A 125,396-nucleotide genomic window follows, 5' to 3' on the forward strand; every position below is an offset into this window, starting at 1 on the left:
GTTTAGGGTGTGCATGCTCATCTAACATCCCTTCCTGATCACCACTAAACGCTATAATATTCTTCATGGTAGTTTCTCCTTTGGCTCAAAAGCATTCTCTTGCTATGTGACAATACATCATCATACAATTACAAGAAATCAAATAGGTCTTCATATACTCCACGTGAAACCTGTGGTTTCAAAACCATACACTACCCACCATAGTAGGATTAAGGTTAATTTTTGCACAATCTTGTGCAAACTTTCCTCTGAAAGTATCAATGGTTTGAATATCCATTTTAACTGATTTCCCAACTGTTGTGGTTAGGACCACGAGAACGCTTACATCATAGTATTCTATTCTCAAATTGAAAAGTTGTATCCATAACATATATCGTACCATTAATGAGAACTTCAAAATGACATAAAATTTGAAACCTAGAGTTTCACTGCAAGATAATGATCGAAGATCATCCATAAACTACACTAATAATCTTCTTTCTATCCTCCCCAAATGGAACTTCACCATATACAAACCATTCCCAATATCCACCAATTACATAACCCAATAGGCCTCCATGTTGCTTTAAGCTTTTCCCTCATATACCAAAGAAACTATAATTCTACCCTAGCAGCTTAATAATATTTGCATCCCTCCAAGGCAACCACAACTCCTCCAGAATACTCTTTTCAATATAGCATCATCATTTTCAAATGATCCCCCTCCTTTTATTCAATCTTGAACATATTTTTGGATATCAAATTCATTATGTCTCTCTTAAAATGAAGCACTTGTTATCCTAACACTTTACCTCCAAAAAATATTCTCTAAATCCCACTCCTTCCACGTCCTTCTCCTCATCTAGAAGGTAGGGATAGCTCAAGAACTTAAGAAATCTAAAATAAATTTATTTTTTGAGGTATATTAATACTAAAAAAAAATATTAAAATTTATTTTTAAATATAATTTTACAATAAATTTGTTTTGAGGTATATTAGTACTAAAAAAAAAATTTAGAATCTTTTTTTTAGAGGCTTAAAGTCCTTTTTGGGCTGCTCAGGCCTTAAGCCAGCCCTACTGAAGGTGCAGGGGAGGAGGAGCACCATACATTGCATTTTCTCTATTTTAAGTTTGATTCTTACACTTTTCATTATTAATGCACTTTATTCTAACATATAATATATTTTTTAAAATATAAATAAATACTGACTATAGATTACATACCCATCAGTATATTTATCTAAAATTTTATGCACACGATCATCAAAATGTTACGATATTCTTTAATAGTTGAATTTCTTATAAACTTTTTTATTAAGAACAATGAATGTAAAAACTTGATTATAAAGTAAATTGTTTCCTTCCCATTAAAAAATATTTATTTATTATATATTTTAATTACAGAAAAAACTTTAATCCGCTTAAATACAAAGACTAAAATACTAGTTTTCAACTAAAAAGCTAAATTGACGTAAAAAAAAATTTAAAAAAAAAATGAAGGAAACTCGGGTTTTTGCACATATACGTTTCTTTTCGGTTTCGTGGGATTACGTTTTCTTGTGTTGATAAAAATTTATAAATTGGAGGAGACTTGCGCAGTTTATGCCTTTCATCGGTTGAGTGAAAAGGGGATGCCTACTGCGCCCATTGTCTCCTTCAACGTCGCCAAATAAATACCTCAAAACGGTAACCCTCATCTCTCCATCTTCATTACGATCTTTTTTCGTTTTAAATTAATCTATTTGATTTTGCATCATTAACTTTGGTTGTGATCTTTTTATTTCACATCATTTTTCCATGAATTCTCATTCTCTTCGTTGCTGGCTACACACAGATTCGATTTGATATTCTTTTGCCTATTTGATTGGTATTTATTATTTCTGTAAAATTGAGCACCGCACCATTCAGTTCTGAAATGTTTCTTTAAATCAAGGACTTAGTACCGATTAACTTTTCTGTATGTATGACGCACATCATTTGAAAACCTAAGATGATGCGATAAAGCCAATGACTTTAAAGGGAGTGAAAAATAGTAGCTGTTATATTCTGTAATGTGTGCTCTGACCTTGAGGCCATATACTAATGAAATAAAACCATCTCTGGAGAGTTGAATTGTAGGAACTTGTTTTGCACTGTTGAAAATTTGATTATTGACATGGATATGCTTTTGGGTCTCTCTTGATTGGAGTAATGCTGTAATGGTTATTTGCATTGCAGATACCTTGACAGAGTTGGGTATTGATATTTGCATTAAAGTTCATAATCTGGTGAATTACTGCTAGGGGCAAGGCTCTGCCGTCGTTTGAGGGGTGCCCTGTGAAAGTTCCTGGGATGATGCGACGTGGTTCTGGTTTAGGTTCTGCTGCTTCTCACCGTTCTCGGGAGTCCCTTCCTCTTCCTCAGCTGTTGGAGAATAAAATTGCTGCTCAGGAATCAGAAATAGAGCAGCTTGTAAGTGATAACCGTGGTCTGGCTAGTGGACATGTGGCCTTAAGAGAGGCGCTTGTTGCTGCTGCGCAGGATGTGCAAAAGCTGAAGTCACACATTAGAAGCATCCAGACTGAGAGTGACATTCAGATCAGAATTCTAGTAGATAAGATTTCCAAAGGGGAGGTTGATATTAGGGCCAGTGATAGTGTGAAGAAGGACCTACAAAAGGCCCATATTGAGGCGCAGAGCTTGGCAGCTTCCAGGCAGGAAGTGAGTGCCCAAATTCATCGAGCGACTCAGGAACTGAAGAAGGTCCATGGTGATGTCAAGAGTATTCCGGATTTGCAGGCTGAACTGGACAGTTTATTGCAGGAGCACCAGAGGTTACGGTGAGTATTGAAGTCTGTTGTATGGCTATTTCCACCTGCATGTAAATCAGAACTGGTACTGAACTCCTCAGGGTATTTAGTTAATGTTGTTACAGTAGGGTCTAAACTGGCTTTCTGGAAACTAGGTTTTTGATAAAAACATATTGGCATCGATTGATCTGTGTCAATGTTATTAAATAACCGTTATAGTGCTGCCATAATGCTATAGCATGCGTTTTTTCGACCTCTTTGCCATAGGCAATTTGTGAAGGGAGGTCTGCTATAGTGGACCATAGGCTGCAATGGCATGTTTATAATTTTATATGGTGGAATTTTCGCCTTCCGCCATATTACGCCACCCGCCATTGAAAATCTTGATCTATGTAGCCAATCCTGCATCATGGGAAAAGACTTTTATTGTTGTTGATATAACATAAGAATGGCATACAGTAACATTCTATAAGCCAAAGCTGCATATTTTATACATCCACTAAAAAAAATAAGATATGAAAAATGAAGAAACAATCATTGAAATTTATTTGTTGTTTTTTCCTCCAGCAAGTACTCCTCCAATAGCTAATTTTAGGAAGAACCCAAGCCATGCTAACAAGAACTATTCCTTTCATTTCCCTATGTTAAGTCTGTTTAGTTTGAGAAAATGTTTTCTTTTTTCATTTGCTTCCATAAATAATTACAAAAATGCCTCTTTATTTTCTTTTCTTTTTGTTTCTTGTTTTCACTGTTCTTGTGCATATATTTGAAAATAGGATGACATTTGTAAATATTTATCATTACTAGAAATGAAAATAGAAAATGTTTTCTCAAGTCTAACAAGGCATAAACTTGATAGGATCTCATTGCATTCAAGATATGGCATGTTATCTTTGAAGTGGGTAGCACAAGTGAAATTATAGTGCGAGTCACCTATTGTATTGTCATTGGTATATATAAGGCAAGACTGTCATACAATGGAATGAAAATTAGTTCAGAACTTGTGTGATGGATTCCTGAATCATGAGTATTTACTGAAGCGTTTTCAACATCTATAAAACCATGCTTTAAGTCAAGATTTGCTGTGCCATTATATGCCTAAATTCTTAAATATTTGGTATTCCTTCACATCTTGTTGCATATTCTTTTTGTTGCAGTTTGTTCCTCTTAATTACTAGTATCTCTTTTTCTGGTAACTTCTCTATTAATTCTTTAAATCTGGTTGGGTAATAGTGGCACATTTGAATATGAAAAGAACAAAAACATAGAGCTAGTGGATTACATGAAAGCAAAAGAGAAGAATCTGATAGCGATGGCAAGAGAAGTTGAAGTGTTACGAGCTGAGATTTTAAATGCTGAGAAAAGAGTAAATGGTAGCTTTCTTGCTTCAGTGTGTCATAGTCTGTTCATGTGATATTTTTATACATATATGTTTCTGATGCACTTTTGCTATGTAAACAGCTCCTAATCTGTTTGGGGCTGCTACCCCTGGACACAGCAGCGGTCCATTTGCTGATGTTTATGGGAGAGTTCATGGTCAGATGACTGCTGGCCAAGTAGGAGAGAGTATGGTACCAGTTGGTGAAAGCAATGGAGTAGCAGCCATCAATAGTGCTGGTGTTAGTGGTGCTCTTTGGTCGAGTCCATATGATCCCTCAGTTGGTCGGAGGTGAAGTTTAATAATAGTTAATCAGATGGAGCTTGACTTCAGCTTTTGCCGGTAAAATACATGGGAACTGCTGGTTTTTCTACGTAAATTTCACAGATTGGGTGGTTTTATCTCAATAGTTAATACAGTACAATTTTGTGAATTGTCGAACCAAATCTGCAAAATTGAAGAGGCCAAAGGTCTATGTCTCAAACAAAACTATTGGTAGAATGAATTGAAAGTCTGGTCTGACATGACTTATTTAATGAGTTATATAATACTGTTCTTAAGTGTATAACCTATAGAGCGCAATCCTATTTTTCAGAGTGCACATGAAACATGCTCACGTTTTGTTTTCCATCCAAGATGACGAACTGTTTGTAAATCACTTTTCTTGCTGGCTACAAGTGAACTCAAATTATATTTCCAAGTGCTGCCATAAAACTCGTCTTTTTAGATAAATACTAGCTAGCATTTAGAGAGAAAAAGTCTAGGCTAAGATAGATGTGATGAACGTTAAATAATAAAAAAAAAAGATAGATGTGATGAAGAGAAATAAAGAAATAAATAATATTGTAACAAATGTTAAATAAAAGTATTGAATGAAAAATATAACTTAGCTTTTTAATGTTTGGTATTTGACCATTTGCATTAGTAGAGGTCTGAAAATCACCGCTCTAGGAGTTCAATTTTCCTTTCGTATGAGTTGGATATTATCTCGAGTGAGATGATTTGCATAAATCGAGAAAAATACCAGGTAAAAGATCTACTAAAGGGGAAAAAACAATAGCCACATCAATTCAAGAGTCGAGGTTGATTTTGTCATCATCATCTCGAGTAGACATTGGGTTTTATGTTCATGTTTAGCATTGCACCGTCATTATCGTTAATGCTAGAATCTTGACTATTTTAATCACCATCCATGCTAACTTTTCATATTCTTGGTCTTGTTTACCTACTGTGTCAATATGAATTGAACATGAACCTTCAACTTGTTAGTCAAGCATGTATCATGTAGCACATTGTATACAGCATCCGTTAAATATATTGAAAAATAAAGGATAAAAAAATTGTTTTTTAATTAAAATATTTTCACTATAAAGGGGTGTGAGTTTTCAATCCAAGTCAATTCAATTTAATTGAATTGGATTGGGTTAACCTTTTTTTATTTTGCTAACTCAATCCAATTTAATTGAATTGGATTGGGTCCAATTTAATTGAATTGGATTGGGTTAACCTTTTTTTATTTTGCTAACTCAATCTAACATGGATTAGATTAGTTATTGGGTTAGACCATTAAAAAATTGTCACTTTTTTATGTCTTGAAAAAAAATTTAAAAAAAATCCTCAAGCCCAAAACAGTAAGAATATTTTTTTTGACAAAATAATAAGAATATTTTAAAAATAGTATTCACAGAATATTTACTATTCATATGATAAAACAAAAGAAAAAATAAAACAAATATATATTTACAATACCATTTATAAAACAATGTATTATCTTAAATAAACAAAAAAAAAAGATAAACTCCAAAATAATGTAATATATTAGGATAAACAATGTATTAACTTGAGAATGAGGTGTGTTTAATTTAGGATTTCTATATTAGTATTGCATGCGAGTTGAATTAATTTTGATTGGGTCCAAAACTATAAACCCATAACACAATCTAATTTTAACAAGGTTTGTTAAAGTAAAACCATTTCAATCCAATAATTTACTCCAATTCACAAAAATCTAATTAGACTAGATTGGATTAAGCGATTTGGTGAATTAGCTCTAATCAGCTTACACCCTTAAGTCACTGTATACCAACAAGTGGTTGATTTAAATTTAAGTAGTACATATGTGATTTTTCTTAAATAAGGTCAATAATTTCTAATAAGAAAATTAATATTGTCATATAATAAATGTTCTCGACTCAAAAACATAGTGGTCCAGCTGAGGAATTCAATTGGGTTTTAATTGTTATGCCCATCAATCAAAATGTCTAATTGGGCCTACTTTGAGGCCCATGCAATCCACTCGTTACTATTTGTTTATATTTTATTTACTATGATGCGCTTTTCTTTCGTCCCATTTGTTGATCGAGTCTGACTCATGGCGGAGGTAAGTTTCCATTTTTCTCCGACTCTGATTCTCATCGCTGAATAACGAACTCGACGATTTCGTTCAATTAATCTCCGTTTTGATTTTCTTTTGTTTTCTTATTTTCGCCATTCGAGATTCCGATTTGTTATCTTTTTGAGGTGTAGCATATTAATCTGTTATTAAACTTATATTGTCTTTCCGATCTATCGAATCATTTTACCACTGGCTATTTGTCCTTACAACAAGTGAGGAAGTGAATTGATTTTTCTCCCTCTACGTGAAAAGAGTAGCATTTCCGGATTTTATAGATTAGGGTGCTTGCTGGTTAATATTCTTACCGGGTTCAACCATTCAATTTTGAGGTTGTTGTTTTAGCCAATGATTGAGATTATTGAAGGGAAAAAAGCTAAATTATTGAAGAGAAATATATTAACCTTGTTTGATTGATAGTTTTAGGTTATACAGTTTAGTTAATATGTAGCCCTTTTTTATGTTCAAATACGTCTTTTAAAAGTTTGCAATTGGGTTCCTAATTCGTATAGTTTTGAAAAAAATAAATTAGTTGGGTTCTATCATCTGAGCACTGATAGTCATTCACTGGTGATTAGGATTCAGGGATCCCAATCAAGGGAATCACTTCCAAATTTTAAACTATAGGATCCAGTTGCAAACTTTTGAAATCTATATTGTTTTCAGAAAAAAATGATTGAGCACATGAACCCAGCCTCTAATGACAGGAGCAAGAATCCAGTTATACATTCTTAAAAGTTAGAACTACAGGGACTTAAAAGTTATACATTCTTAAGGTCCCACCCAGTTACAATAGAGACACCTATTTGAACACCCCCAAAAGTAAGGATCTAGAAATTTGATTAGCCATAGTTTTACCAGAGACACCTGTTTGAAGATACTCACAGATAGTGTATTCGTATGTGTCTGCTTCCCTGAAGAATTATTTTGAATTTTGTTTCCAAGAATGTTTGCTTTCTATTTCAAATTTGTTACTCATGATTACATTTTGTGTATATCTTAGTTATTACACCCAAATGCCATGTGGCTATGCAACTGCTTATTTTTTTAGATTCTGATCCTGATATTTTGAGTTAGCTGTCGAAAGTTGTTTTCACTATAAATGGTGGTATTGAACCCCCCCATTATGCAATTTACATAACATTCTAAATCAAGCTGTGATCTGGTCTTTGTTGCCACTGGACATTCATTATTCATGCAAGTCATTATTTGTTCATGAGTTGAGGAGGGTATGGATAATATATTTGAGGCATGCTTATCTTAATTGCTTGAAACTAGAGGCCAGATACAAAATCACCCTCTAGTTTTTTGTTGTATTATATTTTTGTTTTTTTTTTAATTTGAATTTTGATGCAACAGGTTTGGTATGTTCCTATCTTCTGTAAATCTGAAGATTTTTTCTGCTAACGTAATATTTTGTTACTTCCTGCTAGATTGAACTGAAAACTGCACCTGCTGATTTTCGTTTTCCTACAACAAATCAAACCAGACATTGTTTCACTCGCTACATAGAGTTTCACAGGTGGATTTCCTGACATTGGCTATCTGGTTCTGTGAAAATGTTATCTAGAATCTTTTACTTAATATTGATTTTAATTACAGATGCTTGGCAGCAAAGGGTGAAAACTCTGGTGAATGTGAGAGATTTGCTAAATATTACCGCTCCCTTTGCCCGGGTGAATGGGTAAGCAGCCCCTAGCTTATTGGTTTAGTTGGAATTGACTTCATATGTACTTTACTGTATAACTTGATGCCATAGCCGAAGTTAATGGGATTTGTGGTGTTCAATGGTTCATGAGATTGTGTTTTATACAGTTAGGAACTATTGTTTTCTTTTTGTTTTTGATTGTGATAGGAATCATTGAGTTCCCAATGTCCTTTACTTATTTACAGCATTACTAATCAATGTTCTTACAAGCTAGTGTACATCATTTTAGTAGTTGTTTTCTAACAATCTTTTGTGTTACTATGTTGGTTTTGGTTTCTACTATGTTATTTTATTTGTTAATTGTTAACCCTTTGAATCAAAGCTCTGTAAGATTCATTATTTTCATTTTTTATGGCAATTAATAATACTGATAGATGGCATCCTGGACATATCAAAAGAAGAGTGGTTGGGTAATTTTGCATTTTTTGTAGATGAAAGAAGTTGAGGCTTGTGATTGAAGAATAAACCCTGCAATTCTGATCTCCTATAAAAACTATCGCTTTAGACTTAGATTCTCTGTTTCCTAGAAGGCTAGAACTAATACATGTGTGGGTCTGAAAACTGCCTAGAGGATAAGAATATGGGACTCTTTTTTAGATAATATCTCACATAGACATTTTGTAATTCACGTGCTTGGAAGTTTGGGATTTAGGTCTTCTAAAGTGGGAGGGTGTGTATATTAAGGAAGTAAGAGTGTATCCACCTTAATCCAAATCATGGATGGATATTCTCTTTCTTAACATGTTTTCTTACTTTAGAGGAGTCAAATCTGGAGGTCTGAGACACAGTCTTCAAAACTAATTTAATTCATTATGATTCTGAAGTCTGAACAATCGCATACAAAGATGAACAACTGTGTACATTTCAGATATGATGAATGTAAATCATGTTTATTGGGTGGTTTAGTTTGTTTCAGATGTAAGGCATCCTTGCTTTAAATGTTGCAAGCTTTTGGCAGGAATATATGCATTCTGTATGTGTGTAGATTCTCCACTGGTCTTTTTCCTAAGCAAGGATTGCCTCGCATACATTGTTTATTCATCAAAATGCCTGCTCTTCTACTTAATGTCTGGGCATTCCTAGAATTGCTAATATATTTTGCCCACTAGTGCATAAAGCAAATTATGTGTCTAATTTTGTCACAAATTTGAAAGATCGGTGTTATACTACATGAAGAACGTCACTTACCACACAAGGATAGGCTAACCACTTTGCAATACAACAGTATCACTAAGTCAAAGTCAAACCACGACAACACATTATATTGATTTTTTTTTTTATTCAGTAATGTCCACTAGGTGGGTTAGCATTTCTCTATTTTAAATTTTGTGTGGACTAAATTGTGGCAGGTTGAAAGGTGGAATGAACAGAGGGAGAGTGGGACTTTTCCAGGACCTCTTTGAAATCATGTGGCACTTGGATATCCTTCTGAGGCATGAGAAGTCTTGAACATTCTGTTGGCTCATTTTCTTCAGTTGTTGAGCAATTGTGAATAAGGCAGTTTGTGGATATTCATTACTTCACAAATGGTTGAAGCCATTTTGCTTTTGAAGTTGATATAATTGTTCTGACTGTGGTATTTTCTTTCTTCAGCATTGAATTGAATATTAATTAGTAAACTCTATCCCCACAACAAGCTACCCTACAATGGATTAATTTTTCACTTCTCTTTATTTTGGAAAACAACAATTAAAAAAGGGGAAAAAGGAACTTGCGTGGAAGTTTTGTAAAACTACTCAGCATTTTTTGATACTGAAATTGGTCAAACATCTAATGAGTCGTGGGGTTTCATTTTTGTTGAATCTATTAAACAAAGTCTGACGATTTTAGAAAGAGATATTACGTAGTCATTTTTTAAACGATTTGTAAATTATTATTTTTTTATGATGTGGATTTGGCTCAACTTCGTGTAACAAGTTTGAAAATTGTCTTAATAAAAAAAACATATTTACAAATTGTTAAGTACTCGAATTATTATTATTATTATTATTATTATTAATTTGTTGTTGTTATTATTATTATTATTATTATTATTATTATTATTATTATTATTATTGTTGTTGTTGTTGGATACGAATATTAGATAGTTACCGATGCGTGTGAATTTATAATTTTTACTAGAGATTATTGTCTGTAATTTATATTATTGTCTGCAAATTATATTTTAAAATACTTGACGTTTTGAGGATACACATCTGAGTCAAAGAACTTGTAGAAGGTAACCAACGGAACCTTTAAAAGAGTAAGTGGCAATTACTGAAGGTCTGAAGCATTAAAAATCTCAATTAGTGTTTTTTATTCTTTAAATTATATTATTAGTGATTTTTCATCTTAACAAAGAAATAACTCTTTATGTTCATTGATGTATTTCATTTAGCAAGAGTTTCATGAGTTGAAAAAAAATAATTTACCAAGGATATAGACAATGATAGAAAAATTGGAATACATCTAGTTAAGTTTTGTTAAAACTATATTCACTTTAATGTAATAAAATATATTGTTTTTAATGAAATTTTGTCTATTTTTTTTTTTTATGAAAGGCGTGCTTGCATTTTAAATTAGGAAAGCACTAACTAGTACGAAAGTAATTTCTTGCATTTATGCCTTTTTTCCGTACTAAGTAGCAATCCTCTTTAAATCAATATGTTTGAAAAGGAAATCTAGTTCAATTAATGGAATAGTGTGTATGAATTATTATAAATTTATTTTAATTCTTTCCTTTGAATGAAAAATTAATATCCTTGAAATAATTATTAGTAAAGTCCATAATTAAAATATTTGGACCTTTCGTGCATTTTTTTTTGTGAACCTTTTCATGCAGATTTGATTACACGTTTAAAAATATTTTGTGTGTCGAGTGTAAAGTTACTACCGATAATTTAAGCATCTTTCTTTGATTTAACGTAAAAATATAGATACATGTGTGTTGCAAATGCCACTCTAGACAGTAGACACAGCTTCATTTTCTTCAACCTTATCCGGTATTGTGTACATGTTGTTCTCGTCTCGCTAAGTTATATCCAATATTAGTAGATGCAATAATCAATCAGTTGACTTTGCAATAATCGACTAGTTTTATCAACATAACCAAAATCACTTCTAATTTAAATCTTATAAATATGAATGAAGTAGTATATGACGTTTTGAAAAAAAAATGTTTCAAATTACAGTAGTTGTCATTTTATAAAACCGATAAAGTATTAAATGTTTTTTTCTTCATGGAGTACCCTTATTTGGAGTAATTGTTTTTGTGTAATAAATGATTTTTTTAATTAATTAGAAAGATAGAAAATATTATACTAAGAAGTTACATAATAATCTATATGAAATTTAAAATATTAATAATATTTTTAATATTTATGTGAAAACCTTAAATATCATATAAAATGAAATAGAAGAGTATTATAATATACTACATAATATTAAGCTACTTCTTTCCTTTTCTTTTCCAGCAAAAAAAAAGACTTATAACTTAACCTATATAAGCCGGCATTTATTGGTTGACAATACACTAATAGTATATATTTATTAAACTTTTTAATTATGTTGAAGATATTTATTTATAATACTTTAGAACCATAAATCAAATTATTTTTAAAATTTTATATTCTATTTTCAACTCATTTATTGCTTTTATCATTAATATAATTTTTTATAATAATACTTATATTTTATTAAATTACCAAACAAGTATATAATAAAAAAATTATATTCAAACCAATTAAAATGTGAGTAAGGAATCTGAATCTAAATATATAAATATTCAATAGATAAAATTATAGAAATTACGATTACTATTTACCTAAGTAATTGAACATTCATAATTAATCATGACATGTTTTCAGCCGTCACGAAGCATCACAGAAAAAGCCAAGTGTCACCTCCTATTAGCCTTCAAAGCCGGTGGCAGCACCACCTGCCTCTGCCTGCCAACAGGACAATTGTCAATTGCTGCCTTTACCACTTCCACTTGCTTCAAAATAATGAATTTGTAGTATCTTTTAAAGAAAACAAAATCAAATTATTAATATTTTAACTATTTACATTTTACTGTATTATCCATGTAAACCTAACGTTGATTATTTATTTTATCTTTTAATGATGTGTTTGGTCTAGAAAGAAATAGCTTTCCTCTCCCGTTTCTCTCTTTTGACGGAGGAAGCTTTTTTGTTTGTTTGTAAATCTCGTAAAAAAATATTTTTTTATCTTATTTTTTACTCAAATAAATAAATAGTGATAATTTAATATTTTTATCTTATTTCCTTCCTCATATTTTATTATTGTTGTTGTTTTCAGTAAACCAATCAAAGGCTAGATGAGTCGAAAATCAGATCTTGCATAGCATTGACACTCATGTTTGACGGCTTTCAAAGAACAAAATTTATTTGTATTCAAAAGATATAAGATTTATTTGGTGGTGAAAGAAGAAAAAAAGGAAGATAAGTCATAAGTTTAATTTTTTTTATTAATAAAAATTAACAGTACTAATAACTAACTAGTGATAAAAAAAAACATTCTATTTGAATTTTATTTAATCTGACTGCTTGAGATTTTTCTCAAGGTTATAAATATATAATATATTAGTATTATTTGCTTAATTTAATTGTTACCCAATTCTTTATGTGCAATGGCAGTCCTATGAGATGGTACTTTCTCAATTTAATAAAATTATAAGTATTTATTTTAAAATTTTATTTTATATTTTTTAATTTTATGTGTTTGAAACTTATTTTCACATGAGAATAAGTAAATTTATCTTTTTACTTTAATAAAATCATAAATATTTATGTTAAAATTTATATTTTACATTTCTTATTTATATGTGTTTCAACTTATTATTATTTTTCATTCTTCTTATATCTTTATTTATTTATCATTATATACATGATAATTATTATTAAATTCATTTTTAAAATAAATTATTCTCACGTCCTAGATCTGTCACTGTTTACATGTTATTAATTCTGTAATTTTTTTTATCATAAAAAAATAATCAAATGCAAAAAGTAGATAAATAACAAGGATGTGGTGGTGAATGGTAGTGACTTCTAATCTTCAATCATAATGGTAGTAGGCAGAATAGATATCGTGGAAGCCACGTAGGTGGTTTCGTGGTGAGTGATTCGGTGACCCTAAGTTCTAAAACACCCTAACGGTCAACCCATAGATGATGACTTGGGGCAATTGGTAAGTAAAATTTCTCCTAAAAAATTTAAATTAATAAATACAAGTAACAAGGAATTGACCTGGTCCTGCGTGTTTGGTACAACCAGAATTTATATTAATATCTTGCGAATTAATTCTCGAGTGAAGTGATTTTTGTAAAGAAATTGCATTACTTTCGTACTTCTATTGCCAAACGTGAATGAATTAGTTTCATTAGCCATTCAATAAGCCAAATGCATAAAGACATTGCATTATTTTTTCAATGTATGTTCCGAGGCAGTTGAAACTGGTGACCTATTCTTCTTCAATTTCTCTTTCTCAACTTTTGAAAAAGTTATACTTTTTAATACAATCTTGGTAACTATAATTTCTTAAATTAAAAACATCAAATACTATTTTTTTATACGTACTTTTTACTGTTGATTCATTGACTATTATTCTTAAAAAATAGTTTGTATTATGAAGAGGTTAAAAAGGTAGCTAGTAAAACTGTTTTTAATTTCGAGAATAGGTCGCTTCCATGTCTTTTATAATACTACTAAGTCGTAAATTATATGAATATTTTTTAATTTATATATATGAAATAAAGTTGTTTAAATTTAAGGGGGGAAATAAATTTATAAATTGAGCCCAACAAGCTTAAAAATATAAGAAATTAAGATGGAACAGACTCCTCTAAGATGCAATATGTGCTTTAAAAAATAAAATGCCCAAACCATGACCCTTAATTATAATGAATCTTTCAAATTATTACACCCCATTAAAAATTACCATGTGATATTTACTTTTAAGAAAATAAAAATATATATTTTTTAAAAATGTATCGTCCTCCTCTTTTTTTTTGTTTTAATAAAACATGTTTATTTTTATTAAAATTAAAACAATTACATGGCAGTTTAAAATGAGATGTAATCATCCAGAGCCTTCATTGTTATGAAGGTTAAGATGTGTACACGTTACCCTTCATTAAGATAAGCAATAACTTTAGTCTTATCATTTGTTAAAGCCGTATCCGTCTTTGGAAGATTATGATGGACTCTTTTCTTTCCCTCTTGAAGTATTTTGTCACTCCATTTTACCGCATGACCATATCCAACCTCACATCGTGTATGAATCATCTTTCTTATGCAACATTCATATATATAACAAATTTCTAATTCACAAAACACTATATCCCTTGTAATTAGAAAAACAACCAGCTCCAAGTCACACCCTTCATTCTTTCTTTTTATAAGAATAACCTATAAAAACACATTCTTACTTTAACTAGCAAACTTATTTCCTTTATGACGTTGATTATTGCACATAACACAAACACCCTAACACATGAATGATGAAACGTAGGTTGCTCACCATTTAACTACTCAACTATCAAAATATATTCCCATTCAATAAGAAAATTTGTTTAAAGGTATAAAGCTTGAGGCCTTGAGCCACTTTAAGTATATGTGTCAATGCTTGCATTCTACTTGGCAATTTTGCTCTAGTGTCCCTATATAAGATATTTCATGCACAATACCATGTTTCAAAATATAATTATTCACGCTCACAAATTATGCATCATTATCATTACACACAACTTTTACTTGTTTATTAAATTGACACCCTGCCATAGCTATAAAATTGCGAAAATTGTGTTGAAAATTCTATTTTATCAACCACAAAATAGATCCACTATTATGACAATAATCATCAACGATGGAAAAGAAAAACATCTTGCACCATAAAAAAAATGGAGATCGATTTGGACCCAATATGTCGCAATATGAATTAACTGAAACACCTTAGTTGTTTTATTTTCACTAATAATCTCTTGTTTGTTTTGCCCTGAGACAAACATCATATGCTAAATTACATATTAAATTAGTATTACTATTAGAACCAACCTTAGGGAACAATTCTACAACCTAAGATGAATACCCCAGCTGCTGTTGCCACAAATCAGTGGAGCTATCACCATTTGTTTTGACAACTACTGTCACAGTCATCCATTGAAAAAAAAAAAAAAGGAAGCCTTAATTTCTTATTGCTCACATGTGTTAATCAATCTTTAAAATGTGGTCGTAAATAGCATAAAATATATAATTAATTATATTTTTAAGTCCTATAACTCTTTCAAATTTTTACTTTTAGTCCCTGTGATGAATTTTAACTCTGTAATTGTTTTTAGTTCCTATGATCAAATATCACCATTAAACAATGACTTGGCATTAATTTTATTATTATTTTATTATATTTAATGGCGGTTCATTTTTTTGGTTATTATAAGTCGCCAAAAATTACTTTTCTAAATATTTAAAATGATTTAAAACAATTTCTGTTAGTTTTTAATCTCAAAAAAATTGTTTTTGCCCCCTTTCATCCATCAATCTATGCAAGTCCATATCCAAAATGAAATCAGATACGAAACACAAATTCTGATAAATAAAAAAAATCAGATCCAGTAATCAAACTTTGTAACCAAAGCACAAGTTGAAAGAGGAAATCTCACCAAAGAAGATTAACAATTTCTTTTGACAAAAATTAATTATCAACCATATTAATAAATATCTTACTCTAATAACATGGTTTAAAAATACCAATAAATACAAATCAAATTAACTTAATTATGAGAAATAAATTCAGTCTAATTATAGCGGTAAATCAACCTAATTATAAAATCCACACCTAAATATGGACAGTACAATTAATTACAAAATCTGTTAATTATTCAATATAGTACAATATTTTTTTTAATTAAACACGTTCGGAATATTTATTTTTTTAAAATTTTGAAACTAACTTTATTCTTTTCCTACTTAGAATTTGCCAAATTTAAGAAAGCCCCCGGAGGAAGAGCCCAGAACAGATTCTAGTTTTTTTTTAAAAAAAACACGTTTTAACCAAATTAACCCGAAACCCTTTTCTTCCTTCCAACGGCGAAATCGCGTTACCGTGGCGTGTGCAATAATATCTCAAAATATTGTCAACAGTTACAACTCACAACAAACACCACGCGCATATGAACTATATATTTATACACGCGCATATGGATACAGTCTCATATAACAATCATTCTTTCTCAAAACACTTGCTCCATTATTATTTTCTCATTCATTCGTTCATCATGGTTCGGTTCAGCAACAACGTGATCGGACTCCTGAACTTCCTGACCTTCCTCCTCTCCATCCCGATCCTGGTGGCCGGAGTGTGGCTGAGCAAGCAGGGCGCCACCGAGTGCGAGCGGTGGCTGGAGAAGCCGGTGATCGCACTCGGCGTCTTCCTCATGCTCGTCTCACTCGCCGGCCTCGTCGGCGCGTGCTGTCGCGTGTCGTGGCTCCTCTGGCTCTACCTCCTCGTCATGTTCGTCCTCATCGTTCTTCTCTTCGCCTTCACCATCTTCGCCTTCGTTGTCACCAACAAGGGCGCTGGCGAAGTTGTGTCTAATAGAGGGTATAAGGAGTATAGGCTTGGGGATTACTCGAACTGGTTGCAGAAGAGGGTTAACAACACTAAGACGTGGAACAGGATCAGGAGTTGCTTGCAATCTGGGAAAGTCTGCACTGAGTTTCAATCCAAGTTTCTAAACGACACCGTTACTGAGTTTTACTCCGAAAACCTGTCCGCGCTTCAGGTTTCTTTCTTTCTTCTTAATTTTCCTTTGTTTGACTTGATTCCTTTTCTGGGTTGTTGTCAAAATTTGAGCTTGTTCGTGGACGATCTGGTTTTCGATCGATATCCTGTTTTGTTTACTTTTTCCTTGTGGGGTTGCTTCACAATGAAAAAAACTTAATCATAGTTTAGGGTTTTCTTTTTTAGAAAAAAAAATATTGTTGGCTAGGAATTGGAGATTTAATGTTTTACTCCTCATTAAAAGTGAGTATAAGTTACATATAAAACTTCAATTCTAATTAAATGGTTATAAAAAACAACTAAAGAAATTGTTCAGAATTCGTATCTTGAAAATTTGGTTGCTTTAATCATTAGATCATAAACTTTTGGTTGTTGAGGTGTATATTGAGGGTTTTTTCAATTAAAATTGAAGTTTCAGCTTCCTTGTTTGAGAATTTTAATTTTAATTGAACAAGGACAATAAAAATAAAAATAAAAATATTTGCAAGTAGCTTTTGTTTCTTGAAATTTGGTTGTCTTATTAGACCATAAGCTTTCGGTTGAATTTATGTTTTTGCTTGAAATTGAAGAACGGTTATGATGATGGTATATGTGCCCTTTGGCCCACCCCCTTTAAGTTTTTTTGTCTCCTTTCTCTCGAACGCGAGTTTCAATTCGAGTTGTTTTCTGGAAAAAAGTGAACTTTCGTCAGATCAACTTTGTGAGATACTACTGGTATTTTATAGTAGTAGTAGAGTAGTCAAGGCTGGTGCTTTTTGAAAGGGAGGTCTTTTAAACTGGGATAGGCTTCCATCTGAAAAGGCTGTGATCTTTTACTTTTTATTCCCAATGTATTTTTTGTCGGACTTTTTAGCATTCTTGTATTTACTAGTAATTTTTTAATAGGACTGAACGATGCTAGTGCTGCTGCCTGGGCTAAAAGTTGCGTACTTTTTACATTTTTCTCTTAAAAACCTGCATGATTTAGCGTGCACTTCTCTTGTTATTTTAAGATCATCTATAATGAGAATCAATTAATTAATGAACTTAACCAAAAAAATTATTATTTTGATATGTGCGATTTTGAGTCTCTTTAAGAAAAAGTTGTTTATATCAACAATTTTGACTCATGATTTACTTAATTTCCTATTAAATATAGGAGAGAGAAACAATTGAGTTAGTTAATAGAAATTTTTATTAGAGAGAAAATTCATTAACCTGTTTAAGATGGACGCGACATGAATTAAGTTACTTGCATAAAAACCCAAGAAGATGCTCTAAGGTGTGAATGATACAACTTAAAAGTGAAGTTTTTATGTGCCCATTCTTCCACCAAGAGCATCCACCCTTGAATTTATTTGGGTCTAACAGTGGGATCCACCTAGTTGGTGGCATCACATGGTCAAAATTTTATTGGTGAAGGAAAATATTTGCCTTAAAGGACATAAGAATTGTCCAAAATGAGATATTCTTAAGGAAAATGTTTCATGAATATCCAGTATACTATTTAATACCTTTAACAACTAGAAAGAGTAAAAAAAGAAGAAAAATAAGAAGAGAAATAGAGAGATATTGATGAATGTATAAAATTATGAATGATTCATATATTACTAGGATGTTCTTACACGATAGTATTGATATACTGTTATACAATGTACAGGATTTATTTGTTTAATCATAATAAGTGCAAATTATTGTGACTGCTTTACTTAATGGATTGAATTTCATTGTGACACACAATATGTTATGCTTAATTTTGGACACCTTGTGGATTTTGCATTAATTTGTTGGATGTTTTGTGCAGTCTGGATGCTGTAAACCTGCAGAAGAATGCCAGTTTAGCTATGTGAATCCAACGACATGGACGAAGCCCACAAATGTGACTAATCAGAGCAACCCAGATTGTGATGCTTGGAATAACGATCCAACAGTTCTGTGCTTCAATTGCCAATCATGCAAGGCTGGCTTACTGCAAAACCTCAAGACTGATTGGAAGAGGGTGGCTGTTGTTAACATCGTATTCCTTGTCTTCCTCATTATTGTCTACTCCATAGGGTGCTGTGCATTCAGGAACAATAGGAGGGAAAATTGGAAGGGTTATTCTCGTTAGCTAAGATTACTCAGTATTATTACTAGTGTGTAGATGAGTTTGCTAGACAATCTGGTTTATATGGTGGATTTTTATTTTTTATTTTTTTATGGGCTTTATGTGTATGAGCTGTTTTCAGTAGACAGTCTGTTATCTAAATTGCTCAATTTTATATAGCAGTTTCCTAGTATCATCTATACGTAAATATTACTTCTGGACACACTGCATTCCCTTCGAATTCAACGTCTACCCTCTATAAATTTCTTCAATCGAAATCGTAGGGTGTGTTTGGTTTGCATTTCTATTTTCTGTTTTTATTTTTTGAAAATGAAAAAAAAAAAACAGTCAAACCAAACATCATTTTAGTAAAAAAATGAAAACAAAAAACAGTCAAACCAAACATTATCTTAGTATTTTGTCCGGTGCTGAATAATCACCCCACATCATTGACGGTCTAAGAGAATTTTGTTTAGTTTAAATCCCATTAATTTATACTGCATTCGAATTTTATAAGTTTTTTAAACTAATGAAGTTTTTCTTTTCTTTTTTAAAATTGTAGAAATTCGGTCTCTCGTTCTTTTTATTTATTTATCTAAGACTTGTAAGTTTTTGTTTTCTACTTATTTTTTTTATAGATTGAATAGATTAAATTGTTTTTAATTAAAAATCATTAACCAAAATATCAACTCAAAATAAAATAAAAAATCTCAAAATTTCTTCATTCAAAATCCTAATTTCATATCTTATAATTTTGTTAATGTTTATTTAAGTTTTCATTTTTTCTAAATTTTACAATTATTTTATATTTTAATTCTATCATAAAGTATTTGGATAAAAAAAATTAATGATAGATAAGACTAATAGCATGCTTGGTCTACTAGACTTGAGTTGAGTGAGAAATAAATTTTCTTATTATTATGGTTTATTTTTTCATTCTTTGACGAGAATTTGCTAATAGACGAATGTATCTAATAGTCTCTATTTCACTCTTTTCAACACTTTTTGTAATCGACTGAAATTTGTCAAAAATTACTAATTTTGGTGGAATAAATTATATTTTTTCTTATATTTAAAATTTAATTTAAAAATAAAAATGAAAGGATACATTAAAAATAAATAAATTGTCAAGAAAAATCCTTTAAAACTCACTCCTTGAAGAAAAAAAATAGCTATTTTAATTTTTATATATATATATAGAGAGAGAGAGAGAGATTATGTTGAATTTTTTAATAAATATATTTATTTAATTATAAGTATAATTATTATTTTAACTAACAATTATAATTTTACCCTTTATCTATGAAAGTAATAAATAATTCTAAGTAAAGTTTAAATATTTATTTAATAAATGGTATTAAATTTCTGTTGTATTTTTAAAATAAAAAATATTTAATTTTTAATGAATATTAAGAAAATATTGTAAAACAATTTAAAACTATTCCACTAATAGATCTTCAAATGAGTAAAAAATAACCAGTGTGGTAACTGGTAAAGGAAGATATAGATTAAACGGTGTGTTCTTTTTCTATTTTTCCTTTTTTTTTTCTTCAGCGGGTGTGTGTTCTTAATCTTCCGTGTATTATGTTTTTGCTTTACACGTAAAAGAAATGTATTCTTTTGTAAATCTTCTTTCTATTTTATAAGGAAAATAAGTGTAATTAATATTTATCACATAGAAAAAGTAGAATAATTAGCAAAAAAATATTTTAATTTTTTTAAAATTGTTATACACATAAATGGACCAGAGAAATTGAAATGCAAATATGATCTGTGACTGCACCACGTGTTTGGTGATAAATTGTACTTAATCTATCCAGCTTTATCGAATAAATGAGTACAATAGTTTTATTTCTTTTTTGCTACAATAGCTAGCTAACAACAATCAAATCAAAATTTAAGACTTCATACGGATAAGAAAAAAATTGAATAGAAACTTGGATGTATTATTAAGGTAAATTTCAATTCTGTACATAAAAACAAATAGCTTTTGCAATCTGGTGGGGATAATCCTCTAACCAGTACATTTATTTTGATTGTATAGCAAACTTTACTAACCTATCATGTTTCCAGTTTTTTTTTGTGAATGAATGAGGAATCACATATGGAAAAGTGGGATTTCATACTCTTTCAAGTTTGCAATCCATCATCAAAATGAGAAACACATCTGGGCCGCCACAATCAAGGCCCATTTCCTCATCAACATTTGACTTGTAATGAAATGGTCCTAACTCCTCTTCATCATTAAAATAACCTTGATGAGTTTGTGTTAACGCAGCTAATTACTCTTGAGGACGTAAATGAGTCAAAGTTAAGTAAAGCTCATCAGACTTTATTTGTGAAAAAAAATTGAACTCAATTTTAACTCATTTATTTAATCAAATCTAATAGAAAATTTGGATTTGACTTGCTAAGAAATATTAAGTTTGAGTTTGACTTTTTACTTTTTTTTTATAACTTAATAATTTGCTTTTTATGAAATTTTTCTTAATGTGTTTTCAACTTTATCAAAAAAATATTTAATAATTATTTTAATACTAGATAATTATCTACTGATAGTAAAATGAATTTAACATGTGATAAGTAAAATTTAAAAAATATACTAAATAATTAATTTAACGATTTTCTAAGAGGCAAAATTATTTTCATAAAAAATACCATTTATGTAATATATATATATATATATATAAACAAACGACTTATTCACATATCCTTAATGTTAAGTTTCTAAAACTTGGGTCCACTCATTTAAATAATTAAACATAATCTCAAATTTCAATTTATTTATCTAATTAAACAAACGAATTTAAATAAATAATTCACAAATCAAGACTTAATAGTTGAAAAATAATTTGACTTATTTACATTCCAGTCTAGTTACTATTATGTATTTATATATTTTATATTTCATCTTTCATTTCTCTCATGTCATTCATGTTCAAATTAATAGTTTTTTTTTTGTTTCTTCTTCTCCGTTGAGTTAATAGATTAATTATTTTCTGTTTTCTAATCTACATTATTAATTAAAAAATTATGCTTAGATTCTTAATATTATGTGAGATTTGTACAAAATTCTTTTTTTTCTTCATTGAGAACTCTCCTATTTACACTAACTTTGTTAATTATTTAAAAAATACAACACTAACCTCCCTTATACATTACACTACTCCTTTAATGATTACACAAACACTCTTCTAAAGAAAGTTACTGCAAACAATAAAACAAATAAAAAAAATCTTACAATCTTACGAAATATCACAAAATGTCAATATAATTTACTCTAACTTAAATTTATGTTAAAGTGATGATATATAAATATCTACAAATATAATGCACTATTTATATTTATGGTTTTTCTCTTCTCTTCATGTCATTTTTCGTCATTTCTCTTTTCCAATGCTAAATAAAATAGGGCTGGGGTCCATCTACAGGGGACAATGGAAATGGGGTAGTTTTTTAAAAAGTTTATTAAATATTGGTAAAATTTAAATTAATATTTAAGAGATAAGTAATAGGATAACCTATAACTTTTAAATTAAAAGTTATAAATATTTTTTTTCTTTTTTCATTGAAATCGTATACACTTTATGACTTTAATTTTTACTTTAAAGGAAGTTTTTTTTAGTAGTAAACAGTTTTTTATTTTAATTATTTAATTAATGTATGTTTTCTTTTTTCTTTTTATTTAATATATTATTTTATTTAATATTTTTTATATTTTTTTATTTAATATATTTTTATATTTTTTTATTAATGTTAAGAATTATTATTTATTTTTTAAATTAGAAAAATAATAATAAAAGACTTAAATTTAAATAAAAATATTAAAATTTAAGTCTTTTATATTATTTTTCTAATTTATAAAATAAATAACAATCCTTAGTATTAGTAAAAAAATATAGAAAATATAAAATTAAATAATATAAAAATATTAAATAAAACTAAAATATATATATTAATTAAATAATTAAAATAAAAACTATTTATGACTTTAAAGTCATAAATAATTTATGACTTAAAAAAAAACTCTCTTACAACTTTAAAGTCATGTAAAAAAAATTAAAAATCAAAGCCATAAATTTTTTACATCTTCAATAAATAAATAAAATCATAACACAATTTATGATTTTTAATTAAGAAGTGATGGATTATCTTACCCCTTATTGTTTCCAAATATTAATTTAAATTTTATTCTTATTTAATCATTTTTTTAAATGACCTCATTTCCGTCTTTCACCCCATTTATAGTTATCCATTGACCATTATATTGTGAGTGTCATCACACACCTCGTACTATTTCTCACTGCATATTTATTTGCCACAGATATTACTCTTGGACACACTGCATTTCCTTCTATTCCAATTCCAACGCCGCCTTATACTGTCCAGTGCTGAACAATAATTCAGCTCTAAGTAATTGATGGTCCAAAAATTTCAGATTTTTGTGTTAACCGTTAAAATTATGGATGAATGGGACATGAGTTGTGGCTGCCCTTGGATTCCATATCCACTGTTGAACATTCCCTCTGTGTTTCTTTTTTCCCCGTGATTGAAGGTGTGTGTTGGTAGAGAAAGCCTCTGCCTTTATCAGTTTTTAATCTTTTGATGGCATGAGCTCATTGGTTGTCTTGTGGATAAGAAAACCTTTTAGGAGATTATTTCCACACAGTGATGAGTGAAATTAGATTAGTGTAAGCATTTTTCTGCATTTTCGTCACGTGACGTGGAGGATACACACAACTTTATTGAAGTTTATTTCCCTTCCCCTTTTCCCTCTTATAGGTACAATAATATTTATGTACCTATACACTATTTTGACCCTCATTTTTTCCCTGTATGTCTCTTTCTATTTAATCAGTGGGGGCAAGACAGCACGACGACACGATGTGTCTGAATAGTGATGTGCTTTTTTTTTAGTCATATGAAATTAGTTGAACGTGATCTTTACGAATAATTTGTTTTTCTAAGAAAACCAATTTTGCAAGAGTTGCATAATTAAATTTAATTAAATAGTAACTAAGAAAATTTATTTCAATTGATTAAACTGAATACACAAATTATTATAAACTTTCTAATACTTACATTTGATTTCCACGTGTAAACCTTCCAAATTATAGCTATCCTTCCTGGATGAGAAATAATTCTGTTCAAAATTGAATAAAATTACTATGCACAACAAACATTTTATTTCAAGCATATGAAACACTAGCATATCTAATATTCAAACTCAAAATTATTAAGTAAACTAAAACATACTTCACTAGTGACCCGCGTGTCTATATAAAAAAATTAATTGACCCACATGGTCAATGATAACTTATAAGTCTCATTATGGTTGAGATGACTTTCTTCTATTCTTGTAAAATAGTGATTGGTGGATATCATTTTATTCTAAACACTACATTAACTTGTATTAGTTCTCTTTATATATCTTTTTCTTTTTATTATATTACATTATATCAATTATTATAACTTACATTTCTTTTTTTTTTCTCTCTCTCTCTTACTAAGCATCATTTACAAAGGATATATTCACTAATAATTCTTTTATTCTTGTATTAGTGCTTATTTTATTCACGCGTTCCTATTGTTTAGATTTTTATTCATTTCAAATCAGGAATGAAGAAACGAGGGAGATTACATGTGATATAGAACTTGTGTTAATTCCGAGTATCATTGTTTTCTTCATCTTATTTTTGTGTGTTTATAAACTATAAATATCTTTTATGAATGAGATAATCCTAATTGAACTGAGTAAGATTATTATATGTGCATAACAAATTTTTTTTATCAAGTATTTAAGGTAGTGTATACTCAGAATTTAAACCAAAAATAAAAAATAATAATTAAACTAAAGTATCTTTGTTAGAGTTTATCGATCTAATCGATCCATGTGTTTAATGATAAATGTCATTGTTATGGTTGAGTTTGAATTGCTTTACTTCATTCTCGTAGAAGTAAAATAGTCATTGAAAAACACATTTCTATTCAAGATATTTGAATATAACATATAATTGTTATCAGATTCTTCATTAATTAATTAAAATTTGTCAAGATTCCCAATATTATAAAAGAGGTTCATTGAATAGATGAGAACCATCTTCATTAAAGGAAAAAAAATTGATCCATTGGTTTACAATATAATGAACCACTCTCACTATATTATTATTATTATTATAAATTTTGTTTTTTACATATTCTTTTATTTCCTAAACCTTATCATAATTTGTGCTTACACATAAAAGTGAAATGCACTTTTCCTTGAAACAAGGGCAGATACATTGGTGTACTATAGAACTTGTCTTGACTTTAAGTATCATAGCTTTATGTGTATATATGTTTTTTTTTTTACATTTACGTAATTTTATTTTAAATAAATTTAGAAAAAAAATTAAAACTTTAAATTTATCAGGACGTAACAATAATTTATTATTATTAAAGACCGATAACAAAATTTAGACATTCATTAGAGATCAAAAATATATTTGAATTTTCTTAAAAATAAATAAGTTATTTGCAATATCATGAACCACTCTCACTACATGCATTATTATTATTATTATTATTATTATTATTATTATTATTATTATTATTATAGAGTGACAGAGAAATTATATTATTGATTATATTTATCAATTTTCCCTTCTTTATATTCTTTTATTTCTCCCATCTCGTCATGATGCATGCATACACATAAAAGTGAAATGCACTTTTCCTTTAAAGGAGGGTAGATACATTGGTGTACTTTAAGTTTGATAGTTGTTAATTTGTGTGTGTGTTTTAAGATTATAGGTATCCTTTACAAGTAAGAGATAATGTGGTTTGACTCAAATAAGATAATTATGTGTGAAAGTTTTTTTTTTAAAAAGTATTTGATGTACTTGCATATACTCAAGGACTTGAACTCAAAACTATTTAATTAAATTAAAATATTCTTGTACTAGTTGATCTACACGTTTGATGGATATAATAGTTATAGCTAAGTTAGCTAAGTTTACTTATATTTCTTTTTCTTTCTTGTTTTTTCTTATTAAGCATGACCTCTGGTCTTATTTATAAGAATCAAATAAAAGTGATTAAATTGGTTAATTTGTTATAAATTTTAATTTTATTTTAAGATTACCCATGACATTAAATGATTTAAGATGTGATTTTTTTTTTCAAATTAAAAGACAATTTTTTCAATTAAAGAGTATATCTTGTTTTTGTTTATAACTCAATAAATGCACTATCTTTCATGGAAAAATGAGTCTATGTCATTGATAGACCTCATAATTAATTCGGGATAAAAAAAATTAACAAGAAATAAGTAATCATATATTTCTTATAATTAGGACAACATTATTAAGAAAATTGTGCATTAATCATTCTTCTATTCTTGTATTGTGTCTTAAGCATTCTTTGGATTCAAATCTCTTGTTTCATATTTGTGTCCCATCCTTTATGCCACCAATCAAATTTTGACATGTCACTTTGACAAAGATGGAATACAAATAGGAGTTAAGAGATTTAAATCTGCATTCTTTTATTCTTGTACCAATGATTATTTTATTGACTCATTCCTATTGCCAAAATTTGTATTCATTTCAAATGAAATTGTATCCCGATGATTTTTTTCTTCCTTTTAATGAAGATGGTTCTTATTTTGAATTCAACGAATTTCTTTTGAGTTTTGTGATCTTAATAAAGTTTAAATAATAATAGAGTTTATTGAATTTGTTTTATAATTTTTCATTTTAAAAATATTCTTTAAACATTAAAAGGATTTTTTTAACCATAGTAAGTAGAGTCTTTTGTTCTCTGGTGAGATTTTGAGATATTTCGCTAGCTTCGTTCATCTAGGTTGATTAGTCTAAAACTTAGTTATATTTTTCTCTCTTTAAGAGAAGGGACAAACTTAAACTATTTGAGGGTGAGCAAATGCATTCTCTTATTTTAATAAATTTACATTTATTTTCTTAAAATTTAATACTTTGCACCCCTAATTTTATGTGTTGGAATTCCATTACTTATTCTCATATGAGAGTACACAAAATATACCTCCTTATTTTAATAAAATCATGAATATTTTTCATAAAATTTTATATTTTACACTTCTTATGTTTACGTATTTGAATCACTTTTTCATTTTATGTGTCAGATTTATTTTTAAAAATAGTTTACCTTCACTAACATTAGATCTTAGAATGGTCACCGCTTAAAAGTGTATCTTGTGGATCGAAACGTTAAAAGATATGTGAAACTTGAAGAAAATTTAACAAGGGCTTGTGTAATTTTTCGTTGCATAATTTTTTATTTATTTTCTCATATAGGATATTTATTTAAATTTTAAAAATGAATAAGTGGTTTGCAATATCTATGATGAAAATAAAACACAAACATGAGGGAAGCAATTTACAGGAAAAAAAATAATAATACGAGCTCAGCACTCCTATCCCAGCATAATCGGAATAACGGATGTAAGAAAACGAGATGGAAGGAAACAAAATTTAATTCATATCTTTTTTTCTCCTAAAACATATTATCACTCTTACATAATTACCATTAGTCCAGGCCATGAGCTTGAATTTATTTTCACACTCTATTCGTTAGAAATTTTGGTGAAAGAAATTAAGCCAAATTTGTTTAAGCTGCAACTTGTTCCATGTTTCAGTTTCTTCAATTCTGAAATGATCAAAACTTCACCAAAACTTCTATTAGTTTAATCATCATGGCTACACCTTGCTATCTGCTTCTGTTGCATGTTCAGACAATTTCTCTGATAGAAGGGGTTGTTCCAAATCTATCCTACTACTTATCTCATCATCTAGTAAGTTTGATGATTGTGGTGCCTCTGGTTTAATCTCAGCAAACTCTTTGGCTTTACCCCAAAGCACAATATATAAACCGGCAATAACTCCAACAGCCCCTACCAAACTGAAAATGAATCACGCATATGAATTATGATCAGGCCACACATATAATACTAATAATAATAATGATGTTTGAGTTTCTTCATGAATAGATAAAAGGTACGTAGAAAAATAATACTAATAGTGTATTAATTACCTTCCAACGTACACCTCTTCCTCTAGGAAAGTTGCACTTATCAAAGCAGTGATGACTGTTGCCAAAGGGTTGAACATTGCACAGTACAGGGGACCTCTTTCTGAGATGCACCAGGATTGAATGAAGAAGCTAACCGCTATTCCGATTCCCTATTTCATAAAATTAATAATAAGAATAACAATAATACAAGTTGCTAATTAACAGTGTCGGTATTGTACTACACAACAAATGATTACTAATTGAACTTTTGCCGAGTGGCTTGGAACTTACTGCATATAAAGAACATGAAATCTGTAAAGGTGATTGCAAAATCCATGCTTGAAGATCCGACTCTGAAAGCAGGGCAAATAGGGCAGCCTGTATTGTTGAAAACAGACACATCCAAAAGGTTGATAATAAATGGTCTGGGCAGCACGAAGTGATTGGTACCTGTTGAGTTGAACTTGTGTCAGATCCACTCATGGAGAAAGGAATCATCCTAGAATATTCTACTTTTTATGGAAAGTGATAATCTTGTACTCCAGCTTTACCAAAAAAAATAAAATAAAATTATTTAGTAGTCCGAGAAAGTTACCCTACTACTTAGGATCATTAGAGATTAGTTTTATTTTTTGGATCACCACTCATGATGCTTTGCAAATCAGAGAATCTTATCGAGTATGTAGAGTTTTTTTTTTCAATCATAATTTTTTGATTTATAAAATTTGAATTAATATTTTACTTAAAAATTAAATTAGATCCATTCAGATCAACCACTTGTTGTTGGTCATTAGATATTTGTTTGAATTATAATTATGTGATAATTTCATATGACATAATAAATTTTCTATTCATCGATTGTATCAAAGGAAGGATGAGAAAATAAATCGGCTTTTATTTACCTGCAGGATCATCCAACATGACCAAAAAACACTGCTTGCTAAGAGCAATAGGCAACCCAGCAGCCAATCATCACCTTGACTGCCGGTGAGATGTATAGAAGGAAGGAACTCCGTGTGTAACAGCTTCTGTCCTTTGACCAATGCCATGGTTAAGGCTCCAGCCACGCAACAAACTGTCCCTAATATCTTGGCCGTGCTTCTTAAGCTTATGTCAACTTTCTCAAATCTGACTCATTAAATTTTAAGGAAACGCGTATCAGCAAAAGAATATGATTTATTTTTATACTGTTAATTAATTATATTCTATTTTAGCTTAAGTAATTATGTTTTGAATCCTTTTTTTCTTGTCGTACTTTGTAATTGCATGTATATCCTTAGAGTCATTACCCCGCAATTGCTGCAATTACAAACGTTAATGCCGGTATCAGATTACTCATAGCGGTAGCTGCAGTAGAAGATGCATAAAATAATCCTTTGAAGTATGCATTCTGATTTGCCGTGACTCTGCAAGGAAAAAATAAAAAAAATTAAGGGTAAGTTTTAAAATTTTCTCTTTGGTATAAATTCAACAGCATGTTACAAGTGAGTTTGGCAGAGTAGTGTACCCAACAAGAGCGGTCACAAACATCAAAAAGAAGCTCCTGAATCCCAAAGAATCTTTCACTGATTGTCTCCTGTTATCAAAAGTAAGCATGTATATGTGAGTTAGTGAAAGAAGATGAGACTAAGCTATAAAAAGAGGAGAAAGTGGTTTAATTATTACCTCTTAGGAGAGAAAAATATAGGCGCCAAAGCCAAAGTGGCTATGCCTTGCCTGTATACTACAAACACCGTTGTACTCAACCCATCTAAGAGAGCGGCTCTTGTGAATATGGCAAGTGCTGCATAATGAATTTGCAGACCTATCATAACAATTAGAGGAAGATTGCTAGCCAAACCAGCCATTTTTTTTAGATGGAGCCTAAAGTTGAAATCCTTTGACACCTTCTATTACATATATGAAGAGGAAGAGAAGGGGGTAGATCTATTTATATCAAGACAAACTCAATTTGTAATCCACTTTTCTATAAATTTATCATTATTAACAGAGAAAAAAAATTGTTTAAAATAAGATGAGTAAGGTAATGATTTTTTTCCTATAAGAGAAATGTTAGTAACGCCTCTTTTATTTCTGACCCTCTTTCATAAATATCTTTTTGGAGACAGCTCAATTTGAAATATTATTATACATTTTCTTGATGAGTAATAAATATCCTTATAAAATATTGTAATACATTAAATACAAGATTTGAATCTTCTGACTAATGCATTGCTCTGTAGGAAACTAATCCTTTTTACTAGATTGTTGATATGTAATAAGATATAAAAAAATGAATTAAAAATATTATTCAAAAATATATTTAAGAATAATATTTTTTTTACATTAATGCAGGTCAAAATCAAACTTATACTATTAAATAGCTTTTTACCAAGAAATTCAACCTGAAAACTTATTGATAATTTGAAGTTAATTTAATAATTTCTACCATACATATCATATCTAATTAATAAAGACAAATGCCAAAGATAAGTATGCCTCAATTACTACCGTTAAACATTCAAAGAACTGAACAACTTGTAGCCCCAAAACAACAAATAAAAATACAGAGTCGACAAGATAGACAAATTAATGAAGAGGGACACATCCACGTTGGTGAATAGGTACCAAAGATAAGGCTATCATTTGAAGGATACGCGGAGATTAGAGATCATGGAAAGATGAAATACACCTATACACGTTTAAAGAAATTAATATATATATATATATATATATATATATATATATATATATATATATATACGAAGCTTCTAGTAAGAAAACAATAATTCGATAAAATGTATGATGCTGAATCATTTATGTTTTGGCAGCCTTAGAAAATATAATGGCATTTCCTACATAAAAAGGTTAGGTGAATAATGCCAATTGCCATGTGGCACAAGGGACAAAGTCCAATCAGTCTCATTAGGAAGATAGGATGTCCACGGCAGTGCTGGCAAAGTCAAAAATTATTGGACGGACAGTCCACTGCAACATCTCAAGAATTCATGTTAATCTTTGATTCATATACATTTTTCCATTTTTTTATAATTAATTTGTTTTTCAATTATATTTCATTTTCAATCTTTGTCTTTTCCTTAAGCGGTGGCAGTTTTTAGCGTACGACTCCATCAAATTCAGACGAAAAGAAAGAAAATTAACATTTAAAAAATTAAGGGATATACTCAGATTGGTTTTGATGTAATGGCCATAATAAAAAAGGTGCAATTATTTGCATAGTAACAAATCCTGACTGCTAGAGATAAACGAAAGGAATCTACTTTGAAGATTCCAGTGACTTGTGTAATCATCAATATTTAGTGCTCCCTCTAATTTTATATAATTTTTGTATGATGACATATATAATAAAAAATATAAAAAGTGAAAAGTGAAAAGTGAAAACTATATTTATATAATTTCTGTACAATGACATATATAATAAAAAAATAAAAAAGTGATAAGAGAACAAACGGATGAGACCATTGACATGTAAATAAAGAAAAAAAAAACATATTGATATATTATAAAAAAAGTATTACAGTATATTCCAAGTCACTATTAGATGTTACACGTTCATTACACATGAAATGTCAGACAGAAGACAATGAGATCAGTTGTTCACGGGTAAACTCTTGGCAACCTGCACCTAAAAAGATCAAATGGGTGCACATGCCAAAAGCGTTGTTGTTTTGTAGAGTTGTAGTATATATATACCAGAAATTCAAGTAGTTTCTACTTTCTACTGGTCTAGTGCTGCATTAAATAATGGAAACAAAATGCATTATTGCACCAGTTTTATAGCACAACCAAATTGACTCTGACGTCAACCCAGCGAAAGTTTTCATATTATTGTGATGATTGATTCAATTTGGTTGGCTAAATCCATCGTTCCACCATGGAAATAATTAAAAACTGTTCTCCGCATCTTTTGCCACATGTATTCCTTTTTAAGATACGAAATTAAATGTCGACACTTTTAGCAAAAGAAATTCAAATCTTAATTCATGACATTGTGGATAATTAATTTTTTTTCCACTAAAACTAAACCCGAAGATAATTCTCGACATTATTGCCATCTTAATGAGTTGTCGATCTAATTGATATCCACTATTGATGGCTCCCTTAACCATCACCACAAATCCACCGTTGCCGGCTTCTTAGGCTTCGTCCTGTCTTCTTCATACTGATGCTTGTCAAACCTCCTGTGCCTGTCAAATTAGGTTATGTCTGAATAGAAATTGAGAATGTTTTTTTTTTTTAGAATTCCATTATATATTTTTAAATTGCAGGGCATAAATTAAGAAAAAGGAGTCGATATGGTGGAAGAAATTAGTTAGATATTAAATAGGAACCTTAAATACCCTCACATTAGTCGAATTTTTTTTTACCTTTTAATATGTATAATTACTACTGTTTTTCTTTTTAGTCTCTATTTAAAACATCTTGGTTTCTATAATTGTAATTTTTGTTACCTGATTTTCACTCTCAAGTATCAATTAATTAACATCATTCGAAATGAACATCACCTCAGTACCTTACTCGTTAAATTTACATGTTCATCTCAAACAATGATAAACAACTTTAGACAACCAGAACAAAAAAAAATGATAACTATAAAAATAAAAAATGCAATATTTTAAATTATAGAGATTAAAAATAAAAGTTGTTGCAATTACTCTAACCAAAAGATAATTAAACAAATACTTAACATTGACTTCATTGGCAAATAAAAGAAACAAAAAAATATTATCAAAGTAGAGAACGAAATTCAAGCCTTAAAAAAAACGAAAGTTCAAGTGATTTCAAAATTTGCCAAGTCATATTGTTCTTATCTTTTCAAGACTTGGCATCCAGCCGTCATGCACAACCAAGAACATTAAAATACAACTCCATGGCATAGACTCTTGTTTCAATTTTTTCCCCATGGCTTCCTCTACCTTCTCTGCAGCCAGCAAAACAATAAGTCATCTCAGCCTTAGCTTCCACAGATCTGCGTCACCATTGTCATAAGTCATAACCTAGCTTCTTCTACAACAGATCTCCCTCACCCCACCCCACCAAACGCATCTAGCCCACCATTTCAAGTCGTTCACAACTCCATGAGAAGGACCTGATTTGCTGCTTTTAAGTGTCAAACACTAACTCTTATCATTATAATTTTCTCTCTTTATTTTATCACATCTTATCATTTTCTCTCTCTCCAATTTCCTTTATAGTTGTTGATTAGAATTTGAGTGATGAATTTTGGACATCTAAACAAATGAATTACTCTATTAATATTTCAAGTTTTTTTTTCTATCTTTATCACATCCCACATCATAATTATATTAATTATTTATCTCTTATCTCCTTTTAATATATATGGTTCTAGTTCTTTATTTGAGAAAAGAGAAATAAAAAAGATAAAAATAGGTAAAAAAAAGAGTTAATATATTTTATCGATGAGAGAAATTTAAACTTTAAAGTTTTGAAACCCACTAGCTATCTTTATTCTATTTTTACTTATTTTTATTCATTTATTTTTATATATCATTTAAATTAAACATCTTTATTCTATTTTATTTCTCATTTATTTTATCTATCTTTCCTATTTTCATTGATTTTTTATTGAGAGAAAATATTATATACTAATATATTATCACTCAATCACATTTTAGGAAAAAGAATTCCTTCGTCTAGTCCAGTAATCTCTCGAATGTTGACATATCTTTTTCATTAGAATTTGGTATACACCAAACTTATCCCAAATGACATGCAGTTACTGCACAGTGGTAAAGTTCTTAACCGTGTGATCCGTACAACCATTCTTATCTCGCCACGTCACACAACGTAATCTCTTCTATTCTAGTTCTGTGACAGGAGAATTGGAGGCCCAATAATGTACGTGTGAGTTTAAGTTTCTTTTATTTGATAGGAAACGAAACAAAGTGAGGGGAGAAGATTTTTTTATAAATTTTAGTTAAAGAAAAATAAAAAATTTATATCGTACTTTTTTTTCTCTCCAATGACATAATTTTAAAAAAAAAATGCAAAAGTGGTGCTGAGATGTGAGACTCCGAAGTCAAGCACTTATAGCAATGCAGCGCGTGCCCTTAACTTTATTTTATATATATCACCTCTATGTATTTTCCTTAATCACTAGGGACTTTGTCATCATAAAGTAGACAGGTGTGCTTGGCTTGACAAAGAGTCTTGCATAAGCGTTCAAATTCACAGATAATCATATCATTGCAATGACAAGGCATTGCTCTAATTAAGAATCTAAAATTTCTCAGGTTTATACTTTTTTGTTAGTGCACCAAGCTGAGAGGCTATAGTTCTAGGTCTATTCAACAATTTCAACTAGGCCTACTCCAATAAGTTTTGGGCTAATGTGGTCTTGATTGGCCCAACCTTTCCTTGGATTGAGCCCCACACCACATTGGAGCCATTTCAGAAAACAAGTTTTGTTTTAGTTTTATTTGTTACTGTACAAAGTTAAAAAAAAATTCAATTCAATTCAAGTGAATTGCGAACGCAGACAAACTGACAAACTTTATCTATATTATGAGATGTTTAATCGTAAAATCGTAAATATCTTCAATGACGCTCATGGAGTAAGATTGCTTACATTTAAGTGTTTAACCGATCTAGACTTGACCTACTATTTTGATTAGGCTAAGTTTTCAGTCAAAAATTGATTCGGCGATGTCCTAACAAATGACTAGATTAGAGTTTCAAATTTTAAACAAAAAATGGACAAATTTTCCACAAGTATAATTAAGTCATAATTTTTTTAGTTAAAGATCTATAGAAGATAAGTACCATAAAATTGACCCTTTATTTCTTTTCAAAGTGAAGCATCAGGCTCAAATACATCCAAACCGAATATGGGCTCCAATTGAATTGGGTTAAAATATATACACACCAAACCCTTAGCCCATCAAATTGCTCTCAAACAAAACAAAAGCTGGAGGAAGATCTCCCGGGTTCACCAGCAGCACTGAGATAATGGAGATGAAGAAGGGAAGTCAGCAAGGAGGACTTTTATCTATAATTAATTTTCCACTCCAAAACAATATAATTTGACTAAAGATTGCCAAAATAAATCTGCACAGCCGTTTGTTTGGGGAACTAACTAAGCAAGTCGACTGGGTAATATCTATATATTTTTTGTCCTTAGGTAAATTTTGTATGAGTCTTATCTATTTTCATTTTATTCTTTCACTTTTTAAAAAAAAAATTGTTAATTAAAATTTAATATTCAAGCAATATTTTCACATTTCATTCAATAATAATTTATTCTACTATATCTTATAATATAAATTATCTTAAATTGAATCTAGAAAAAATTAATTTTGAATATTTTTTTCACAATAACAACAATTGCAAGTAATATTTAATTATATTTTATAAACATTAGATGCATATAAAAGGCATTAATTTTTAATGTGCTTTAATATTTTTAATAAGACATTAATTTTTCTGTCAGTATTTCTTTTAATACTATCAATTTAGGGGAAAAAGTTAAGACCGAAAATATCAAATTAATGTTCACTAAAACTTAAATTTAGTTAAAGATAAATATTCTTTTTTTTAATTCATTTTCTTTTACAATTCTCAATTATTATGATTCAAATAAAAAGTACAAAGTAATTTTATATTTTATAATAAAAAAATATATAATCTGGTCACTCTCATTTTCATCAAAATATACATCATATTACTTTTATAAAATTTAATCACTATATTAATTTTAATGTGATTTTTTTAATTTAAAGTAAATGAAAACTCATTTTTCAATAATTTTCAAATGAATCATAAACTTCTCATATGATTTTTAATATATCTATGTGTATACATATATTACAATTTTATAATTTTACTAACAAAATAATAATAAATAATATAATAAAATATATTACCTAATAATTTAAATTTAAATTATTTATTTATATATATATATAATTAAGAGCTTGGTAGGCGGCCTGAGGCAACAATAAAAAATTTGGAGGTATGTATGTATATATATATATCCAAGATGGCGAAACATGTAAAAGCTACCCCTGCCCCTACGCTTCACCTGTTTCACCAGCATGGACGGCGAGATGTCCATGTTCACTGTGTTTCGCCATCTTAGACGGTGGAACGCTACTGTTCACATTGTTTCGCCATCTTAGACGGCGAAATGGTTGTGGAAACAAACCCCCTTCAGAATAAGTTTCAAAACAAACCTTTTTAGGTAATTAGTTTGTAAAAAGAACCCCCTGAGGTCAATTTGCCCATGAATTTCATAGAAAGAGCACTTAGTTAGTAAGGACTAGCCCGAGAGACTTTAACCACTAAACTCCCAAAACCAAGTCAGCTCCACACAAAGGTAGCACATGCAGATCCACCGTAAAGTCAAGATCCTAGACATGGATGTTGACACCGGGACAAAGGTGGTGGCAATAGATTTTGTTGCCATTGCCTACCATGACCCACAAGGATGGCACAGGTTGCATGTCGAGAGCCAAGGAAGTCACTAGTTGCTCTTGAACAAAATTGTGGGTACTTCCCCCATCTATTAGGATTACCACATGGTGGTTGACAATTTGGCCCACCAGACGAAGTGTCTCGGGTGCAAGATGCCCTGATAAAGCATGGAAGCTAATTTGGGTTGGTGACTGGTTGATATCTGCAGAGGAGTCCGGAGGAAGTGGCACGAGGTCATTTCCCCCCATAGTGGTTTCTTCCTCTTCAGCTATCAACATGAAGAACTTAGAAGAGCACTGATGACCTCGAGTGAACTTTTCGTCACAATTAAAGCAAAGCCCTTTTTCACGGCGAGTCGCCATTTCTTATGGGGAAAGGCGTTTAAGTGGCACAGATGCTGGTTTGGGAGGGGATGGCAGCAACGGTGTCGATGCTGCGAGATTGGGTGGCCTAATGGAAAGTGGACCAGAAAAAGTAGGTAGGTGAGGTCGATAGCGAAAGACCCAACGAGGATCACTGAGCTTTTCCTCTTGCAAACGGGCCAAGGCAGCTGACTGGACCAAGGTTAGAGGTTGGAGCACCTGAACCTCCCAGCAAATATCCGGGGCCAATCCTGAAATAAAGCAGCTGAGCAAGAATGACGTAGGTAAACCTACTATGCGATTTGCCAAAGCTTCGAAGTCAAATAAGTAATCATTGACCGAACCTTTCTAAGTTAGTTTAAACAATGTTCCTGTGGGATCTTGATAAGTTGAGGGAGCAAAGCAAGCTTCCAACGCCTAGAGAAGGTTGGACCAGGACGTTAGTTGGCCATTACGAGCCATCCATTGAAACCAAGCAAGCGCAGGTCCCTCCATGTAGAAGGAGGCGATGGTGACACGGCCGTGCTTTGACGTCGCATGGTACTAAAAAAATTGAGTAATCTTGAAAATCCAACCCATAGGATCCAAACCTTCAAATCTGGGCGCGCCCAACTTCATGCGATGAGTTGTGGGGGAGAAACTTACGAAGTGGTGGTTCGCGGATGAAGTCGGGGATGACGACTGAGCTATATCGGGAGTAGTCATTTTCTATAGAACATCATCAAGCTTAGTGGGGAGGGATAGCTGGTTGGAAGCGAGTTTGGCGATAGCCTCCTCGATACGGTCCATATTGGACTTGGAGCGTGTGGACTCAGCCATGACAACTCAATGAAAGCACCAGTTGTTAGGTTCACAGTGAACCTTCCTAGAGTTCGAGGTCCATGAGTACCTGCTTAGAAGAGAGAAAGGAAGAAGGAAATCAACCTTTTCTTATTATGCTTCTTGTATGGGGACATATGTATTTATAACATGATATTAGGGAGCTACTACGCAAGCACCACATGCCAATAAAAGGACAAAAGATAACGGAAAGCATGATAACAGACACGCACTACAGAAACACACTACTTCTAGCGTGCAATACTACCCTTAGCACTAAGTCCCTAACATAAATGTTCCCTCAGCACTATGCTTTAACAAAATACTCTGGCGAATGTAGTCTTTGAAATGCTTGGGTGTTGTGGTCCTTCTCTTGGGCCTTCCCTTAGGCTGACCCATATTCTCGGCCCTATCACACACTTAGAAAAAAACGCCCCATTGACGTGTAGAGGTTATCAGTAGAGGCTCACCCACATGTACATTGCATAGACATAAATTATTAGTTTTATTCAATCACAGCTACTCACTTTCTAGGAAATCTGTTTTAAAACAATTCACTAAATGCAAGAGAAATTGAGAAATCAAACTCGTATTGATAGACAAAATTAAATTAATTTAAAGGAAGCATTTGTTTTAATGTATCATAATTTTTTTTGAGGAAAATAAATTGAAAAATATTATATTCTCATGGTACAAATTTTAAAAAAATAGTTACATGAATTATTGATTTGCAGGAGTACAAATATACCATGTTTCTCCTATCCATCGTGAAATTTGGGATCTTATATTCCCTTAGAAATGGAAGTTACTTTCTAGAATAATTACTCCTCTTCATTTAATTATTTCACATTTCTTTTTTCACTTTTTTTTTCTAATTTTTTAATTAATTAATATTTTAAAATCATTAAATTTTAACTAAACATGTTCATGAAAGTAACATTTTTGGAGATAATATACTTGGAAAATTGATTATCGAAAATGCATCATTATAATTTCAAACAAACATCCTCCGAAAAGATCTTAACCACTTATTAATTACGACCCGCGTCTAATCGTCTATTTATTCTAAATTTTGGCCATGAAATATATCACCCTCAACGATCCCAAATCCGCGTACAAAGTAACAACTAGTTTGAGAATAATGATCAGAAAGGACATTAGGTTTCACTTATAGGACTCTCAAGCAAATGACTACTAACGGTGACCACTTACCCAGTTATGACTTATGAGCATATCACTTATTGCCCTTGAATCTCACTACTATTTTAAATTCTGATTACCTAATTCTTTCTTCTTTAATATTATGGGTATGATGCAAGAAAGAAAAAAACGTGAAGTTCCCAAATTAAACTATACTATCCTGTTCTTTTCTTTTAAAATGGTTTATCTAATAAAAAACTATTTATATCCAGATGTTTTCTAAAGTAGTAAGTAGCTAATCTAGTAAACGTACGTCCAAAAGCATTTTTATTGAAAACATAATAATAAATTTGAAATGGAAAATGTATTTTTAAAATTTAAACATATTAACTACTCCACTATTTAATGTTTCATTCTAATGTGTACCATGCAAAATCCTTTTTAAAAATGTAGTAACAAGTCACTCTCACAATAATGTCTTTAGTTAGTTATGCAGCTGGAAGATATTCTTTTAAAAGTCGTCCTAATCAGTTAGTTAAATTCTCAATATGCAATTCATTTTTTTTAAGTTGTGAAATATTAAATAGTATTTGTTATAAATAAGAACATTAATTAAGAGGATATAAAACACAATGACCTACCACTTTCTGTTCAGACACGTGGCAGTTAAACTTGGACAGAACAACAACCACGTCCATGTTCGATAAGCAGACATGACCCATAACTCCCCTCTAACTTCATTATTAGACGGTTCTAAAATTGTCTCCAAACTCTGCCGTGAACTTGGACCACCTTTCCCTCTTAATATATACTCCTATATTCTGGTTGGGAGAGAAATCTTGATAAAATAACAATATAATTAGCAAGAACACATCACATTAGTCATCTGAATTAAATAAATGTAGTTGAATTTAAATTTGTAGGTGATTTCTGATCTATGCACTCTTCTTAGGATCTGATATGGAACAAATAACCAGCTAATAGCGTAATCGATGATTTTATGATTCTTCCTCCTACGGCTCAGTATATTATGGATCATAGTGTTCTTATAGTGTATTAACCTACTAGGACCCATTATCTCCTAATAGACGACATTGCTCATTTAAGTTCATATATTCCCTGGTTTAGTTGTCTAACGAACTCATTTGATTTGATCGCATCAACTAAAACCCTAAATAACTATTACAATTATGTTACGCTTACATTAATTATTGGAATAAAAAATTTCAACAATAAACAAAAGCAAGAGAATAAAAATAAACCCATAAGCAAAGTTCACCATTCCCACACAGGCACACACCTTGCTTTCTTTTCGTTTCCATTCCTCTTCTTTGTGGTCAATGTATATATAATCCCATCACACACATGAGGTAGTATATTTTAACAAACTTTTTTAAAACTAGTTATTTAGAAACAATTATAAGATTAAACAACCATTTAAGTTCCTAAAAATGGTGGGTACTAATGCATTAGTCCAAAATTAAAACAAAAATGCAAATATAATTATAATATTAACATATTTTTACTGAGTAAAATGATAATAAATAATCAAGTTTATGAATTTATTTGATATTTTAGTGACTTATTAGAAATATGATTTTTATGGAAATTATTATAAAAGTCAGCGTAAACTATTTTATATTATTTAATTTTTTAACTTGTTAACTTAGAAAGATAATTCAAAAATTAATTTAATTATTTTTTGTTTATTGAAAATTATTTTTAACTTATATTATTTTTAGTTTACATTTCATGTATTTCGATGTAAAAATCTAGATTATTATACTGTTAACTAATGAAAAATATTGTAGATATGATGTTTAAAAAAATAGTTACAAAAGTCGATAATTTTATTCTACGAGATAATCTATAATTAGATGATCATATAAAAAAAAAATTATATCATGAATGATTTAAATTAAATATTTTTTTAAACATTTATGATCATTAACATGCAAAATATTTAAGAATTATATAAATATAGGCATATAATTGGAAAATAATAATTAATATTTTATTAAAAAATTTAATTAACAAATAAATAAAAAAAATTATTTTAAAACAAATATATAATAAGAGGGCAGGTATTCATAAAAATATTTTATTATTTTAAAAATAACAAAAACTGTGATAAAAAAATGTAAAAGTGTAGGAATATAAATGGGTCATTACTCACTAAATGCGTTAACTTCATAATTGATTTTTTACTTTGATTATATAAATAAGTCAAATTAAGTTTATAGGCTTGATTGAAGAATTCTTCCAAGAAAAAAAAGGCTTGATTGAAGAACTTGTACAAAGTATGTGTTAAAGGTGTTGATGATAATAGATACAACAAATTTTTATAACTTTTCGTACCAAAAGATATATACACGTACATCAGTTTGAAACTTAGTAAACTAACTGTACCAAAAAAAAGAGGTAGACTGTACCAAAAACAAACGTAGTAAACCAAACTAATATAGTATAATATCGTTAATAAATAATTTTGTTTATTAAACCTGCAATCAGGAGTTTAATTTTATGTTTATGTGTATGAAATAATATTTATATTCAAAAGAAAAAAATACTTAAAAAGAAAAAATTATTAATAAATTTTTACAAAAGTTAAATTTCAGAGTCTAACAATTTTATTGGAAGTTCTCATATAAAGCATATCAATTTTATATTTATAGATTTATTTTTCATAGAATTATCAATATAATTAATACTTTATTCGTAAAATTTTAATGATCTGATTTTTATTTTCATTTTTTATAATTTTAATTCATCTTTTAATCTGAAAATATTTTAAGAAGAAACTTAACAAAAATAGTTAAGTTACAAATAAGGTAAAATTAAATCTTAAAATTTCCTTTTTTAAGCAAATCAAGGTCTATGTTTTTCATTTATCCTATTTATAAATGAGTTTAAATATGAGTAACTTATTTGAGGGGTAGTTTAAATATGAATTTAAATATGAGTAACCTATTTATAAATTTTTGTTTTTTTGTTTGAGGGGGTAGTACTTCATTAGTTAAGATTTTAAGTTTTAAATATTTGACTTAACTTATTTAAATTTCTGGTCATCATTAATATTTCTTTACTTTTTTTTCCTAGGGAGAGGTCCATAGGCCACTAACCAATACTATACTCCAGGAAAAACGGCACCAACAAAATAATGGCATAAATGCAACCTACATTATTTCTGTACTCAGTTGATCAATATATCTTCATTCAATAACTTTTACTAAATATCCTAATACATACCGTATGGAAAAAGAAAAATTAAAATTTTTAAAGTATAAAAAATTAATTTTAGATTATGTTGTTAGATAATAAGTTTAAGAAATAAAATTGTTGAGTGTTAAATTATGTACACCTCGGAGTAATTAGAAGAGATATTTTTGGATTTCCGATAGCATTTAATGGCTACATCGAGTGACCGTTGTCCTGGGATTCAAAGGAAGCAAAGAGGAACAGTCAATTATATTATAATACAATTAAAATATGTCTTCATAGAAATTAAAATTTTAAATATTATTTTTAATTTTTTAATTCAGTTTTAATTAATTGGATAAGAGAAAAAGAAAGAAAGAAAAACAAACTTTTTTTAAAAAATAAAGTTTATTTTTTTTTATTCTTTTATTTCTATAGATTTTTTTCTTTAATAAAATTTTGAAGATAATGTTTTAAATTTTTTTAGTAAACTCTAAACACTAAACCAAATAAAAACTTCAATTTATTTTATTTCTCACAATATAAACATTAGTATTTTTTTATACATCAGAAAGAAGAAAAATAAAAAAGAAGTAGGTCCTGAATGAATAACCTCATTACATCAAGAATCATAAGGCTGACAAGTCTTGAATCTTTCTGGTTAGTGGGAGATAATTAAGGATGGAAAGCCTCCAAATTGTTGTTGGCCAACTCCAAGGCCATATATCTTCAAATCAGTTTCACAAGCAATAACTATTTGACAGTCATTCCAAGCCTTTTTTTAAAGACCATGAATCATTGCAAAAAGCTCAACTTTAAGACTAGTAAAAATGCCACAAGCACCTCTAAATCATGAAATTCAATTTCCTAAATGGTCTCAAAAAATGCCACTATAACCAGTTTTTCCTGAATTCCCAAGAGAGTTGTCATTAATGTTTAGTTTAATTATTGGGAAGATTGGAATTTCCCATCAAACATTATGTTGCTACGAGTTCTGATGCCAAGCCGCCATGATGTCCTAATGAAAGGTCTGAATTTAGTTTTGATAACACAAATGTTAAATTATGAGACACAATCACATATTATTGCTACAAGCTTTTTCATATATCATTTGAATATTTATAGTACATGAAAAATTTAAAAGTAATATAATTTTGTAAATATTCAACGAAAGATTGTTTAACTAGTAATAAAAAATTCAAATCACGCTGTTTGAAACATTTAATATTAATTTATTTTTCAAGAATTAGTTTAAGTATTGAAAATATAATTTTAATAATTATTTATATATACTTTATTATATAAATTATTGATTGAAAAAATTAGGTACTGATTAAAAGAAGATAATTAAAACTATTTTTGATCAAATAATTAATTAAATAAAAACAATGTAATTTGATATAATATAAAATGTACTATGAAATGAAAAAAAAAGTAACTATGCATCAAGAAAAAAATACATATAAAGATTATTTTACCTAAAAAATTAATATTCAAACTTATATTGTAGGTTTGGATTAGTCAAATTATCTTTTTATATGACTTTATTTTTTAAGTAAATGATGACGTAAAAATGTTTTTATTACATTACGACAATAAAATTATTTTTAAGTAAATAAATAAATGCTATTTTAAAAAGTCAAAGACTATTAAATTAAGATAAGAAATTCAAGACTATTACATTAAGCTAGAAGATAATTTTATTACATTAAGACAAACATAATAGGGGGAACTTTGAAAAATCAAAGACTTCAACTTTTTTGTTTTAAGACTATAGATTATATTTTAAACTAGATTATACATCCGTGAGAAAAATTTATGAGAATATAATTTTATATTTTTATGAAATAATATTTTTTGTAAATTAAAATTAATAAGATGTTATATTTAAAATCTAAAATTTATTTTATTCAATCTTGTCAGTTATTTATTAAAATGATAGTTAGCTTGTTAAATTTTAATATGACACTAATTTATCTTAATAGTTACAATTTTTTTTTGCAATTTTGCATCTAAACAGCAGTTTCAGTCCCTAAACTACGTTCACAACCTTGTTCTAATTGGTCCAAAGATTGAATCATTTTACTTATTTTTTAATGAAAATACAATTATCATCAAATGTTTTAAGCATGCAAAATAACTACCATAAGATCATCAATTTCACTTTTGGTAAGATAATGATGCATTTTCATTTGAAATTACTGATTTATCCCCCAACAATTCCTAATTTCAAGAAAACACTTATAACATTTTTTAAAAGTTTAAAATTTATATAAAGAATTTGACAATTTTAAAATAAATAAAATTATGAAATTTGAATCTACTTATTTAACCTTGTTTTCAGTTTCAAGGAAGTTTTTATAAAAGTTTTTAAATTATTAAAATTCAAGAATGATAACATTTAACTATAATTATTTAAGTTCAAATTTTTAAAGCATGTATACCAATTGCAACAGTTACTCCAATTTTATATCAGTGTTTTTGAAAAAAAATATTTCAATTTATCTGTGTTTTTGTAAAGTCTAAAATCAAATTAATTACTTTTTTTACTTATCAATTATACTCTTATTTGTCTCATAATCTTCATTAATTTACTCATATTTGTTGTGGAGTGGAAAGAAAAATAAGTAAACTAAAAATCCCCACAACTATCTTATTATTATTAAGAAAATTTATTGTATTTTTATTTTATTTTTACCTAACAACCTTAAAAGAAAAATAAAAAGGGAGTAAAATAAGAAAAATAATATTAATAACAAATTATTCCTAGTTTCAAAGAAAGTATTTATGTTTTTTTTTTGGATTATTTTATGACATTTAAAAAAAATTAAAACTTAAAGAAAACATTGATAAATTTTTTTTAAAAATCAAACATAATAAGTATAAATTTAATTAATTAACTTCAATTTTTTCTTAGTTTCCAAAGATATTTCTATCAGTTTTTTTTTTTGAATTTCAACAAAGCATTTATGCCACAGACTACTAATTTAATATCAACTATTCATAATTTCAATTCATAATTTCTATTAGTAATTTTACACTAACTATTACTTTCAAGAAAACATTTATAACGTATTTTTAAATGTTTAAAATTCCAAAAAAAAATTTATAGCAAATTTTAATCTAGAACAGACAACATTCCTTTTAATGAATCTTAAAGAGCAATTGCGGAAGTTAATTGAATCTAATATAATGTCTTGAATTTATAATATATCATAACTAATAGTATTTGATTTTAAGATTTCAAAAGCCTCTCAATTTGAATTGCTTCGTAGTTGGTATTGAAATAATAAATTCGTCACTTTTTATAAAATAAAAAACTTTAAAAGTGTCTTGATATTACAAATGTAAATATTTCATGTATTTACAATCGGTAGTACACATTTTAATAACTTTTTTCACAATAATATTTTTTTTCTGAAAAAATTCAAAACCTAAACAAAAACATAAGCCAAATAAAGAAACTCATCTGAAAGAGAAACACAATCATATAGAAAATTATACATCTTAATATGTAAATGAAGAGTTTAGAATAAAAGAAATAGCCGAATGTGTGTTGAAAGTAACAATAAGAGAAGGCCCCACCGAGAGAAGACTTGAACAAAATCAATTTAAAATGAGCAATACAAAAGATTTGCAATTTAAAAAAAATCTCAAAAGAATAAATTTTCGACTACCAGTAATTGGATTTTAAATAGGAAGAGATTAAAAAACCACCTCTTAATCTTATATTCCATCTTCCATTCCATAAGATTGTGGGTGTCATTAAAACTTATTATCAATACAAAATGAAAAATAAAGAGTCACGGTTTGTTGAGGAGAAGAATGCACTTAGTTCCAAATCCCAATACATGTATTAAGTAGTTTCGTTAACTTTTTTTTATTAAATTTTAATTATGTTCAATTAATTATCAATTTCTATAATTAATTTATTATTTTACCCCGAATTTGAGGGGGAAAAAGTTAAACTTATAAGATACTTTCCATGTTTTTTTAAAATTGCATTCAATATTTTTCTTTTTTTTTTCACCCTAAAAAAATCTTTTAATTAGTTAACTCACATTACACTCAGATCCCTTAACAGAAGGTCCATGTTGATCACATTATCTTTAATAAAAAATTATGTCTAAAATACCCTCAAATAAATTACACTCGCACTTCCATGTGTTTTTTTAAAATTACATCTAATATTCCTCCTTTTTTGTACACTATAAAAAATCTCTTAATTATTTAGCTCACATTACATTCACTAAGACTTCTTCCCTCTCTCCTAAACACCGTTTAATAATTTAATAGAAAGTAGACACAATTTGATCATATGACTTTTAATGAAAATTTATATCTAAAATATTCTTATCTTCTTCCTCTTAACTTCATAAAAAACATAACATTATTTTGAACCTGAAAATATTTTAATACTTTTTTTTCTCTAATTGAACCTGAACCCACCTTGTTGGTACGTATGTGTTAATATCTTTCCTTTTTTTTTTACTTCAATTTTTTTTTGTGTTGAGTTGTTTGGTTGCAACATTTTTGTTGGACATGTTCCCAACAATGCCAATTGATTGAATATGATCATTTGCTTCAAATTTTAATGTTTTGTTCATGCATTTGTGTTTTAACTCCTTTCTTTGAAATATTTATTTTTGATGACTAGTTGCTTGATATAATGTCTCAATCAAGAGTTTATATCTTCTTCGAGTAATAGCAACAACGAAGTAAAAATAAAATATTAAAGGAAAATTGTTATTGTCTTAAGAAAAATTCATTAACAGAGTCAATTGTTAATTTGTTATTGAGTATTTAACAAAGATGTTAGGACAATTTCATTTGCTCATATATTCCAATTGATGTTAATTAACGACGTTAACGGAAAGAGATAAAAATAATGTAAAAAAAGGAAGGTATATCAGATGCAATTTGAGAAAAACACAGGAAATACGATTATAACAAAAATGTTAAAATAATTTTATCTATTCACATATTTCAATTAACGTAACAACGTTAATAAAAAAGGGATAAAAGTAATATAAAAAAGAGAAGTATCAAGTGTAATTTGAAAAATAAAAAAACACAAGAAATACGAGTAGTGTAATTTTTTTTAGATTAAATTAAATAATAAAGTCTTTGTTAAATTAAACATAAGGTTACTTTATAATGCTCTCATAATGAAAACCGGATTTAGAGGTAACTCCAAACCTACCTTATCTAACAGCTGAGAGGTACTGTTTCACCTGCCAACCATATAAGGCATTTACTACTACTCTCCAGATCTCTTACTGCTGGATTACAACACGCTACAGCAATACGACGCGCGGGGTGTGTGTTTTCGTTTACGTAGATTTTAATTTTTTAAGGCTCTAATTATAATTAATTACAGCGTAATTAATATGGAGTACTATAAAGTATAATAATTATAATAAGCCATGTATATAAAAAGGAGAAGTGTATCTGTTAATGTGTACTAATATCTTACACAAAAGTATCTGATAGGAGTGCTCGTGAAATGAAATAAAATGATGTTATTACCAGAATAACAAATATAGAATTTAGCTAACATATATAGTTAGGTTAAAATGTTTTTATATAAATATTTAATAGAAAATTACATTCTCCTTACATTATAGTTAGCATTAACGATTAAGATGATATAATAAAATGATCAAATCTTATTAAATATCTGTCTAAAAATAACTTAAACTAATATAATCGGTATATAAACTTAACTCTTAAATACAACAGTGATTAAAATAAAATCAACTTTATCAATTATTATATTTAAAAAATTAAATAGAAATAATTTTATGAAAAAAATTACTATAAAATGCATTGATAATATTGAATACTAATAATTTTTAATAGTTTGTTTTTAGACCACCAAACCAGAATCAATCAAGGGAGGGTTATTTCAGCTTAACTAAGTTTTTATATATTATTTTATTTATTTCATAAGATTAAAATCTCAAGTGAGATACATGAATCAAATAGTAGTACTTTTTTTTAGAATATATTAATTGATAATTTAATGTCCCAGTTAGCAGAAGACAGGTGGGAGACTATCTTACTTTGTAGGCCACAAGGATCAATGCATGATCCGCAGCGCTTATAAATACGTGATGGGACGAAAGAATATATTTTTAAGTTGTGGCTCAAAAGCAATTACTACTAAGAAAGGATAAAGGAAGGAAGGAACACTTTTCTGATATTCTTTTTGGTATTGGGTTGCTGACCTTCTTTGCTAGTGTTATGGATTTTTTGGGTTCTCTTGTGTTTTAATAAATACAGGAAAAAAAAGTATATAGGTGCCTAGAAGAAAAGACAATATAGGGTGTGGAGCAATTACGTTTGATCACAAGGGAAAAGGTGCAACGGTTTGCAAGATAGCATAGAAGATTTTGAAGAATCTTAATTGCAACATAGTAGTGCAGTTGCAATGGGGGCTCCTTTATCAGCATGGCCTTGGGATAACTTTGGAACATACAAGGTACAGAAAAATCTAGCTATGTCATGCATGTTGGTGCTTATTTCTTTGTTATGGTAATTTTACTGGTACAGACATGGGTTATGTTATGTGAGTGATTGTTATTTGTTTTTCAATGGATATGTAGTATCTATTATATGGACCGTTTGTGGGGAAAGTCCTTTATGAATGGTTCTATGGTGAAGAGCAGTCCTACTACAACCTCAGCTGGTGCCTTCATTTGCTCATACTAAGTGGTCTCAGAGGTCTAATTCATGTGCTCTGGGGTTCCTACAGCCACATGTTCTTTCTAACCAGAAATCGACGGATTGTTCAAAAGGGTGTTGATTTCAAGCAGATTGACAAAGAATGGGACTGGTAAAAAATTGCTATGAATTTGTTTCTCTCTCTTTCAATTATTTGATTAAAATTACATTATGTTGAAAATGGTTTCATACCTACATTCTAATATACTTGTTTTTTCCGACAGGGACAATTTCTTGATTCTTCAAGCACTAGTTGCCTCCATGGCATGCTATATGTTTCCCTTTCTTCAGCATCTTCCTCTCTGGAATGTAAAAGGTCTAATTGTTGCTTTGATTCTCCATGTGGGAGTCTCAGAGCCACTTTATTATTGGGTGCATAGGAAGTTCCATGGAGACTATCTTTTCACCCATTATCATTCACTTCATCATTCATCTCCTGTACCAGAGTCTTTCACCGGTGAGAATCATATTTATCCTTCTTCATTTTACGCCTCCTCTCGTAGATTCTGATTTTGGATCTATCTGATTGTTCAAAAGGAAGAAGACTAGTACATATTTACTCTGTTGAAACTTTATAATTCATAATATCTCATACCCATTTCAAACTACTTGTTGATCTTGTGTTGGTTATTGAAATTTGACTTATTTTCTGCAGCTGGAAATGCAACACTCTTGGAGCATCTTATTATGACAGTAATCATTGGAACCCCTATCCTTGGGGCATCTTTGATGGGATATGGATCAGCAAGCTTGATATATGGCTATGTTTTGATTTTTGATTTCCTGAGATGCTTGGGCCACTGTAACGTTGAAGTTGTTCCTCATCAATTGTTCGAGAAACTCCCATTTCTTAGATATGTGATATACACACCAACGTAAGTTAATTTAGAGTTGTTGCATCCATATGTTTCCAATATAAATCTCAGTTACATATTTGATCGTCAACTTTACATAAGAAAGCTCGCATTGATTTCTGTCAGAATTTTAGGAAGACAAGTGAAAAGCATTAACTGTGTGACCTATAGATTCAAACGAAACCGTACCTGAATAGTTGAGTCACTACAGGTTCTTTTTGACTTATTTGAATGTTGGTAGAGAAAGAAACAAGTCAAGAAAAATTGAGTTGGCAACAAAGTTTACTTAAATTATTAGAGGAACTCTGATTTTGGATAATTACAAAGAAAATTGAAAGTTCTTGTTTATTTTCCTATTTTTATAAAGCTTTCAAGCAACATGAGTGATTGATTACCTAAAGAATAATTCTAATTGCTTCTATTTCTCTCCCTCCTTCTCCATACAAACACACCATTAAGAGAGGGGGGGATGGAAAAATGGGCCTAAAGCTAACAGTCTAAGGTTCTCTCTTGTGAAGAGAGAAGTTCAAGTAAACAAGTGACCCACGAGTTCAACAAGTTTTAGGCAACAAGTGGGAGGCTATTAAATTCTAGGAGGATCAAACAGCTAAAGATGTTTGGCTTGAAGCCTATTTAAATTCTGCCGCATACTGTATTTAGCTTTCTTCAATATCTGCTGCAACTGCCAAGAGAGTGACATAAGAAGTGAACATGCATTTTTGCATATGGTGGTCCAGTCCAGCAATGATTTCCAAATGTGATTGGTTCCAAAGCTTCTCCTTATTCATGTCTATTTCTTTGCAGTTGTGAGTTGTATGCATCATTCTTTTGCTTTCTATGCTATGATGCAGATATCACCACCTACACCACTCTGATAAGGACACTAACTTCTGCCTCTTCATGCCTCTCTTTGATGCTCTTGGCAATACCCTCAACAAAAAATCATGGCAATCACCCAAACTACCAAGTTCAGGTTCAGGTAAGCTGTCCTATGATTTAATAATGACTTCATCCAATTATTCTTTTGTTCATTTTGACTTCAATGCTTGATGGGAACTCAACATCACCAATAGCATTTCACAAAAGCTGCATTTGCATTATGTGTTTTGATGTAAAATAAAATTTTACCATATTACTTATCAATTGTCATTGCAGGAAACGGTGACACGGTACCCCATTTTGTTTTCCTGGCACATATGGTTGATGTGTCATCCAGTATGCATGTCCAATTCGTCTTTCGATCCTTTGCTTCATTGCCATACACAACAAGGTTCTTCTTGCTCCCAGGCTTGCCCGTTACTTTTCTAGTTTTGCTAGCAATGTGGGCTTGGTCCAAGACCTTTTTAGTTAGTTTCTACTATCTCAGAGGAAGACTTCACCATACGTGGGTTGTACCTAGATGTGGCTTTCAGGTGGGTCCATCAGTCAAATTTGTATCCATTTTTATTTTCTTTTTACCACCGTGAATGCTGGAAAGAGTGGAAATTTACAAGTATTGATTGACTTTTCTTTTTTTCAACATTTTTACAGTATTTCTTGCCATTTGCTACTGAGGGAATCAATAATCAGATTGAGCAAGCTATCCTCAGGGCTGATAAAATTGGGGTTAAAGTCATCAGCCTTGCTGCATTGAATAAGGTCTGACACGTTGAACTTTTTTCTCTTACTATTTAATCTGACAAGCATAGTAAAACAAACGGGTTAATTTATTGAATCTGGCCTTCTCTGAGCATAGTTGGTGAAGGTTTGAATGCCTTGTAAGTTGTAAGGTAGTAGGTAGTGTTGTACATCATAATTGCTGCATAGGAATGGTGGGCCATTTGGCAACCTCTGAAACAGATTACACTTGGCCTCCCATTTTTAGTCTACCTATGAAATGAAAATACTAACATATTAAGAGTCACTCTATTCCATGATCAGCCGTTTAGGATTTCAATCCATAGCATCTAGTTTCTAGGGATATTAACTACTTAACTGTTACCAAGTCCATGGTGTGTTGTATAATAACAACAATAAATTATCTAATTATACATTTAAACCAAGGTACATGACAGATCAACGATCTTATCATACATTCAGCTTAGTATTAAGTATTAACTATCAAAAATTTGCTACAGAGTAACTAAGTTGTAAAGATATACGGTCTATCATTACTCTCCATTATTGGGGATGCTTGAAGCTTGCAATTCCAATCTTATTCCTCACTGAATGCAGAATGAATCACTAAATGGGGGTGGAAAACTTTTTGTGGACAAGCACCCCAACCTTAGGGTCCGTGTCGTTCATGGGAACACGTTAACTGCTGCTGTCATACTCAATGAGATCCCTCAAGATGTGAAAGAGGTGTTCCTAACAGGAGCTACATCCAAGCTTGGAAGAGCAATTGCTCTCTACCTTTGCCAAAAGAAAGTCAAAGTTCTGGTAAAATTTCTCACAGTCCCTATTTTTTTTTACCGTTTTCCTTGCATTATACTTTTGCTTTCTTTTCCTACATTTTCTCCCCACTAGGTACTCGTTCTTAATTTTAGATATAAGGATGGGACAAGATGAAATGAAATTGTAGTGCTGAAATGGACACATTCCAACGTTTGATTGTAGGGTGGGTAAGCAGGGGTCCCTTTTAATCAATGATGCATATAATTAAATGAGATATAGACATTTAGTGTACTGTAACTGTTTACATACATACTAATTTGTTAGTAGTTTAGATCTAATGCTGATAACAGTGATTAATTCTCATGATGCAAAGTGTCATGATTCTTTATTTTATTTAATTACAGTTACTAATGTGCTGAGAGCTACTTTGCAGATGTTAACTCTCTCAACAGATAGATTTCAGAGGATTCAAAAGGAAGCCCCTCCTGAATATCAGAGCTATCTTGTCCAAGTGACAAAATACCAAGCTGCACAAAACTGTAAGGTACAACTATACCAATATCCTTCACTAGTTCTTTACACAGCTCAAAATGTTGGTAATGCTACTTACATCTGCCAATATCCTTCCCCCAAGTTTAATTTAATGATCACATGCATGCAAGTTGTTATGCATACTCCCTCATTATACATCACTACTAAATATTAATTCACACAAGTTGGATTTATTTTGGTACGCAACTTTGGAAATTAACTAATGGAATAATATTATAATCATTCAAAGCCAAATTATTTGTGTATTTTTAGAGTATGTTTGGATAGAGAATTCTAACTGAGGAAAATAATTTATCTAATAATTTAAATTTTTTTATTCTAAAATTCATTGTTTGGATATTCTTTTATGAAGAATTTAAATTTTTAAAATTTTAAAACAAAATTTTAAAAAATTAAAATTGTGGAATTTTAATTTTCTTCTAAAAGATGAGAAATTAAAATTTTTTTCTTGATATTTTTTTTATAACCTTCATCCTTTCTTTCACTTAAAAGTTTTGGAAGTTTATTTTTGAGCTCATTACTCATCTTCTTTCATCCTCGTAATTTTAATTTTTTTTATTCAAACACAAAATTTTAAAAATAAAAAAATTTCAATTGAAATATTTGAAATTCTTAAAATTTAAAATTTATCAAAATTTTAAAATTTTAAGTCCAAAGACGCTAGAAAGTAATTTGTATGGTGGTTACTTGTCTTAATTAATCCAGACCTGGATCGTTGGTAAGTGGATCACGCCAAGAGAGCAATACTGGGCACCACGTGGAACCCATTTTCATCAATTTGTTGTCCCGCCAATTTTACCATTTAGAAAAGATTGCACTTATGGTGACCTGGCAGCGATGAGATTACCAGAAGACGTGGAAGGACTAGGGTGTTGTGAGGTGAGCAATCACCAACTTTAGCAGTATCTGTCTCATTCATTTTTGTATTTTAATTGATAGGATCCAGTTCTTTTCTCACGAACCAATTACATACTTGTATTTGTTAACATTAATATTTGTCTCGTATATATATATATATATATATACATGCAGTACACGATGGATAGGGGAGTGGTTCACGCGTGCCATGCAGGAGGAGTGGTACATAGCCTTGAAGGTTGGCCTCATCACGAAGTTGGGGCCATAGATGTTAACAGAATCGATCTTGTGTGGGAAGCAGCACTCAAACATGGCCTAAGACCAGTGTCAAGTTTCACACAGTAAAATTAAGAAAATTGAAATCAGCTTCAGTCAAAGTATTTTTCCTCAAGTTGTTAATTTCTTCTTTGTTTTGATGTATTGCATGCACATCATAGTGGCCATCTAAGTGCGATTATATTCTTTCAAGTTTGTGTATTACATTTCTAATGTTTCCTCTTATATGTTCATATGATCACATTGACAGTGATTAATTCCGGGTATAAATTAAGCGAAAGCAAGATTTTTTTTTTTTTTTTTTGTGGTGGGGGGCAAATTGATTGCTTTGTTGTTATTTTAAATATTTCCTTTTATATTCATTTAAATGCACATATCATCACAGAAATGAAAATTAACGCGCGAATAACCCGAAAGCAAGAAAAATAAAATTTTATTAAAGGAAAAAACAATAAATTCATTAGTCTTTGTCATCTATTTAGTTTTCCTTATTCCGTGTAAAATCATTTAGAACAGCATTTATTTTGAAACTATTAACCTTAAAAAAACAATACATGGTGCAATTTTTTTTTCTTTATTCATTGGAAAAACGATACTAGTACAATATTTGATGAATAATTTGGATAAATACTTATTGCAGTTTTTTGTTTATTTTTAAATTAGGTCTAAAAGTGATAGGGACCTGGGGCAAAGAATGGAGTAATTAATGTAACTTTGGGGATATATAAATTTTTGTTAGCATTTATTTTAAACTGGCGTGTTAATAAGAGGTTCAATTATTATTTATGAAAAGATAGTACTGTGGATGGGTGGTTATTGGTTGGATTGTTCAACGAAGAAAGTCGGGTGGCCGGTGGAATTTGGTCAATCTATTTAATCACATGATATTGATACAACACGTAATAAAGCTTCCTGCTATATACATAGTTATTGTAATAACCACTTCAAGTTTCCAACAGTATTATTATTATTCGCAGAATTTATCTAATTTATTTTGGCCCCTATTAAGAGATTAAAAATAAATAATTTTTTGTAAGAATTTAAATAAAAATTATAAAATTTTCAAGGACCAAAAACATATTAAACGTTTATATTAATTATTAAAATAATCCATACAATTTAATGGTTATATTAGTTAAATTTGCATCTTTGAAAGCTTATTAAGTCAATGGGTTCTCTCTCAAATTCATCTATTTATGTATCTGCACGTACATAAGAAAATGTATCGAGTATTTGGATAAGTAAATATATACCATTAAAGCTAACAATATTTTTTTAGTATATAATGGCACAACTAAGTTAGAATTTAGAACTTTGTTCTCTCTCAAATATTTTTAATGGCACAACAAAATTAGAATCTAGAATACAAACTATTTAAATCTTTCGCCACTAAGCTAACTCTAATAAGTAATTTAAAAAATATAATTAAGTTTAAAATATCAAACCCATGTGAATGTTTACAGTGATTGAGTAAGCTTTGAAAAAAAAATTCTTAATTTTGCAATAAGATCAAGGGAGAAGTGATGATAACATTCTTTTATCCACCCTTTATTGTTAATTAAAATTTACAAGGGCTTATCTAATAGGAATAAGAGACAAAAGATAAAGAGTAAAATTCTCATGAAATTTAATTAATAATAAAAATCATATAAAGTATTGTGTTACTAGTGTGTACATATATTAAATGTTCTGAGGAGAACTATTAAAGTATAGAGAGATAATAGTATTTAATAGAAAATGTAATAATTTTAATATATAAAAAATATTTTTTATGTAATGATTTTACTTTTCAATATGACAATATCTAAAAAGTACAGTAATTTTCTAAAAAAAGCAAGTACAGTAATTACAAACATTAGTAATTGCCAGTGTACTGTATAAAACTTATGAAGGCTTCGCTAATTTATGGTTATGTGACCCATGAAATATTGCTACGGCCCACAGTGAAGCTGTTTAACAATTGGGGCAAGCCCCAATAAGCTCAAACGTCGGGGATTTTCTTTCTGTACCCAGCATTTTTTCCAATACACCCAATAATAAAAGGAAAAAATAAAATAAAAATACCCTTACATATATATGACTGAAATAATTGAACTAATTGAACTAATAGATCAATTATGTTAAAAAATAATTAACGTTAATATATATATATGACTGAAATTTCTAATGTATATTTAATACACATAAGGTTATATAATAAATTTTATAATAATTAATTTTAATTTAATAATATTTTTTTACATATATAAATTTTAAATATAAGTTTACATAAAAATTTATATATGTAAAATATGTATTATTATTTCAAAATTTAATATATAAATTTATGTATATTAAATATACATGAGAAATTTTAATATTATATATATCGATGTTAATTATTTTTTAACATAACTAGTCTATCAGTTCAAATAGTTAAAATATTATCTTAATAACATGAAAATCATAAAACTTATATAATTCATTAATTTTAAATTATTTCATAAAACATTTTTAATCATCCGAATGAGTTTACATGGATTATCAATTCATATATGCATACGCATTACGGAAGAAAAAGTATAAAATGATAAAATTTGAATTTTGTAAAATATAGTGAGTGTAGAAAAAATTTATTGGGCGTTGCATGCGCAATGGACAAAGCAACAAGATAAACATGACACGTGACTGTAGCGGTTCCTCGGAATCGGACACGTGCGCCGTTGTCAAAGTTCGCAAACCGCCAACTACAACGTAGTTCTACTATTCCTTCAGCTTCAAAGTTGCATTTTTCACAGAAGAAGAAATGGAAAACAGAGCGCACCTCAAAGTTCAAAAGAAGAGACCCATTAAGCGCAGCGGAAGGAAAGTGTTACTGAAAAATGTTTTAGATTATCTTAAGGCTGATACTTACATGTATGCCCCTCTCCTCTCTCCTCCAACCTCTGATTTTCCCTCACCCAACGCCTTCCCTTCCTCAGCTAAAGGTTTAACACTTACCCTTCCTTTTTTTTTTATATATATTTTGGTTTCAATTGCAGTTGCTTTTTCTTTCCTTGTTTCATTTGATGAAGTAGTTGTTGCTTGTTTATGATGTCTCAGGGGTGGAATATAAAAAACCAGTAACAGAGAAGCAGTGGTTTGGGAAACAAGTTGGAAAGTATCTCAAATATGATGGTTATATGTATGATCCGCTGCTTCGTCTTCCCCATTCATCTCTAGGTACACTTGTTGTAAATACTGCTTTGCTGTTTAACCGTTTCCAACTTTAATTGTTATCTATTGTAGAGTATGTGTGCTGCACTTCTTTGTAAATTGTAGGTGTAGCTGCTAAAATAGTAAAAATTTCGTGTCAAATTTTATGGTGAGAGGTTACAGATTGGTATTTGAACTGAAGAGCGATTTTGTTACCATAAGGGCAATTCTTAAGGAATAAAAGTGGAGAGTCTTTATTGATAAAAATAAAACAGAGAGAAGGGGGTTATAAAAATTAGGAAAATAATTAATGGACACCCATATGTTATTTAATCCCTAGAGAGACCACCAAGACCATGGAATTACTGGCGTGGGATTGTTGCAACTTAACCAATGGTTTCCGACTGAGTCTTGAATATATAATTGTGTTAAATACTTGGAGGGAGAACATTGTCACTCATAATAATCCTACCGGCTTGAATAGGATTGCCTCCAATGAACAACAACTATGGTCTGGACAAAAAAAAAAATTCTTAATACGGTTTCGTCACTTTAAACTAGTGTTTTGCTAGTCCCTCCCACATCGTAGTATTATTCAGCATCATATTATTGAGTGAATTTGTAGCTTTATGTTGGAAACTGGAGCATACAGGGTGCACCAAATTACTTGTTTCGGCTGAATTGGAAGGATGGAAAGGTTAATCCTTCAATAAGGCAAGTTCTGAAAAATAAAATATGTAGTATTAATTAGTCAGCATAAAGTAGCAAAAAACTGAAGGCAAGCTTATTTGCTTGCTCTTGCTCCTCACAAATGCTGATGCCTTGTCTCACTTCTTGGTACGGTGCCTACTATGTTTTAGAGGCGTGTACATTGTGTCCCTCTCAGTAATACTCTTAAAATGTCTTCTTTGCTTGAAACAATTCATATTTGAGCATGACATGCAAAAAGAAGAAAATGAAATGTGAGGATATGATGATATTGCTGTGACCTGATTTTACTGGTTAAACATTACATCTATTTTTAATGATTTATCTCAATTTGATTGTTTCTTCACTTGTTTTCTATTCTTGCCCTTTTTTTTTCGTTTGGGAAAAAAAATGTCTTCTAAGTTTTAACCCTCTTCCTTTCCTCATTGGTTGCACACTGTGATTTGTGACTCTTAACAGCTTATAATATGCATTGATTTTGTGTTCATCTGCCAAATTGAAGAACCTTTGCAGGACTGTGGAATGATGAGGATGGATGATTCAGCTAGAACGTTGAGAATGAAAGTTAACCAACGAACTAATCATTTAGGAAATGCAAACCAAAGTTCTGAAAGTCATCTTCCTCAAACAGACCTCTCTGATCAGCATATTGGGGGACACACGGAAACTGTGAAGCATACTGTGTACCAAAGTTGTCGCTCAACTTCTGCCACAAGTAAAAGATTTGCTTCACAAAATGCATTAGTTTGCTATTTTAGCTGCTTTAATTCATTGTCCTTGTGTATGTTTTGTCAATTGTTGCCAGAAATGAGACTTAATTTATTGGTGGTATTAAGAAAACTGCTTTATGGACTGTGTGGCATTCTTATATTTTGTTAATTCAGTTGTTGAATAAGACTTCCAAATCAAAGTAGTGGTTACTAAACTCTAGGGAAGTAGTTCCTAAACTTTAAGAGAAAATATTTCGGTTTTATCTTAATTAGTTTTTCTGTTTTTGCTGCAAGCATTATAAATGTATTATGTTGGTAGTTGAATAAAAAGATAACTCTCACGATTTGTTTCTCTCCAAAATATTTACATATTAGGTGGGCATTATATGACTTATAATAGATTTATTGGCCTTTTGATGGAAGATGAGACCTGCTAAATTTACCATTTTGATCACTTGTACAACTGTCTTGTCAACTTGTAGGCCTTTTTACAATTCTTACCAGAGAAATCAAGTTAACTAGTTTACAAAGTCATTTCTAGGTAAACTCAAGTAGACTTGGTAAACTCATGGAAACTCACATAACCTGCTCAAGTCAAGAAGCAAGTTTGCAAGTTTGAAATCAAATGTAATTTTTGTCCCAATTGACCCTTAAATGACTGTTTTATGGGGAATGGATAATCTCGGGTGAAAAAGAAATTGACATGGTCAAATGTTACGATCTCGCAGTTTATCCTTTTAGACCCCAATTTTAAAATAGAAATATAGATTATATCAATAAAAGATATTGAAGGGCTAGAATCTCATGCAGCAGCATAAAGCCATTTCAGAGAATACATTCCCTGTTTTATGCTGCCTGTGCACCTTTTCTAAAGGCAACATGAAACACATTTTACCAGGGGCTCTAATCAATTGTCCAAAAAGCCCTCACCGTTATTCATTTTCTACAGATCAAATGAAGATCAATTGTAGTATGAAGTTTTGTTGCCATCAAACACTTGTGTTGTCATTTGTCAACTTTTCGTTCGTTTTTGCGTACGTGTCAATATTCTGATTCGTGACAGGTTTTTACCTTATGTGTGTATACCATCTTTGTTTTTTTAAATGTTATTTATATATTAAACACTCTTATGAGTTATGACTTTACAAGTTAATGAAAGCTTCATGAATTTACTTATATTCTTGAGTTTAACAACATAGATTCTGTTGGTTGTTGTGTTGTGCCAAGCTGACTTAGCATATATAAGGTGCCCTTTTATGTATTTGAATTAAGAATTGTTTTTTAACAGTTATAACTCTGCTTATAGCCTTATATTTATGCTGCAGGAATTGTTACCCTCAACTCGCAGCCGAGAGCTCATAGTTGATTGAAACTTTTGGATATAGCTGTAAACAGAGAAGATAATAACCTATACAGGTTGTACTTGTAGGTGTACACATTATGTGTGTAGAATTTTACTAGTAATGTATACCGTCTTCGTTTTTTGATAGAATATGCTAGTGCCATATTGTTTGTATTATAACTTTGACATGCATTTGTTTTGAGTTTTTTCAATGGTAGTTTGAACTTCCTTATCAGGTAGGTGGGTATGCCCATCATCAACATTGTCAATAGAGAACCTCATTTTGTTTAAACTGATCTTTGGCAATCACGAAATTCTAAATGATCGTTTTACCTATACTAGACCAATGACTTGAAGACTAGCCATGTGTTTCTTTCTACATTATTGGTACATTGGATGATCAACCGGCTAAAGTACAGGGATATTTTTTAATAATGAAACACACTTTCATCGGTTAGGAGGGGTTTCGAATTGTTTTCTTTTAATTGATAATTTCCACTAATAAATGTAAAAATGACTTGTTTGTTTTCTGATTTTGAAACTTGTAAAAAATGAATCCATAGAATTTTTATAATTCTCAATAAAAATACAGTAACAAAAATCCAAAATACATGCACTATAAGTATTTGTAAAATAACTAAATGGAAAGGCTGGGGAGGACGAACTCGGTGAATCCACCCAAGTGGACAGTATCTAATTAGAGTAATGATAAATTATCATTGTATTCTACTAATATTTTATTTTTTTTCCTATCACATCATAAATCTTATTATATTTATATTTTTTTCTTTTTTTTTACTTTCTTTCTCTATGTGTATATTTGTCAAACATTTTTCTATCTAATTATTAATCCTGTTTTTGTTCGTTATATCCTGCGTCAGGATCAATCATAAAAACACAGATTAAGATTTGGAATCTTGGTTCTGTTTCCAAGTTTAACAAATAGTGTTTTTATATAAGGATACTATTGATTGAAATATCAATGTCCCACAATCGTGATGTGTTTGAAGCTGGTTTGTATTAATTTGGATAACGCTCACTTCCAATTTCAAAACGAAGATGAGCATGTTTTTTCGATGGTTTTTTCTTGATAGAACTTTAGCAGTTGATACATGCATATGCACGTAAATATACTTTCTTGACTTCGTCGTTCATTGTTTCTTTATCTTTGTAGCACTTTTAGGAGGCAGACAGGGAAGTTGTCCGTAGCGTTACTGTTTTTCGTTCATTGTTGATTCGCTGTTGAGATATTTCTTCTTAACGTGCAAGTCATCTCCTCTGTCTCTTTCATATAACAGTTTTGCTAGTTATGATAAGCCATTTGCATAATTCATTGTCGTTTAAAGGCTAATTGAAGCAAGCACTTGAGAGATTTTTCTCGCCAAATCTGGGTTTTGAAAAGCTATATTGTACTTGGGGCTAACCGTGCACCAGGTCTTTATGCCCTACATTACTTAATAATCATCTGTTTTATGCCATCGTACTTCAACTTTAGTTGTTAAAACGTAACATCTCAGCCCCAGTTTTGACTTGTGGGTTGTACAAGAATGGAGCATGATTGTATTAATTTTACTCTTACCCCATGTGGTAAATGCTATATATAATTGCGGGGTCAGGGCTAGCTATATATTTTTCCTTAGGTAGGTTTTGGAGAAGAGACCTGCATGCACATTACATGTAGCTAAAATCTTACGCATGCACTAGACTACTTTTATTTGGTCCCAACAATATTCCGATATATAGCTAGGGGGCAGTAGTGTAGAATATAACACTTCATCTTATGGTTGATATATGCTTTGACATCGTGAAGGATGCAGCATGGAAAGCATCACTTGTGTGTTGCATTTGTTAATAGGTGAAGTACACATCACATAGGACGTGTGAAATGATTCTTATTTTTTTCATCACATCAGGCTGTAAAATCCCAAAGTAAAGATACAAGTTGATGTGTAGCATGCGCGAGAGAAATTTTACTAGACGAGATTGGACCTGATCGAAATGTCACTTTCGTTTTGTGCCATTAAGTGACTTCATAAGTACAACCCCCGAGGATCTCGTAGTGGTAACTCTACCATATCTGGTCTGCCACTGTCAAATTGATAATGTTATTGTCCTTAAAGCTGTATATCATGCTCCTCTTGACCATAGCATCCCTTTTGGTTCAAATAATGCATGATGATTTATAATTTTATAGTTTTATTTTATTTTTATCAGTAAAAAATTAAGTTTAATAATTTTTTATTTTATTTTTAACCATCTAACTCATCTTATATTTCTTTAATTTTATATCTCCTTGCTGCTGGCGGATGCGCGCGGTGCATTTATGTATATATATTTTGAAGCTCGCACATAGTAGTAGTTTTGTTTTTTCTTACTTACCTCTCACTGGTAAAATTTCTTACCATGCTGTTAAATTTGGCATTTATATCAGTTAGTCATATCACACAGAAACTTTCTGACACTGAAAAGCAAAGGAATTGAAATTTACGTACGGTAATTATGAAATGGATGGAGGGGGATGATTGCTGGAACTTGAAGGCAGAAAATCCGGAGGCCACATGCACATAATGAAAAGACTAGTCTATTTTGGAACTCCTTATGATTATATGCTGTAGCCTTATCACGAAAGAGAAGTTGTGGTAGAAAAAGCCTCCTGACACCTATAAAAGGCCCCCTTCAAAGCTATGCACGTGTATGCCTTTATATACGCATACCCCCCCCTACCTTAAAATCGCAGTGCCATTGCCATATGCGCCTAATGCCACAAAAATATATTACTCACACAATTGTGGCATCGATCCTTAATTACTCCTTAGTATGTAAACTATATATATACACAACAAATGTGTCCGAGTTTAATGAAATTTCTGTTCTAAAAAATACCTTGAACAGTCGCATGCAATGATTGTGAAATTGTATATATGAATAGTGAATATATACTTCAAAAATATATAGCATTTGAATTCAATACAATGACAGAAGTGTACGAGAGGTCCATGAAACTATATCTATGTACAATTTAACATTATTTTCAACAATAATAGTGCGGTGCCAATCTTTATCTGGGCTAGGCTGGTGTCTTCGCTAGTTTCAGATACTCCCAACGTTAGAAAAAGACGTGTAAGAATTTTTCTTGATAAGATTGGTCACCATCCGATTCTATGCTCTGGGATATAATGAATGAATTGACGCCCCTTTTGTTGAATAATGCATTCAGCTCAACTTTTTCCTTCAGTAAAAGCATGTCCTTCTCACCATTGAATGCATCATTCTAATTTAATCTGTAATTTTTGAGTTTAAATCTTAAATATATAATCATATTAAATTATTTATAATAGTCTTATATATAATTCCAACAAAATCGTCTCTAATAAAAAATATTTTACGGTTTGTAAAAAAAAATTTTGTCTTCCAAGTCACTCACAAATGAGCTTTTATAAAATTGTCTCTTCTTTTATAAGTGCAAAAATATTTGACATTATCCTCATTTGATAAGTGTGAAGATTAATAAAGAAGATGCTATTGAATGTTTTAGAAGTATTCTTCCTTTTTTAGAATAGTCTTGGAATTGTTATTTTTCTTCTTCTCCCAAGGTGGATCAGTATCTTTTCTTTCAATGCGTTTGCAGGAAAAACCAAACAGCGCAGAATGATTTCTGTACCTATTTATGTGATTTACACCAATCCCTAACAATGTGCACGAGGCGACGCACGAGCCCAGCTGTGAAAAGGACTGCATATGTATGGGTTCATTATTGTCCTCCTTCCAAACCTAACAAACACATACACTTCCGATTGATTCATTTGATTTAAATTTTAATAGAATTTGTTTTTTTTAATATGTAAAGAATTTATATAAAAAAAGATTCATGTATTTTTACTGACGATCTTTTTTTTTGCCTTAAAAAATATTTTTGATAAAATATAAATATATTTAAAATATGTGGATTTCATACTTAGTTTTTATTTTATTTTATGAAAATGAGGATAGAACGGACAAACACTCCTACTACCACTGGATTAGACATTAATGACATATTGGGACTGAGAATCTCCGAAAAATCTAAATCCACATCGATGAGAAAAGTAAAAATTTGTTTCAGATTCTTAACCATTCGTGTTGACTTCCATTTGACATTTCATACTTAGTTTTAATCACTTCAAAAGTTAAAAAAAAATTACATTTACATTCAGTTTGATTTAAAGAAATAGGAATAAAAATTAAAATTTGACCCAAATTCAGTAGGTATTCGAAAAAACACATTCATGATATGAGACAAAAAATTACCCCCAAAAATATATGGTTTCAGTAGATAAAAAGATTTATCATATCTACAAGTATGATTTCAAAAACAAAAATCTACAAGTATTAAATTATTTAACTTTAAATTGAAAAACTAATGTTATACCTACACCTTTGAAGTTTTAGTTACAAATAATATTTTAGTGACTTGATTTTTTGCATGATAAAGTTGAAAAGCCTTAATTCTTATTGTTGTCGTCTAATATCTTCATCTTTGTAACTTGCAGTATTGTTGTAACTATTAAGATCATTATTCAAGTTTGCTTTTAAAGCAGCATCTAGTTAATTGTCTAACAGCTTTATCTTTATAATTAAGATACAGAATAACACTTTTGTTTAACAAAAGTGACATTAAATTACTCGTACTGCTAATAACGGATGGAGTTGAAGATAATTTTTTTTTTTAAAACACAAGTATGAGAATAAATACTAAGTATTCACTACTGATGGCAGTTGAACGGTATAAGATTATTACAATTTAATAATTCAAATTTTGAATATACAATTACATTAAATTAAATACTCGAAAAGATGAAGAATTTACCAAATTGATGAGAGAGAGAAAGATTTTGTAGTCTCATGCATTTTGCTAGCTTTTTCTTTTCTTTTCTTTTTTTTTAAAAAATAGTGAACGGCTATTTGGTATGAAATTATAGATCTCACACTCATAAGGTCGTGTGTTTTTATTTGACTGAATATAAATTAAATAAGAAATCATAAAACTAATTATTTTTTTATTGGCAAATATTAATTGTTAATATGATTATAATTATTAATTTTTGTTAGCCAAAAATTTAAACCCGCTACCTCTTGGTTCTTCTCTTCTCTCTTCACCATTAAATCAATCTTATATTTTTAAACAAAACAAAATATCATTGGAAAGAAATCATGCGTTTTGTGTTGCACAAAATACAAACTCTTAAAGTAGATCATTTTTCCATTTTTAAACCAAATATAATAAGATTATAAAAACTTATTCCCTGTCTTTCATTCTCCTCCAACCAAATACCATGTTAACATTGGTTTCTCCACAATTAATTTTGAGAATTTTTAGGACTCTCCACATATGCTACAATGAAAGTTGTTTAATGAGTCGCTTAACCAAAAAAAATGTTACTTTGATGTCACATGAATTTTGAGTTACTTAAAATTAAAGAGAGTTATTTATATAAATAATTATTATTCATAAGTTGTTTAACTTTATATTAAATATAAGAGAGAGAAATATAATATTTATGAGTTAAGCAACTTGTTAATAAAAATATTTATTTGGAGAGAAAACTAATTAAGTTGTTTAATATTAACATAACAAAAATTAAATTATTTATATATCAACACCTGCAGAGATGCTAATATTGCTATACAACATCACTTCTATTCCCACAAATGTAATATATTTCACAATTCATTCCATGGTCTTATCCTTTTATCCTTGTAAAATGTACAATAATACAGTTGTTGCATTGCGGTTAAATTTGTTGCACATGTTTGATTTTTTTTTATAATGTTATTGGTGTAGAATATTTATCAGCTTTATTAATAGTTAATCTTTGTTTGGATTATTTCTATGACTACATCTGGAAATTTTGAATTAAAGAAAGAGCTATAATTGCGTTGTGGCTACAAACCTTTTTTTTTGTAAAAAAAAAAAAAGAATTACTTTGTTATTGCATGTTGGATGCAATTTGCACACACTAAAAGTTTAATTTAGAGTTGTCAAAATGTATGAGCACCCATTGGATCCGATCCAACTTAATTCACCTTATAAACACATTTCAACTTGACTCACTTTATGTTAAATCATAAAAATATTGGATTCGATTTATCTTAATCCACTTTATAAATCCATCAATTCAATTCAACTTGCTTTTTGTTGAATCATAAAAATATTATTTTGACCCACTGCAGGTTGGTGAGTTAAACGGGCCGACTCACCAATCCCCCTAAAAAAAATATTCAACAAAAAATTAATTTATCTAGCAAAACTTTGAATAATCAAGGATGGCATTATTTTTAAATTTCATGAGTTTAAAAATAAAAAAAATTCTAGTTAAATTAAATCATTCATTATTCAAACATCATACCTACAACAAGACATCTGAACAAACCTAAAAAATATTTTGTCATAAAATGCAAGTCAAATATCTATGACAATCATATAATTAAAAATTTATAGTAACAGAAACGTAGAAAAAGTAATAAAATTATTTTATGTTTATTATTTTATATTTTTAGATGAATTAAGTGAATCAATTCGTCCTACGGATTCAATCCAACTAAACTGGATCCATTTTTAATATGAATGTAAAATGAAAAAAATATTTAACTCGACTGGACCTACCTAAATCTGTGATGGATTAAGTTGACTTTCAAGTTTCAGCACATTTTGATAATTCTTATGAAAAAAACATGCAATAATAATATTTTTCTAAGTAAAATTATTGAAATTTCCGGAATGCTGAATTTCAGAAGTCAAATATCTTACGGGATCGTATTGATTTGGGTCTTTTGAGCAAAAAAGTTAATTAAGAACTTATAAATAAGTATTTGTTGTGTAAGTATTTATAAATGGATTATATAAGCTATAAGTTGTTCTTATAAAATATCCGGTAGAACTTGTTGAAATAAAACTAAAACAGTTTATAATAAGGTCTCTTAAACACATATTATAGGGGGAACGGATCCATCATCCATTAAATTAAATGGGCTAATATGTAACTACCCCACTTAATATACGTCGTGTCTATACAGAAAAGTTGCAGGTGTTTCAACTGATAGCGTATGTAGCAGTGATGTGTAGTCACAAATTGCACATCCGATTAAAGGCAGGATCATGTAAACTCAAAATTAAATTCTGGTCATATCTTGAAAAGACATGATCACGTATTGGATTTGGATACAAGCTCTAGTCATTGAGAGATGCCAGTGGTGTGAGTATCCACCACACCCTACTACTGTTGGAAATTGACAGACCTCTAACATTTTTCTACCAATATGTGTGATTGTGAATTCAATTATTTGTGAGAGAATTCCACACCCTTTCTTTGCCTATATAAACATCCATTCAATACCCCCGTGAATATGATAAGAGCATCTCTATCTCCAATTCCTTGGCTTATAATAACTTCTCTTAAATTTTTCTGTCCTGGCAGTATTGTTTACTCTAAATTTTTAATCTCTAATTTCTCTCTCCTTAATTGTGTGTAGCTTAACTAGCTAGGCAAAATGAGCACAAGGCGATGGCCGAGACATGTAACTGTAAGAGGAAGGAAAAGAAGGGCGAAAGTGTGTTTGGCCAATAATAATGCTGTGAAAGTGAGACCTTCCTTGCAAAAGAAGCTTAGAGAGCTTCAGGGAGCAGTTCCTGGGAGTGAGGGAATGGACATGCACACTTTGTTCCAAAGCATTGAACAATACATACTTCAACTTGAAGCTAAAGTCACGGTCCTAAGGTGTTTGTCCAATTTGTATGGAGTATAGAAGGAGACAACAACACTCCTAAGCACTCAACCTATTTAGAAACTACATCTGGGCTCTAAAGAAAGGGTGAAGGTAAGGTTAACACCATTACCGGGCTTCTTTCATTGGGGCGTGGAGGGAATAATAAGGTTGTATTTTATTTCAATTCTATAATCTATAATAAAAGTTAGGATTATCCTTTTATCTCTTCTTGTTGCATTTTATTAATTTATATATACGTTTTTAAAGAGAGATTGTGCTTTTTGGATCAAAGCAAGCCTAAGATTGAGTGGATATATATATATATATATAATAAGATTTTTTTAAACAAAATTATTTCATGAATAATTGAGAATTAGGAATAGATCAAGTTAGATCATTCAAGAATATTCATGGCTTAATCCACATTACACTTAAATCAAGTTAGATGTGTTAAAAACTTTCTTTAAAAGTTCATTTAGATAAAAAGGTACGAGTGTACATAAATTCTTATTTTACACGTATATTTTGGAATGTTTTTTCAACTGTACTTTCTTTCATTGTTGAATTACGCTGAATATTATTTTTAATGCAAAAAAATTACATTAATTAAAATATTTTATGAAAAATGTTGTATGGACTGTCTATGGTAATAGATATTTGTAGAGAGAAAAATATAAATATAATAAATAATATGAGGTGCCAATAAAAATGTATAAAAAAATTATAGGTGTCAATTTAGTATTTACTTCAAATTAACATGGTTCATATTTCAAATATGAGCATGTCAATCAAAATAATTTTTTACATATGTATGATGTCTGAAAAAAAAAACGAGATCCATAGATGTGTAGAGTGGATTAAATTTACATAATTGTTATTTACTATAATTTCAGCTTACTAAAATGAAGAGCCAAGTTGGTGTTTTAAGTAAGTATAAAACAAAAGAAACAAAGTGTGACGCTTAAATGAAAACCATCCTAGCGTCACCCCGGACCATAACCATCCAGGCCAGATCCATCCACACATCGTTTTCTATTTTGTATTTTTCAAAAAATACATCCCAACTCCTAACCAAGTAACCAGGCGCCAACTCATTCATGGAATGATTCCAGAGTGGTACATTCGAAACAATATTCATTATTACTTTTTTCTATATCAAATTATATATTATATATCACCAGGCTCGAATACACTGTAAACAAAAGCCACCAAATTGTAAAATAGTTTACCAGCAAGATAGACCTACCAATCAACAAGGATTTTGAGGGAAAATGGTTCGTTCTCGCATTTGTAAATTAAACTACAACTACAAATTTAGCGGAGCTGCAGAGGGGAAAAGTGTCATCTTCATTTATTTATTCAGATACAACCTTTTTAGAGACGGTTAAATAATGCTAAAATAAACACTCCTTTAATCTAGCTAGCTAATTCAAAATATGTTAAGATGAAAATAAAGATGGCGACTATACTCGAATTCACACATATAAGGTCACAAATTGAAGAGCGTGTCACTGTAATTGGCCACTACGTACCGTCCGGCCAGGCTCAGTAGAGAACACGTAGCTAATTATTTAAGGAATATAGTAGAAATTATTCTGGGATTAGTAAATTTCTCGCGCATCAATAGATATTTTTTAAATAAAAATAATGGATCTTTTTATTGTTAAAAATAAATATTTAATTTCATTATGTAAAATAAATTAGCAAAATAAGACTTTTAAAATTACGAAAAGAATTATTTATATTATAAGATACGCCATCTTTGTCAATATAATTTATAACTAATGTGTTAAAGTTTAAAATTAAATCTAAATTAAGATTTTCTAAGATTACAATAATTTGATAGTTAAAAAATATATCTTGTATTAAGATTTAAGATTTAAAATTGAAATTTATTCAAGTTAAGTGATAGTATTTGAAAGGAATAACAACATAAATAAGAACAAATCAGATACTTAATGTATGAGAAGTCATGTGATGCGACTTAATGAAAAATAACTTTAAAAAATGTTCTCATTCACAAATAATATTTCAAATTTTAATATATGTTTATAGTACTCCTATTCTACACTTGTGAACTTTCGCTTGTCTTTTTGAAATAAATAAAAAATATAAATACTAAGTACTCTATAAATACTTCTTCTTATCCTAATGTTTTTGTGTTTTTGGATTAGGATATATCATTATCGTATCCTAAATTTTTTACTATAAGAAAGAGAAAAGGGGAATAAATATTGAAGCCACCATTAATTAATTCATTGCATGTAGAAAGACATCATCGGTTCGTGCTGTCATTTTCTGATATTTTCTGATTTATGTATAGAATTCAACAGATAGTTGCTTTGTTTATCTCTAATATAGATAATAAACAAGTATATATGAGATCTTTGCTTGACCAGTATCTTGAATCAGTTTAATGGTGCATTTAGATAAAGTGTCTCATAAGCGACCAAACCCTTGATTCAAGGCCATAATCATCATGGATTGACCAATTAATTAAAGACATGAATATGATGCTGTTAATCAAATGAAACACTTTCAGTTGAGTTTTTGTCTGTAAAGTTCGCACATTAATAAACAAAAACCCACACCTCTTTGACCAATGTCCTATGCTATGCATATATGCATGTATGTTGTCTCAATGTATATAAAAACTGTTTAGCCAATGGCCACGTGTTGTTTGGACAGAGAATAGCAATATTTTTTTTCTTTTTTAACTTTTATCTTTTACTCTCTCACTTTCTCTTTTTGATTTTAAACAACCCTGGTCTCAATCTAGTTTATCAAATTGTCATGCAATGCATGCTTATGGTCAAGTTGATGGAACTGATCTTTGTCATCTCAATTAGTGGTTTACGTGACCAAACAAACCACTTTTTTTTGGATTGATCAAAGGAAAAGTTCATCATTTGGGCATTTGATCCGATGGCCTTGCGTTACTGTAAATTTTTAAATTACTTATAAGAGAACTCGTAATTTCAGTGTCATTTTTTTTTCTCTAGAAAAGTACTTGGTTTTAATTAAAGTTGAATTATACCCAAATTATTTTGTCTAAATTTTTGCCTGGTCTCGTATCATACACTACTGAGTTGCTTCATATACAAAAATAATTTGAATATAAGAAATTTCATTAAAAAGTTATATACTCGCCTTTAGTGCGATAGTTATGAATAAGTGAACGAATTTGTTGTTCATTATTGAAAATATAAATAGTAGACCTATCTATATCTTTATTATATTTAAAAGAATTGTCTAAATGACATCTATTTGACATTGTCATTGGAATTTTCACTTAACATTTGGAGAGATTCTGAGATTAATGGTCATGTAGTGACTAAAATAAAAAAATTTAAATTTTTAAAAGACTTAAAGTAAATAAAAAAAATAGAGGAAAAAAATAAAACTTAATTTTGTTTGGTCCATTTGAATTATTTTTATTGGTACATAAAAAAAATGAATCTTGAACTAAACCTTAATTTATTTATTATTTACCAAATATATTTTTAGTAATTTTATCAACTTGATCATTGAAAAATTACAAATCATTATGATTAGGTCAACGTATTTACACCTTAATAAACTCCAATGTTCAATGTCTTAATTTGGTTTTGGTTCACTCCTTATTTTCATTTTGTAGTGCGAATAAGTGTAGGTCGTGAAGCACTAACGCCATGACTTGCCGTTGCCAATGGATAACCGTAAATCACGGACCCCGCAGGACCACTTAGACTGGCACCGCCCTCTTTTATCCCCCATAATTTTAGCTCATCAAATGATCATGTGGGTAAATAATTTTGTTAGATTCATAACCAAAAAGTACACACACAAAAGAATTTCACTAATTTGTTTTTTTTAAATAAGACAATTTTAATAGATTTCGTATATTTACTTTGTATTTAAAAGACTTAAATTAGAAAATATAAGAGAATGTTACCGAGTCTCGTTAAAAACATCAAGGAAATAAAAATAGTCTTGATTAAGTTCAACAAAATGATGTTATTAGTGTTATCTTAGCAAAGAGTGTCGCATCTTTAGTGTTACGTCAGCGTCATTATTGAGGGATCAAAAATGAAGAAAAACAAATCAGGGACTAAAAATAAAATAAAAAATTAAAGGAACTAGAAATAAAATAGAAAAATCACAGGAATAAAAAAAAATAGAATAAAAAAATAACATAAATGTGGGCCAAAAAAATTTAAGCTTTAAATATAATGTACAAATTTAAATCACACATTTTTAAACCTTTTTACTTTTTTTTTCTTGTTTAACACTATAAAATCACTGACATGTTTCATGAACACTCTAAATCCTCTCACTCATCATATAGATTGTTTCTTTCGGTTGAATACGCACATACCTAAAAAACTACATACTATAGGCACTCTCAACATAATTAAGCATACAAATGAATACTTAATTCAACGTTGTTACTTTTTTTTTCTCACTCAACACTTACACATCCATTATTTTTTTATACTCTCTTCTGGTTCTTTTACCAACACTCTCCTACATAAGGCTTAACCTAGTTTATTTATTACAAATGTTAGATTTAGGTGGTACTTGACATGTCATCTGTTTGATTTTTATCCTTATTTAGTATGAATGGTGATAAAAAAAATGAATGTGTGAAAGTGTTGAGTGAGTAAAAAAAAGAAAATAAGTGATTAATTGATTATTTAATATGTGTGCTCATCTCAAGAGTAGGTAAAGTGTGCATTTTTTTTCTTCCAAGATATGTGTATGTTGGAGAGGGAATGAATAATGCTTATGGTGAGTGAGAGTCTAAAGTATTCATGCAGTATGTAAATAGTCTTACAATGTTGAGCAAGAAAAAAATAAAGAAAGCTTTAGAAAATGCGTGATTAATAATTTTATATTATTTTTTTAATTAAATTTATATATTATATTTAAGATATTTTTTTTGTGTTCACAAATATGTTACTATTTTCTTTTGGTCTATGTAATTTCTTTTTTATTTTTTGTTTTTATTTTTATTAATATGTGATACTTTTGTTGATATGACACTAACAATGTCTTTTTTTTTAATAAAGTTTAACAACTGTGACTAAAAATAATTTTTTTGAAATTTATAGGAATAATTTAAAAAAAATACAAGGATGAAAAATGAAAAATGTGTTAAATTACAAGGAAAGACACTTAATTAAGCCATACAAATATAAGAAAATTAATAAAAAAACATTTAGTATTTTATGTTTTTTAATTATTAAAAATATTTACTTAAATTTAATAAATACTACAATATTCTCAAGACATTTTCTGGACATAATTTCATGAACCTCTCGTACACGTTTGTCATTGGATTCTCACTTTACTCACCAAATAATGATAGAAGACCTCATCACCAACACCATCTATATCCCAACCTCCCATGCAATGCAAATAAGAGCAAAAGCTTGCATCAACACAATCCTAAGTATGTTCTACTTTCATCCACACATCTTTAGAACCTTCATGTTTCACCCAAGCAATTAAAGACCTAAATTGGAAAAATACAATGGTGGTTGACGAGTTTAATGCATTTCTTACTAATCGCACCTGGTCCTATTAATGGTACCATATAACAAAGGTATAAATGTGATTAATTACATGTGGGGTGCTACTGTATGTATGATGATGATCAGTGGCGTGCCGGGTTTTTAGGTTTGTATGGGTTTTATTGTAAAACGTGCCACGTGGGACTGGAAACATTTCACAGCTTGTGACTTAGCTTCCAATACTTTTTTATCAATAGTATATTTTGCTTTGCCTTAAAAAAAATTACATGTGGGTATACAAAATTAAACAAAAATTAGATGGTACAACAGAACACTTCAAGGTTCGTTTTGTAGCCAAAGATACACTCAACAATTTGATTTTTATTATAATAACTTTTAGCTAGCCCTATTATTCGTCATACTTTTAGCCATATTTAGTATGAGGGAGCGAATCAACCAGCTATTTTAATTTGCTTGCCCTGTGGCTTTCAGTAAGGGGAAGAAAAATACTTCTATTTGTTTTTTTTTTCTTCATCTACAAAAAAATAAAAATAAAAATCTTAAGTGTGTTACACGAAATGTGTACTCCTCTTAAATCTTAATGGGTAATATTTTTTTTTATGAAGATATTATAGACTATTTTTTCTCACTATAAAAATATTTAAATCTGTTTCTAACTAAGTTCATAGTTGGATTAAACTTAAGTTTGTAAATTGAAATTGTAAAAATAAATCAAGTTTTGATTTTATAAAATTGAGTTTCAGAATTTTTTTTAATATACAACATACTTGTAAAGTAACCAAACATTCATGAAAGGGAATTTAGAAAACAAAAAACCAAACATAACCTTAAACAATAACCAAAATTAAATCTCATAAAAGCTGAGAATCACTTCAAACAGAACAGAAAAATGGTACAAAGACATTTTCGAAAGCAACTCATAATTAATTGATTCCGATCCACAGTAAAGCATAAGAAGCCAACGAAATAAAATTTCATAAGCTGCAGACACATTTTGAGGCAAATCCACACAATATTCATATCAGTAGCACTAACCATAGGGCCAGGAAAAACAGTGCGTAAGCCTAACAAGTTATGGAAGCAGCCTTCAAATCCAGAACCAGACAACAACCCCCATGACAACCGGAGAATGAAAAATTCTGCAGCATTAATTTATACAAGCTATATATATTGGGTTAATCATTAATTAACTCACATTCAATAACTTCTAAAGACAGCTAGCATTAGCAACTCCTTCAAAGTCTGAGCCAGCCATCAATATACCACTTTTATAGATTGAACTTGGATTGTGTTGAATATGTGATCACTATTTAAAGTTTGAACTTTGAACAGCAAAAGAGGTCCCACGGATGTTATAGGAGAGAGGGCCAACCAAAACAATGCCCATGGATGGAGCAGCGAATTGAAAGAGCAAGCCATATTCAAAAAAGAGTTTGGAGAAAGCCAAAAATGTCTAAAAAGAAGGGAGAGAAGATATGGCGACAAATTTTGGGACGCATGCACCCCATTGCTTCCCTTGATTTTCCTAAACACACATAAAATTGTAACCTTCTGGGCCCATTCCTGACCTGTCCACAAATCCCATTCCTCTATGGTTATCCTTCACACATCTCTTTCTTCAATCTGTTAATATTTCTTTATTTCTTGGACTATGTCAACTTTATTTCTATGTTATATATTCCCCTCCAAATTATATAATTACAAGGCAAACCACTGTTCACATATATTCTTTTTTTCCCCTTTTTCTCGTTTTTTCCTTTTCTTTATTTGAAATAGGTAAGTATACGTCCCATATTCTTCAAAACGTGAATTTCTTAGTGGGTGATATTGACACACATTTGCGTCAGCTAAAAGAGATAGATAGATAGAGTGGGCATAGATGGACAAAATGGGAAAGCGGTAATCACAATTTTGCTTATGTTGAGTTCTTTCTAAGTGAATATTATTATGGGGAAAAAAAGTGGAGAAAAAGATAGGTAGCTAGGTAACAATCTAGCAAGTAGTATGGTAACCAAGGGAGATTTGATTCGGGAAAGATAAAATTAGACGTGAGGGACAGAGAAAAAAAGAAGAGAAGAGAATAGAAAGAAGAGGTAGCACACTTTTGAAAGGCCCATGTGGAGAGCATGTGGGGATTGCATTGTGCTCTTTTTCTTAAGGCAATGCCAAATCCCAAGTGCCCGGGAATTCGAATTCCTGTGGGACCTGATGCACTCGTATCAGCATGTTTTCCGGATCCTGCCAATTTCCTTTTCTTTCTATTCTCTTCTCTTCCTCCAAACAAACTATGCCTGCGTCCACCCATATCTCTCTCACACGCTCAACCCCAACCCTAGCTAGCTACTTACCTTCTCTCCATTTTGTATACATATATGTACACTGACAAATCCTGGATCTGAAGTCAGTGTTGTTGGGAAATTATTTTTATTTTAAAAAATAATATTTATAATCAAACATATAAAAACAAAATATGTAAAATGAAATGTCCAACCAAATAAAATATAAAAGGAACAAATTAAAAACATAAGAAAAAAATTAACCATTAAAAGATCAAAATTGAAGACAACTAAGCCAATTATCAAAATAACGGATGCAAAAAATAACAACACACTAGTATACTCTCGTGTTTCTCTCAAAGTCATGGGGTGTAAGTGCACCTCCTCAACTCAACTTGGGTCTGTCACTGTATATGTACCTAGATCATCATATTGTATGCATATACACACGCATATGATTTGGTTAATTAGTATATAATTAATTTTTTTCTGAGGTTGAAGTTTTTATGTGATACTCAACCAATTCTCTATTATCAGGTGAGTCCACTTTGAAGTAAAATATCTAATTGTAACTTTATTTTGAAGTTGGAAATATCTAAGTGTCAAATTAATCACCATACCAACGACTTTTGATTACTCAGTGTTTAACTATACTCAATATTATATTCTCGACATGTATACGGTTGGAGTTAAATGTATTAGTCTCAAATGAAACATGTGTCTATGCAATTTAAATACGATCATATAAATAAAGTTAGTATTGGTTATTTTATAATTCTTTTTATTTTTAAAGGGGGAGAAAACATTAATTGATGTAGACTTTTGTAGGCTCACTCATATAAACAGAATGCTGGGTGCCTTGACCCCATGACCTATAAAAGCATATTTACCACATTCTAACTCCAACATTCCAGAAACATAGCAAATCAAATTACTGTGGAGGGGAAGCTTATTTTACCTTTTTCCCCCGCTGGTTGCTAGTTTATATAGCATAATAATTAATAAAAATAACGGCACATGAGAATATGAGATCATTTTTAATTATGATTTGAGAACATGCCACATGCATGAGAATTGTATGGTAGCCAAACATTAGTTTGCATGTCAACCAATCCGAAATGAAGAATGCGCATTTCATGCCAACTCCTAAGGCTGTGCTGTTGTTCTTTTATTGCTATCTATCAAATCAAATCAATGAAGAAATCATCGATTTTCTTTTTTTCCTATTTGCCAGAGAGTGCCAATGAAACGATTTTATATCTTGGAAATATTAACGTTATTACAAACAACACACAAACTTTCTAAAACTGACTATTCATTGTGCCTGTGAATGAAGCTATACATAAAGACGGTGCTATATTAAATCTATCCATGCGAGGGTATAGCAGGTAGGGAAACAAAGCAAATGCTTCGCTTTCTCTATTATTTATTAAATGAGTAAGTAGAATAAATTTCAATTTTTTTTATCATTAAGTGACATTATAGTTTGGTATACTAATTTGTATAGCAAAAATGGGGTTCACCAATATACTATCTTATTAAGAGAATGGTTTTTTTTATTTGAAAATGGAAAGAATATATTTTAATCATATAATGATACACAAATGGCCAAGATTTAAAGTTATATAATCATCTAAAAGAATCATGTGACTTATATTTTTTTTTAAGAAAAAAAATTTCAGGACTTGTGTACCTGATTTACTCTTGATGGTTTATCATAAAATTTAGTAATTAATACTATTTATTTTCTTCATTCTCACATAAAAATTACATTTTCACCCAACATATGTATGGATAAAACTTATATACAACTGTTCTTCAAATCAATTAGAACTAGAGTTTCACTTAGTAATTCACATAATCTTTTTAATGCAAGTATTTATCACGCAAATTGACAAGGTAAAACTCTAATTTTAATGGAAATAAAACACGAATAATACTTTAAAAAAATTATATCTAAATTTTGTCATATTACATGTGTGTGTGTCTATATATATATATATATATATATATATATATATATATATATATAATCAATTGACATAAGGTGTGTAACTTTTATATTTTATAACTTAGTAATTTTTTTTATACAATATGACATTAATTAATCTAACGGTACGTTGAATTAAAACTTCTTATAAAGAAGATAAAGTTTATATTTTTATGTAAATCAAAAACTAATTGTAACTTCATTGTGTTGTTTTATTTTGACAGCTGATATGTTATTTAAATATAAAATAAATATTCATTATTGGATAATATATCAATAAATGACTTAACTGTTTAATTTATGTGAAATTTGATATGTATAATAAAAAATATTAAATTATTCAACAGTTAGATTAATTAATCTGATATTAAACAAAAATTTAATAAGTAATATAAGTTCAAAACATCAAATATATGTTAGTCATGATTAAATCATGTGTTTGATATATTAACAACAATTATTGATGCATTAAAAAAAATCATCCACAATCTAAGCATGGTCTAAATCGAATTTTCACAAAGTTTATGGGAAAAAGACTTGCTTCCATGCAAGGTCAGAGAAAACTACAATTTTATCGTAACAAGGATTTATAATGAAATCATATATCACTTATTCGTAGATTATTTTAGGAAACTCAAGTCCTAGTTTTACAAGAACGAAAAGACCTTGACAAAGTAAATTCACCCCCATTGACAAAGTTGATATTTTGGCCATGTTAAAAGCAATATTACAAATATAATCATGTAAATGTTTTGCCTTATTTATATAATCTAATATATGTTACACGTCATGATTAAACCATGTTATATTCCTTCATTTATTATTGCATAATGAAAATTTCTAAGATCTAAGTGATCAAATTGTATTTCCATGGCACTAATTAGTGTTACGATGAAAAATAATTAATGTAGTTAAACATTGATTATAATTAATGAATATACAAAAACATAACATGTTAAAAACGTAACCATGCAAATCATGTTTTTGGAATCAAATCATTATGATTATTGGTTTAGTTGAAAATCGAATATCAGAATTAATTTATAGCGAAAATTAATTAATACTACAAAATTACAAATACATCGTATTCCATAATTAAATTACCCTAAAATGGAGGGCACATATTTTAAAAGATAGAATAGAAAGCTATAATCATTAATTAAAAATAATTAATAGTCATGATAAGGTACAATCTTACTCTCACGGAGTTCCACTCGCGGGCCATAGGCGCATTGTTTCGAAGTGAGTCGTATTTAGTGATTTTTGTTTGTATTCAAAACAAAGATACCGATGTTAGGTTTGCATTACATTAAGGTCACCTTTATTCTTCTTTACCACTAATCTAAACACATTGTTTTCTTTATAATGTAACATTATTCTCTATGGTTTTGGGTAGTGGGCCAGGGACTCCATGTGCCAGCATGTGCTGTGTCTTTCTCTCAAAGCCCCACCACTCTCCTCTTTCGAGCACATAAATTCGTTACCTTCACATTCTTCCTCTTCTCAAGTACCCCTCTCTCTCTCTCTCACAGATCCTGATCATATGCCACTTTGCTTGGATCTGTAACACAGCAACGTCACTCATCAAACCTTACTCATATTAATTTTCTCTTTCTCCAACTTCAACACTCAAGAATTTCATAAAGGTACGCCTTAATTAATTCATCATTAATTTTTTTCTTGTTAATTACATATATAATTAAATTAAATTAGTTTTCTTCTAGCTATAGCAAGCCCTAGCTAGTTTCTTTGGTTAAGACTTACACCCCATATATATTGTGAATTCCTACTCTCTATCACAGAATGCGAAACATCAACTCAGTTAAGCAAGAATTCCTGAAGAAATGGATATGGGGTCTCAGAAAATACAGCTCTCAGAAGAAAAACATGAGTCTGATGGAGAGAAAGAAAGCCATAAAGCTGTCAGCAGATTTAGCCATGGCTTCCACCAGAAACAAATCCACTCGCTGGAGCAGGGCCCTTATTGCGAATGCTTCAAGAGATGGCAACAACAAAGTCCTCACGGAACACGTGTCACCATCATCATCATCACCACCACAGAGGCCGGCAACAAGGAAAAGCTTCAGAAGGATCAGAAGCTGCAGAAACATGTTGATCAGAAGAAACCGTGCAGCAGTCCACTGCAGAACAAAGGATAGGGTGGTGGCGGCGAGTTTCGTTGCGAAGAGGCTGGTCCAGAAGAGAACGCGAAGGCTCAAGAGTCTCTTACCAGGAGGAGAATCCATGGACGCTGAGTCTTTGGTTGAAGAAACCCTAGATTATATACAATCACTGCGAGCTCAAGTTGAAGTTATGAGACGTCTTGTCACTGCCTCAGAGATCATGATCCTAAATCCATCGTAAATATCCCAATAGATCAAATTTTAATCATTCCATAGCGTTTGATTAGCTTCTTTATAATATTATTATATGTTTTAAATATTTGTTAATTTTCTGGGGTTTTTTTTTTTAATTTGCCCACTTCACATTTTTCTCTTTGCGAGATAGAAGGGGTGGAGAAAAAGAGGCGCTCCCATATATACGTTAAGGCATTGTACAGAGGTAAACATATATGTAAGTCAATCAAATTAAGGTTTTATTTTCATCACGCTCTCCTCGATTCATCGGAAGTTATATTGGTTAATTGGTTTCATATATGATGTATGTTAATTTGCCTGTTTATCTTTGATTCGACCACTTTTCTTTTTCTTTTATCATCGTAGATTACATGTGTCAATCGTTATGTGTATCATTAAACCTGTGAGAGGAAATTGACAATACATGATGTCAACCAAATTGTTTTACAATAAACAGCAAATTAAACAAGTTTGCTAATTATCTATATCTGATATGCTGATTGTTTATATATATATATATATATATATATATATATATATATATATATATATATATATATATATATATATATTAGCAAACTTGTTTATGTGTGTGTGTACCACTCTATATATTTATAATAATAACATTAACTCATTACTCATGTATATACGCGCAAAGATCAAGGAAAGAAAGAGATGCAACTCTTTGTAGAGGTAAATCCATTTCATATGCCAAGTGGAGTATTAATTGGTTATCCAGGCTATGATGGTTTCTACAGCTGATTTTAGTGAAGCTTGGTGCATATTTTGAACTATTGAGGTTTATTAATAAAAGTTGTTTTACGTGCAAATATTTATAAGAATAACATCTAATAAAAAATTATATATAATAATTTTATTAACTTTTATAATAATTATATTCAAAGAATATTAAAGATGTTTTTTTATTAATTGACAGTATAAAAACTTTTACACTAAATACATATATTAAAGATGTTATTCTTACACTAAATACAAGGCCAATTGCATTGCCTTTTATGTACTATGAATGAATACTGTAAATTAAAAGATTTTACAAATATAATTAAATAGATAATATCTAATGATTCAATCGTCTTGTTAGATTAATTAATTTCGTATTGTATAAAAAGTTAATTAGTATAAGTGTTTTACATACAATGATTATAAATTAGTATGTGAGGTAATTAAATTTATTAATTTTTATAATAATTATCTTTAAAGTCATATTAATAATATATTTTTATTAGTCAATAGTGTGTAAATAAATTTTCACTAAGAATGTATAAAAACTAATTAAACTTGTTTGCTATACCATTATAAACAAGACAAGAGAAATCTTTTTTTTTTTTGTTTACTATATATATGCAGGCATAGAAGTGTTAATTAACGTGTTTTAGATATCGAATCCTATACACAGAATAAGAGCTGCTAAAACATAAGATATAATATGAATCTAAGTTGAGTGTATATATAGCTGTATCAATAATATATATATATATATGACGTTATCCTTCACAAAATGAATTACTACATTTTTAAGTACCTAAACCTAATGTCCATTATGTACATTTTGATTTCGCATTATATTTTTTTTTTTCACCTTAGAGGCGGAAATATATCCAACTAATATAGGCGTAGTCAAGGACTTTGAATTTCTACATTTTATTAAATATAAAATATATCATTGGTGTAATTTATATTGTTTATATAGTGCATGAGAAACAATTGAATGAGGATTTAATTACAAAAATAACATTTATTAATGATTTGTGTTTGATTAACTTTCATTATTTAGAATTAACTTTTTATATAGAAATTAAAGTATTTAATTATTGTGAAATTTACACTAATTATAAATATATTTTACTAACAATATGATTTAGTGATAATATATCTATTTCGTATACTAATAACATTATTTATTAGTATAATGTATCATACTTATTAGTATAGACGTATCTATATGAATAATTTAGTTTATAATGGACAAGATTTATACTAATAAAACCAAGACAAAGATAATTCATTAGTAAATGAAATAATAATTGTTTTAATTCAAATGATTTTTTTAATGTCTTTTAAGCAAGTTTTATTTAAGAACAGGAGTATTGTAATCCATGTAGTTTCTTAATGTAATAATGAAATAGTTACTAACAAGGACAAAATTTTGTAATGTTTATAATTAATACTACAAAATGAAGTTTCTTGCACATATTTTAGAATTAAATAAGTTTTTTCGTGATAAATTTGCAATGTCGTCTTAGGTAGGAACACTTTGTGGATGAGTTATATAAACAACAACGACTTAGAATATCTTTTATTCTGTGATTAAAAAAAATCACTTATAAAAAATAAAAACAACTAGGAGAAACCTCTCCACTGCTTTTTGAGAAGTGCAATAAGAAGCCTATATACTCTGATTAATGAAATTTCACTTATAAAAAATATAAACAATTATAAGTGGAAGATAAAAAAAACTATTTATTAAATTATTGGTGTAAAACTATAATTTATTTAAAAGGAATAATCAGAAAAATTAATAAATATATTAAAGATAAAAATAAATAAAAATTAGAAACTAACGTTTAAAAAAATAATATTTTAAAAAACATTTCAAAAAAAGAAAACAAAATTTTCTAATAGAAAGAAAAGGTTAAAAACTAATCGAAATACCTTCAAGAAGGTATCATATCAGAAACTCTTCCCACTCCTTTTTGAAGTGCAATAGTAAGAAGCCTGTCCCTCACATTAGCTGTTATAAGACTTTTGCCATTAATTAGCGATGAAAATGCCATCACGCTAATTAATTGGTAACATGGAAACGTGTTGTTAACATAATGAGCTTTTTGAAGTGGTGTGTGAAAAGCATATACAGTCCCGTGATCATAGTTTGAAACTTTATTAATGATTCAATTACTGTAGTTTCTTTTCATATTTTGTTTTAATTTATAGTATAAAGATTAAGAAAAATAATTAAAATATATTAAAATATTTCAAAAATAATTAATATTATCTTTAAATTTTAAAATAAAAGGTAAATAAAAAATATTTTAAAATGAAAAAGAAGAGAACAAAAATAATAAAGTTTAATGGGATATTTATACTTGCAAAATATGTAAACAACGTTTTGAGGCGATAATAAACTAGTAATATTGTCATAGAATTTCAAACTTCTCCTATAGATAAGATAGTCGTTATTTTGTGCTGTAAAAAAAAGATAGTTATTTTGTATGCCACGTATTAGAGATGAAATGTTGAAATTGTAAATAAATCTTATTTTTATTCAAAGATTTAAAATATACAAATAAAAGAAAATTATATTGTGCTGAAAATAGAAAATTACAAGCATATACAACCTATTATTAATTCAGAGGTAATTATAAAAAGTCATAATTATTTTTTTTACTGAAATCATAAACATTTATTACTTTTCATTATAATTATGTTTTAATATTTATGATTTTTTCACCATACAATTATAATTAACTTCAAATACAACCAGCATGTCGTGAAACTGAGCTTAAATCCTTAATGAATGTACTTTGTACCGGTAAAAAAAAACTTCAAATGCAATTTTCCATTTTAAACAAAATAAAAATATAATTGGTAAAAAAGAAAAATATAAATATAAATTGACATACAAGTATTCCGGCTTTCATTGTACTAATGAGTTTGATCATTAAAAAATATGAATTGAATTAAATTTGTTAGAGTAGGATAACAAGTGTTAGGTGGTGTCTTAAATCAATCTTGTTCAAAAATAATAACAAAAGACCCATTATATACTTCCAGAAAGATTTTGACAAGTAATCAATTATTTTCACTTGACAATGTGCAATAAAATTCATCTTACAGAAATTTGAATACGAATATTCTCACCACCTCAACTGCAATATAAAATGATCTATTTCTCTGCATTTTATTTGTATTATCTATATATTTATATTAGGACATTTAATTTATTTCACAAACTAGGAAGAAGTGTCTCTTCAATAATCATTTTTCTTGTATTATGAATTATACGAATTGATAATTATTTAGTTTATTACTATCATATATCAAAAATACTTTTAAATATTTAAAGTAGTGTGTATTAATTAATAATTAATTCAGATAAATATTAAAATATAGTTAAAATTTTAAAAATAGCTAGGAAAATGAAAAACTAAAATTAATATAAACATTTTAAAACTAAAACATATGAATAAATTGATTTATTTTAAGCACAGAACGGAGTCCGTTGCGTCCAATCACGTGATAGCTCTTGAGTCTTGACTGACCCTCTTTTTCTGTCAAACTAACACTTTTGTTGCTTGACAGCTATTTATGCTCCATAGGAAATCAACTGGTATTATGATTTATGATGCCATAGTTATTTTATGTTAGTCTACATTTACTTACCTTTTTGATGCGCACCAATCACATCAAATCAACACAAACTATCAGATATCTCTATTCTCTAATCTCTATCTAGAGACTATTTAGTTTTTGGTGTGCAAAGAATCGAACAATATAAAATTTTTATAGACTACTTCAGTAGTTTTTAGTGTCTGAAAATCTATAACATTATAATAGTAATCTTTTAAACCAAAAACATTTTAAATAAATTTTTTAAAGTGTAATTTCTCAATTATAGTTGTTTAAAATTTGAAAAAAAAAGAATATGTGACTTAAATGATAATAAAAACATGTTTTTAATATACAATTTTAAAACTCAGATGAAACAATTAGAAATTTTAAAGATCTATTTAGATTTTTTTTTTAGTTTTAAGAATTACTGTGATAGTGCAATATTACACTTTTCTACACATGCACACAAAAAAAATTACACTTTCAAGGAATAATCACTAGGATCAGCCTAACAGTAATGGGTTTAAGAGGTTTATTATTTATGCAATATACTACTAAATCTTAATTTTACCATCTTCTTTGTTAAAAAAATGCTTTCAAGGATTAAAATAATAATTTATTCAACAATTGTATTAGAGGAATTTATGATTGGGTGATTTACCAAATTGATTGGTGGATTTGAGTTTGGGATTGATAGATATAGTACTCCTTTCGCTCAATTATAAATGTATTGTAAGATTTTTTTTTTTTTAAGTGATCATTGTATTAATTATTTTTTTTCACTTATATCTCTTATAATATTAATGTGAATAAAAAAATTATAAATAAATTAATAATAATAATAGATTAATTTTATAAATTTATTATTCTATTTTATTTATTTATTATTTTTTAATTTATGTAAAATAACCTAAATAATTATTTCGAGACAAAGGAAGAAAATATTTGATTAAGGATAGTCTTTGCATTGCACCACTGGAAGCCTAATTGCGTAGCCCACGGCGTGTCAACTTCGGCCTAAAGTGCGGAAACTAACTCTTTAAAGTGTGACACATGAGTTGAATGGCCCAATTTATAGCCCAAGAGACGTACCGATTTTAGCCTCGTGATTCACTCATCTTTTATTAACATCATTATTCGTATGATATTTTTTTATCATATTACTCATTTTATTTTATCTTTTTCATAATTATATATTTTTTTGTCTTTATTGTATAAAGATAATTCTACATAATAAATAGCAGATAATAACTTATTTAGGGTGAGTTTAATTGCTTAATTATTTTGAAAACCCACTACTGCATGTGTTATGATAGAAAAAGCGTGAAAGGTTTTTTTTCTTGCATCAACCTAAATGCCTGTCAGAATTTATTCTATTAAAAAAAATCAAATATACACTTAATACGAAAGTTTGGCAATGACTTAATTTTCTCTGAGCTCTACATACCGTTTACATATAAAATAAGGTTTCGTCTGTTTTATTGTTAAAAAATTAATCGACTAAAAAGGCAGGCTTTGTAACAAGAATACTTGGTTTAATTTTTTGAAGGCTTGATCAAAAGGATGCTTGTAACTCGGGTTGAGTTTGTGAAAATCTAGATAGGATACCAAGGACTGAGCATACTCTTAATCAGGTTTAAATGAACCAATGTAAAAAGTTTTATGTGATTATCTTTTTCCCTACTTCTTTTATAGCTTTACTCATAGTTTCAAAAGACAATAATCACATCTAAATTTTTAATTCATGTTTATTAAATCTTTTAACCATCATCCTTCGAGTAAGACTATACTTCGTTTTAGAAAAAGACTTGCAAAATGGTTTGAAACACAATTAAACTCTTTTTTTTTTTTTTTTTTGTATTTCTCTCGTGCCTAACATAAACTATACAAATATTAAAATCGATATAAGTATATTATGATAGATTCAAAACGCACATCGAATTTAATACAAATTCAACAAAGAATATATAAATCATATAAAAAAAAAAGGTCAATGTCAACAATAATGACGATTTGGAGGTCTTACTAGTACTTGATTATCCTACAGATTATCTATTTTTAATTCTTTTTATGCCATTTACTGATTTGGCCACCTTTCTCCATCTTTTTAACATTGTGTTTCAAATTATAATAATTTTTAGATAAATGACATAAGTTGATTGAATGTGCTTATTACTTGATTTTAATTGTAATTTAATGGTTCTGAGTTCCGACTGTGTCTCTTTTTTTTTTTTTTTTTTTAATTTCAAGTGTTAGAACAAAAAATATAATTTGGAACTATGAAAAATAAGACCAAGAAAAAAGATTCAATCATGTCATTAGAACTTTGGAGAATCATTGTGGAGCACCAAGTACACGAGAAAATTAAATTGTTTTTCTTATTGCAGTGCTCATAATTCATGTTTTTAATGCTTTCTGAGAACTCACCACTCTTGGATGATCTTAGGTCTCAATATTTAATGGAACTTTTATATAAAAACATGCTCTAAAATATGAAACCTGTAATTCTCTAAGTTAGGAATAGGCGTTGAATATTTGTTATCTTTTAAGTCATTATGTTCATGCTTATCCTTTTTTAATTCACCTAAGGGATTTGGGTTTTTAATTGAGGATAAAATTCATAATTAAATAATTCAGTGAACCCCATAAATGAATTATAGTGCCAAATTAAATTAATCTCAAATCATGATTCATAAATGAATTTGAATGAAACTTAACCCCCAATGCTTTAATTATTGATTTTCAAATATATAATTATAAATACGTTTATCTTTTAAGGTACAATTATTTATTTTAAAGAAGTTAAACCCATTGGAGGTAATATACATATATAAGATTCAATATTGCATTTGACATCTTTGCATCGGAGTGGATCTAGGTTGGAGGTCCAAATAGGAGTTATGGGCTTGGATTTGGGTAGTGATCCAAGACAAATACGAAAACACCTTAAATGTTCATAGTATTTTTTTGTAGGTAAAATTTGAGTTTCGATTCAACAATTTGTACCAACTTTTATTATCATCTTTTAATATGTAAATTATTGGGGTAAATTTTTAATTTTAATTGAAAAAATATCACAATTACTTAAATAATGGAAGAAATGTTTAATATAAATTCATTTTCTTTTTGCTGAAAGCAGGTATCTTATACCCAAAAGTCATAACACTACTTTCACAAAGTATTTTTTACATGCGCACAACTAGGAAATCATACTTTGTCAACATATTTAAAGAATCAGTTGTTTACCGATTGTGCAGATCTTATTGGTTCAATGTTTTTTTCATTTTCCTTTCATCTCATTTTACATCGCATCTTCTATCAATGTTTTATCCGAATACTATAAAACATGATGTACATTTATCTGGGTTCTAAATAATGTAACTACGTTTTGTCCTTTATAATAATCAATTAGTACAAATACATTGATCCTAGACGTGTTTGGTATAAGTTACGAACCATGAGTTAGAAACAATCTTAGCATCTCTAACGTAGAATGTGTTTGCTTGTCACATGAACGTAATCAGCACGGCTTCAAGCAAATCCCCACAAGAGTTTACTTAAATTAAAAGATCATTCCATTGATCATATTTTAGATATGTGCCTATGTGTGATGCCATAGCCTACTCGATTAGCTTTACACGCTCTTTTCAAGATGACAAAAGGCCAATCTTTATCGTAATTATTTAACAAGCAAGCTACTCAAGTGCTTAATTATTCTAATGAAAAAAATGCTTAACCATAATGATACCAGTTACTTCCTTTCATTTATGGCAATCATGCATGTCTAGTTTCTTTCCATCAACATTGGCCCACGAGCATGCTAGGTTATAATGCCCCCCCACTTTTTTCTAGCCTGTGAATGCTTATTATGTGGTGGCCCTGAAGAAAGCTCTGGTCCTCTGGCATTTAGCCTTTCATTATTTTATGCATCATGCTTATTGTGCTTAGCCTTAAGTTTATGGCTTTCATTTAAAGATGTTCAAAAGAAAGGGGCCTCTTGTTGAGTCTTTATACTAATAATCCCACAATGTTCTATTATGGCTGGCATGTGTTATCTCTCATTCGAATCTTGAGGGCTTGTTTTCTACAATCTAAATCAATAAGCAAAATAACCCTTTCAATATCACGTAGGTCCCTTAATTTCCACATCATCAGTAGCTTCACGAAAAGTTATGTACAATTATATCAAAGTGTAACGGCACTTTCCATCTGTAATATACTATTATTCCATCGACTCGATATTCCTGTTCCTCAGAAACCTTTCAGTATAACGAGATATTAGTTATTGGACTGTAGCAACATGTGCCCAAAATATCTGTAACATAGTCACTTGCCTTGCTTTTTTTTTTTTTTTCTATTCAAATTTCATACAATGGATCAATTTGATCAATGACAAGGAAGCATACGATAGCATTTTCTTTCTGTCCACTTTTGCCAAGTCCTATTATATAAAATTTCGCATGATTTTTGAAAATTTAAGTGTGAGTAACAAAATTCCACATTAAGAATAAGTTAAATGGTGATCATTTTAAGTAAAAAGTTCCATAAACTCCTGTTTTTGATTTAACAAGTGGTATGAATCTTACCGTGGCAGTGTCGCGGTGTCATGTCCTGCTTAATGGGGTTATTGAGAACACTATACTGCATGTTTAAAAGACACTCCCTTTTACTTTTTTGGTAAGAATAGTGGGGTTTACAAAATCATTATCATGGTGATTTAACATGTTTAAATATGCATGCATGCTTGCCTACATTAATATATATTCATATTTGAAACCGCGTAGCTGAATTATCTCATCCTGTTCAATTCATTTCTTCAGAAAATTGATCATCACGATAACATGGTTTCCGATTATAATCTATCCCCTTCGGATGCACATCCCGAGACTATGGATTTCCTTTCACTTGCATGGTGTAACTTTGCTGTGCAAGCTCTGCAGCCTGAGCCACAACATGGATCAGTTGTTCTACTTGATAATAACTCTATGAAGCAATTGGAGCCTGGTAGCCCCAACCCTCTTCCTTCGGTGAGTCAAACTGCTTCAACTATATTGCAATAGAATAATTCTAAATCCTCTTACAATATCTTTGTATTAATTCTCTTATTGGTTAAACCAAAAATCATTTGAATTTTTTATTGTTTTTACTTATCGTGGAGTATTAGAAGACTAATAAGAGGACGTAACATTACTTATTCTAATGTTATTCAACCTACTCATTTGTGATAAATATTTATGAAACTCTGCATAAGATGGAAAAGAGTGCTAGAATGGATGGTGCGCATTTTGGGTCATTCCCAGCATGGAAGTCTAATAATGTAAAGGTAAGAAATTATAAGGCAGAAGTGATTCTATATTGAGAATCAATCTTTCATGACTAGTTTTTATATACATATTTTGTTCATCTTGTGTTTTTTCAGTCATGGATATGGATGCAGCAAGCGATGCATCCTGAATTGAATTACAACAGCTGTTTCCGAAAGAAATGGGTATGTAATCTTATGATCTCTACCAACATGTATATTATATAATTATCAGTTCAGTTGGCAAAAATAAGTAGGTTTGTTGTGATCACCATGCAGATGCCATGGAAGCAGATCATACCACTGAAAAATGTCTCAATAAAGAAATGGTTTAAGGAAATAAAGATGAAGAGAAAAGAAGATCAGAGGTTGCAAAGAGCAGAGGTGCATGCAGCAATATCAGTTGCGGGGGTTGCAGCAGCTCTAGCTGCTATTGCTGCTGAAAATTCAAAAAATGAGTCAAACCAAGACAGAGATGCAGCAGTGGCCTCTGCAGCTGCCTTGGTAGCTGCACAGTGTGCAAAAGTAGCTGAAGCAATGGGGGCAAAGAAAGAACAGCTTAGCGGTGTAATTGGCTCAGCCATGAGTGGCACAAGTGCAAGTGACATCCTAACTCTCACTGCGGCAGCTGCAACATGTAACTTTCCTTATTCTTATTTTTTATTTTCATTCATTTTTTTGAATACTTTTATGTTATTTGGAGAGGAGGGGAGGGTGCAGATGCAAGATTTGATTTGGCTACAGATTTTGGAACTAAAAATCTGGTATCGGTGATGTCAAAAGTGTTAAAATTCCTGGCCCAATTGAAATTAGATGGTTCTTGACGTGTCCCTCCCTCATCAGAAAAGGCACTTTTTACTTTTTTTAGGTCCATTTCCTGTTTTTTTTTTTTAATATACCTATATGAAGAAATTTGTAAGATAAAGTACCACTTCACCCAACAAAAGAAACATGCAATTGAGGAAATTGATGGAAACATATTTTTTTTTTTCATAATTCTGATTTCGTTTTTGGTGTCCATGCACCATACTTTATGTACCATCCTTTTGCTGACTAAAAACTGTTGCCATCTGCAGCATTAAAAGGAGCTGCCACACTTAAAGTAAGATCAGGATGTAAGAACAGATTGAATGGGGGAGTCCCTATCTTGCCCCTTGAAGACAACAATGATCTAGATTTTGACTTTGAAAAAGGCAGATCAATTCTTGCACAGGGTGCTGAGTTATATGTAGAAACACCAGAAGGTAGAGTTATGATGCAAAAAAAAAAAAAAAAAAAACCTGCTCTGCAGTGGCATCCACTTATAACTACATACAATAAAGAACTATTACGTGATTTTCTAATTTGTTCTTACTTGAACTATGTCTGAACAGGGAAGTATATGCCTAGATCAGTGTCTGTAATCCTAAACAGCGAAGCCAAGGTCAGGATCATGGATGGTTTTTATGTTTATTTACTTTTATTTGGCTGAATAGGATTATGAACTGAAAACATAGCATCGTAAAAGCTACTTGCTAACAAAACAAAGAATTAAAAACACCGTAAAATCTTGTTCAAGTTAACTTACGATGTTTTTAATTATTGAAACTTACGGAGTACGAATCTTACTCATGAATTTTATGTCAAGCAATTGAGTTCATGATTAACTTACACATTATGATTAATTCTAATATTACTGAACAGTGATGTAGCTATATACTTTTGTCTCTCTGACTCGTGATGCATTGATTCCTATAGGTTGTACTTATGATGAGGAAGCATAATCTATTCAAAAGCAAGAGGGAGGGTAGGTGTATTTTTTTTGTTTTTCCAATAATGTTCTTTTCTTTTACTTTATTTAAACTTAGATTAGATTAGACTAGAAGGCACGCCGACTTATGACACTGGCAACAGGTATTGTAATGACTCTGCATGCGGAGCTGTATCAAGGTTCAGAAGCTGAGGATGCTGATACGTGTTATCTGATTGTTTTAACTACAAGAGGAGGAGTTTTCAAGCTAGACATGGCAGATGATTTCCGTCGTTACAAAACATGGGCAACAACAATCAATCACATGCTAAAAATTTCAGCTTCTTTTGCAAAATATGAGCTCCAATTTTACTAAAATCAATGTTATCAGTATCGGCACTTACCTTATGTATCGGTTTGCATCTTTTGCAAAATATTTGTACCTATTACAACATATCGTCCCTACTATTAAATTCAAATTATCTGTGGTCTGTCTAGAATAATTTGAAATAATAAGATGAATGAACAATATATGATGAGTACAAATATACCATGTCAAAGATTTCATTCAAAATTGAAATAGTTTGTTTTAGACACGCTCTCAGTGCTTAGTGTAAAGCAATAATGTTCTGGGGTGGCACCTTTAAAGGGGACAGGACCAACCGGCTAACAGGTATGTTCTATGTGGGCTTGAGTAATTCTTTTACCTCAATGCACGGTGTTGTCTGAAGCTCTGTATTTGGGACATAAATCAAACAAGATAAGCTTCCCCCTTTTTCACATTTTTTTCGTTAGACAAAAAGGTGAGCTACACCAACTATATGTCCCCCGTGTAACGAAAAAATGAGAGAAACCGAGTCCGGAACTTTTGTTGGGTAACTCTTGTACTTGACCAAATTCACCTGTTCCAATTTAGCAAGCTTGAATTGAATAAATACAACACCTTTTACTCTTTTTTTTTTTTTTTACAAGACCTTTTACTAGAACATATGATAATTTTTTTATGAAAGCTTGTCATGTAATTAAAAATAGTTAACCAATTATTTTCCCTTCTCATGTGACACATTCCCTATTTTTTTTTATAACGTTGTTGGTTTATATTTTATAATCACTGTGTAAGCTTTGAGTTAATGACATATATTTAAGAAAAATTCATTATCCTTCTCTGTGATTTACTTTTTTTCTTTAAATAATTCCAAGAGTTTACTTAATTACACTCTATGCCTCTTTTTTATTAGATAATATTACCTCTATGCCTTTGTATCTATTCATTTTAGAACACAAAGATTAAAAATATGAATAATATTCTCATTTATATTGAAATTATTTTTAACTTCTTAATATGATCTCTTCTATTAAGTCTCCCCCATTTATGATAAGCGTGTAAAGTATTCAAAATTAAATGAAGATAAAAGTATAGTTGAAAATAATAATAATTAATATTATCTTGAGTTTTAGAAAAGGAAAAATAAAAAGGAATGAAGCTTGTATTTACTTCCTTCGTTATGAAATAAGTATCAATTCAATTATTTTGTTGTTGCAAATTGTTTATCATTTTACAATACCATGAAAACATTTATTACCTTTTTTTTTTCTTTCAAACTAGTATTTAGCAACCATTCTTTTTTCAGAGATAAACTATTAATAATATATAACTTTTAGTTAGTCTTATAATATTTCTTTAAAACTTAAGATTTCGTAACTACTTATGCAACACTTTAAAATAAATATTTATTTCAAAATAGAGGAAATATTAGTTTGTTTGCACTCATGGAGAATTAATGAGTTGTTTTGAAGGATTTTTTCTTCTTCATTTTTTTCAATGTTTTGAAGAGTCTCATTGTCAAACTAGATGAGTTTATATAGAATTAAACTTAATGCATCCATTGTGTAAATTTTTTTACAATATCATCTGATTATTGATTGCTATTATGATTTTATATAGTAATTTTTAATTAGTTAACAATGTAAATTTTATACTAAGTGTACGTAAAAATTAACTTTTTTATGTACGTTTGTGACTTGTTCTTCTAGAAAATTGTTTTTGTCCAAAAAGAAAATGTTGAATCCACTAATACGTTAGACCACAAAACCGGTTTCTTGCATGTTCGGCCCATCACGGGAAAAAAAATGATAAACCCAATTTAAATCGGGTCATCACGAGAAATGATAAACCGGTTTCTTTCTGGTACTGTCACTTCTTTCTTCTTTAGTTCGTAGTTTTGAAGAAGAACACAAATGACTGTAATCTCTGCTCTTTTCTAACGACAAAGACAAAGAGGGAAACACATGTCACATTCACAAAGAATGAGACGAAGACACAACAGTGACAAATATGCAGACAAAGAAGAATCCCAAGCTCCAACTTCATCCAAATCAGATTCAGACCACACATCATTCCTTTGTTCACAAAAACGAGTCTTCGCTCTCTGCTTGGCATTCCGAATGGTGAATTCCGTTTTGGTGCAGACTTATTTCAACCCCGATGAACACTGGCAAGGCCCCGAGATCGCGCATCGCATCGCTTTTGGGTACCGTTCCATTCCTTTCCCCTTTCCTTTTTATATGTTCGTTTCTTCGTCGATACCACGTAAGCGCTGATCTGTCAGGTACGGTCACTTAACCTGGGAGTGGAAACAAGGTATCCGAAGCTACTTGCACCCCATCATCTTCGTTCCGCTTTATAGGCTCCTCGCCTTACTGCATCTTGATACCCCATGGCTTATGGTAAACAATTCATTTATTCTTATTTGTTTAATAGATATGGTTCCTTTAATTCACTGGCACGAGACGAGATTATTCTAGCTTAACTAGTTATCTTGAGTTCAAGTGTTGGATATTCCTTTGTGTTAAAGTATTTGGAAGAAGAGTTTTGTGGCATGTAGCAATCCTACCTGAGTCGAATAGGATCCTATCCCGTGGAGGATATTATTGGTTTCTGCCACAAAAATTAATTCTAATTTGAATTTAATAAGAATGTTCTATAAATGTACTTGGAAGAAGAGTTTTATCGCATGTAGCAATCCTACCTTACTCGAATAGGATAGTATCCTGTGGAGGATATTATTGGTTTCTGCCACAAAAATTAATTCTAATTTGAATTTCATAAGAATGTCCTATAAATGTATGTGTTTTATATGATTATATTGTAGTGTGATAAAAATTGTTAAATTTTATAATAATTACTTGAAAAGCAATACCTAAGTGATTTTTTAATTGGTTGAATATGTTAAAATCTTTACATTAACTGCATATAGAAATTAACCTATTTTAATTTTTGTTCTGTGTTTGTTAGATGAGGGCTCCACGGCTACTGCAGTCTGTATTCTCTGCAGTTGGTGATTTATACTTGTACAAGCTTGCTGCGGTTCTCTTTGGTGATTCTGTTGCAAAATGGACAGTATCCTACGATTCTGTTTACCTTTCTTTCTTCTTTTTTTTTTTTGTTGGAATGAGTGTGTTTAATGTTTGAAGTTCTTGCTGCTTTGCATTCTCCGATATTGTATATGAAAATTGAAAACTTTACTCTGTCTCAGCTCTTTTCGCAATTGTCCAATTGGTTTATGTTTTATTGTTTTTCTCGAACGCTGTCGAATAGCTTGGAGACTGTTCTTACACTAGTGTCCCTATACTTTTGGCCCTGCATGAGACCTTCCAGCAACTGTTCCTTTGTTTCAAGGAAGTGGGGCTTAGCTGTGGCAGCGGTGGCTTGTGCTATCCGACCAACAAGTGCAATCACATGGCTGTATGTTGGCCTGCTTGAGCTTTTCAAGGCACATGACAGATTCAAATTCATTTTTTTGGAGGTGGCTCCTATTGGGTATGTTTTTGGAGGTGGCTCCTATTGTGCTTTTAGAGAATGATATATCGTGTGTGATTTTTCTTTTTCTGTTTCCCTTCTCCCTGAAGAACATATTTTAACACTCAGGCTCACTCTTTCAGGATCCTGGTGCTTGGACTTACCTGCTTATTAGATCGTTTCATGTATGGCACATGGATTCTAGTACCACTTAATTTTCTAAAATTCAATTTTCTTTCTGCGGGAGGAGATTATTATGGAACTCACAAGTGGCACTGGTACTTCACTCAGGGATTTCCAGTCATGATCTTCTCTCACTTACCATTTTGTATAGCTGGTATCATTTATTCCAAACAATGGAAGTTTTCTGGCCTTCTTGCATGGGTTTTGGGTTTCTACAGTTTATTAGGCCACAAGGAATTCAGGTATTTCAATCTGAAAAAGTTACATATGCTTGTTAACATATAACTGGCCTATTGGTTTTAACTTGATTTATGATAATAATTACTGTGAGGAACAGGTTTGCCTTGCCAGTTCTTCCCATAGCTCTGATGTTTTCTGGTTATTCTTTGGCTGTGATAGAAGATCCCGGTTATGCACAGAATAAAGGAAAAAAATCTATAAAAAAGCATACGAGATTTCCTCCCAATATGGGAGCTGCTATCTTATTTTTGCTTGCTACCAATATTCCAATGGCTTTGTACATGAGTTTGGTTCATCAGGTTTCTCTCTCTCCCTCTCCTTTACCTGGACTGGCCTTGCTATTATACACATGCAATTTAGGATATAGAGATTATTAATTTTTCTTGTCACTGTTTGTTCTTTCAATTTGATGTTCATATATCTTTATATATCAAGAGTTGAGCAAAAAAATCTTATGTAAAAATCTAGAAATATTTAATATATTCTTTATTTTCTAACAGAGAGGACCCGAGGATGCCATGAACCACCTTGCTAGGGAAGCTCTTCATGGGAAAGTGAAAAGCATTCTATTCCTAACGCCTTGCCATGCCACTCCCTACTATTCGATGCTGCATCATAACCTGCCAATGCAATTTCTCGATTGCACACCAAGGTTTGGATTTTAGAAATCTGCAATAACTTCTAAACTTAATCGGAACTTAAATAAGTTCATAATTCATGTTAATGTATCATGTTCAACAGTGAAGAGAAAGGAGTTCCTGATGAGTCTGACCGTTTCTTGATGGACCCTATTCCTTTTGTGTCTGAATATGCAAAAAACAAGTCTCTGCCCAGCCACGTTGTTTTATTTGATTCTGAAGAACAAAAATTGAAGAACCTTTTAATTTCACTTGATTATAAAGAGGTAATTAATAAGACTTTTCAAAGTTAATTATTGCTCAGTTTTCGGATATTGCTCTTCTTCATTCTTGTAATTTCTCCACGTTTTTCTAACATTGAGATTTCAATAACAGGAAAAAAGATTTTTTAATGCTCACTTCAAGGTTGATCGTGATCTTCAAGGTTCAATTGTTGTATACGTGCGAATAAGATAGCAATATTCATCTGATCTGCAGCAAATTTGGCATCGTAACAGTTTGAATTGTAACTCTGGTAATTTGGCCCCTCTGAAATGAAGTTATGTTATTTGTTAATTTATTGCTCAACAGGAAATTTTGCAGTTGACAGCTTGGAAATGGCCTTTCAATATATTTTTATAGTTGATCTACATTTTTCTTAAAAAGATGAATTATCTTTCAGGGATCTCTTTTCGAGTCAGTTGGACAGATAATTCCTGTCAAAGAGAGTATATAATGTTGAAATAGTATTTTATAATATTCGTAATTGTACGTAGACACCTTTGGAAAAATTCGTTATTAAATTTTAATTGTTACTGATAACTACGATGCTTTTGAATTTTTGAAGGACTTAAAGGAGGATGAGATGTATATTTCAAAAGGCCTAGTTTATTCCAAAGATATAGGTTAAGGTCGCAACTTAGTAGATACTAGTACTATACTAGAACATGTTCTTGTAATGCACTGCGGCAACAATGGTGTCAACACCGAATAACATACTAATTACTAGATTGCTAGGTAAGTGCGAGTTCCGTTTTCTTGAGCAACTTTTTTAGCCTAACAATGTGTGATTGATATTATCAAAATATAATCATCAAGGGGAGCCATTTCATGTCATCATATCTTAAAGTGGATCATTGTCTTGTCTGCCAGATTTGCTAAAATAGCAAAACACGTTACATTTGGGCTTTGGCATGAAAGGAAAAAGAACTATGAGGCAAGGTAGGAATGTGAAAATAACTGAACAAGAATTGACAGAAAACCATATTAACAGAAGATATAGGACAACACTGTTAAATTAGGTCTTTGAAAGCCCTGACCATAGGAGAAGTCTTCGGGGCCGATCTAGAAACCTGGCCTGCCACGCGGGTTCATCACTTTCATAGACAAACCCACTCTTTATATACAATTTCTTTGCTGGTTCATTGTCTACAGCAACATGGACGTACAAATCTGTTATGCCTGAAAGAAAGATAAAAATAATTAAATTTGGTCACTTTTGGCTTAGGAAAGTCCAATCTAAGTTGTCATGTAGAAATCAAGGTCTTCTCAATCATAAAGTAAAAAATAGAGTAATGGAAGACCGTGAACAATTGTGTTTAGTGAATTCTTCATATCCTTATCAAAACAAAGATTAGGATTTAGATATAAGGGTTGCCTTTGCCTATATCTAATCTAATCAAGAGAAATGTAACACACTCTTTTAAATACACTTTCTATTATTAGTTGAAATTTTAAACAATTTTTAAACAATAGTAGCAGGTGTGTTAAGAGTAGTGTATTGAAGAATATGTTGTTCCTCATCTAATCAAAAGCCATACATGCCCATCAATAGATCTTTTTTAAAGTTAGTGGAAACGATAGCAATATGCACGTAGCAGTTAAGTGCTATTTTGATTCCTACCCCAATCATAAGCAACTAACTTTGACTTTTCAAGAAGTGCATAAGCCAACCCATTTCTATGCAACTCTTTGGCAACACATACATTGCTGAGGTATGCCCTTGTGATATCAGCTCCAATGACCTACAAACAGTGAAACATGTAAACAATTAGACGTAGGCAGCATTGTACAAATTAGAAACCGGAGAAGACTTGGCAATTTTCGTGTCAAAACTCAAAACCTGGTTGCCTGCAAAATTCTACCATACAAACAAACACAGCATACAAATTTAGACATCCAGGAGATAGAAAAATACCTCAGGCTTCGCCCCTACAATTTCATCGGGAAGGCTCAAGCACTGATTAAGATCAAGAGTACCAACTACAATCCGGTCCTCTCCATTGGTAGAAAACTGTAATTTTAACGAAACTACAAATAATTATGTTAAGAAACAAGAAACAACACGCCACTGAGCAAGTGTACACAGACAAAAACAACGAAAACTCATCCTATATAACAATTTATTGGATGGGATCGGGGTTTGAACTAAATTTTTTACAACAATTCTAAGCAGGGTAAAAGGATAAGTATGATTAACAAGCTAGTCATGTGAATTTTCTGAGCAGAGAGGGACAAGAGACATGGAAAGCATTATTAGCATTGAATAATTCATTGATGACAGCACAGCAGAAACAGTGAGGAAATAAAACAAACCTTACATGAAGAGCACAAATCATCGGAGAGGGTGGCAATATGGGACAAAGGAAGGGAGGCATTTATGCAAGAGACTCTTCTGAAGCCCATTCTTTTCCCTGAAACGCGCTCCTTAAGGGCTTCGAACTCGCGCTCAGCCAAGTACCTCGTATGATCCTAACACAACTTAACAAACACGAAATGCGGAATGCACCGTATTACGTTACATCGTTAAAAAAAAAAAAAAAATCACTCTTTTATCACAATTCAATCGTACCCATCTGCGAAACGGTAACCAAACAACGAAGCTTGAAGCTAGATTCGATAACTAATATTGTTTTAAAATGAAAAATAGAAGGATTGAAGTGGGAGACTGACTAGGATTCCGAAGGCGTCGGGGCGGAATTGATTGAAGGAACGAACGCGGAGACAGGCAGCGGCCCAGAGCTCATCCTCGTAGAAGGATTCAGCGATGGTTAAGAGAGTGGTGTCGATTTTTTGGGTGCAAATGTTGGTGGCAGCTGAGGATTGGATTTGGGTCCTGAATATGTTGGAGAAACCATAGAGATTAGATGATGTCAACGGAAACGATGAGGAAGAAGGAATAAGAGGACAGGAACAGAGAGAAGAAAGCAGCGTCATTTTTTTGTACTGTTAATTCTCTTTCTCTCTGTCTCTGCTTAGTGCTTAGTGATCTCCACTAATTTGTTGTCTGTTATTGCGGCCCAGGCTCACTCAATCTATATTAGTTTTTTTTTCTACCTCTTGTTTGGGTTTCGGATAATTCACAAGCCCAATTATTTTTTTTATGAGGAGTGCTTGTTATAGAGTTCAGCATTTTGACAAACAAAAATGTTATAAAAAAATTCAGCATGGACATTGCCAACACGTTGGACCAGAAAATAAAATAAAATAAACAAAGAAAAGATAAAGAAGAATTTGGTGAGTGACGTTGCATTTATGACTCACTATCTCAAAACAAAATGATTAATTTATTGCTTGAAAAAATGTGCTAGTTTTTATTTCGGTTTCATCTTGCAGCTAAATACATTTTGAATAATCAATAAAAGGGTTAACAAACACACCAAAAAAAAAATATATTGCACGTAACAAACCTTCAAACTCCTCACACATTGAGTTTGTGAATGAGGGCCTAAATTCAATTCTTGTTGAATACATCTTTAAAAGAGGGTGGGGGAAATTTAAGTGTGATTAAATAAAAATTTAATTACTCATTTACTTCCTATAAATTTTAAATTTATCCCTTTTAATTCTTATAGTTAACAAGTGGATGTATTAATCCCTAAAGTTTAATAAGTAAATTTTTTAGCTGATGAAATTTACATTTTAATTCTCAAAAGGTAAAAAAAAATTAACGACAAACGTTTTGGAAATTAAAATATAAATTTAGAAACTAAAAAATTTTCTTATTAAACTTTAGGGACTAAAAGAAATAAATTTAGAAACTATAGGAACTAAATGATAATTAAAGTTAAATAAATAATTATCCCACTAATTAAATGTAATTTTTGTATGTACTTATTAAATCTATCCCCCTCAATTATCAATCTGCAGCTAGTCAAACGTTCCTTGCGAAGACGGCAAAGTGTTGCGACCATAGCCAATAGAGTTGTCCTTTACTTCAATGCACGGTTGTAGATTATAATCATCCTACACCTACACATTATACCTCTCCTATATTCCTATTCTACCATCAATAGGACAAAACAATAAAATAAAAGCACCAATCAATATCCGTTGCAATGTTTTGTTTTCCATCATGCATCAATTACTCATTGCCTAGCCAACTCGTGTGGACAAATCTGAATTGATTCCTTCCGTTATCGATGAACACAAACAATAAATAAAACAGTTGAACACCCACCCATCCGTTTTCGAAGAAATTCTTTAATTTGCTTTCTTCCCCTACCACAATCACAAAAACTGATAAGATGCCCATTGCTTACCTTTACGTGTAACCATAGTGGTGAATAGCAAGATTTTGGGCAAATTAAAATATACTACAAAGCATTTATTGGTAAAGTGAGAATAGCAGTGTCTCAAGACATTAATGGTCAAGGATCACACACATTCGTGCAGCACGGACACGGGAAATTATGAGTGCGCATCAGCACCAGCACAGCTTCATTGCAACGTAAAATCTTTTTCTTTCTTGGTTTAATCCTAGAATAATAATTTCATTCAAGTAACCTTCGCGATTAATTATTTGTTTGTATTTAAAATTAGTAACTTTAAAAGATTTTCTTAAATAAACTTCAAAACTCAGAATAAAGTGTAATAGATATTTACTATCATGAGCGTAAATTATCTGATTTGAAGTTGTTGTCAGACAATTATTAATTTTTTGTTACTGAGAAGGATTGAATCCATGGATATTTTCTTCTTTCCCTTCTTTGGGAGTTGTTACAGTTGAATCAGTAGTTTCAAAAGTTTGATTCTAATTTTTAATACACTTACTTCTATTAAATTTTCAAAAAAAAATTATCATCTAAAATAATTTTAATTTTACCTAGTTGAAATAGGATTATCTTAAGTCAAAAATACATGTAATTTAAAAAAAAAACAGTCTGACAGATATTTACTTCAATATAAATTTTTTTTCACATTTTCCCTTTCTTAAAATCCAGTAAAACAACTTCACACACGAATACATGTGATCGATTAAAAAATTAAGTGAGATTTATACAGAAAGAGAGAGAATTAGTGTAATAGATGAAAGAAGGAGGTTTGGGGCGTTGGAAATCGTCTTGCATGTTCATATGCTTTGTCTTACGTAGGCGGCTGCAACGATTGAAGAAAAAAGGGAAAGGACTCTGAGAGAGACTGATGGATTGACCATGTGTTGTCCCATCAGTATCACTAGCTAGGGTTTTGAATTGTTATCATTTATCTAAGATATTTAAAAGGAAGGAAGAGTGTATATCAATGTAAGATCCCTATATAACCCCCCTCTTATCCCACTCCCACTTTTGCCCACTTGATTCAATTCACACCCTTTTTACTCTCTTGAGAATTTGATATGATAATGATATATACTATTATGGCATAATTATGAAGAGAAGCATTTATCCGATGGGTAGGTTAGGCTTTGTGCTTGGGACGGATCACTATCTTCAATGGAGAGCGTTGGAACAATTCAAGCCAAGCCAAGTTTTTCACATAAAATCACATGCATATATGCTGTCACTGCTTGAATAATTCGTCCTTTCCCCTCTACAAATGTTCGCCATCTTTAACCATATTCCTTAGAATTCAAAATGGCTCACACAGCTGTAAAACTTATTTTATCATCAGAAAGATAGAGGAAATACAAGATTGATTCAATGGTTAAAGAATGGTTGAAGAAAAATGAAAGAAGAAAAAAAGGAAAAGAAATCACCATTCAAAACTCCTAATTGATATTTTTATAAGTTCACTTAAAAACTTAATTACATTCCACGTGATAAAGTAGAATTAATCTAAACTACAAATGTAAATTACACTATGCATTTTCAGTAAAAATAAAAGAATTAGTTTTATATCTTTTAAAACGAATAAAAACCTACACATACATGAAGTTACACGCGAATGCCGGATATGCAATTAATTAAATTTTCATAATTTTTCATCGTATAATTAAATTGCAACCACAATGCGACTATTATAATTTTATTTATCAATAAGCAAAAATTTAAAATAAATTACACAGACAATCCTCATACATTATATTAACTCGCTTAATTATTTAAAAAAATATTACATCTGTATTCTTATAAGAAAGGTTATTCTAAATGTTTAAAAACCAGAAAATATCATTATTATAAACCAATTAGAAACCATTATTAGTAAGTCAACCAATTTATTTTTATGGAGTAAATCAACAAACTATTTGCATGTATTGTATAGATATTTATTAACATTTTTATTTTAATTTTTTCCAGTTAAATTAATTAGAAATCTTTAATTCAGTTTTCGAAATGTTACTGCATTAAAATGTTCTAAGTAAAAAAAAAAACTTATAGACCGTGATAAGAAATTGAAAATGTGTTTAAATAGCTTCCAAAATCATGATAAATTGTGATAAAATGGATCGATTTTGATTTGGTTAAATTTTATATGTTGAAATTATTTTTAAAATCATGGAAGAATGAATTATGATGCATAAAAAAATAAGGTAAACTTTTCAAAATTAATTTTACCACCATCAATCTAAATACACATTAAAACATTTTTTTCGAACCAAGTTAAACAGTAATAAAAAATTCGAGTAAGGAAAAGAAAAAAATAGCAAAACATCCTTAAATTGGTACTTGGAAAACCCTACCTCTTACACGGCTGCACACCTAACAGGCATATGACACGTGGTGGCATTTGATGGGAAAGAACAAAGTGGAAAGATGAAAATAGAAATTCAAAAAAAAGAGAGAGAGAGAGAGAAAGCCCCGTGTAGAGGTAAACCAGCTTTGCGTGCAAAGCTGTGTCATGTTTTTTTCCTCACCCATTCCCCCATCTTTTCCCAAATATATAATATATCTACCAAAATCGTAATTTATATTTTTTATTTTCCTTGAAAATTCTTAAATCTTGATTTGAGTAAAAATTAAGAAATCAAATTTGACTCAAATCATGGCTGAAATGTTTTCAAATGTTAGTGGAGATTTTTTTTTTATATAAAAAAGTCTCCTCTCAAAAACTATAAAAAATTAAAATATTTTTTGAAAATTGGAAAATAGAAAGTGCAGGATGGTAAAATACCAACACTATCAAATATCATGTAATTGAATTTTTTGGTTTAAACTTATTTATTGAAAAAAATATTTTAATAAAATAAGTATTTTTATTTTAGTATGTTTATCTCAATTATTTCGGCCTAAAAAATTAATTTTTTTATCTATTTTAAGAAGCAAATCATATTTATTTGTTAAAATTGTTTATTTTAAATTTAAACAAACTAACTATATTTGCTAGAACTCTCACGTATGTTCACTAAAAAAATAATTTTTTAATACAAATGAAACCAAACAGATATTTTATATATAACTTGTTTGCTTTAACTCCTTTTTTTACAGTAAACAAAACAATTTGCCACTGGAAATATTTTTTTTCCAAAACAAAAATATTTCACATGGTACCGCAACTTTTTCTATACCCTGAACAAAACATACTGTTAATATTTGGTTATGTGGTTGAAAGTGAGACAGAAACTTCGTTTTAACTCGAAAATTTTATATATTGTTTTATGACGAATTGGCCATTTTAAAAAGAATTAAATTTAAAATACGAATATTTTTAAAAAATTAAATTTATGAATTCAACACCGTTTAAAAGCAAGTTTATAATTAATCAGTCACCCCAACTACATCTTGGATGGAACAAAAGCGAAGCCCCTGGGGTTATCATTATCATTGTAGGACCTGCATGTTATCAGTTTCATGCTTTATAAAGCTTATGCCGTTCAAAATGCAGTGAGATTTCTATGTATATATTTATTTTGATGCAGTGTTCTGGCTGAAAACTCCAAGTTGATGCAGCAGGATGCTTGCAAATCCTTTACGACAATTAGGTCATATGTATATAAAGTCATCGTGGGAAGTAAAAGTTCTGGAACCGATACACAATACTATCAACTTCTTTCTCATCTATAATGACAAAATTATTGGTTATATATATACCTTACTTTCTTGGGTGCCTTTGAGTATTCCTCGGCCACAAGGCAAACATTATTTTTGGACATACGGGTTGGTCTTTTTTAAAAAAATGTTTTTTAGCATACACAGACTGATGATTAAACCTTTCTCCACATATTTAAAAAATAATTATATGTCAACTATACCGTACCATGTTATAGTAACTATATCTATCTTATCAAACACTAACAGTAATGTATACACATGGTCTCATGTGAGTTGCCTAGCCACTGAACACATGCACATCATTTTCTATATATTAAGTTTTTTCAATCATGTTATTAATATGAATTATCTATATGTTAATTTCATCAATAATTATTTTTTATTGTAAAAATTAGTTGATCACTTTCAGTGTTAAAATATACTTTAAAAATTAAATTAATCGAATCTATAACTGAAGATTAATTTTTGTTAGGAGATCTAGTTAATCACCTTTAGTGTTAAAATATATTTTGAAAATTAGTTTAACTAAATCCATAATTAACATTTCAATTTGAATATGTTTACATAGCCAATAGACAGTTGTACGCTTCATGTTTGCGAACGTACAAATTAAAGTTATTTATTGATTTGTGCACATGCATGGCATGCATGTAAGCTTGGTCAATACTATTATTCGTCCCATATACTTGTAGATATATTAAGGTCCTATATCTCCAAAGTTTGTCAACAAAAAACTATTAAACATGTTTAATTTAACTATATCTATACTTACCACAAAAACTTAAGAACTATAATTAATTGCAGGTAGTTAAATCATTGAATGTAGCTAAACTGTTAATTAGTTAAATTGATTTGATAGTTGATTGGTGAAGATAGCGAGTGAGGTGATTTGTAAGGAATAGTGTGTAAAACTGTAAATAGTATTATTTTTTTTCTTAATATAGAACCTTAAATAATATTTGACATGTGAATAAAAAAGAATGAATTAAAGAGAGAAAAAAAGTGAGTTATAATAATAAAGGTAAAAATTAGTAGATTGGACGAAGAGGGTGTATTCTTTTCTGTTAATTTTTCTCTTGTCATCAGAGTTATATGTTTGATTGATATTCACTTTTACCCTGTGAGAGAATTGATTGCAGGCTCCATACTGTTTTAACTTGTTTCCCTTTATTGGAAATTTGAGTCCGAATTCCCATGCTTCGTATATATGCTTTTGAATTTACGTGACTGAGGAGGTAAAAGATTAGAGAACAGAAGAGTGAGGCAGAGAAATATGGTTAAGTCACGTTGCTTGTCACTGCAGTACTGTACTTTATCCTTTCTTCTCTCAAATCAGTCGCCATTTTTATCTGATTTATAATCAAGACTTCTCGCTGTAAGGGATCAGAGAAAGACAAAGCTAGAACAAGGGAAAAAAAGGGTTTTTTAAATCCCATCAATTCACAGTTTTTGGGTCCACTAACCTCATCCTTTTTCTTCAAACTTCACTGAAACAACAACGTTTTTGGAATGTCAGAAGTCCCTTATTTTCATTTATTTCAACTTCTCTTTTCACTATATAAACTCCATCAATCTTCTCACCATGCACCCCTCACTTGCCCTTTTATATCATATCACAGCTACGCCTATAAACATCACCTTGTCCTTACGTAACATTTTGTTACAAACTGGTCACTTCTTACTTAATATGCTCTTGCTCCTAAACTGCTCAAGAATCTCTCACAAATGGCATCAAGCATGTCCTACTACCGTCACAATGCAGTGCAACGAGATTCCTTGGTGTTCTCTACTGCAGCATATGGAGAATGAAGCTTGTAATAGGTTTTCATGGCGATATCCTGACTGAGCTTGTTTTTTAGTTTTTTTTTTCCAAATTTTTTTATTTTCATCTTCTCTTTCCCGGCATTTTTCTTGTTATCTTTTTCTTGATCTTGCAAGGCTTTTTTATCTTAATTTGTTTAATATAACCACCCTTTCTCTTCTTCTTAGGTTAAGTTTTTTTCTTCATCATGTCAGTTAATTCCATCTTAATATATTTAAGCTATTCCTCCTGAGCTTTAATCAAGTGACTTGGTGATATTTCCATGTAATCATCGTCATTATATAATGTTATAAAGTTTACAGATAGATCTCTCTCTTATGATCCTTCTTTTGTTATGTTGTTTTACATTTTACGTTTGAGCAAAAGCTGCACTATCTAAATAACGGACATATATGATCGCTTGTTAAGAACATTTTTTCCGTTGATATTCACGTTCATAATTTTCAACTTGTTACTGTAAATCATATTTCTAAGTTGATTGTAAGCACAGAAGAAAAGGATTATCATATAATAGGTTTCTGCGATGAAATGAGACCGGTCTTAATTATATAATAACTTGTTTGAGAACGGTAATACAATGAACAGAAATAAGTAGAAACATAAACGCATACATGAAGAAAGTCAGAACTCTAGTAAGGTAAAGTGGAAACATCTTGTGCTTATTTCGTTCTATTTCATAGTATATTTAGCTTCTATGTTGTTTAGGTTTGCAATTTCTGCGAAAAGAGGCTACCCAACGGTGACAATAAATATCTGCACGTGGCCTTGTGGGTCCAATTGTTGCCCATAATTCCTAAGACTTGCTGGCACAGATTTATTGTGTTACTGAAAACTGAATTATTAAGGCATCAATGCTGTCTTTAGGTTCTGAGCTTCTGGCCCCTTAGCCAACTTTAATGAAATTGTGACGTGCAGCTAACATCACCTGTGGCTTTCTCCATGTGCAAAGAGCATTAGTCTTTGGTCCAAATTTCAAGCAGAACGTATGATAATTACAAGCCATGATCACAAACAATACGATTTTTCCTTCAACTAGTTTACAGGTTTGCTATTTGATAATTATAAGCCATGAATTCCACATAGAGCAGTTTGCATTTACGTGCACCAAGCATGAGTCTTGTAGAAATTGTGTTGTGAAATATGTTGCCAAAAAAGAAATTTGTCCCAGCTGAAAACAATTGGGCTTGGTATTTACAATCAATGTAGAAATGTAGTGAACAGTGGATGATATTTGGAATCATGGGGTATAATGTTGGGGTGAGAAAGAAAAAGACCAAAATGTAATCAGCATCCACTGCCTGTGTCAACAGATTGATTGAGGGAACAAAACCATGATGACTTCCTTCTTTCTGTTTGAGAAGATGATCGTCTGAAACTGGAACCAGAACACCTTGCCAAGTGGTTCCTCACGTTTCTGCCCACAGTGCAAGGCACTAAGGAGGGGCTAACATCTGCTCCCAAGCAAAGGCTGGGGTTCATTCTGAATGAGGGGAACCCTTGGCAGCTAATGGAGCGAAATGATCTTGAAGGGGAAGAATTTTTGGATCCACGGGAAGTTGGTTTGCAAAATGGGGTGGTCATGTCACTGGAATCCCCTAATACCTCACTTGAACATGTGCAAAATGTTAGGGACAAGTTTGATGTCCTTTGCATTTCCTTGTGTAGTGGTCTTGCGTCTGGAAGCTTCACAAATGAGACTATGCCGTGCCTGCAGAGAGGGCATGCAATTGAACCTGGGGGTCCTGTTGTGGTTGTTGAAGTAGAGTTTGTAGAACAAAGATACAAGGCACATTGTGTGCAGAACTCGTGATCACAACCTGCATGCATCACAGCATTAGATGTATGGATTTATTATGCATGAAACCACAAAACATTAACTCGAGGCTAGCAATTACTGATCTAACATCACAAGCATCCTTTGGGACTAGGGTCATGGCTTCTATCTGTTTCTAATTTCTAGTGGCACATTGGAATACACCATGCAAACTGTAGAATTGATTTCATGAGTACACACAATTGCAACCCGTATAAAGTGAACCATTATATATCATTTCTAGGAGCTACCACTTATAAAATCCAAAAACCAAAACGAAGATTGATGTTTATACTTTATACATGTAAAGGTGTTGGTGAAAATTAAATGACTAGAAATTAAAACTAGAACATTTTGAGAATACGGCCTTTCATGTCTGGTAATTACGTTATGTTTCCTACAAAATAAAATTTTTCCACCGCAAAAATTTAACCATAACTCTAACCTTTTGCTAAAAAAAAAGGCTCCATCATTCTCTACACCAATTGTATTACCATATATCCAGCATTTATACTAGCCAAAATACATACGTTTGTTTGTCAATTTAAGAGTATACCTTCTACAGCGACCGTACATTTCCTTTCCAAACAAACAGCGCATGGATCTAAGCATGGTGCTAAATCATTTGTCCTCCATCCACATTCTCTGTCAAGGTTGATCACAACAGAAACAAAAAGCGGGGAGGAGCAATATTAGAAATCATTAGAATACAACAATTTGAGATTATAGTTAACTGGCTAAATCAAATCAAGTGCTGATACAAGTTTATGCTAATTTTGCTCTGTAATCTCAAGATGTAGTATTTGCTGTGGAAAAATGTGTGCACAAATATTGGTAGTGTATCTACATTCATGGAATGAATAACTCGATAAAAACAGAAAATGAGCTAATTCATTGTAAGGACAAGATAAGGGTAGATTGTTTGATAGAGCACTCGAGACAAAATTTGACTGAAGAATAATATATCCCTGGCTATTTGGTGTATACTACAAAAGAAGATCAAAGCATGTTTCCCAGTGATGTCAAAGATGATGGATATAAAATGAAATTAATGTACCTGAAAAACACTAAACGTGCGTACTTAGAAACATAATGACATAACAAACCATCAATGAAATAAAAATTCTTTCCATCAAGACTGTTGAAAAATCATGCTAGACACTGCATTCAAAGCATGATAAGATAAATCCACCTTGCTAGTTGATTTGAAGTCAGCGGCAGACTGGACAAATTAATGGAAAGAATTGAGCTTACGAAAATAAATTGACGCTAATTCCTAGGAAAACATTAATTTTTAAGTGGTTCTCCCAATGTGGAGCAACGGAGATAGCACCAAATATATTACACAAACCCTGATAGGAAGAAATTGGTTGAAGTGATTAGAGGATAGGACTGACACACGTACCTAGCAATTCGCACAATGCTCATAAGTGGAAGAGATATATATGGAGAAGGAAGAACTTGTAAGGGGTCTGCTGGAGGTGTTTTTAAGATGTCCTCAAGCCAGTCTCTATGCCAAGAACGAGCAACCATCAAGGGGGTCCATCTTCAAAACAAAAATCATAGGGGTAAACGCAAATCCCATCAAAGACATACAAAGTTTTAGACAACATCAATCTCAAGTTGCTTTATTCAAATGCAACATAGCATTACGGGTACTATACTTTTGACTGTTCAATTGATTTTTATTGCAATTAGACAGCAGAGACCAAAGGATTCTTGAAAAGATTACAGCCAGAGAACACTATGATCCTCGTATCAAGTTGTAATGACAAAAGAACAGGCCCTTGCAAATGCAAGTCAAATAGATAATACTAGATAGAATTCCTAATATAGTGATGAAGATGGCATTTAAACTTCAAGGTGATAAGCTATTCAATACTCCAATTATTATTGCCAAAGACAAAAAAAAACGGATATATGTGGCGAATTTTTACAGCACAACTCCATAAAAAAGCCACAATAAAACTCAGAAACATGGATAGTCTGACCGAGATCTTCAAGAATAAATTTGAGCTTCTGGTCAAAAGCCAAGGAAGCTATTGATTGAATTTGCTTTAAGTTTTTTATAGACTAGAAGGCAGGGTAGCAGGATATCTATACCATGCCAGGCAGTAAGATAAAGTCATCACATCTCAAAAGTAAAAGACACATGTAGATACCTACCCATTTGCATTCTCAGCAGTCAGATTGGCACCCTTGGCAATCAACAGCTGAACCAAACAATAACACACAAAATAAAAAAAAATAAAAAATAAAAAGAAAGGAACTTCAATATGCTGACTAGCAAGAAGAGTAATATACTTTCAGTAGCAAAAGTATAGTTTTCTTCTAAAGGAAAATAGATACACACTTGACAACATTGTTGATTTCCACCACATGCAGCATAATGGAGTGGAGTGCTTCCAGAACCTGCAGATAAGTATGGACAACAGTTATTAGAAGTGAAACTAATTAAATTAGCCCAAAATTACCGGATGCAATATGTTCTAATTTCTAAATATCTTTTAATCTATGTTATTGTTTATAAGTGTACTCTGCACAAGGGAGGTCAACTTTAAACATGAGGACTTTATGGGCGAATAGAAATTGAAATTTCTCCAATATAGTAGAAGGAAGAACATCTAACCCAAATCTCTATCTGATAGAATTTGATAAATGTATATTTGATACTGACTCACAACCATACTGATGAGGTTTAAAAAGAGATGGAAGAACAATAAGGCTAAGCTTAAAAGATAAAGAGGAAAATAATGTGGAATGATATGGAAAGCTTTTGATTTACAATCTATGGTCCTTGCATAGCAAGTGGGTAAAATATCATTTCAGCTCACTTTCAAGCTATAGGAGAGGTCATGAGTTCTGGAATTAGAATGTAAATGTGTTGTAGTTTAGTTTCAAATCCTCCAAATTTTTGTGGTAACTTTTAATATAAAGTTTTCACTTGCTCATTTTCAGTTCAACCAAGCAAATAGTAAATTTATTCAAGAAACAAGAAATGGAAATGTTGAAATTTTAGTGAGAAATGACCTGGCTATGTAGGTTTCATAACAAACCAAAAAATTGGAAGAAGAAAAATAGAGAATAGGGAGGAACAGGAACGGGTATGGAAACAATCAGCAGATAATAGAAATGTCAATCTACTTATGCATAAATGCTGACTTTCCAAAGCAAATATTTGACATCATTTTATCACATGAACTAGAAAATGCCAAACAATTACCAATTAAGTCAATGGTAGTTCCATCCTCCACAGTAACCTCGGACACAGAAGCTCCCAAGTCCAAGAGTAACTGTACACTTTCAACATGCCCATTTAATGCTGCCATATGCAGAGCAGTGATGCCTCCATCAGCAGTTCTGTTAATCACCTCGCAGAGACCACTTTGTATGCAACCATTTAAAGACAAAATTAACTCATTGCCATAGTGGAAGAATGCAATGGGACCTTTGAGTGAGAGACAGAGTACCTTTGATCAAATTCTGAGATTGATTTATGATCACCTGTCTGTAATGCATTCCAAAAGTTAGGGACGCTAGGTATATAGTCAGCGAGGATGAGCCGAATGCACCGGGTATGGCCATTCAAAGCAGCCAAGTGAAGGGCAGTACCTCCATTTAGGTAATCAGCTTTATGGATCTGCAATCCAATGCAATAGACAATGTTTTACAACTCAAGAATTTATCTGATTTTTATCAAAATATACAACAAAATTGGTTGCTAGTAACGATCATACATTGGCATTAAAAATAACCAGGGTCTGAACCACCTCCCAGTGACCATGTTGACAAGCTTGCATCAATGCAGTCTGTTAATGGTACAAAGTTTGAAAATTAAGAAAAAAATGACCCGTTCATGTGATATGGCATGTAAATATTGTGAATTGAATTTAAGAGACATTCAAACAAAACAACATGGATTACCTGACCGCGATAATTCCTGAGATTGATATCAACTCCGGACTCAAGTAACAGATACACTATCTACGTCAACGCAAAAGACAATAGATATTTTGAAAAGAATTGCAAAACATGATACAAAGAGATGGAGTGCATTGAATCAAGTACCTCATGGTGGCCATGAGCTGCAGAATAATGCAAAGGGGAATTGCGAACTCCGAAAGTGGAATACCTTGCAAGACGAGGGTTATATTCCAATAAGGCCTTGGCTTCTTGAACATCCCCATCTCTGGCTGCAGAAACTAAGCGCTCACCAGATGCAGAACATCCAAAAGAATTCCCCACCAGGCTCAGAAACTTCATGTCCCTCAGAAATCACGACAAAAACACTATTCGGGAAATTGGAAGCAGTGGGTCTCTTCACAGCCTCATCAAAAGGCCTCAAATTCCCTTTTGGACAAACACCCCCGACACGAAATCATCAAACCTTAAACAATCCTAAATTCTGAAATAATAAAAAGGCTTGTTGGAGAGATCTTGTTCTCTGTCAAAAGGTTCATTCCATTCACCAAACCAACCAACAGCAACAACTAAATTAAATTTTCTCACGCATCGGAAGGAATTGGTTGTAACATTCAAAGCCCCACATAATTCTCGAGAGAGATGGAAAACAGGTTCCAGTAGTTTTGTCCACAACTCTTCAACTCTGCGCAACCAATGAGTTGCCAACTCTCAAACTGTTCATTTAAATATTAAAAAATCAATTTTTTTTTTTTACAGATTGGTTCAACCCTTCGTGAACTTCGAGAAACCGAACAACAACACCAAACTATTATTATACAATACATACTTACAAAAAAAAAAAAAATTGTACCTTTGGAAGAATCTCTATTCTATTTCAATTTGCCAAGCGGATACTGTGAACCTGACAAACACCAACTTCCAACAATTCCTTTCAAATAACGATTGGAGAGGAACAACCATTAACCATTAATCACCTTCCAAATTACCCAACCCACATCAGCATATCACAAAAGCATGAAAATCCCACAACCTTAAACTCGGAAGGATCAAAACCCAGAATGGGAATATGTGGTTTCCGGGAGAGGATTGATGGCATCAAACCTTCTCCATCAGCCCCAACAGATGCAAAACCATTTACAACGATGAAAACGGGAAAAGATATTTCTTTTGCTTAAACTGGCAATTTGCTAAAATTAAGAAGAAATAGATAGATAGATAGATGGATGGATGGAATATCTAAAAGGGTGACAGATGTTATTGGGAAAAGCAAGTTTTTTTGAGTGCAGCTTCTTGAGGCAACAACAAAAAGCGTGTCACCATGATTGGATATTATTAAGGAGTCAACTTGGTAGTTGTGTCGTTTCTTTCGTTGTCCCCTCCCTTTGCGGAGGAAGAATTAGAATTCCTTCTAACTGTATGCTCTATCAAACACCACACGCAGATCGAGGCCTCAAAGGTGGTGTGGTACTACTACCTGACCCATCTCCTTACCCAGGGGTCAAACACTTATCTTTAATTACATTAATATTATTAACACCTAATTGATTTTTTATTATTTAATTACACGTGGAATATTATTACTAATTGATTACCCATTTGGGAGAGAATGTCCTAGAACATAAAATTAATTGTCCAATTTAAGTGAGGAATTTGGTTGGTTAGATAAATATAGCGAGAAGTGGTGTAAATGAAAACAGATGCAAAGCGGTAAAAAGTTGACGGCAAGAAGAACCTCCAATAATCGAACTTAATAATTATTCAACCCATTATTTAGTTAGTATGAGATTATTTTAATTTAGTTAAAAAAATTATATTTTATTTAACTCAAACATGATTATTCTAACATAATTGTTTTTAATACAAGATAAGAAGAAAAAAAACTTAACTTTAGCATCGACATTGGGTCCATCCTTTGGAAGGTTTTAATTAGGGCCAAAAAAGGCTGTCGTGCATAAAGCGGTGGAGCGGCACCAATTTTGTGATACCAATGATGGGTGTAATGCGTTGTCTAACCCAATCGTGCCTAGACAGTTGGAATCTTTCCTCTTTCATTCTCACACAATCACATAAATGAAAAGTTGATAGCTAGCTAGCCAGATTGCTCAAGGGATATTAAGTGTCAAATTCACTAAAATAATTATTTTAATCATTCTTATTAAAATTGAATTATATTACTTTTAATCACTGATCATTAATTTATGTGATATTGTCACAATAATTTTATATATGAATTTAAATATTTGTAACGTTTGATACAAAGAAAAAAATTACCTAAAAATCATGATTCCCAAGAATAATTATAATTTGTTTGATTTGTCATAAATATTCTGGACAATATTTTTGGGAATCAAATATTAATATGATATATTTACCAAATATTTTAAATGTTTATCAAATCAAATGACTTAATAAGAGTAATATAGAAAATTTTAATTATTTTTACTACAAAAAAAAACTCTTTTTTTAACTTGAGAAAGTTGGATTTCCATCCCCTCCATGGAATGTTTTAATGAGAATCACAATCCAACTCAATTAAAAAGTGATTCATGTGAATAATTTTAAAACTATGCATATCAAACATAAAAATTCAAGATTTGTCTAAGATTCCTGAAAAACTTAAAAGTAATATTTACGTATTTATATTTCCAATAACGATCAAGTATTAAAATAAAGTGGAATAATAAAGTACTATCAATTAACTTTAAGATTGTATAAAATTTTGTAAATTTGATATACTTTGTCAAAATTTAAAATTTAATTTTTAGATTTCACTTCTGAATAAAAGTTATTTGAAATGACATATTTACTTAATTTAACTCTTAGCTTTATTTTAATATATATATATATATATATATATAGATATATATAGATATATATATTACTTTCATACTAAAATATAAGAAGAAAAAAATATGTGTAATGAACTATTATAAGCAAATTTTAAGTACTTATCTCCTATTTCATGTTAATATCTATAAAATAGTTTTCGTTTAATTATATTTTTTTTTAGGAAATTTTTTTTATTAAGACAATCAACATTAAATGATGTTAACTGATTTTCTTAAAGGGAATCAATTAATTTTTTTTCTTACATTTCTATCTCGAGCATAAAAAAAATATAAGAGAATGTTTGTTTTATAGATTATTTATTTATTCATGGAATTATCGGTTTGGAAAAATTTATTTGTATGTTTATTACGAGGTAATAAAATAATTATTGCAAGATATATCACATGTTTTTTGAAATACCCGAAATAACATTTTCATGTCATATTCTTGTAAAAAATATTCCATAATTGAAAGAAATGATTTGTGGAACAAACATCTCCTAAGCAAATTTTTAACTACATATCTCCTATATTGTTTTTTATTTAGGATACTTCAAATAATTAATAAAATATTATACATATTTATTTAAAAAGATATAACATTGTCGTGTTGGCCTTCCATTTTCCCAAAGAATATGTGGTTGAAAATCCAGTGGGAGGTGTGTGTGCCATGATTTCAAAAGGATTGTCTCGAAGTTTGAATTTTAAAATAAATAATATACACACTAAGAATAAAAAAAATGTTTTTATTTAATCATAAACTATTACAATGATAAATTTGTTAATTTTATTAAAACAATAGTACTTTAAAAGTTATAATAAAATTGAGTTTTTATTGGTTGACAATCTAATTTTTATATTAATAATATATGTCTATTAAATTATAAATTTTACCTGAATCTAATTAGAATATACTCGAAATTTAATTATGTTTACAACATTATTCAATTATATATGACTATAGTAAGTTTGTTAATTTTAAAATAATTATCTTCAAAATTATAGGAAGATAATTTTTTTATTAGTTAAAAGTATACATTTGTTTACGCTTATACCATGTGACCGTGAAACTTATTTTATATATTTAAGTCAAAAGGAAAATTAGTCCTTTCAAACAAACAACAACATTTGATTAAAAAAAACTCAAACTCCCCTGCTAGTCTGTTACGGATGGACATTAACTAAAAAAGAGAGTAACCTTTCATGTTTTCTGGAACGACAATTTATAATAGCAACTTTCCTAGTTGTTCCATTCAAGTGAGCTTTAAAAACTAGAAGCATAAGCTATCCTCATGCTAATTAAGCAACAGAAATAATGTCAGCAGTGAATTTTATGCTTTAAAATACTCACATAAATTAGTTAAAAGAAACTTATAATCAGAAATGCAGAAATATAAAAATGTTATTTTCATGCTGATCAACGTATTGAAAAGTACTAGTATTGAAGATATTTAACACAAATTTCAAACTTGCACTCCACCACCTTCTCGCTAGTGCTTTATCCCACTTAATTACTTTAGTTAAGTTAAATAAACATCATGCATTCGGCATTTTGGTTTTTGTTTTTTTTTTTTCCTAAGACACATTTGGTCAACAACATCCAATGATTGAATAGTAGTTACGACACTTCCAACATATTACTTTTACACACTCAAGCATGAAAAATAAGAAACAAAATGATTGCGACCTCCATTATGCTCCAAGCGTGAAACCTTTCTAAGCATGACATGTGTCTATACCAAAATCATCAGTAGCAAACTGCATTAGCATTAAAGTCCTAAAAGTTAGTTTAATTTCCGCCCTCTAGGTAAGCTTATCAACCTATAAAACGTACTTGGAAAACTACAAGATTCGAGCCTCTTAACTATGACAAAGTGGTACTTGAATTAATGCCCTTTTTAAATAGATTCAGATCAACTCGAGTCATCTAAACTTGTTATATTTTTAAAAATATAAACGTAAAAACAGATATTGGTGAGATTTCCCTTTTCGGTATAATTCCTGCGGAAAAATACATTGTCATTAAATGACTTATTATTATTATTATATTATGTTCTCATTTAATAATTTTAATTATTATTATCCAACTAATATATATTTAAAACATATATAGTCGGACCGTATCACCACTAATTTGGGGATATTATTTTTTAAAAAACAAATATGTTTTCATATATTTTTTTATACTTTCTATGATACATTTTTAAATTTGTTATCCTTAATCTGAAATTAAACCATACATGTGTAATTAAAAAAAAATTAAAGTGTTTGTTTTAATTTTTTTTTTATCCTTATAGTTAAAAAAATTCTTTTAATTCTTGTACAGCATCTTTTAAAATAAACATGGATTAAATGAACCATGTAAAGTTCATGTCAAACACCGTTAGTAAACACTTGACTGGAGAAAAAAATAAGTAAAAAGAATTAAACTATAAAGACAAAAATGAAAAATCTTAAATTATAGGAGCTCAAAGATAGTTATTTTTTCTATAAAAAAAATACAACTATAAATATTAAAAGGATAATTAAATCAAAGTATTTTAACTCACAAAACAACAATTTCTCCTTCTCCATTTTGTGCATTGGAATGTTCACAAAATTAATTTTTTTAACTTTGATCCAAACATAGCCTTAGTTAGAAGATTATATTTGTTATAGAAATTTTGCTAAAGGTTGAAATATGTTAAAATCATTGGATGTGTTGTTGAGCAAGTGTGTATTAATCCTTTTTATAAAAAGGGTAATTGAATATCTTTCTAGGTGATTTTTTCACAATTCTTCCTTTTTTTAAAAATAAATGTTTTATTATAAATTTAATAACTAAAAAAATAGTATAATATGAAAAAAGCTAAAATATTTAAAATATAATTTTCGGGTCACAATGACATTGGTGTGAGTTTTGGTGATGACTAATTTCTACCGAAAGATCTAACTGACATGAATCTTTAATAAAATCTTTCTTTTAAACTATGTTTTAAAATAAAATGATAAGTAAAATAATTTATTTTTATTTCTTTGCTCATATTAATGCTTTTGAATTGCAATAGTCAGAATTTTGATTACATAGTCTTTTTATCTTTGTGCATTAAAAAAAGTATTTTGTTTTTGTTTACAAGTTACATATCATTTACCCTTTTCTTTTAAGAAATGGTTCGTGTTCATAAAACTGTATCTTAAAATTTTTGGGTGTTGTATGGAATATTAATAGTGAAGGCTTGAAGGAATATATAATCAAATTAGGAAAAATAAAATATCATATATTTTATAAAAAAAGTATTAAATTAAACAACACAACATAAATAGTTTAATATAAAAATAACCATAAATGTTATAAAAATTAAAATGTGAAATTGTATTAAAATATTAAGAATAAATATGAAAAATAATAAGCTACTAGATATAAGTTAGTTGCAGAAGCTTATAAATTAGTGAAATAAGTTGAAAATTTGATTTAATTGAATTTTTTTTGTTCCCTCGGTATCACAATTTTAAGATTTTAGTTCCACAAGCTTCTATTATGTATTATACCAATTGAATTTCCATCAACATGGTAAAGATGAGATTTTAGTCTCTTGAGTTTCAATTGCGCTAATTAGATTTTCAAGTAATGCAATTATACAATTTTAGTCCTTTAAATTTTAATCAAACGAATTAAATCTATTAGATATTGCAATTGTAGGAGCATTTTCTTCCCTTAATAGGAACATGAACTATCCGTTGGACATGAGATATTTACTGGCTAAAAAAGTGTAAAATTAGCTCGTATTCTGATAATGTAACTATATTTAAAAAAATTTGACATCCATTATCATTTAATTTGATTGGAACATAATTGTGAAGGATCATGTATTATAGACAAAAATCAGTGGAGGGCTGACCCTTGAAAAATGAAAAAGAAAAGGCAAACATTAGTTCTGGGAACATTGAGTATATCGGCCTGCTTGTCTATAAAATTATCAAGAGAGCTGCTATTCTAGCCTCCAAAATTTCTATTTACACCCAACATGTGCTTTAAATTATTTTTTTTTTCTGAATTTCAAGGAAACATAATTCCATTAACAAAATAAAAAATGGAATTGTGTTTCATTTGTGTAAGGGGATTGCAAAACAGAAACATGATTTCTTTATGTATTTTATCAACAAAATTATATTTTTGTTGTTTAATTTTTCCACCACCTCTTACACAACAAAAACATGTTTTTGTATTGTTAAATTTTTACCAAAAATCTGTTATTAATTATAGATACAAGTTACTTTTTTTTTACAATTACCTTTATTATTCTTAAATTAATTATGATACAAATTATATCAATGATGACACACATTACATTTTTTTTAATAGAAATAGAATTAATTATGATGTAAATTACCTTTTTATTTGAATTTGAATTTGTGGCAACATAAGTTATCCTTTTTAATTGTAATTAAATTAACTATGATACAAATTAGTATCATAATTAATTAAATTACTACTAATAAATGTCATTTGTATAATAGTTAATTCACTTACATTTATAAATGGTAACCTTTATGTAATTAATTTAATTTTAATTAAACTGTATAATTTGTATGATATTGACTGCCATTCAAAATGGTAAATTATATCTTAGTTAATTTAATTTCAATTTTAAAAAAAAGATGTTTATATCACTAACATAGTGTATGATTGGTAGATAATTTTGTCTCTTAAATATATAGTAAAGAGTTTAATTCCTGATTTATACATTTGGAAAAATATATATTAAAAATGATCAATCCCTTAAATGGATATTTGTATCTTGAAGAATTAGTAACTGACTCTCAAGATTAGGGATACCCCGGGTTTACAAAAAAAATAAAATTATATCACAATTAATTGAATTAATTTTTAAAAAGTAACTTATATTTCTAATTTAATTTCAATTTTTTTTACTTTCCTTTATTCATAAACATAATTTTATTGTGGATTTTATCAGAAAAATCATGTTCCCATGAAAAGGATATTTTTGAAGAACAAAATTTAAAGAATACACGCGGAAGTAAATAGAAAATTTGGAGCTGCCAATTGAGGCTCCTATAGTCCTATGTAAGATCGCGCCGTCCAGAATGAGTGCAGTAAGGATAAAGAAAAATAATATATAATTTTCTTTAAAAAGTAGTACTTTTACTAATTTCACACTAGTTAAAAAAAACTAGTTGTTTCAAGTAAAAAGTAAAGTTATTTTAAAAATGTATTTCATTGAAAATTACTATCATAAATAAAAAAGAATCATTGAAAATAAAATAAAATAAAATAAAATGAATGATATTTTGTAATGATAATATTAAATATGACAAAATTAATTAAATTTGATTATATTTAAGTTTAATAAATAAGATTATTTTTTTGTTTATATATGAGTCAAGAGGAGTACTTGAGAATATTTCTAAAAGTTATTATAGGAATGTTAATTTTTAATAATTAATTATATAACCAACCAAGAATAATATGGTTTATCCTTTCAACTATACTCCTATATTTTAGAAGATTTTTTTTCACTTGCATACATAATAAAGTTTTATATCATTTTTTTTGTGTGTTGACTGAAAAGTTTATGTCAGTTGGATTTAGAAGGCTTAGGTTAAATAGGTCTCACGGTTCAATGAATGCCTGAGGTCCAATGAACGCTTGCAAGTGCACTTAAAGATTACTCACCAACCAATTTCTCACTTAAACAACAAAAATTAAACTCATATTATTGTGAAATATGAGTTTATTTCTTATCAACTGGACCAATTATTATTGAGTTTTCTATTATTTTAGTAACATCCAAAAGAAAAATCAACAATAGTTTTAATTATGTCATAAATATATTTAATATGTCCAAAGCCTTTATGAGAAAGAGAGACATAATTGTATTTTTACCTTATAAAAATTTTCTCCTTCAAGGAATCTTGGAGAAATTTCGCCCCATCTATGAAAAAGTTTTATTGAAAAACATAGTTAAAAAAGTATTCTTGAAAATGTTATATTTCTGAAAATAATTTTTAAGTAGTCATATTAAAATAAAATTTTAACATTTTCATCACCTTTTGATTCTTGAAAACCATAAAAGAATCCTCTTACTAAACACTCCTTTTAAAGAAAGTTGCCAAAGAAAATGAACTTCACTAATTTTTTTAACCATCAAAATTATGATCTTTGGTTTTACAGCAAAATTTTAAGGTATTTCTATAAGCCTCAATCCTTATAGTCAATTATGAGATAAATTCTTGAACTAAATTTTAGTCACAGTTAAAACTCACATCCCTTTTGTAATGATTTATTATATGAAAATTGAACACAAATCATCTCCTATAAATTATACATGTATTGTCTGAATTATACTCATTAAATAAATGAACTTCACATGCGTTGACAAAGTACTTTAAATAATTTATAATTTATTTGGATAATTGATAAATCTGTTTGACAAAAATTAAAATATTTGCTAAATGAATATATATCACTTGTTAGTTAAAGTAGTATTTGAAATTAGCTTATAACTTATTATTTCTTTCTTTCTTGGTACATTACTTATTATTTTTTCTATTTTGACATTCAATTCCTTAATATTAATTCTTATTTATTACCTCTTCTAATATTGCACAGTTTATCTTATGAAATTCTTTTTTTTTATATTACACTATTTATTTTCATTAATTTATCATATATATACAATTTTTTTTTTGTTTTTTTTGTAAAGTATTTGATCTTTACTAAAATATATATATACTACTTATCACTATCGAAAAGTATATTTTTGTTAATATAAAATATATAAACATGTTTTTTTTTATTTCATTTTATATTTATCATTTACATTAACTATTAATTTCATGAAATACCATTTAACTTGACAAATTAAATCACTATTAATTTAATCAATCAAGTTTAATTAAATTACTATTTTTAGCTAAAACAATAACGCTTTGGCATTTAACTATCTGTTTTGTTAATTTTACAAACGTACCCGAGAATGGAATATTGGAGGAAAAGTGTGCATAACCAGAACCGTTCTACATTGGACATACCCTAACTGTGGTAGAGAGGAAATAAAAAAATTTAAAATTTAAATCGAAGAAAGGAAAAGTTTAAATTTTTGTCCTTTTCATTTTTTTTCACTTTTTATTCCACCAAAGAGAAAGACATTGTGATTTGTGTTTTTTTTTTCAAACGGACCATTAATTATGGTTTTTTAAATGATTTTATATACTAAAAAAAAGAAACAAAAAATGACGTGACAAGAGGGGTTGCCTTTCCCTTGGGATTTGGTTTGGATGCACCTGGTTGTCTCACGTTGCGCTCTAGCAGATCCCATGCTCAGGCCCAGCCACAACGGAATCCTATATAACATAAAACAAAAGTCAAAGTCCAAAAATATCATTCTTTACTACAACCTCATAGTATCATTTTAGGTATCTATTTTAAAATATTTATCATTTTGAAAAATTAAAAAAAAAATATTATTTTTATAAGATTTTATTTATTAGTAAATCACTTTAAAACGAATCCATTATAAATATTTTAGTATAATTTTTTTGATAAAAATGTCTTATTATTATAGTATTTTTTCAAAAAAATATGTATTACTTTGAAAAATAAATAATACGAGACATAGTAATTGTAAAAAAAGATACATGGATCAGCGTTCTGATTCCCCTGTATTTTTCCAAGCTCTATTTGTAGGGTGCAGCCGCACGATACCCTTAAATTACGAATATACCCCTTATCATCATCATCATGGTTATTATTATTATATTTCACAGGGCATTGATTGTAGCTCGTGCATGCTAGTGTTCATTTGTTTTCCAAACTTAGTTCCTTTTTGACACAATTTGGTTTTCTTTGAGGCGATTCCTAACATTTGACAAATACACACATGGGACAACGAAGTAGTTAATAATTAGGAGCAATCTTGACTAGATTAGTTAACTCAATCTTTCATCTCTGGCTCCAATTAATCCAAATATTGTTGATTTTTATTCAACGGTTTTGAAAGTTTCTTATCCTTTAACGACCTATGATCATGACTTTTATCTTTTTGTCGACTGATGCCACAGACTTCCCAGCGAGTTGCAACATTGTTTAGCCCAAAGTATTGTTGCAGTTGGTTTGAAAGAACTTCATATATAGTTAATTCACCGATTTTCATCATCAAAAGGATTATCTGTACTGTTTCTTTCGTATGACTCAGCAACTACTTCAATAATACTAACCTAAATATAATATCAAAATAACTAAAGGAAGTATACTGAAAAACTCTTCTTCATCAGTCTGTTTCAGTTCTTGTCCAACAAGAAAGGAAGAAGATTAATTGATTTAGATGAAACGACAGCCTTTCATCAATCGTAGCTCACATTAGACAACTTTTATCTGCACCATCCATGGATTTGGGTATACATTATTGCCGTAGCATCTCGTCAACAAGAACAACAAGTACTTCTCAATTTTCAGCGTTTAACTCTTTCGCATAATACTACTCTTATAAATATAACAAAAAAGAATGTAAAAAGATAACTGTGCGCTCTGAGAACTTATAATTTTTTATCGGTAAATATTAATTTGGTAATTTTATTCACATATTAGTTGAAAAGATTTCAATTCATAATCTCTTCTTTCTTTTATTATTATTTTCTGATGACTAAGTTAATCTTATATTTCCTCTAAAACGTATAGTATGAAAGACTGGGTTTTCAATCGGGCAGCTAGAAGAAGGTTGAAGCACCTGTACCTGTAACAGAAATCCCAACCGTACGAAGTATGTACCATGAGATCAGGCTAGAAATTTTCTTGAGGGAAAAGAAGTAACGTTTAATTAAGTGAACAAATTAGAGAACTTTTTGGAGGGAAACACTATTATGCTTAACAATTTGTATTCATTTTCTTAAAACAGTATTCATTTTCTAATATAATAAAATAATTAATATAATTTAATCTTTCAATACTCTAAGTTTAAAATAATTATCATTATAAAGTATCTAATATTTCAAATAACAATTAATATTCGTGTTAATACAAATTTAAAATAAGTTTCAAACACAAACAAATATTCAATGGCTTAAAAATAAATATTCAGTTCAACCAAAAATTCTCTCGGTTTAACCCGAGTTATGCCGATTCTAATACATTTTTTATTTTTTAGTGAATTGAACCGGTCAAAAGGGATCCGTCAGGTTCTTAAAACACTGCTTGTGGGGTTATTTCTTTCATCTTGAAGAGATTAGTACTAGTAAATTTCCTTTTGAAAAGAATCTTTGACGGCAACTGAAGTTATTAATACTTAATAGCAACTTAAGTTGCTACTGAGACATTGATGAAATTAGTATAACCTGGTCTTGCTAAAGGTGTTTTTGTCACTACCAATAGGATTCTCTATTAGTAAACATGCAAGCATCAATGTAGTACAATATTTATCAAGTTGACTTTGCTAGACATATTTCTAGTTTTGATCTTTTCTACTTGGGGCTAGCTGAGCCCTCAGTACATTTAGAGTAGCTGGCTCCTATTATGGAACACAATATTAAGAAGGAGCTTCCAAAACGTCAATAAACTGGGGATTGGGACCAGGGTTTAACGTCATCTATGGACATTGACGTGTAGTGTAGCTAACTCCTGACCCAAGAGTCAATTGAAACTTAAATGTTGCTGCCACGCACTTTGCTGTCTTCATTTCCTTAAATATATGATAATAACCTTCGTCCTTGCTCACCCAGAACCTTAAGCATATATAGCTAGGCACACGCTAGCTCCACGCTTCTAAAAAAACATTCATGCATCATCCCTAGAAGGACTATCCACTCGGTGCTTCAAATTAGTTTCAAGAATCGATGATGAGGATATTTTGTTTACGAGAGGGAAAGGTTAACGATTGTCTTCGATAAGGAAATTAAAATACATAAAAAGATTATTTAAGATTTGAACATTTAACATAGTATATTAAATATTTCTTAGTTTAGTTTTCTTAATAACAAGTTGCGTTGATAAATTAACTGAAAACTACAAAAGTTAAATTTAAGCTCTTAATTTCTTAATTTAAAAGTAGTATGTACTTTTATAAAGTGAAGAGAATAAACATTTAAATAAATTAATTAATTAAAAATTCAAGCTCGATTTGAGGAGAAATTATCAAGTGATTTAAGACTATTAACCAGACTGTATTTTGACCCATAATAATGTGACTGGTGGATGAACACAAATGCTTACTGACCGTGAGAATTGAGACATTTCATGAACACAAAAATTTGAAATTTAAAAACAGACTAATCACGCAAATCTTGTAATTTAACCGATGATTGTTTCACAAAAATCTTCCATAACTTCCGAAACCTAACTCTGCCATTGCTAATCTTGTTCATACCATTGAGCAAAATCCATAACAAGCAACAAAAGTGAGCAAGACTAGGTTCAAACAAGTTGTCTCCCACATTCTTTTGGGCATGGCTGCTGCAATGAAGAAGTACCATGTTGTTGTACTCCGCATGGTGGGGAAAAACTTGAAATGACTCACTATTGATCAAGGAATTCCTCTCACAGCACATTCTTGGATAAATGTAGAGGGCTTCAATATTTTCGGAGGAAGATTTGCATACACGACCAGGGGTTAATTTTGGAAATAGATTGTTTATGATATGATTAAACATGATTTGCATGATCAACGGATAGATAGATTAACTTATTTTTAAATTTCAGATTTCTGTTTATTCTCAAATCAGAAGTTATTATGATTTGCGGATAAATAGATTGATTTGGTAGTCCCGAACAAGATAATAGTTTCTTCAATTCAAGTAGTATGTGAAAAAATGTTCTAAGATATTGAAATAAATTTAATTATCGCATATTTTGTATTTTTCAAACAAGTTTATTTATCAGCTAATTAAATAAGCTATATGTTAATTGAAAAAAACTTATCGAGTAAACTTTACATGAAATGAAATTAATTATAATGAATGAAACAAGCATAAAGTGAAAAGTGATGAAATGTATGTAATACTGATGTTTCATTGTTTTTATTTTGAAGAAGATTGGTCAAATAATTGGCGAAAAGCATGACTTAT

General features: G+C 30.0%; 11 protein-coding genes across 17 annotated transcripts; 8 read left to right on the forward strand and 3 right to left on the reverse strand.

Annotated features, from left to right (window-relative positions):
* The first annotated feature begins 1,525 nt into the window (after positions 1-1,525).
* Positions 1,526-4,838, forward strand: LOC114382831 (protein FLX-like 4). Of its 2 annotated transcripts, none has more exons than XM_028342472.1 (4): positions 1,526-1,666; positions 2,263-2,799; positions 4,003-4,142; positions 4,231-4,678. In XM_028342472.1, exons 2-4 carry the CDS (start codon positions 2,312-2,314, stop codon positions 4,440-4,442), a joined length of 840 nt encoding a protein of 279 aa, XP_028198273.1. In that variant the 5' UTR covers positions 1,526-1,666; positions 2,263-2,311; the 3' UTR covers positions 4,443-4,678. The 2 variants fall into 2 exon arrangements, with proteins under 2 accessions (XP_028198273.1, XP_028198272.1); XM_028342471.1 differs by having other exon boundaries at positions 1,530-1,666; positions 2,198-2,799; positions 4,231-4,838.
* Positions 4,839-6,404: 1,566 nt separating this feature from the next.
* LOC114381090 (cytochrome c oxidase subunit 6b-2) lies at positions 6,405-9,914 on the forward strand. The gene is made up of 4 exons (XM_028340273.1): positions 6,405-6,527; positions 7,973-8,061; positions 8,142-8,223; positions 9,597-9,914. Exons 1-4 carry the CDS (start codon positions 6,519-6,521, stop codon positions 9,648-9,650), a joined length of 234 nt encoding a protein of 77 aa, XP_028196074.1. The 5' UTR covers positions 6,405-6,518; the 3' UTR covers positions 9,651-9,914.
* A 6,520-nt stretch (positions 9,915-16,434) lies between these two features.
* On the forward strand, positions 16,435-19,313 carry LOC114382334 (tetraspanin-8-like). Its single transcript, XM_028341662.1, has 2 exons — positions 16,435-17,026; positions 18,809-19,313. The coding sequence occupies exons 1-2, from the start codon at positions 16,442-16,444 to the stop codon at positions 19,112-19,114; spliced, it is 891 nt and encodes a 296-aa protein (XP_028197463.1). The 5' UTR covers positions 16,435-16,441; the 3' UTR covers positions 19,115-19,313.
* Positions 19,314-27,563: 8,250 nt separating this feature from the next.
* Positions 27,564-30,028, reverse strand: LOC114382542 (WAT1-related protein At4g28040-like). Its single transcript, XM_028342040.1, has 7 exons — positions 29,783-30,028; positions 29,625-29,693; positions 29,407-29,523; positions 29,020-29,245; positions 28,409-28,567; positions 28,139-28,287; positions 27,564-28,006 (listed from the first exon to the last, which is right to left on the reverse strand). The coding sequence occupies exons 1-7, from the start codon at positions 29,962-29,964 to the stop codon at positions 27,805-27,807; spliced, it is 1,104 nt and encodes a 367-aa protein (XP_028197841.1). The 5' UTR covers positions 29,965-30,028; the 3' UTR covers positions 27,564-27,804.
* Positions 30,029-48,204: 18,176 nt separating this feature from the next.
* On the forward strand, positions 48,205-54,009 carry LOC114382484 (very-long-chain aldehyde decarbonylase CER3-like). Its single transcript, XM_028341949.1, has 11 exons — positions 48,205-48,553; positions 48,678-48,907; positions 49,020-49,252; positions 49,451-49,670; positions 50,501-50,628; positions 50,805-51,061; positions 51,180-51,287; positions 51,864-52,070; positions 52,459-52,569; positions 53,283-53,456; positions 53,610-54,009. The coding sequence occupies exons 1-11, from the start codon at positions 48,503-48,505 to the stop codon at positions 53,778-53,780; spliced, it is 1,890 nt and encodes a 629-aa protein (XP_028197750.1). The 5' UTR covers positions 48,205-48,502; the 3' UTR covers positions 53,781-54,009.
* A 2,363-nt stretch (positions 54,010-56,372) lies between these two features.
* Positions 56,373-59,937, forward strand: LOC114381883. Of its 2 annotated transcripts, XM_028341108.1 has the most exons (4): positions 56,415-56,677; positions 56,793-56,912; positions 58,096-58,308; positions 59,629-59,937. In XM_028341108.1, exons 1-4 carry the CDS (start codon positions 56,497-56,499, stop codon positions 59,667-59,669), a joined length of 555 nt encoding a protein of 184 aa, XP_028196909.1. In that variant the 5' UTR covers positions 56,415-56,496; the 3' UTR covers positions 59,670-59,937. The 2 variants fall into 2 exon arrangements, with proteins under 2 accessions (XP_028196908.1, XP_028196909.1); XM_028341107.1 differs by lacking the exon at positions 59,629-59,937 and having other exon boundaries at positions 56,373-56,677; positions 58,096-58,566.
* An 18,692-nt stretch (positions 59,938-78,629) lies between these two features.
* Positions 78,630-80,014, forward strand: LOC114381069 (transcription factor IBH1-like 1). Of its 2 annotated transcripts, none has more exons than XM_028340248.1 (3): positions 78,630-78,816; positions 78,973-79,530; positions 79,682-80,014. In XM_028340248.1, exons 2-3 carry the CDS (start codon positions 78,974-78,976, stop codon positions 79,716-79,718), a joined length of 594 nt encoding a protein of 197 aa, XP_028196049.1. In that variant the 5' UTR covers positions 78,630-78,816; position 78,973; the 3' UTR covers positions 79,719-80,014. The 2 variants fall into 2 exon arrangements, with proteins under 2 accessions (XP_028196049.1, XP_028196048.1); XM_028340247.1 differs by having other exon boundaries at positions 78,638-78,816; positions 79,679-80,014.
* An 8,515-nt stretch (positions 80,015-88,529) lies between these two features.
* Positions 88,530-91,688, forward strand: LOC114381404 (VAN3-binding protein-like). 2 transcript variants are annotated; one of them, XM_028340650.1, is made up of 9 exons: positions 88,530-88,554; positions 88,698-88,904; positions 89,129-89,200; positions 89,297-89,365; positions 89,459-89,816; positions 90,256-90,423; positions 90,553-90,602; positions 90,917-90,965; positions 91,073-91,688. In XM_028340650.1, the coding sequence occupies exons 2-9, from the start codon at positions 88,719-88,721 to the stop codon at positions 91,282-91,284; spliced, it is 1,164 nt and encodes a 387-aa protein (XP_028196451.1). In that variant the 5' UTR covers positions 88,530-88,554; positions 88,698-88,718; the 3' UTR covers positions 91,285-91,688. The 2 variants fall into 2 exon arrangements, with proteins under 2 accessions (XP_028196451.1, XP_028196452.1); XM_028340651.1 differs by lacking the exon at positions 88,530-88,554 and having other exon boundaries at positions 88,634-88,904; positions 89,138-89,200.
* Positions 91,689-93,074: 1,386 nt separating this feature from the next.
* Positions 93,075-96,506, forward strand: LOC114382169 (GPI mannosyltransferase 3). Its single transcript, XM_028341402.1, has 9 exons — positions 93,075-93,439; positions 93,518-93,635; positions 94,204-94,308; positions 94,445-94,728; positions 94,851-95,132; positions 95,228-95,429; positions 95,631-95,782; positions 95,872-96,034; positions 96,144-96,506. Exons 1-9 carry the CDS (start codon positions 93,198-93,200, stop codon positions 96,222-96,224), a joined length of 1,629 nt encoding a protein of 542 aa, XP_028197203.1. The 5' UTR covers positions 93,075-93,197; the 3' UTR covers positions 96,225-96,506.
* Positions 96,507-96,823: 317 nt separating this feature from the next.
* Positions 96,824-99,036, reverse strand: LOC114382170. 2 transcript variants are annotated; one of them, XM_028341403.1, is made up of 5 exons: positions 98,700-99,036; positions 98,348-98,498; positions 97,945-98,057; positions 97,651-97,771; positions 96,824-97,208 (listed from the first exon to the last, which is right to left on the reverse strand). In XM_028341403.1, the coding sequence occupies exons 1-5, from the start codon at positions 98,961-98,963 to the stop codon at positions 97,045-97,047; spliced, it is 813 nt and encodes a 270-aa protein (XP_028197204.1). In that variant the 5' UTR covers positions 98,964-99,036; the 3' UTR covers positions 96,824-97,044. The 2 variants fall into 2 exon arrangements, with proteins under 2 accessions (XP_028197204.1, XP_028197205.1); XM_028341404.1 differs by having other exon boundaries at positions 97,945-98,040; positions 98,343-98,498; positions 98,700-99,034.
* A 7,710-nt stretch (positions 99,037-106,746) lies between these two features.
* On the reverse strand, positions 106,747-113,009 carry LOC114382178 (E3 ubiquitin-protein ligase XBAT32-like). 2 transcript variants are annotated; one of them, XM_028341422.1, is made up of 11 exons: positions 112,364-113,009; positions 111,658-112,226; positions 111,514-111,573; positions 111,327-111,398; positions 111,060-111,229; positions 110,813-110,973; positions 109,943-110,001; positions 109,756-109,802; positions 108,995-109,135; positions 108,146-108,234; positions 106,747-107,593 (listed from the first exon to the last, which is right to left on the reverse strand). In XM_028341422.1, the coding sequence occupies exons 2-11, from the start codon at positions 111,850-111,852 to the stop codon at positions 107,061-107,063; spliced, it is 1,527 nt and encodes a 508-aa protein (XP_028197223.1). In that variant the 5' UTR covers positions 111,853-112,226; positions 112,364-113,009; the 3' UTR covers positions 106,747-107,060. The 2 variants fall into 2 exon arrangements, with proteins under 2 accessions (XP_028197223.1, XP_028197224.1); XM_028341423.1 differs by lacking the exon at positions 112,364-113,009 and having other exon boundaries at positions 111,722-111,853.
* Positions 113,010-125,396: the final 12,387 nt, after the last annotated feature.

This window comes from Glycine soja, chromosome 13 (assembly GCF_004193775.1).
Source record: "Glycine soja cultivar W05 chromosome 13, ASM419377v2, whole genome shotgun sequence".
In the NCBI taxonomy this organism is placed as follows: Eukaryota; Viridiplantae; Streptophyta; class Magnoliopsida; order Fabales; family Fabaceae; genus Glycine; species Glycine soja.

What these genes read in the sequence shown, in the direction of transcription:
- LOC114382831 (XM_028342472.1), top strand. Translation starts at nt 2,312, where the DNA reads ATGATGCGACGTGGTTCTGGTTTAGGTTCTGCTGCTTCTCACCGTTCT. An exon ending in CAGGAGCACCAGAGGTTACG is followed by an intron (nt 2,800 to 4,002) that starts GTGAGTATTGAA and finishes GTTGGGTAATAG; the next exon opens with TGGCACATTTGAATATGAAA. An exon ending in TGCTGAGAAAAGAGTAAATG is followed by an intron (nt 4,143 to 4,230) that starts GTAGCTTTCTTG and finishes CTATGTAAACAG; the next exon opens with CTCCTAATCTGTTTGGGGCT.
- LOC114381090 (XM_028340273.1), top strand. An exon ending in CGCTACATAGAGTTTCACAG is followed by an intron (nt 8,062 to 8,141) that starts GTGGATTTCCTG and finishes TTTTAATTACAG; the next exon opens with ATGCTTGGCAGCAAAGGGTG. An exon ending in CCCTTTGCCCGGGTGAATGG is followed by an intron (nt 8,224 to 9,596) that starts GTAAGCAGCCCC and finishes AAATTGTGGCAG; the next exon opens with GTTGAAAGGTGGAATGAACA.
- LOC114382334 (XM_028341662.1), top strand. Translation starts at nt 16,442, where the DNA reads ATGGATACAGTCTCATATAACAATCATTCTTTCTCAAAACACTTGCTC. An exon ending in AAAACCTGTCCGCGCTTCAG is followed by an intron (nt 17,027 to 18,808) that starts GTTTCTTTCTTT and finishes TGTTTTGTGCAG; the next exon opens with TCTGGATGCTGTAAACCTGC.
- LOC114382542 (XM_028342040.1), bottom strand. Translation starts at nt 29,964, where the DNA reads ATGGCTGGTTTGGCTAGCAATCTTCCTCTAATTGTTATGATAGGTCTG. An exon ending in TTTGTGACCGCTCTTGTTGG is followed by an intron (nt 29,524 to 29,624) that starts GTACACTACTCT and finishes TTTTCCTTGCAG; the next exon opens with AGTCACGGCAAATCAGAATG. An exon ending in CATGTTGGATGATCCTGCAG is followed by an intron (nt 28,568 to 29,019) that starts GTAAATAAAAGC and finishes TCAACTCAACAG; the next exon opens with GTACCAATCACTTCGTGCTG.
- LOC114382484 (XM_028341949.1), top strand. Translation starts at nt 48,503, where the DNA reads ATGGGGGCTCCTTTATCAGCATGGCCTTGGGATAACTTTGGAACATAC. An exon ending in ATAACTTTGGAACATACAAG is followed by an intron (nt 48,554 to 48,677) that starts GTACAGAAAAAT and finishes ATGGATATGTAG; the next exon opens with TATCTATTATATGGACCGTT. An exon ending in TATGTGATATACACACCAAC is followed by an intron (nt 49,671 to 50,500) that starts GTAAGTTAATTT and finishes GCTATGATGCAG; the next exon opens with ATATCACCACCTACACCACT.
- LOC114381883 (XM_028341107.1), top strand. Translation starts at nt 56,497, where the DNA reads ATGGAAAACAGAGCGCACCTCAAAGTTCAAAAGAAGAGACCCATTAAG. An exon ending in CTTCCCTTCCTCAGCTAAAG is followed by an intron (nt 56,678 to 56,792) that starts GTTTAACACTTA and finishes ATGATGTCTCAG; the next exon opens with GGGTGGAATATAAAAAACCA. An exon ending in TCTTCCCCATTCATCTCTAG is followed by an intron (nt 56,913 to 58,095) that starts GTACACTTGTTG and finishes GCCAAATTGAAG; the next exon opens with AACCTTTGCAGGACTGTGGA.
- LOC114381069 (XM_028340247.1), top strand. Translation starts at nt 78,974, where the DNA reads ATGCGAAACATCAACTCAGTTAAGCAAGAATTCCTGAAGAAATGGATA. An exon ending in ATCATGATCCTAAATCCATC is followed by an intron (nt 79,531 to 79,678) that starts GTAAATATCCCA and finishes TTTGCGAGATAG; the next exon opens with AAGGGGTGGAGAAAAAGAGG.
- LOC114381404 (XM_028340650.1), top strand. Translation starts at nt 88,719, where the DNA reads ATGGTTTCCGATTATAATCTATCCCCTTCGGATGCACATCCCGAGACT. An exon ending in CACTGCGGCAGCTGCAACAT is followed by an intron (nt 89,817 to 90,255) that starts GTAACTTTCCTT and finishes TGCCATCTGCAG; the next exon opens with CATTAAAAGGAGCTGCCACA. An exon ending in ATATGTAGAAACACCAGAAG is followed by an intron (nt 90,424 to 90,552) that starts GTAGAGTTATGA and finishes ATGTCTGAACAG; the next exon opens with GGAAGTATATGCCTAGATCA.
- LOC114382169 (XM_028341402.1), top strand. Translation starts at nt 93,198, where the DNA reads ATGTCACATTCACAAAGAATGAGACGAAGACACAACAGTGACAAATAT. An exon ending in GCGCATCGCATCGCTTTTGG is followed by an intron (nt 93,440 to 93,517) that starts GTACCGTTCCAT and finishes CTGATCTGTCAG; the next exon opens with GTACGGTCACTTAACCTGGG. An exon ending in TTTCACTTGATTATAAAGAG is followed by an intron (nt 96,035 to 96,143) that starts GTAATTAATAAG and finishes TTTCAATAACAG; the next exon opens with GAAAAAAGATTTTTTAATGC.
- LOC114382170 (XM_028341403.1), bottom strand. Translation starts at nt 98,963, where the DNA reads ATGACGCTGCTTTCTTCTCTCTGTTCCTGTCCTCTTATTCCTTCTTCC. An exon ending in CCGACGCCTTCGGAATCCTA is followed by an intron (nt 98,499 to 98,699) that starts GTCAGTCTCCCA and finishes AAGTTGTGTTAG; the next exon opens with GATCATACGAGGTACTTGGC. An exon ending in TTGTAGGGGCGAAGCCTGAG is followed by an intron (nt 97,772 to 97,944) that starts GTATTTTTCTAT and finishes CACTGTTTGTAG; the next exon opens with GTCATTGGAGCTGATATCAC.
- LOC114382178 (XM_028341422.1), bottom strand. Translation starts at nt 111,852, where the DNA reads ATGAAGTTTCTGAGCCTGGTGGGGAATTCTTTTGGATGTTCTGCATCT. An exon ending in AACTACCATTGACTTAATTG is followed by an intron (nt 110,002 to 110,812) that starts GTAATTGTTTGG and finishes ACTTATCTGCAG; the next exon opens with GTTCTGGAAGCACTCCACTC. An exon ending in AGCATTGTGCGAATTGCTAG is followed by an intron (nt 108,235 to 108,994) that starts GTACGTGTGTCA and finishes CAACCTTGACAG; the next exon opens with AGAATGTGGATGGAGGACAA.